General features: G+C 45.2%; 1 protein-coding gene across 2 annotated transcripts; it reads right to left on the bottom strand.

Annotated features, from left to right (window-relative positions):
- Positions 1-69,260: 69,260 nt before the first annotated feature.
- Positions 69,261-120,737, bottom strand: PANX1 (pannexin 1). Of its 2 annotated transcripts, XM_056561488.1 has the most exons (6): positions 120,433-120,558; positions 114,533-114,807; positions 93,732-93,871; positions 91,654-91,868; positions 86,982-87,640; positions 69,261-69,873 (listed from the first exon to the last, which is right to left on the bottom strand). In XM_056561488.1, exons 2-6 carry the CDS (start codon positions 114,585-114,587, stop codon positions 69,794-69,796), a joined length of 1,149 nt encoding a protein of 382 aa, XP_056417463.1. In that variant the 5' UTR covers positions 114,588-114,807; positions 120,433-120,558; the 3' UTR covers positions 69,261-69,793. The 2 variants fall into 2 exon arrangements, with proteins under 2 accessions (XP_056417463.1, XP_056417461.1); XM_056561486.1 differs by lacking the exon at positions 114,533-114,807 and having other exon boundaries at positions 120,433-120,737.
- Between the last annotated feature and the right edge of the window lie 23,442 nt (positions 120,738-144,179).

The raw sequence follows: 144,179 nt of genomic DNA, 5'->3' as shown, positions 1-144,179 counted from the left end.
TCCTCCCCGCCTGTTACCTTGGAAGGTCTTTGGTTGCCCTCTAAGAGTAGATATAGACCTGACTCTCCCCACCTATTATTCCAAGGAATACAATCTACGTGGTCTGAACTCTCTACCTCCCTCACTCCCTCTATTTCCCCCCTTCTTCCTGTAAATTTGATACCTGCGGCTGTGAATAGATTGTCAGAAACCTTTGCACTAATGTGGAATAAACTGCAAGATATATCAGTGAGTAAATTGTTCTAGGGTGGAGTGACGCCGACGGCTGCAATGCTGACGAGGTTACTTCCAAACCAGAGGTATTCCTTCTTATATGTTAATCACTTCGTTACTTGTTGTACACAGTTTTGGAAACTATACGGCCCACTCAGACAGCCGAACACATTCGAAGTTAACCTCCTCAATCCTCAATCAAAGCAGAGAAGGTTGCCTGGGTGTCTTGCACTCCTCGACCAGGCCTCACCTAATTCCGTCTCCCACTTTGTGGCTTCATGGGCGAGGGAATTGAATCTTTCGTTATCTGAAGCGGAAGCTTCCATAATATTGAAACATTCCCACGGCTTCTCGAGGTGTGTACGACTCCAGGAGACCCAATACAAGCTCACATCTAGATGGTACCCCTGAATTTCTTTACATGCATGGCCTTTCTGACACAGACACTTGTTGGAGATGTACAACTCACATCGGAACTCATGCACACATCTGGTGGACCTGCCCAATTATAGAACAGTACTGGAAAGAGGTGCATAAAACATTGGAGTCCATTTTGCAAACTAAGTTAAAAATTTCCCCAGCTGCTGCGTTACTGGGCCTACCCTGCCTTGGCTACTCAGCAGGGAAATCTTTACTTCTCATACATTTGGTAATGGCTGCTAAATCCATCATTCCTATCCACTGGCTTCAAACCGACCTACCTTCCATAGAAGAGTGGCTCACTAAAGTTCACCAGATCTGTCGATTTGAGGGGATGCACCATAGAATGCTCCGCACATACCATAAGTTTGTTAAAATCTGGCAACCATGGTTGGTCTCCAGTTACTGTAAGGATAGGGAGTTATGAACAGAGATTGACAGCATCACTGCAGGACAGCTCATTGCAAAGCCGGCCCTATGTCCCCGGACCTTGGGCAGAACACCTCTTATCCAAAGTTCAAAATGAGTCATTTGAAGTAGTATAGCTCATTTCCTTACTGGTAGTACACCACCACTGGTGAATTTGTCATCTTTCTACTCCAGCATAGTGTACTATGACCGTCTATACATGCAGCAGCCACTCCGAAGCTTACCCATATCAATCCTTCCAAACTCGACACTTCCCAATGCCCTCCCTCCCTGCACCACCCCTTCCCCTCCCTACCTTTTCTTTTTGATTACTAAGTATAACTGTTAAATGTATTTCAGTTTAGATAACACATGTATAAACGCTTGGTTTCTTTGATGCCCTAAAAGACTACAGATATATGTCTACACAAATCCTACTTATGCCAACCTGAGAAGATTTCTTTTGCTATGTTGTAGTGTTGTGACGTTGTAAAATTAATAAAAAGATATTTGATAAAAAAAATTCAAAATATAGTAGCACGGTTCACATGTTAGGTCACCAGTGCATATTTAGCCCCCTCTATGTAACATTTTTCATTTGTCCCTTTGGCTGTGTTCACACAGTATATTTGTAGGTCTTTATTGAAGTATATTACTGTCACGATGCCGGCTGGCAGGTAGTGGATCCTCTGTGCCAGAGAGGGATTGGCGTGGACCGTGCTAGTGGACCGGTTCTAAGCCACTACTGGTTTTCACCAGAGCCCGCCGCAAAGCGGGATGGTCTTGCTGCGGCGGTAGTGACCAGGTCGTATCCACTAGCAACGGCTCACCTCTCTGGCTGCTGAAGATAGGCGCGGTACAAGGGAGTAGGCAGAAGCAAGGTCGGACGTAGCAGAAGGTCGGGGCAGGCAGCAAGGATCGTAGTCAGGGGCAACGGCAGAAGGTCTGGAAACACAGGCAAGGAACACACAAGGAACGCTTTCACTGGCACTAAGGCAACAAGATCCGGCAAGGGAGTGCAAGGGAAGTGAGGTAATATAGGGAAGTGCACAGGTGATTACCCTAATTGGAACCACTGCGCCAATCAGCGGCGCAGTGGCCCTTTAAATCGTAGAGACCCGGCGCGCGCGCGCCCTAGGGAGCGGGGCCGCGCGCGCCGGGACAGAACAGACGGGGAGCGAGTCAGGTAGGGGAGCCGGGGTGCGCATCGCGAGCGGGCGCTACCCGCATCGCGAATCGCATCCCGGCTGGCAGCGGGATCGCAGCGCCCCGGGTCAGAGGACGTGACCGGAGCGCTGCAGCGGAGAGAGTGAAGCGAGCGCTCCGGGGAGGAGCGGGGACCCGGAGCGCTCGGCGTAACAGTACCCCCCCCCTTGGGTCTCCCCCTCTTCTTGGAGCCTGAGAACCTGAGGAGCAGACTTTTGTCAAGGATGTTGTCCTCAGGTTCCCAGGATCTCTCTTCAGGACCACAACCCTCCCAGTCTACTAAAAAAAAATTTTTCCCTCTGACCTTTTTGGCAGCTAAAATTTCCTTGACCGAGAAGACGTCCGAGGAGCCGGAAACAGGAGTGGGAGGAACAGATTTGGGAGAAAAACGGTTGAGGATGAGTGGTTTGAGAAGAGAGACGTGAAAGGCATTAGGGATACGAAGAGAAGGAGGAAGAAGAAGTTTATAAGAGACAGGATTAATTTGACACAAAATTTTGAAAGGACCAAGATAGCGTGGTCCCAACTTGTAGCTAGGGACACGGAAGCGGACATATTTAGCGGAGAGCCATACCTTGTCTCCAGGGGAAAAAACGGGGGGAGCTCTTCTTTTCTTATCCGCGAACCTCTTCATGCGTGAAGAAGCCTGTAAGAGAGAATTTTGGGTCTCTCTCCATATAATGGAAAGGTCACGAGAAATTTCATCCACAGCGGGCAGACCAGAGGGCAAGGGGGTAGGGAGGGGGGGAAGAGGGTGACGGCCGTACACCACGAAAAATGGGGATTTGGAGGAAGATTCAGAGACCCTGAAGTTATACGAGAATTCGGCCCATGGAAGGAGATCTGCCCAGTCATCCTGGCGGGAGGAAACAAAATGTCGCAAATAATCACCCAAGATCTGGTTAATTCTTTCTACTTGTCCATTGGACTGGGGATGATATGCGGAGGAAAAATTTAATTTAATCTTGAGTTGTTTACAGAGAGCCCTCCAGAATTTAGACACGAATTGGACACCTCTATCCGAGACAATCTGCGTAGGCAACCCGTGAAGACGAAAAATGTGTACAAAAAATTGTTTAGCCAACTGAGGCGCAGAAGGAAGACCAGGAAGAGGGATGAAATGTGCCATTTTGGAGAATCGATCAACGACCACCCAAATAACAGTGTTGCCACGGGAAGGGGGTAAATCAGTAATAAAATCCATACCAATCAGAGACCAAGGCTGTTCGGGGACAGGCAGAGGATGAAGAAAACCAGCGGGCTTCTGGCGAGGAGTCTTATCCCGGGCACAGATAGTGCAGGCTCGCACAAAGTCCCCAACATCCGTCTCCAGAGTCGGCCACCAATAGAAGCGGGAGATGAGTTGCACAGATTTCTTGATGCCCGCATGACCTGCGAGATGGGAGGAGTGACCCCATTTGAGGATTCCGAGGCGTTGGCGTGGAGAAACAAAGGTCTTTCCTGGAGGAGTCTGCCTGATGGAGGCAGGAGAAGTGGAGATCAGGCAGTCAGGTGGAATGATGTGTTGCGGAGGGAGATCAACTTCTGAGGCATCCGAGGAACGAGAGAGAGCATCGGCCCTAATGTTCTTATCGGCAGGACGAAAGTGAATCTCAAAATTAAATCGGGCAAAGAACAGAGACCACCGGGCCTGGCGAGGATTCAGCCGTTGGGCAGACTGGAGGTAGGAGAGGTTCTTGTGGTCGGTGTAGATAATAACAGGAAATCTTGATCCCTCCAGCAGATGCCTCCATTCCTCAAGTGCTAATTTAATGGCTAGAAGCTCTCGATCCCCGATGGAGTAGTTCCTCTCCGCTGGAGAGAAGGTCCTAGAGAAAAAACCACAAGTGACAGCATGCCCGGAAGAATTTTTTTGTAGAAGAACAGCTCCAGCTCCCACTGAGGAGGCATCAACCTCCAATAGGAAGGGTTTGGAAGGGTCAGGTCTGGAGAGCACGGGAGCCGAAGAAAAGGCAGACTTGAGTCGTTTAAAGGCGTCTTCTGCTTGAGGAGGCCAGGACTTGGGATCAGCATTTTTTTTGGTTAAAGCCACGATAGGAGCCACAATGGTAGAAAAATGTGGAATAAATTGCCTGTAATAATTGGCGAACCCCAAAAAGCGTTGGATAGCACGGAGTCCGGAGGGGCGTGGCCAATCTAAAACGGCAGAGAGTTTGTCTGGATCCATCTGTAGTCCCTGGCCAGAGACCAAATATCCTAGAAAAGGAAGAGATTGGCATTCAAACAGACATTTCTCAATTTTGGCATAGAGTTGGTTGTCACGAAGTCTCTGAAGAACCATACGGACATGCTGGCGGTGTTCTTCTAGATTGGCAGAAAAAATTAGGATATCGTCCAGATATACAACAACACAGGAGTATAACAGATCACGAAAAATTTCATTGACAAAGTCTTGGAAGACGGCAGGGGCATTGCACAGTCCAAAGGGCATGACCAGATACTCAAAGTGTCCATCTCTGGTGTTAAATGCCGTTTTCCACTCGTCCCCCTCTCTGATGCGGATGAGGTTATAGGCGCCTCTTAAGTCCAATTTAGTGAAGATGTGGGCACCTTGGAGGCGATCAAAGAGTTCAGAGATGAGGGGTAAGGGGTAGCGGTTCTTAACCGTGATTTTATTAAGACCGCGGTAGTCAATGCAAGGACGTAGGGAGCCATCTTTTTTGGACACAAAGAAAAATCCGGCTCCGGCAGGAGAGGAGGATTTACGGATAAAGCCCTTTTTTAGATTCTCCTGGACATATTCGGACATGGCAAGAGTCTCTGGGGCAGAGAGAGGATAAATTCTGCCCCGGGGTGGAGTAGTGCCCGGGAGGAGGTCGATAGGGCAATCATAAGGCCTGTGAGGAGGTAGAGTCTCAGCTTGTTTTTTGCAGAAAACATCCGCGAAGTCCATATAGGCCTTAGGGAGACCGGTTACTGGAGGAACCACAGAGTTACGGCAAGGGTTACTGGGAACCGGTTTTAGACAGTTCTTGGAACAAGAGGACCCCCAACTCTTGATCTCCCCAGTGGACCAATCCAGGGTTGGGGAATGAAGTTGAAGCCAGGGAAGTCCAAGGAGAATTTCTGAGGTGCAATTGGGGAGGACCAAAAGTTCAATCCTCTCATGATGAGATCCGATGCTCATAAGAAGGGGCTCCGTGCGGAAACGTATGGTACAGTCCAATCTTTCATTATTTACACAATTGATGTAGAGGGGTCTGGCGAGACTGGTCACCGGGATGTTGAACCTGTTGACGAGAGAGGCCAAAATAAAATTTCCTGCAGATCCAGAGTCCAAGAAGGCCACAGCAGGGAAGGAGAAGGCAGAGGCAGACATCCGCACAGGCACTGTAAGACGTGGAGAAGCAGAGTAGACATCAAGGACTGTCTCACCTTTGTGCGGAGTCAGCGTACGTCTTTCCAGGCGGGGAGGACGGATAGGACAATCCCTCAGGAAGTGTTCGGTACTAGCACAGTACAGGCAGAGGTTCTCCATACGGCGTCGTGTCCTCTCTTGAGGTGTCAGGCGAGACCGGTCGACCTGCATAGCCTCCACGGCGGAAGGCACAAGAACAGATTGCAGGGGACCAGAGGAGAGAGGAGCCGAGGAGGAGAAACGCCTCGTGCGAACAGAGTCCATATCTTGGCGGAGTTCCTGACGCCTTTCAGAAAAACGCATGTCAATGCGAGTGGCTAGGTGAATAAGTTCATGTAGATTAGCAGGAATTTCTCGTGCGGCCAGAACATCTTTAATGTTGCTGGATAGGCCTTTTTTGAAGGTCGCGCAGAGGGCCTCATTATTCCAGGACAATTCTGAAGCAAGTGTACGGAACTGTACGGCATACTCGCCAACGGAAGAATTACCCTGGACCAGGTTCAACAGGGCAGTCTCAGCAGAAGAGGCTCGGGCAGGTTCCTCAAAGACACTTCGGATTTCCGAGAAGAAGGAGTGTACAGAGGCAGTGACGGGGTCATTGCGGTCCCAGAGCGGTGTGGCCCATGACAGGGCTTTTCCGGACAGAAGGCTGACTACGAAAGCCACCTTAGACCTTTCAGTGGGAAACAGGTCCGACATCATCTCCAGATGCAGGGAACATTGGGAAAGAAAGCCACGGCAAAACTTAGAGTCCCCATCAAATTTATCCGGCAAGGATAGGCGTAGCCCAGGAGCGGCCACTCGCTGCGGAGGAGGTGCAGGAGCTGGCGGCGGAGATGACTGCTGAAGCTGTGGTAGTAACTGTTGTAGCATAACGGTCAGTTGAGACAGCTGTTGGCCTTGTTGCGCTATCTGTTGTGACTGCTGGGCGACCACCGTGGTGAGGTCAGCGACAACTGGCAGAGGAACTTCAGCGGGATCCATGGCCGGATCTACTGTCACGATGCCGGCTGGCAGGTAGTGGATCCTCTGTGCCAGAGAGGGATTGGCGTGGACCGTGCTAGTGGACCGGTTCTAAGCCACTACTGGTTTTCACCAGAGCCCGCCGCAAAGCGGGATGGTCTTGCTGCGGCGGTAGTGACCAGGTCGTATCCACTAGCAACGGCTCACCTCTCTGGCTGCTGAAGATAGGCGCGGTACAAGGGAGTAGGCAGAAGCAAGGTCGGACGTAGCAGAAGGTCGGGGCAGGCAGCAAGGATCGTAGTCAGGGGCAACGGCAGAAGGTCTGGAAACACAGGCAAGGAACACACAAGGAACGCTTTCACTGGCACTAAGGCAACAAGATCCGGCAAGGGAGTGCAAGGGAAGTGAGGTAATATAGGGAAGTGCACAGGTGATTACCCTAATTGGAACCACTGCGCCAATCAGCGGCGCAGTGGCCCTTTAAATCGTAGAGACCCGGCGCGCGCGCGCCCTAGGGAGCGGGGCCGCGCGCGCCGGGACAGAACAGACGGGGAGCGAGTCAGGTAGGGGAGCCGGGGTGCGCATCGCGAGCGGGCGCTACCCGCATCGCGAATCGCATCCCGGCTGGCAGCGGGATCGCAGCGCCCCGGGTCAGAGGACGTGACCGGAGCGCTGCAGCGGAGAGAGTGAAGCGAGCGCTCCGGGGAGGAGCGGGGACCCGGAGCGCTCGGCGTAACAATTACACTTCAAAATACCCAATAAATGGATAAATAAATCATAACTCTTTAAATTTTTCACCTAAAAATCCATATGATGGCTAATTTCTTGCGCCACCAATTCTACTTTGTAATGATGTCAGTAATTTTACCGAAAAATCTACAGTGAAACGGAAAAAAAATCAATGTGAGGCAAAATTGAAAAAAAAAACGCCATTTTGTAAATTTTGGGGGCTTCCGTTTCTGCACAGTACATTTTTTGGTAAAATTGACACCTTTTTTTATTCTGTAGGTCCATACGGTTAAAATGATACCCTACTTATATAGGTTTGATTTTGTCGTACTTCTGGAAAAAATCATAACTACATGCAGGAAAATTTATATGTTTAAAATGGTCATCTTCTGACCCCTATAACTTTTTTATTTTTCTGCATATGGGGCGGTATGAGGGATCAGTCTTTGCGCCGTGATCTGAAGTTTTTAGCGGTACCATTTTTTTATTGATCGGACATGTTGAGCGCTTTTTATTCATTTTTTATGATATAAAAAGTGACCAAAAATTCACTATTTTGGACTTTGGAATTTTTTTGCGCATACGCCATTGACCGTGCGGTTTAATTAAAGATATATTTTTATAATTTGGACATTTCCGCACGCGGCGATACCACATATGTTTATTTTTATTTTTATTTACACTGTTTTTTTTTATATGGGAAAAGGGGGGTGATTCAAACTTTTAATAGGGAAGGGGTTAAATGATCTTTATTCACTTTTTTTTCACTTTTTTTTTGCAGTGTTATAGGTCCCATAGGGACCTATAACACTGCACACACTCTTTATCATTGATCACTGATTTCTCACAAGAAACCAGTGATCGATGATTCTGCCGCTTGACTGCTCATGCCTGGATCTCAGGCACGGAGCAGTCATTTGGCAATCGGACAGCGAGGAGGCAGGTAGGGACCCTCCGGCTGTCCTGTAAGCTGTTCGGGATGCCGCGATTTCACCGCGGCTATCCTGAACAGCTCCCTGAGGCATGGCTTCACTTTCATTTTAGACGCGGCGTTCAACTGTGAATGCCGCGTCTAAAGGGTTAATAGTTAATTAACGATCAATGCCGCGCACTATTAGCCACGGGTCCCGGCCGTTGTTAGAGGCCGGGCCCGACCCGCTGAGATGACACGACGACCCGACGCTATGACGACCCGACGGCGTGGCCCAGCGTTATAACTCGGGAGCGGACTCAGGGCGTACAGGTACGCCCTGGGTCCTTAACAGGTTAAAGGGGTACTCCCGTGGAAAACTTTTTTTTTTAAATCAACTGGTGTCAGAAAGTTAAACAGATTTGTAAATAATGTGAATTCGGGTAGAAAAACAGACATGGTGCACAACTACAATCTTGTATAATGATCTAATTGCTTCTCAGCATAATATCAAAAACTAACAGGTTGTTAGTATACATTTTTGATCAAAAAGTACAAGCCCACTCGCCACCTCAAGGCCACCTATTCAGAGTGGGTCCCTAACGTCCCTAGCATAAAATGGCGCAGCACCGGGCGGTGACAACCACCGCCGCGAAACCAATGCCCACAGGGGGGAACGACCCACCGGCAGAGCGGCCCCAATGCCACTCAAACCAGTCTATGGGCCGCACCCCCCCCCCCCCGCAGACACGGCGCCACGGCAGCAACGGACACCGCACAGCACCACACCAGTGTGAACAAGGTGTAATAGCTGTAATATTGTAATAGTGGGCATTGGTGTCGCGGCGGTGGTGGTCGCCGCACGGTGCTGCGCCATTTTATGCTAGGGACGTTAGGGACCCACTCTAAATAGGTGGCCTTGACGTGGCGAGTGGGCTTGTACTTTTTGATCAAAAATGTATACTAACAACCTGTTAGTTTTTGATATTATGCTGAGAAGCAATCAGATCATTATACAAGATTGTAGATGTGCACCATGTCTGTTTTTCTACCCGAATTCACACTGTGATTTCTATCCCCTCCTTTTTTTTTGTTTGAACATGTGTCTGCACTCTTCCCCACCCCCTCAGCCCAACCCTATATAAGTAGTAGTTAGCTACACATGGGTCATTTCTTTCCTAGCAGCCTCCTAGTCTGACTGGGAGAGCATGGTAAGTGAGCTATTACACCTTGTTCACACTGCTGTGGTGCTGTGCGGCGTCCGTTGCTGCCGTGGCGCCGTGTCAGCGGGGGGGGGGGGGGCCCATAGACTGGTTTGAGTGGCATTGGGGCCGCTCTGCCAGTGGGTCGTTCCCCCCTGTGGGCATTGGTGTCGCGGCGGTGGTTGTCGCCGCCCGGTGCTACGCCATTTTATGCTAGGGACGTTAGGGACCCACTCTAAATAGGTGGCCTTGACGTGGCGAGTGGGCTTGTACTTTTTGATCAGAAACGTATACTAACAACCTGTTAGTTTTTGATATTGTGCTGAGAAGCAATCAGATCATTATACAAGATTGTAGATGTGCGACCATGTCTGTTTTTCTACCCGAATTCAGATTTGTAAATAACTTCTATTAAAAAATCTTAATCCTTCCAGTACTTTTTAGGGGCTGTATACTAAAGAGAAATCCAAAAAAGAAATGCATTTCCTCTGATGTCCTGACCACAGTGCTCTCTGCTGACCTCTGCTGTCCATTTTAGGAATTGTCCAGAGCAGGAGAAAATCCTCATAGCAAACATATGCTGCTCTGGACAGTTCAGAAGAGAGCACTGTGGTCATGATGTCAGAGGAAATGAATTTATTTTTTGGATTTCTCTTTAGTATACAGCCCCTAAAAAGTACTGGAAGGATTACGATTTTTTAATAGAAGTGATTTACAAATCTGTTTAACTTTCTGGCACCAGTTGATTTAAAAAAAAAATAATAATAATAATAAGTTTTCCATGGGAGTACCCCTTTAAAGCAGGCTGGGTCTGTATTAGGAAAATAAGACATGGAAGGGTTTAGAAGGAGGCTGGGTCAGAACCAGGAGTAGCGATACAGGTACCAGGCATTGTATAAAAAGGTCTAGAGAGACCTGGCTGGGTTTAAATAGCAAACTTTTATAAGCTCATAAGAAACATCAAATACAAGTACATGTTGTATAGCAATAGAGCTCAGAACCAGGGGAAAATGAACGAGTATTAGGATATTGGGTGCACTGGAGGTGTTACTTTACCCCTAAGTGCACAGATCTGCTCGCCAACTGCTGTAACAGCACCTCCTCATGTATATTCGCCTGGCCTTACATGACTGCAGAGTGCCAGATGAATGTTCATTAGATCATGGCCTTTTATCTTGTACAGTGATCCCTCAACTTACAATGGCCTCAACATACAATAGTTTCAACATACAATGGTCTTTTCTGGACCATTGTAAGTTGAAACCAGACTCAACATACAATGACAATCTGGAGAAAGACAGTCCAGATCTGTGAAACTTGTCAATGGCCGAGAGAACTGACCAATCAGAATGGGCAATTTTCTGGTAAAACACCTGTATTACTGAAGTGTATGCACTGACTGGTGTCTTGTAGCGCCCCCTACAGTACAGGGAGGTATTACATGTTCTGTACTCTTTACCTGTATTACTGAAGTGTATACACTGACTGGTGTCTGGTAGCGCCCCCTACAGTACAGGGAGGTATTACATGTTCTGTACTCTTTACCTGTATTACTGAAGTGTATACACTGACTGGTGTCTGGTAGCGCCCCCTACAGTACAGGGAGGTATTACATGTTCTGTACTCTTTACCTGTATTACTGAAGTGTATGCACTGACTGGTGTCTGGTAGCGCCCCCTACAGTACAGGGAGGTATTACATGTTCTGTACTCTTTACCTGTATTACTGAAGTGTATGCACTGACTGATGTCTGGTTGCGCCCCCTACAGTACAGGGAGGTATTACATGTTCTGTACTCTTTACCTGTATTACTGAAGTGTATGCACTGACTGATGTCTGGTAGCACCCCCTACAGTACAGGGAGGTATTACATGTTCTGTACACTTTACCTGTGCCAGGGTTAGCTGCTCCTTTGGACATCAGGTGGGGGCAACTCCATGTTACATTTTTAGGGCATTGCGTGTACTGTACAGGACCCCAAAGAAGCTCCTGTCCTCTACATAGACCAGTGTTTTTCCAACCAGGGTGCCCCCAGCTGTTGCAAAACTACAACTCCCAGCATGCCCGGACAGCCTTTGGCTGTGAGGGCATGCTGGGAGTTGTAGCTTTGCAACAGCTGGAGGCACCCTGGTTGGGAAACACTGAAATAGACAGTGATTTACAGCTCCCAGCAGATCTTTATTACTTTTATATGTAAGGATTTGCTTTATCTATATTAGTTATCTACTTATTTTTCTTTAATTCTCACTTTTTTCCTATTTTTGGATGACATTTTGCGGGCTTTAGAACCAATTACCAAGCTTCCATAGAGTTCTGGTCTCAACATACAATGGTTTCGACATACAATGGTCGTCCTGGAACCAATTAATATTGTAACTTGAGGGACCACTGTATAGGCAGGTTAGAATAAAGGGGTACTCCGGTGGGAAAAAAAAGTTTTCAAATCAACTGGTGCCAGAAAGTTAAACAGATGTGTAAATTAAACAAAAAGGAAAGCACGTACGTGCACTCACCGCTCAGCGGAGACAGTTCGGTGTGGGAGTCCGGTTTACGGGGAGCTGGATCACAGCATCAGCGCAGGTGTTAATGCGCTCAGAGGCTATGCCGGCAGTTTCACACGTGAATGCGCATTCACGTGTGAAACTGCCGGCGTAACCTCTGAGCGCCACAGCACCTGCGCTGATGCTGTGATCCAGCTCCCCGTAAACCGGACTCCCACACCGAACTGTCTCCGCTGAGCGGTGAGTGCACGTACGTGCTTTCCTTTTTGTTTATATTTGATACTTTATATGTTCGTATGTTCAACCCGCAGGAGATGACTATATAGGTCGCCGAGACTGCGCTTCATCCTAGCCAAGGTGAAGTTGCCCTCTCTTTTCTCGTCTCGCCACTATTTAAATGTGTAAGTTACTTCTACATAAAAATCTTAACCCTTCCAGTACTTATCAGCAGCTGTATGCTACAGAGAAGTTTGTGAAGTTCTTTTCTGTCTGGCCACAGTGCTCTCTGCTGACACCTCTGTCTGTTTCAGGAACTGTCCAGAGCAGGAGAGGTTTTCTATGGGGATTTTCTTATTCTCTGGACAGTTCCTTACACGGACAGAGGTGTCAGCGGAGAGCACTGTGGTCAGACTGGAATGAACTGCACAATTTTCTCTGTATTATACAGCAGCTGGAAGGATTAAGATTGTGAAATAGAAGTCATTTACAAATCTGTTTAACCTTCTGGCACCAGTTGATTTGAAAAAAAAATCCCACTTGTTTCCACCAGAGTGTGTTAAGTGCTTGAGTTTTAACCTCTTCAGGACGCAGGGCGTATCTATATGCCCGTGGGAATTCCGGTCCCCACCGCTAGCCGGTTGGGGACCGGAGCCGGATGCCTGCTGAAATCGTTCAGCAGGCATCGCGGCATATCGCCCAGGGGGGTCATTATGCCCCCCCATGTCGGCGATGGCCGCAGATCGCTGGACAATTCAGTCCAGCGATCTGCGGCAACTCCGGGTCATTCGGGTCTCCAGTGATCCGGTGACCCGTAATTACTGGCTGATCGGGGCCGTCTCTGACGGCCCCAAACAGCCAGAGCCTGCAGGGGTGAGGTGGCACTGGTGCTACCTCACGATCGCCCTGATTCGTCGGCCGGTTTACCGGCCGACCAATCAGGGCACCTGCTGCGGGTGTCACTCCCGCAATCCGCTCCGCCCCTCTTCCGGAAGACGTGAGCGGGAAGACGACCCGGGTGCTGGGGACCCCGATCCCCGGCGTCCCTGTTGGGATCGGGGCCCCAGGAGCGACAGCCGCGGCAAGGGACTGACCTGCAGCAGAGCAGGAGGTGAGTGACAGCCTCCTGCTGTTGCTTGGCAACAGCTCCCAGCATGCAAAAAGGGCATGCTGGGAGCTGTAGTTATGCAACCGCAGGAGGCAGACCACCACAACTCCCAGCATTCCCTTATGGGCATGCTGGGACTTATAGTTTTGCAACAGCTGGAGGCACATTTTTTTCTATGGAAAAGTGTACCTTCAGCTGTTGTATAACTACAACTCCCAGCTTGCACAAACAGCTAAAGTGCATGCTGGGAGTTGTAGTGGTGCACCTGCTGGTTACATAACTACAACTCCCAGCATGCCCATTGGCTGTCGGTGACTGCTGAGTTGTAGTTTTGCAACAGCTGAAGGCACACTGGTTGTGAAACTCAGAGGTTTTTTTTACCTAACTCAGTGTTTCACGACCGGTGTGCTTCCAGCTGTTGCAAACTACAACTCCCAGCATGCACCGTATATGCTGGGAGTTTTAGTTTTGCAAACGCTGGAGGCACACCGGTCGTGAAACACTGAGTTAGGTAAAAAAAAACTCTGAGTTTCACAACCAGTGTGCCTTAAGCTGTTGCAAAACTACAACTCTCAGCAGTCACCGACAGCCAATGGGCATGCTGGGAGCTGTAGTTTTGCAACAGCTGGATGTCCCCCCCCCCCCCCAATGTGAACGTACAGGGTACACTCACATGGGCGGAGGTTTACAGTAAATATCCAGCTGCAAGTTTGAGCTGCGGCAAATTTTCTGCCGCAGCTCAAACTGCCAGCGAGAAACTACTGTGAACCCCCGCCCGTGCGACTGTACCCTAAAAACACTACACTAACACAAAATAAAATAAAAAGTAAAAAACACTACATATACACATACCCCTACACAGCCCCCCTCCCCAATAAAAATGAAAAACGTCTGGTACGCCACTGTTTCCAAAACGGAGCCTCCAGCTGTTGCAAAACAACTACTCCCAGTATTGCCGGACAGCCGTTGACTGTCCAAGCATGCTGGGAGTTTTACAACAGCTGGAGGCCCCCTGTTTGGGAATCACTGGCGTAGAATACCCCTATGTCCACCCCTATGCAATCCCTAATTTAGGCCTCAAATGCGCATTGCGCTCTCACTTTGGAGCCCTGTCGTATTTCAAGGCAACAGTTTAGGGTCACATATGGGGTATCGCCGTACTCGGGAGAAATTGTGTTACAAATTTTGGGGGGTATTTTCTGCTTTTACCCTTTTTAAAAATGTAAAATTTTTGGGAAAACAAGCATTTTAGATAAAAAAAAAAATTATTATACATATGCAAAAGTCGTGAAACACCTGTGGGGTATAAAGGTTCACTTAACCCCTTCTTACATTCACCGAGGGGTCTAGTTTCCAAAATGGTATGCCATGTGTTTTTTTTTTTTTTTGCTGTCCTGGCACCATTGGGGCTTCCTAAATGCGACATGCCCCCCGAGCAAAATTTGGTCTCAAAAAGCCAAATATGACTCCTTCTCTTCTGAGCATTGTAGTTCGCCCGTAGTGCACTTCAGGCCAACTTATGGGGTACCTCCATACTCAGAAGAGATGGGGTTACAAATTTTGGGGGGTATTTTCTGCTATTAACCCTTGCAAAAAGGTGAAATTTGGGGGAAACACATTTTTGTGACATTTTTTTATTAATTTTTTTATGTATGCAAAAGTTGTGAAACACCTGTGGGGTATTAAGGCTCAGTTTATTCCTTGTTACGTTCCTCAAGGGGTCTAGTTTCCAAAATGGTATGCCATGTGTTATTTTTTTGCTGTTCTGGCACCATACGGGCTTCCTAAATGCAACATGCCCCCCAAAAACCATTTCAGAAAAACACACTCTCCAAAATCCCCTTGTCGCTCCTTCGCTTCTGAGCCCTCTACTGCTCCCGCCGAACAATTTACATAGACATATGAGGTATGTCCTTACTCGAGAGAAATTGGGCTACAAATATAAGTATACATTTTCTTCTTTTACCCCTTGTAGAAATTCAAAAATTGGGTCTACAAGAACATGCGAGTGTAAAAAATGAAGATTGTGAATTTTCTCCTTCACTTTGCTGCTATTCCTGTGAAACACCTAAAGGGTTAAAACGCTGACTGAATGCCAATTTGAATACTTCGGGGGGTGTAGTTTTTATAATGGGGTAATTTGTGGGGTATTTCTAATATGAAGACCCTTCAAATCCACTTCAAACCTGAACTGATCCCTGAAAAAAAGCGAGTTTCAAAATTTTGTGAAAAATTGGAAAATTGCTGCTCAACTTTGAAGCCCTCTGGTGTCTTCCAAAAGTAAAAACTCGTCAATTTTATGATGCAAACATAAAGTAGACATATTGGAAATGTGAATTAAAAAAAATATTTGGAATATACATTTTCCTTACAAGCAGAGAGCTTCAAAGTTAGAAAAATGCAAAATTTTCTAATTTTTCATAAAATTTGGGGATTTTTCACCAAGAAAGGATGCAAGTTACCACAAAATTTTACCACTAAGTTAAAGTAGAATATGTCACGAAAAAACAATCTCGGAATCAGAATGATAACTAAAAGCATTCCAGAGTTATTAATGTTTAAAGTGACAGTGGTCAGAATTGCAAAAAACTATCGAGTCCTTAAGGTGAAAAAGGGCTAAGTCCTAAAGGGGTTAAAGATATAAAAATATTTCCTTTATTCATAATTATATATATATATATATATATATATATGTATGTATATGCATGCAAACACCTTTCAAGAACATATGGTGGTCGTAATGTACTATGAAAAACCTTATGCGATCAAATAGTCCACTCATTATGAATGCACAAAAATAACGCTGGAGTGGCGAACAGTGAGTAGGAAGGTATGAGAGACGCTTTGGTATGTGGAGTCACATATTTCTGTCTGAATGCCATGCCAACCATTGTCAGTTCTTAATTTCAAGGTCTATTACTTAGGTGGAAGTTTGAATATTACTTCAAAGACTTCTTAGAAAATGTTACAGTATTCAGGGAGAACAATCACACATACATAATGGGATGAACTACCTACCTGAACTAGGTGTCCTAGGTGTACAAGTGAGAACATCAAGAGAAAAGTTACATTACCAGATGTACTGTATGAAATAAACTTTATATTACTTTCTAGTTTATACTGCCCAAACCTAGCGACAGTCTCTTCAATCCTGTCTTAAAGGGGTTTTCTGGCTTTATACCTCATATCCCCTATCCATATCCCCCTAAGGATAGGGGATAAGATGTTATGATTGCACGGGTCCTGCCACTGGGGACCCCCACGATCTCCCCTGCATTATGTGCCGGGTGCTGCCTCCGAGATGGGGACATGATGTCATGGCCATGCCCCCTAGTAACTTCACGCTACGCCCCCTCCATTAATGAGTGTGCCAAAAAAGCCTTGGCCAACGTAAAGGTAATCTGGACAAACTTCTATTACAAGAAGAGTACAGATGGATATATAGGCTATGTAAAAGAAGACCATATGGCCTAAACGAAGGCTTCTCCTTTGGAGCATTTATATAATATCTCTCATTTGGTATCTAGGTTTGATTTTTCAGTATTATCTTGATCCAATATGTCGTTCTTCCTTTTTCTTTTGTGACTATACAGTATATTATAATGATTCTAGATTATGGTCCATTTATTCACATTCAGTCCAGGAGATGGTCCTTAGATTTCTATATGGAACGGATTATAAACAGTAGCTGTCCGGCACTGGGTTATATACTTGATATGCATAATTGCATCTTTTGTCTATGTAGAGGAGATTGGAATATGAAGCAATTCCAATCTGAAAATAACCTATCATAGATATATACCGTATGTTTTTGTTGAAATAACCACTCTGGTGGCCTTTAACTATCAATAGTACTTCAATATGCGCTGTGGTGCCAAATAAGCACAGGTTAACGAAATTTCCTATTGGCATTGCAGAATATATAAAATATTGAGACAAATATCTCCCTACTATTAAAATAAAATAAAATACGAATGTGAGGTTTACAATAGAATTCAGATACTTACCTGGAGTCCTTATGAACTCTGTAAATCATTTACATCATGAAATAATGAATAACAACATATCTTTATTATAAGAGTTCTACCTCACGTTAACAGGACATAGGTTCAATTCATATCGTCTGCAAATACCTGTCATTATGTCTAAGTGCCCTGGCATGCGCATTGAAATAGTCCTTGTTTCAGTTTTTCCAAGTCGGCGCGCATGCGCGAGTAAGTCCAACACTTCTCGCGACTCACGCCCGTGACATCCAGGGCAACATTAAGTACGCGTGCATGCGCGAGATTTTGTAAACATCACATGACCAAAACAGGAAATACGTGGTTGCTCTGCGTCCTGTATAGGTCACATTGATGTGCCGGAAAGAATACTTTTGACATAGTAGTGTGTAAACATGGTGAGTTACTATTGGCCACCAGTGGATATAAGTAATGATGACAGCATCTGATTGGCTAATCACTGAGGGGAGGACCTTCAGGATGTTCTAAAAGGAACCTCTTTGGCTTGCACGTGCTAGTATGTCTCATAGCCCCTGAGGACGTGGTTGGTACCACGAAACATGTAGGGGAGACATAGCTTCTGTGTTTTAATAACAGCATATGGTCCCAAATATACATTCTGCAGACATTAATACAATAATACTACTCCTCTGGGAGAGTTATATTCATATTATAGGGACTGTGCTGGTGTTTTTAATACACCTTTAAACATTTTAATGAATAATTAATAAAAGTGACGTTTTAACACACTCAAAATTCTATAGGAGAGGGATTATAAGCTAATAAGGGTTTCATACCCCGTCACTTTGGTGACTGGGGTTTGGTAGTGTATTATTGTAGGGATGTAAGCCCCTTGGAATTTTGTGATTTGTACATTTTGAGCTACCCTCTTTTCCCTTATTCTGCTCTTGTTTTTAATGTCACAGCTAGTGACATATCCGAAGGACATTTTAATTGTGTGGTTAAAGGGGTTATCCAGGTTTTAAAGACATATCCCCCTATACACAAGATAGGGGAAAAGTGTCTGATTGCGGGGGACCTGACTGCTAGGACCCCTATAATCTTCAAAACAGTACCCGACTCTTCTCACTCTGTGCTCCAGCCATTACCTTTACCTTCCAAAACGTTTCGGCAGTCATGGCCTATTTAGTCCTCAGCTGCAGCGGTGTCCCACCTAAGTCGGTGATTGGCTAAGCAGGCCGTCACTGTCAAAACCCTTTTGTCTCTGAAGGAGGGGGGTGGATCTCTCAGTTGGAAGAGTCAAGCACCAGTCTAGAGATTGTGGGGGTCCCAGCAGTTGGACCCCCAATGATCAGACACTTAGAGGATATGTTTTGAAAAGCTGGATAACCCCTTTACAATGCATTTTATTTTTTAAGCCCAGTTTTAGATTTACAACTGTTTTTAAAAGACTTTTTAAAATTCCCAGACATTAACATATCTATCTTGACCTACTAGGAGACTGGAATCACTTTCGTAGCACCCAACTGCACACTGAATAGAGAGGTGGCTGAGCACTTTTCATCATTACTTCCCATAGACTTGAGTGGAGAAAGCTGGAGTCATATGTGTCTTTCTCTCCCTCTTCTTCTACCTATGTGGCTAACTCACTTTAAAGGGGTACTCCGGTGGAAAACATATATATATATTTTTTTTAAATAAAATGGTGCCAGAAAGTTAAACAGATTTGTAAATTACTTCTATTAAAAAATCTTAATCCTTCCAGTACTTATTAGTTGCTGAATACTACAGTGGAAATTATTTTCTTTTTGGAACACAGAGCTCTCTGCTGACATCATGACCACAGTGCTCTCTGCTGACATCTCTGTCCATTTTAGGAACTGTCCAGAGCAGCATATGTTTGCTATGGGGATTTTCTCCTACTCTGGACGGTACTTAAAATGGACAGAGATGTCAGCAGAGAGCACTGTGCTCGTGATTCAGCAGAGAGCTCTGTGTTCGAAAAAGAAAATAATTTCCTCTGTGGTATTCAGCAGCTAATAAGTACTGGAAGGATCAAGATTTTTTAATAGAAGCAATTTACAAATCTGTTTACCTTTCTGCCACCAGTTGATAAAAAAAAAAAAAAAAAAAAGTTTGAGTACCCCTTTAACCTGTTATGGACCACGGACGTACCGTTACATCCTGATTCCTTTCCCTTTCTATAACGCTGGGTCACGACGTGGCCCCACATCATAGCGGGTCGGGCCGGGACCCGTGGCTAATAGCGCGCGGCAATGATCGCTGTGCCGCACGCTAATTACCCTTTAGACATAGTTACATAGTACGGTCGAAAAAAGACATATGTCCATCAAGTTCAACCAGGGAATTAAGGGGTAGGGGTGTGGCGCGATATTGGGGAAGGGATGGGATTTTATATTTCTTCATAAGCATTAATGTTATTTTGTTCCAGGAATATATCTAATCCTGTTTTAAAGCTGTTAATTTTTCCTGCTGTGACCAGTTCCTGAGGTACACTGTTCCATAAGTTCACAGTTCTCATGGTAAAGAAGGCGTGTCACCCCTTGAGACTAAACTTTTTCTTCTCCAGACGGAGGGAGTGCCCCCTCGTCCTTTGGGGGGGTTTAACCTGGAACAGTTTTTCTCCATATTTTTTGTATGGGCCATTAATATACTTATATACGTTTATCATATCCCCCCTTAACCCCTTAAGGACCGGAGGTTTTTCCGTTTTTGCATTTTCGTTTTTTGCTCCTTGCCTTTAAAAAATCATAACTCTTTCAAATTTACACCTAAAAATCCATATTATGGCTTATTTTTTGCGCCACCAATTCTACTTTGTAATGACGTCAGTCATTTTGCCCAAAAATCTATGGTGAAGCGGGAAAAAAAATCATTGTGCGACAAAATTGAAAAAAAAACGCTGTTTTGTAACTTTTGGGGGCTTCCGTTTCTACGTAGTACATTTTTCGGTAAAAATGACACCTGATATGTATTCTGTAGATCCATACGATTAAAATGATACCCTACTTATATAGGTTTGATTTTGTCGGACTTCTGGAAAAAATCATAACTACATGCAGGAAAATTAATACGTTTAAAATTGTCATCTTCTGACCCCCTATAACTTTTTTATTTTTCCGTGTATGGGGCGGTATGAGGGCTCATTTTTTGCGCCGTGATCTGAAGTTTTTAACGGTACCATTTTTGCATTGATAGGACTTATTGATCACTTTTTATCCATTTTTAAATGATATAAAAAGTGACCAAAAATGCACTATTTTGGACTTTGCACACTGATCTTCTATGTTGATCACTGGTTTCTCATAAGAAACCAGTGATCAACGATTCTGCCGGATGACTGCTCATGCCTGGATCTCAGGCACTGAGCAGTCATTCGGCGATCGGACAGCGAGGAGGCAGGAAGGGGCCCTCCCGCTGTCCTGTCAGCTGTTCGGGATGCCGCGATTAGCCGCGGCTATCCCGAACAGCCCGACTGAGCTAGCCGGGAACTTTCACTTTCACTTTTAGCCGCGCGGCTCAGCTTTGAGCGCGCGGCTAAAGGGTTAATAGCGCGCGGCGCCGCGATCGGCGCTGCGCGCTATTAGAGGCGGGTCCCGGCTTCGCTATGACGCCGGGCCCGCCATGATATGACGCGGGGTTACTGTGTAACCCCGCGTTATATCAGAAGAGCAGGACCAAGGACGTACCGGTACGTCCTTGGTCCTTAAGGGGTTAAACGTCTCTTCTCAAGACTAAACAATTGTAACTCCTTTAATCGCTCCTCATAGCTAAGATGTTCCATGCCCCATATTAGTTTAGTCGCGCGTATCTGCACCCTTTCCAACACCGCAGTGTCCCTTTTATGGACAGGTGACCAAAACTGAACAGCATATTCCAGGTGAGGCCGTACCAATGCTTTATAAAGGGGGAGTATTATGTCCCTGTCCCTTGAGTCCATGCCTCTTTTGATATATGACAATATCCTGCCGGCTTTGGAAGCAGCAGCCTGACATTGTGCTATTCTGTAGTCTGTGATCTACAAGTACACCCAGATCCTTCTCTACCAGTGACTCTGCCAGTTTAATCCCCCCTAAGACATACGACGCATGCAGGTTATTAGTACCCAGATGCATAACTTTACATTTATCCACATTGAACCTCATTTGCCAAGTGGATGCCCAGACACTTAGTCTATCCAAGTCATCTTGTAACTTATGCACATCCTCTATAGACTGTACTGTGCTACAAAGCTTGGTGTAGTCTGCAAAGATAGAAACAGAGCTGTTAATACCATCCTCTATATCATTGATAAATAAATTAAACAGCAGCGGGCCCAGTACTGAACCTTGGGGTACACCACTAATAACCGGGGACCAATCAGAGTACGAATCATTTACCACCACTCTCTGGGTACGATCCATGAGCCAGTGTTCAATCCAGTTACAAACTAAAATTTCCAAACCCAAAGACCTTAACTTACCTGTCAGACGTCTATGAGGGACAGTATCAAATGCTTTAGCAAAATCCAGAAACACTATATCCACAGCCATTCCTCTATATACAGAGCCCCCCTCTATATACACAGCCCCCTCTATATACAGAGCCATTCCTCTGTCAAGGCTTCTACTCACCTCTTCATAAAAGCAAATTAGATTGGTTTGACAACTTCTATCCTTAGTAAACCCATGCTGGCTATCACTTATAATACTATTATCCCCTATGTATTCCTGTATGTAATCCCTTATAAGTCCTTCAAACAATTTACCCACAATGCACGTTAAACTTACCGGTTTATAATTGCCTGGCGAAGACCTAGAGCCCTTTTTGAATATTGGCACCACATTCGCCTTGCGCCAGTCCCTTGGCACAATACCAGACACCAGTGAATCTCTAAATATCATGAACAAGGGTACAGATATTACTGAACTTACCTCTCTAAGAACTCTTGGGAGCAATCCATCTGGCCCTGGAGATTTGCTTACATTTATATTACTTATTACTGTTCAAAGTTTAACGCCACATCTAAAGTGAAAGTAAATCACTGCCGGTTAGCTCAGGGGGCTGTTCAGGATCGCCGCGGCGAAATCACAGCATCCCGAACAGCTCTGGGACACGAGGAGGGTCTCCTACCTTGCCTCCTGGTGTCCAATCGCCGAATGACTGCTCAGTGCCTGAGATCCAGGCATGAGCAGTCAAGCGGCAGAATCATTGATCAATGGTTTCCTATGAAAAACCATTGATCAATGTAAAAGATCAGTGTGTGCAGTGTTATAGCTCTCTATGGGAGCTATAACATTGCAAAAAAAGGGAATAAAGATCATTTAACCCCTTCCCTAATAAAAATTTGAATTACCCCCCTTTTCCCATTTAAAAAAAAACAGTGTAAATAAAAATAAACATATATGGTATCGCCGCGTGCGGAAATGTCCGAATTATAAAAATATATCAATAATTAAACCGCACAGTCAATGGCGTGCACGCCAAAAAATTCCAAAGTCCAAAATAGTGTATTTTCGATCAATAAGTCCTATCAATACAAAAATGGTACCGCTAAAAACAGATCACGGCACAAAAAATTAGCCCTCATACTGCCCCATACGCGGTAAAATAAAAAAGTTATAGGGGTAAGAAGATGACAATTTTAAACGTATAAATTTTCCTGCATGTAGTTATGATTTTTTTCAGATGTATGACAAAATCAAACCGATATAAGTAGGGGATCATTTTAACCGTATGGACCTACAGAATAAAGAATATGTGTCATTGTTACTGAAAAATGTACAGGTGTAGAAACGGAAGCCCCAAAAGGTACAAAATGGCGGTTTTTTTTTCCCAATTTTGCCTCACAATGTTTTTTTTTTCCATTTCACCGTAGATTTTTTTGGGATAAAATGACTAATGTCACTGCAAAGAAGAATTGGTGGCACAAAATATAAGCCATCATATGGATTTTTAGGTGCAAAATTTAAAGGGTTATGATTTTTTTAAAGGTAAGGAGTGCAAAAATGGAAAAACCCATGGTCCTTAAGGGGTTAAAAGGGAACTTGCCATCACTTTTATCTTGCCTGATCCATGAGTTATTGGGATAACCCCTAGTGTTTTTTTTTTTTTTATCTGCAGAACCTTCTATTTAGTTTTTTGTATATATTTTTTTTGAGTCTTTTCTCAAGCCTTATGATAATCAACACAAAAAAACGTTTCTATAGTTCATTAATGGTACAGAAAGATGCCTTCCCAGCACCACCAGCATGGAATGTTTTCTCCCTGAGAACTTCAGCACATAACACTGGCCCCCCCAAAATGTATATATAAGCATGCATGTTTATTCTTTCATGATTTGATATGTGGTCTGGGGGACAACAAAATGCATATCATGTTTATAATATGAAACTATATCAAAGCCATGAATAAGGATTGTACGTCAGAAACACGTCGGTGAAGAAATTATATTGAATTTATACTACAGTTTAAAATTTGAACCATCAGAGCTGGAAGTTTTTCTTCTTTGGTTTATGTGTAAATATACATGGGATCTCATTCATTGTAGAAAAAAATACAAATATACAGCTTCTTTTATATATCAAATACCACAGTTGAGTCTATTACATTATTTATATAAATGGCGATGACCCATAGCTGCACATGTGGCCTCTAGACATCATTCACGTTAATGGTTTTCATCTTCTATTCAATGGGGATAAATGGCGCGGATCACTCTCATAGGCCTCCAATTTCCTGCCTCACAAACTACATTCACATTAGAAGATGCTCATTTTTGTGATTCATTTCAAAGATTTCAGCTTTCTGTTCCATTGAAATGCTCATTACTATTATGCAATAAACAAAACATGGGAAAAGGAAGGAATCTAAGTATAAAGGGCAGAAGAAAGAAAACCATACTGGAATGTGCACTCTTCACTCATTTATGAGATGTAGGTAATAAAACTGCAAAAAGAAAGCCTGAACGGGGATTAGAATAAGCCTTATACCTTAAACCTGGGCCAGGTTTAGGTTGGTGGAGGAACGGGTTCTATCTTTGGGACCCAGGGACACAGCCAATTTTCCCGTTTGCGTTTTTTTCCTTCCTCTCATGTCACTCCACACCCTGTGATGTCACACCACGCCCTCTCCATTCATGTCTATGGGAGGGGGAGTGGTGTGACGTCACAAGGGGGCATGGCCGCAGGTCATAACCACTGCCCCAGGAACCCGGCGTTGTTTGGAACACAGAGTGCTGTGGGAGATTGCGGGGGGCCCCAGCAGTGGGACCCCCACAATCAGACATCTTATCCCCTATCCTTTGGATAGGGGATAAGATGTCTAGCAGTAAAGTACCCCTTTAAGCCCCTCTCAGACAGACTCTATAAGCAGATCGCTAAATGGCAGATCGCTAAATGGCAGGCTTGTTACGGATGTGCTGATTGGAAAGCCAACAAGCATTGCACCTTTCATGCTCTCTCTTAAATGCCCCAAATACTATTGATCATGGAACTAAAGTAGTTAAATGATTAACATCAGCAATCACGCTGATAGTGATCACTCACAGTACTTAACATGTATGATATGTTGAACTAAAACCGAGGCGGCTGCGTAGTCTGTCATGCTCAGAGCTGCGGACCCGGCCTGATAGCTGATATGAAGATAAAATAAATTATACAATGAAAGAGAGTAGCGTGCACTCACCGCAGGTAAACAGCTGCAGGCCCGAGGTCCGGGATCACCGCGGCATAGACGGAGACGGTAAGGGGCGCTCAAAGGCTACACCGGCTGTTTCGGACGTAGGAACGTCCTTCTTCCGGCCTCCTGGAGGCCGTAAGAAGGACGTTCCTACGTCCGAAACAGCCAGCGTAGCCTCTGAGCGCCCCTTACCGTCTCCGTCTATGCCGCGGTAATCCCGGACCTCGGGCCAGCAGCTGTTTACCCGCGGTGAGTGCACGCTACTCTCTTTCATTGTATTGTTTGATACTTTATCTAGTGTATGCACCCCGCAGGTGCTGCGTTGTTACTTATCTGGTCCGGAGGCTGCCTGTGTATACCAGTGGTATCGTATATCTGCATGCTTAAGCTGCACAGTGTGCTCTCTCCCTCTCTAGTGGCTTAATAAAATAAATTATACCTGAATTTTAGCTGGTGGCAGTTTGCAAAGTTATAAAATCAAGTTTTACTTTTAAGATCAAAAGTCTTAGAGGCCTATGCCTCCCTGCTCTTTGTGATTGATGTAAAAACGTCAGTACTGGAAACCATATCCTCCATAGCAATCATGTAGAATTGGAAGGAGTGGGGGAGGGAGGAGGCATGCATACAACAGTTTAGCACGGTCTCGATGACCCTTAAAGAATACCTCTCATGATCGTGTTGAATTTTATAATCCTCCCAATTCACTGCCCCCATCATGATAAATCTCCCCCATCCTTTATTTTTTATTATTTTTTAGTTTTCTACCTTGATATTGCTCTGTATTTTCTGCTCAGTAAGATTCACAGACTGGGAAGGGGCGTTCCCCAGCAGGTGTAACATCATCTGAAGCCATACAGAAAAGAACTTCCTCCCTACACACAGCCCAGAGCAGTTCAGTGTGAGATGAGCTATGATTGGCAAAGGCTACACACACACCCTCAGAACTCCAGACTGCATTTCCTGACTTTGGACTTCTGTCAGGCCAGCAGGAGTCCAAAGTCTCTGCAAGAGATGGGGGGGGGGGGGGGGGATGTGCTTTGGACAAGCAGAGAGACAGCTTTTTTTAAACACAAATAAAACATAGAAAACTTCATTTTTTCTTAACCCCTTAACGACGCAGGACGTATATTTACGTCCTGCGCCGACTCCCGCGATATGAAGCGGGATCGCGCCGCGATCCCGCATCATATCGCGTCGGTCCCGGCACTAATCAACGGCCGGGACCCGCGGCTAATACCACACATCGCCGATCGCGGTATTAACCCTTTAGAAGCTTCTAACGTGAAACTGAAAGTATCCCGGCTGCTCTGTCGGGCTGTTCGGGACCGCCGCGGTGAAATCGCGGCGTCCCGAACAGCTGATCGGACACCGGGAGGGCTCTTATCTGCCTCCTCGGTGTCCGATCGACGAATGACTGCTCCGTGCCTGAGATCCAGGCAGGAGCAGTCAAGCGCCGATAATGCTGATCACAGGCGTGTTAATACACGCCAGTGATCAGCATAGGAGATCAGTGTGTACAGTGTTATAGGTCCCTATGGGACCTATAACACTGCAAAAAAAAAGTAAAAAAAAAGTGTTAATAAAGGTCATTTAACCCCTTCCCTAATAAAAGTTTGAATCACCCCCCTTTTCCCATAAAAAAAAATAAAACAGTGTAAAAAAATAAATAAATAAACATATGTGGTATCGACGCGTGCGTAAATGTCCGAACTATAAAAATATATCATTAATTAAGCCGTACGGTCAATGGCGTGCGCGCAAAAAAATTCCAAAGTCCAAGCAAGCGTATTTTGGTCACTTTTTATAACATTAAAAAATGAATAAAAAGTGATCAAAAAGTCAAAACAAAAGTGATCAAAAAGTCAAAACAAAAGTCAAAACAAAAATCATACCGATAAAAACTTCAGATCACGGCGCAAAAAATTAGTCCTCATACCGCCCCGTACGTGGAAAAATAAAAAAGTTATAGGGGTCAGAAGATGACATTTTTAAACGTATAAATTTTCCTGCATGCAGTTATGATTTTTTCCAGAAGTGCGACAAAATCAAACCTATATAAGTAGGGTATCATTTTAACCGTATGGACCTACAGAATAATTATAAGGTGTAATTTTTACCGAAATAGGCACTGCGTAGAAACGGAAGCCCCCAAAAATTACAAAATGGCGTTTTTTTTACGATTTTGTCGCACAATGATTTTTTTTTCCATTACGCTGTGCATTTTTGGGTAAAATGACTAATGTCACTGCAAAGTAGAATTGGCGACGCAAAAAATAAGCCATAATATGGATTTTTAGGTGGAAAATTGAAAGGGTTATGATTTTTAAAAGGTAAGGAGGAAAAAACGAAAGTGCAAAAATGGAAAAACCCTGAGTCCTTAAGGGGTTAAACAAATTTTTGGTATCTTTAAATCAGCTATCTGCCCATATCTGAAGCTCTCAGCATGATATAGAGTAGACAGATTCCCTTTACTGGGCTAATACAAAATTTGGGATTCATAAAGAGCTTCATAAGAATACTTTTCAATTAGCTGAGGCAAAAATGATATGGCATCAGGTTCAGCTGTGTCTTGGAAAAATATTATCATCCACCGCTGTAAGTGCACCTATTGCACCTCTCCAATATCAAGCTGGTAAAGTGGCACTTTTGTTATCCAGCCCTTGAAGAAATTTGAGCTTTAAAGATATGGAATATGGATATGGAATATGGAGTGAACATCTTTAATTTTAAATGTCAGCCATTTATAAGAGTGGAAAATGGCAGAGAATATGTCACTATTATGCTGCAGATGGAAAACTCATTAAAGGGCAAAGTAGGTGATGCGGCCTTCAAGCTGTGGCGGTCAGCAAAACTGCAACAGGTAAAGAGAAAAAATATATAAAAATCACATAATAAAGAAAAACATCAGTATGCAGGAGAATAACATGCGGTTTTGCACTGTAGTAGTCACAGACCTTTGTGCAGCACCGTTTCCTCCTATGAATGGGGTGTGGCTGTGAAGAGGAGGCGTGGCTTGTTAAGCTTTGTATTTATGCAGCAAAATAAGGGGGTGACCATAATATCATTACACGATACTATATGTAATGAATTAGTCACATGGATATCTATCTACTGTAAGTGAGAATAAGGTGCATTTCTAAAGGCTATCATATATACACATTCTTAGCATAGATATTAAAGTTTTTTATTTGACTATACTGTAAAGTTAGTATAGTTCGTAACATAGTTTCTGTACCAGTGTTTGGTGGTGGTCTTGCAATTCGATCTTTGCCCCGATGTTCATTTTTAGCAGCATACAAAAATGAGTGTCATCTCAGGTTTTCCCAGTTTGCAGTACGGCCCGAGACATTACATCACTAGTCAGGTGTTGAAAGGAGCCTGTCTTTGCTTCAATGGGTGCAGCGACCGCTGGGTGGGAGGGAGATCATTCTCCACAGGGCTGCATGGAATTGCCAAGGTGTGTTTCAATGGGTTAGATGGCTGATGTGTGTGAGGTAGAAAAGTGAACTCACACTTACAAACAAGGGATCCTGGGACTTGTAGTTGGAGGGAGGGAACTCCAACAGGAAATAGCAATTTCACAAAAAGAAAGCAACAACGTTATGGTGGACTCACAACACAGCCATTTTAACCAAAGACAAGCACAAATCCTTCCTAAGAATGTCCCTTACTGTCTAGCAGGTAAGTACTAAAGTCACCTTATGGTGGATAACCCCTTTAAGTAAATAGTGCAAAGATATGTGCTATACCTATAATGAATCTAGGAATCACTTTTGGCATATTCATTTAAGACTGTCCTACAATGTTAAGTGTTCATTTCTTGTTTTCTCTACAACTGCTTATTAGCTCTAGATTTGCTTTAGTAGTCCACATTGCAGTATATAGTGGCTTCTTTGTTTAAATGGAATCATTCATCAGATTTTGATTTTACCCTATATAATGCTTGGCAAAGTGTTATATAAGGTAAAATCTTTATCCTCACCATCCCTGGGGGACGCTCCTGTCTCCAGGGATGGTGAAGTTATGAAGTTATAAACAAGTCACCGCCACGGCCGTATGTAGCCCTCTGGGCGGGGAGCTCCACTCACCTACTCCCGTTCTTCGTCCGGCAGCAATGCCCCCTTTGCTTGATTGACTGGCCCCGTCATCGTTCTGCTCACTGAACTGATGGAGCAGAGTGGAGCCTGTCACCTACTCCCATTCTTCGGCCGGCAGCGACGCCCCCCGCCCAAGGTACTACTTATGGCCACGGTGTAGTTTATTAACTTCATAACTTCACCATCCCTGAATTTCAGCGGTGGACAATTCCGCTGCTGAAATTGTTCTGCGCAAAGAAGGAACATGTTCCTTCTTTGTGCAGAAGTTCACAAGCACTGCATAGCTGTCAAAGGTGACGGTGCAGTGCTGCACGGTCGCCAGAACAGAATCTCCGCTTGCGGAATTCTGTGAATGGAGATTCCACAGTGTGAACATACCTTAAGTGTGCGGGGGAAAGCAGAGAGAACAGTCAGTGGGCAGGAAAACATGACTCACAGGCTTTTTCTATAAATGGGTGGGGAAGCAGGACTCACAGGCTTTCCCTATAAGTGGGTGGAGGAAGCAGGACTCACAGGCTTTCCCTATAAGTGGGTGGAGGAAGCAGGACTTACAGGCTCTTTCTATAAGTGGATGGAGGAAGCAGGACTCACAGGGTTTCTCTATAAGTGGGTGGAGAAAGCAGTACTCACAGGTTTTCTCTATAAGTGGGTGGGGGAAGCAGGACTCACAGTGGGGATCAAAAGTTTGGGCACCTCAGGTAAAAATGTGTATTAATGTGCATAAGGAAAGATGGAAAAATCTCCAAAAGGCATCACATTTCAGATTAGACATTCTTATAATATGTCAACAAAAGTAAGATTTTATTTCCATCATTTACACTTTCAAAATAACAGGAAATAAAGAAAATGGTGTCTGCAAATGTTTGGGCACCCTGCAGAATTTATAGCATGCACTGCCCCCTTTGCAAAGCTGAGACCTGCCAGTGTCATGGATTGTTCTCAATTATCATCTGGGAAGACCAGGTGATGTCAATCTCAAAGGTTTTAATTGCCCAGACTCATCTGACCTTGCCCCAACAATCAGCACCATGGGTTCTTCTAAGCAGTTGTCTAGAAATCTGAAACTGAAAATAGTTGACGCTAACAAAGCTGGAGAAGGCTATAAGAAGATAGCAAAACGTTTTCACATGTCAATATCCTTTGTTCAGAATGTAATTAAGAAATGACAGTCATCAGGAACAGTGGAAGTTAAAGCAAGATCTGGAAGACCAAGAAAAATATCAGACAGAAAAGCTCACATGATTGTGAGAGAAACAATTCAAAACCCACGTTTGACTGCACAATCCCTCCAGAAAGATCTGGCAGACACGGGAGTTGTGGTACACTATTTCACTATATAGAGATACTTGTATAAATATGGTCTTCATGGAAGAGTCATCAGAAGAAAACCTCTTCTACTTCCTAACCACAAAAATCAGCCTTTGAACTTTGCAAATGAACATATAGACAAGCCTGATGCATTTTGGAAACAAGTTCTGTGGACCGATGAGGTTAAAATTGAACTTTTTGGCCAGAAAGAGCAAAGGTACGTTTGGAGAAGAAGGGGAACAAAATTTAATGAAAAGAACCTCTGTCCAACTGTTAAGCATGGGGGTGGATCAATCATGCTTTGGGGTTGTATTGCAGCCAGTGGCACAGGTAACATTTCATGAGTAAAAGGAAAAATGGATTCAATAAAATTTCAGCAAATTTTGGATGCTAACTTGATGCCATCTGTTAAAAAGCTGAAGTTAAAGAGAGGATGGCTTCTACAAATGGATAATGATCCTAAACACACATCGAAATCCACGGGGGATTTGTGGCGTAAACTGAAGGTTTTGCCATGGCCTTCACAATCTCCTGACCTCAATCTATGGATAGACCTTAAAAGAGCAGTGCGTGACAGACAGCCCAGAAATCTCAAAGAACTGGAAGACTTTTGTAAGGAAGAATGGGCAAAGATACCTCAAACAAGAATTGGAAGACTCTTGGCTGGCTGCAAAAAGCGTTTACAAGCTGTGATACTTGCCAAAGGGGGCAGTACAAGATATTAACTCTGCAGGGTGCCCAAACTTTTGCAGATGCCATTTTTTTGTTTTCTGTTATTTTGAAAGAGTAAATGATGGAAATAAAATCTAACTTTTGTTGACATATTATAAGAATGTCTAATCTGGAACTTGATGCCTGTCACGATTCGGCTGGCTGGAGGTGGATCCTCTGTGCCAGAGAGGGATTGGCGTGGACCGTGTTGGTGGACCGGTTCTAAGTTGCTACTGGTATTCACCAGAGCCCGCCGCAAAGCGGGATGGTCTTGCAGCGGCGGTAGCAACCAGGTCGTATCCACCAGCAACGGCTCAACCTCTCTGACTGCTGAAGATAGGCGCGGTACAAGGGAGTAGACAAGAGCAAGGTCGGACGTAGCAGAAGGTCAGGGCAGGCAGCAAGGATCGTAGTCAGGGGCAACGGCAGGAGGTCTGGAACACAGGCTAGGAACACACAAGGAAACGCTTTCACTGGCACAATGGCAACAAGATCCGGCGAGGGAGTGCAGGGGAAGTGAGGTATAAGTAGGGAGTGCACAGGTGAACACACTGATTAAGCCTGCTGCGCCAATCAGTGGCGCAGTGGCCCTTTAAATTGCAGAGACCCGGAGCGCGCGCCCTAAGGAGCGGGGCCGCGCGCACCGGGACAAGACAGACGGGGAACAAGTCAGGTACGGGAGCCGGGATGCGCATCGCAAGCAGGCGCCTCCCGCATCGCGAATCGCATCCCGGCTGAGAGAGATATTGCAGCGCACCTGGTCAGCAGGTCTGACCGGGGCGCTGCAATTGCGAGGATGCTGCGAGCGCTCCGGGGAGGAGCGGGGACCCGGAGCGCTCGGCGTAACAGTACCCCCCCCCTTGGGTCTCCCCCTCTTCTTGGAGCCTGAGAACCTGAGGCTAAGACTTTTGTCTAGGATGTTGTCCTCAGGTTCCCAGGATCTCTCTTCTGGGCCACAGCCTTCCCAATCCACTAAAAATTTTTTTTTTCCTCTGACCGTCTTGGAGGCCAGAATCTCCTTCACGGAGAAGACGTCAAAAGAACCGGAAACAGGAGTGGGAGAAACAAGTTTGGGAGAGAAGCGGTTAATGATGAGTGGTTTAAGGCGAGAGACATGGAAGGCATTGGGAATACGAAGAGAAGGAGGAAGAAGGAGTTTGTAAGAGACAGGGTTAATCTGGCACAAGACTTTGAAAGGACCAAGATAGCGTGGTCCCAGTTTGTAACTGGGGACACGAAAGCGGACATATTTAGCGGAGAGCCATACCTTGTCTCCGGGAGCAAAAATGGGGGGAGTTCTTCTTTTCTCATCGGCAAATCTTTTCATCCGGGATGAAGCCTGTAAAAGAGAATTTTGGGTCTCTTTCCATATGGTGGAAAGATCACGAGTCACTTCATCCACAGCGGGCAAACCAGAGGGCAAGGGAGTAGGGAGGGGGGGAAGAGGGTGACGGCCGTACACCACGAAAAATGGGGACTTAGCAGAAGATTCGGAGACTCTGAAGTTGTATGAGAATTCGGCCCATGGTAGAAGATCTGCCCAGTCATCCTGGCGGGAGGAAACAAAATGCCGTAAATAGTCACCCAGGACCTGATTAATTCTTTCTACTTGCCCATTGGATTGGGGATGATAAGAAGAAGAGAAGTTTAATTTGATCTTGAGCTGTTTACAGAGGGCCCTCCAGAATTTAGATACGAATTGGACGCCTCTATCCGAGACGATATGCGTGGGCAAACCGTGAAGGCGAAAAATGTGTACAAAAAATTGCTTTGCCAACTGAGGCGCTGAAGGAAGACCAGGAAGAGTAATAAAATGTGCCATCTTGGAAAATCGATCAACGACCACCCAAACAACTGTGTTGCCACGGGAAGAGGGCAAGTCTGTAATAAAGTCCATACCATTCTGTGACCAAGGCTGTTCGGGGACAGGCAGAGAATGAAGGAGGCCAGCAGGCTTCTGGCGAGGAGTCTTATCCTGGGCACAGACAGTACAGGCCCGTACAAAATCAACAACATCCGTCTCCAGAGTCGGCCACCAATAAAAACGAGAGATGAGTTGCAAGGATTTTTTGATGCCCGCATGGCCTGCGAGGTGGGAGGAGTGTCTTCCCTTGAGGAGTTTGCCTGATGGAGGCTGGAGAAGTGGAGATCAGACAGTCAGGAGGAATGATGTGTTGCGGAGAGACCTCTACTTCAGAGGCATCAGAAGAACGAGAGAGGGCATCGGCCCTAATGTTCTTGTCAGCAGGGCAAAAATGAATTTCAAAGTTAAAACGGGCAAAGAACAACGACCACCTGGCCTGGCGAGGGTTCAGTCGTTGGGCAGACTGGAGATAGGAGAGATTCTTGTGATCAGTGTATATGATAACTGGAAATTTTGATCCCTCCAGCAGGTGCCTCCATTCCTCAAGCGCCAATTTAATGGCCAGTAGTTCTCGATCCCCGATGGAGTAGTTTCTCTCCGCCGGAGAGAAGGTCCTAGAAAAAAAAACACAAGTAACAGCATGCCCGGAAGAATTTTTTTGTAGAAGGACAGCTCCAGCTCCCACTGAGGAGGCATCTACCTTCAATAGGAAGGGTTTAGATGGGTCAGGTCTGGAGAGCACAGGAGCAGAAGCAAAGGCAGACTTGAGATGTTTAAATGCGTCTTCTGCTTGGGGAGACCAGGACTTGGGATTGGCATTTTTCTTGGTTAAAGCCACGATAGGAGCAACAATAGTGGAAAAGTGTGGAATACATTGTCTGTAATAATTGGCGAACCCCAATTGGATAGCACGGAGTCCGGAGGGGCGTGGCCAATCTAAGACGGCAGAGAGTTTATCTGGGTCCATTTGTAGTCCCTGGCCAGAGACCAAGTATCCTAGGAAAGGAAGAGATTGACATTCAAAGAGACATTTCTCCATTTTGGCATAAAGTTGATTGTCCCGAAGTCTCTGAAGAACCATGCGGACATGCTGGCGGTGTTCTTCTAAGTTGGCAGAAAAAATCAGAATATCGTCCAGATAAACCACAACACAGGAATATAGGAGATCACGAAAAATTTAATTAACAAAGTCTTGGAAGACGGCAGGGGCGTTGCACAGGCCAAAGGGCATGACCAGATACTCAAAGTGTCCATCTCTGGTGTTAAATGCAGTCTTCCATTCGTCCCCCTCCCTGATGCGGATGAGATTATAAGCCCCCTCTTAAGTCCAGTTTGGTAAAGATGTGGGCACCTTGTAGGCGATCAAAGAGTTCCGAGATAAGAGGTAAGGGTTAGCGGTTTTTTACCGTGATTTTATTAAGTCCGCGGTAATCAATGCAAGGACGTAGGGAGCCATCTTTTTTGGACACAAAAAAAAAATCCAGCTCCGGCAGGAGAGGAGGACTTGCGGATAAACCCCTTTTTTAAATTTTCCTGGATGTACTCTGACATGGCAAGAGTCTCTGGAGCAGACAGAGGATAGATTCTGCCCCGGGGTGGAGTAGTACCCGGGAGGAGGTCAATAGGACAGTCATAAGGCCTGTGAGGAGGTAAAGTCTCAGCTTGCTTTTTGCAAAAAACGTCAGCATAGTCCATATAAGCCTTAGGAAGACTGGATACAGGGGGAACCACAGGGTCACGGCAGGGAGTACTGGGAACCGGTTTAAGACAGTCCTTGTGACAAGAAGTACCCCAGTTCTTGATTTCTCCTGTGGACCAATCAAGGGTTGGGGAATGGCGTTGAAGCCACGGTAATCCAAGAAGAATTTCAGAAGTGCAGTTGGAGAGGACCAAAAATTCAATATTTTCGTGATGAGGTCCGATGCACATTAGGAGAGGTTCCGTGCGGTAACGCACGGTACAGTCCAATCTTTCATTGTTAACAGAATTGATGTAGAGGGGTCTGGCAAGACTGGTCACCGGGATGTTGAACCTGTTGATGAGAGAGGCCAAAATAAAATTTCCTGCAGATCCGGAATCCAAGAAGGCCATAGCAGAGAAGGAGAAGGTAGAGGAAGATATCCGCACAGGCACAGTAAGGCGTGGAGAAGCAGAGTTGACATCAAGAACTGTCTCACCTTTGTGCGGAGTCTGCATACGTCTTTCCTGGAGGGGAGGACGGATAGGACAATCCTTCAAGAAGTGTTCGGTACCGCCACAGTACAGGCACAGATTCTCCATGTGGAGTCGTGTCCTCTCTTGAGGTGTCAAGCGAGACCGGTCAACTTGCATAGCCTCCACGGCGGGAGGCACAGGAACGGATTGCAGAGGACCAGAGGAGAGAGGAGCCGGGGAGAGAAACCGCCTCGTGCGAACAAAGTCCATATCCTGGCGGAGCTCCTGACGCCTTTCGGAAAAACGCATGTCAATGCGGGTGGCAAGATGAATAAGTTCATGCAGGTTAGCAGGAATTTCTCGTGCGGCCAGCACATCTTTAATGTTGCTGGATAGGCCTTTTTTAAAGGTCGCGCAGAGGGCCTCATTATTCCAGGATAATTCGGAGGCAAGAGTACGGAATTGGATGGCGTACTCGCCAACAGAAGAATTACCCTGGACCAGGTTCAGCAGGGCAGTCTCAGCAGAAGAGGCTCGGGCAGGTTCCTCAAAGACACTTCGAATCTCCGTGAAGAAGGAGTGTACAGAGGCAGTGACAGGGTCATTGCGGTCCCAGAGCGGTGTGGCCCATGACAGAGCTTTCCCAGACAGAAGGCTGACTACGAAAGCCACCTTAGACCTTTCAGTAGGAAACTGGTCCGACATCATCTCCAAGTGCAGGGAACATTGCGAAAGAAAGCCACGGCAAAACTTAGAGTCCCCATCAAAATTTATCCGGCAAGGATAATCGTAGGCCGGAAGCAGCCACTCGCTGCGGAGGAGGTGCAGGAGCTGGCGGAGGAGATTGTTGCTGGAGCTGTGGTAATAGCTGCTGTAGCATCACGGTCAGTTGAGACAGCTGGTGGCCTTGTTGCGCTATCTGTTGCGACTGCTGGGCGACCACCGTGGTGAGGTCGGCGACAACTGGCAGCGGGACTTCAGCGGGATCCATGGCCGGATCTACTGTCACGATTCGGCTGGCTGGAGGTGGATCCTCTGTGCCAGAGAGGGATTGGCGTGGACAGTGTTGGTGGACCGGTTCTAAGTTGCTACTGGTATTCACCAGAGCCCGCCGCAAAGCGGGATGGTCTTGCAGCGGCGGTAGCAACCAGGTCGTATCCACCAGCAATGGCTCAACCTCTCTGACTGCTGAAGATAGGCGCGGTACAAGGGAGTAGACAAGAGCAAGGTCGGACGTAGCAGAAGGTCAGGGCAGGCAGCAAGGATCGTAGTCAGGGGCAACGGCAGGAGGTCTGGAACACAGGCTAGGAACACACAAGGAAACGCTTTCACTGGCACAATGGCAACAAGATCCGGCGAGGGAGTGCAGGGGAAGTGAGGTATAAGTAGGGAGTGCACAGGTGAACACACTGATTAAGCCTGCTGCGCCAATCAGTGGCGCAGTGGCCCTTTAAATTGCAGAGACCCGGCGCGCGCGCGCCCTAAGGAGCGGGGCCGCGCGCGCCGGGATAAGACAGACGGGGAACGAGTCAGGTACGGGAGCCGGGATGCGCATCGCGAGCGGGCGCCTCCCGCATCGCGAATCGCATCCCGGCTGAGAGAGATATTGCAGCGCACCCGGTCAGCAGGTCTGACCGGGGCGCTGCAATTGCGAGGATGCTGCGAGCGCTCCGGGGAGGAGCGGGGACCTGGAGCGCTCGGCGTAACAATGCCTTTTGGAGATTTTTCCATCTTTCCTTGGCTTCTTTATGCACATTAATACAAATTTTTACCTGGGGTGCCCAAACTTTTGATCACCACTGTATGAGTGGTGGGGGAAGCAGAACTCTTTTTACTACATTGAATCATAGAAAACTACATATCCCTGAGTTCAGAGTTTTTATTGTCTAAGCTGCAATCAGAGAGGTGATATTCATCTGGATTTTATCAGTGCTCTTGTAACTATCTTACTCCCTGCCAAATCCGTATACAGAATCTATATACCAAAGTATACCAAAGTAAATCAAACGGAGCCATTGTCAGTTTAAAATGTTTCTGTCTTTTATTAGGCTGTCCACTCGATTATATAACCTCTGTACTTAGCTTAAGTTCCCACCCTCATTAGTGGGATGTTCTAGCATATAGGGAGTGAGCAAATAGCATGGGGGATGGGCATTGTCCTCATGGCCATCAACTTCCTCTACACGATGGTGGGGGTGAGATGGGAGAGAGCAGATGGGGGAGGAGTGGACAAGTAACAGAGAAAAATGGAGTCCTCATCCTAAATGGGCATTTTACATATACAGTATATAAAATTTATATATACACACATATACATCTATCACAATATTTTAAAGTAAATTCTATAAGGGACATTTATCATTGTCTTTAGAGCCTTTTATTTTGCATATATTTGGTGCATAAAATGTCACATGTGCGCTAAAGCACTTTTCTTTGTGACTTTTGGCTGTAAGCAAATAGCTACAAATGATCTTGCAATGGTAACAGAGTAATCGTGTGCAAATGTCGTACAAAAAGTCACAGAGAAGAGGAATCATAAAAAATGGTGTTCCAAAGTAATTTCTTCAACTCCCCTGCTATAGTATGATAAATATGTCAAAAAGAAGCAAAAGCAAAGTTATAATATATAACTTCAAAACAAACTTTCAAAAGACAACAATGATAACTGTCCCCTATACCTTCTAGGACATAGGGTTCATATAATATATCAGGGCCCGCAAAGCATCAGGGTTCAGAGACCAAATTTTAAAAAGAACCTGTCAGGATATAGTAAGGCCCCGTTTACACACAGAATCCACATGGGATAATCCGCCTTGCAGAACCTTCCTTTAATTTCAATTAGAATTCGCTGCTCAGGTCCCATCCCAGGAGTTCTGTAGCAGAACTTCCGACAAGGTATTGGATTCCAGTAGAAGACGGAACATGTTCCTCGGATATCAGCATAGATTTTGGTCCATCTTGAATGGCGCAAATGCACTAAGGAATTCGTGTGAACGAGTCCTAACTGCACGGTTTAGAGGTTGTAAGGTTTGTAATCGTGTATTTTTTATTTTTTAAAGCTGGATCACTTTCCTGGAACTCGTAATTAGTGTTGAGCGGCATAGGCCATATTCGAATTCGCGAATATTCGCGAATATATGGACGAATATTCGTCATATATTCGCGCATATTCGCATATTCGTTATATTCTCGTTTTATTTTCGCATACGCGAAGATTCGCGTATGCGAAAATTACCATATGTGAAAATTTGCATATACAAAATTAGCGCGCGCTAAAATTCGCGTATGCGGAAATTAGCATATGCTAATTTTCGCATATTCGAATTTTCGCACGCCAGTCTCACACAGTAGTATTACAGCCTTCTTTACACCACACAAGCTGGAAGCAGAGAGGGATGATCACTGTGATGTGTACTGTGAAGAAAAAAAAAAAAAACGAATATTCGTAATTACGAATATATAGCGCTATATTCGCGAAATTCGCGAATTCGCGAATATGCGATATTCGCGAATAATATTCGAATTGCGAATATTCGCGAGCAACACTACTCGTAATCTCTCAATGTACAGTTTTGCATAGAAATTTCTGGCCAGCATAGCCTCCCTACTGCTGACAAATAGGGCGCAGAGCGACAATGACTGCCTAGATGGCTGGATGACATAGAAAAGCTTTATTTCTATGAACACTCAGGAGTTTGGGGCCTTTGTTCTGCACTGTTGTTTGAGAACATCTGAAGTTTTCAAATTACGCTCTATGTCATCTGCCACTATATGACGGGAGTAATTGGCCAAAGATCACTTCTACATTTAAACCATTTGCTGCAATTGCACATAATATATCTTTATACTGGATGTCATTTATGATACATGATACAAAGATAACCAAAACAAATAAGCTCAGAAAATAATGGCATGTTGTCTTGGCATGGAAAGCCAAGACAACAGCGGAAATCTATCAGTAATTATAAAGCAATCCAGACCCTTGTCAGTGCAAATTATTATTAGTGGTTCAGTCACAAACGATAGCTACAAGAAGGTCTCATTGCCAAGGTCTCATGATGAGTAAAAGCAAAGAGCTGTCTCAAGACCTTCACAACCTAATTGTTGTAAAACCTAACAATGGCGTTGGTTACAGGTGCATTACTAAGCTTCTGAATGTTCCAGTGAACACTGTTGGGGCCATAATACAGAAGTGGAAAGACGATCATTTCAACATAAATTTTCCTCGACCAGGTGCTCCTCACAAGATTTCTGACAGAGGAGTAAAGAATACCCAGAAGAGTTATCCAAGAGCCAAGGACACTTGTGGAGATCATCAAAAAATATTGAATTAGCAAGTAATGCACTCCGCCACCATGGCCTGTATGCACGCTCACCACACAAGACTCAATTGTTGAATATATAGCATGGTGAAACTTGTGTAAAAGCTGCAAAACATTTGAAAAAGCCGTTGAAATACTGTGAGAATATAGTGCGGTCAGATGAGCGCAAAATGTGTTTGGTGCCTACTTTTCAGGTACCCCCTAAACCTACTGAGTATATAGGACAGATCTGGAAGCAACCAAGCCTGTATATACACAGCGAGTGAAATAAGTATTGAACACATCACCATTTTTCTCACTTAATATAATTCCAAAGGGCTATTGACACAAAGTGTTCATCAGATGTTGGTAACAACTCCAGTAATCTATACATACATAGAAACAAAAACAAATAAGGTCAGAAATTAAGTTATATGTAATAGTGTAACATGACACAGAGAAAAAGTATTGAACACACTTACTGATATTTACAGCTAAGATAACATAATGACAGCTCCAAGATGCCTCCTGTATGGAGAAACAAGTCACATGTAGTGGTCTGGTAGAATTCTGCCCCATTGTTCAACACAATCTTGAAGGTTCTGTGGGCCTCTTCTATGAATCATGATCTTCAGCTTTTTCCGTAGAATTTCAATAGGATTTAGGCCAAGTGGGATTTAAGTCAAGTTTCTTTCTTGGAAACCATTTGAGAGTTTCCTGTGTTTTTGTGATCATTGTGTTGCTGAAATGGCTGCCCTCAATTCATCTTCATCATCCTGGTAGATGGCAGCAGATTTGTAGATGGCAGAAAGAATGTCTCAGTAAATGTTCTCATTCATCCTTCATTCAGTTATAGGAGTAGTCTGGTGAAATATAACTTATCCCCTAAGTCATAGATTGCGGGGGGTCCGAGCACTGAGACCCCCCCCCCCCCCCCGCGATCTCCTGAACGGGACCGTGGCAGAATGCTAGAAGCGGGCATGCTGACCTCCGCATTGAGCACTGGCCGACATGCCGCCTCCATGTACCCCATAGAGAATAGAGATACATGGAGGTGGTATGCCGGCCGCGGCTTCTTGCGGGGTTCAGACAGCCGCTTCCCACAAATTGTGGGGGGCCCCTCTGGATAGGGGATAAGTTATGTTTCACCAGACTACTCCTTTAAGTCGGCCAGTACCATTTGCTGAAAAGTTGCCCCACACCATGATGTTCCCACCTCCAAACCTCACTGTTGGTATTGTGTTTTTAGGGTCATGTGCGGCCATTTCTCCTCCAAACATGTGTATTATGGCACCAAACACTTCCATTTTGCGCTCATCTGACCGTACTATATTCTCACAGTATTTCACCGGCTTTTCCAAATGTTTTGCAGCTATTACACAAGTTTCACCATGCTTTATATTCAACAATTGAGTTTTGTGTGGTGAGCTTGCATACAGGCCATGGTGGCGGAGTGCATTACTTGTTAATTCAATATTTTTTGATGATCTCCACAAGTGTCCTTGGCTCTTGGATAACTCTTCTGATTATTCTTTACTTCTCTGTCAGAAATCTTGTGAGGAGCACCTGGTTGAGGCAAATTTATGTTGAAATGGTCTTTCCACTTCTTTATTATGGCCCCAACAGTGTTCACTGGAACATTCAGAAGCGTAGTAATGCGCTTGTAACCAACGCCATTGTTATGTTTTACAACAATTAGGTTGTGAAGGTCTTGAGACAGCTCTTTACTTTTACTCATCATGAGACCACGGCCATGAGACCTTCTTATAGCCATCGGTTGTGACTGAACCAGCTAATAATAATTTGCACTGACAAGGATCTGGATTGCTTTTCAATTACTGATAGATTTCCGCTGTTGTCTTGGCTTTCCATGCCATTTTGCACCTCCCTTTCTTCATGTGTTTAATACTTTTTCCCTGTTTCATTTCCCATTATTACACATTATTTGTTTTGGTTTCTTTGTATGTATGGATAACTTGGGTTGTTACCAACATCTGGTGAAAATGTAATTTAGCAAGAAAAATGGTGACGTGTTCAATGCTTATTTCGCCCATTGTAGATGCTATGATATCAAAATTAGTCGCTGCTAAGACAAGAAAGAATGACAATCTCAGAATTTTTTTGCCGTTGGTGAAAATTGGCATAAATGACATCCAGTATAAAGATATAATATGTGCAATTGCAGCAAATGGTTTGAATGTAGAAGTGATCTTTGGCCAATTACTCCCGTCATATAATGGCAGACGACAGAGAGCGTAATTTGAAAACTTCAGACGTTCTCAAACAACAGCGCAGAACAAAGGCCCCAAACTCCTGAGTGTTCATAGAAATAAAGCTTTTCTATATCATCCAGCCATCTAGGCAGTCATTGTCGCTCTGCGCCCTATTTGTCAGCAGCAGGGAGGCTATGCTGACCCGAAATTTCTATGCTAAACTACACATTGAGAGATTACGAGTTCCAGGAAAGTGATCCAGCTTTAAAAAAAAAAATAAAATACACGATTACAAACCTTACAATCTCTAAACCGTGCAGTTACCCAGCAAGAAATTGTGCCAAAGATAAATGTGTAAATTAAGGGAAATTGGAAGGGGGGAGGGGTATCCAAGCCCTTTTGGAAATTAGGCCTGCCATCTGTGGGAGAATGTAGTATTACCTAAGCTGGGTCCTTCCAAGAGCTGCTAGTTGGTGCACTAGCTCAGTTGTCTCCAAACTGTGGACCTCCAGATGTTGCAAAACTACAACTCTGAGCATGCTGGGAGTTGTAGTTTTGCAACATCTGAAGGTCCACAGTTTGGAGACTACTACCACTCCTCTAGTTCATAGAGAGAATTCCAAGGAGCAACAGGCCCTTTAGGGTAAGGTCACCTGGAGTATATCAAGCAGCGGATGCGCCAACGGCAGTCACAAGCGCTAGCTCCCTGCTGCGGCTGTGTGTCCGCTCATTGCAAAATGGAATGGACACACAATGCTACCAGTCCTCAGCAGAGAGCTCGCGCTCTTGTGACTGGCATCGGCGCATCTGCAGCTTTAAATACAGTGCAGATGCGCTACCCTTACAGAGGAAATCCACTTTAATGGATCCTATGATATTGTATATACATAAGTCAGTAGAATTCTACTGGAGTTTTTGAGCTAAGACCCTCCATCTAGTCCCAAACCAAAAAAGTCATGGCGCTCTCCTCAGTACCTCATGCTGCACAGATCATTGTATGGCCAAGTTGACACAGCCGAATTTCTGAACTGAATTTCCCTCCGGAATCTTTCAGCAGATCCAATTAGAAAGGCATCTATGGGGATGGTAATGTAGTCTATGCAGCCCTAGCGCCGACTGCTGTTGGCACTGTGAACTCGGCCAAAGCTTTCTCCCAAAACTGATGGATAAAGAATTTTTTGGGCCCCCATTCAATCAAAGCTGTGAGTCCCTTACCCCCCACAAAGCATATGTTGTTTTTTTCTAGCCTCTAGGTTTAATTTCAATTAAAGAGGACCTGTGGTTACTATTACAAAAATGTCTGTATTAAACAAATTTGGCGCGGATTTTAATGCTGTATTTATTATGTTGCTAAACCCTTTAATAGTTTTTTAATTGCTAACTTGCTGTTCCTCTGATGAAACTGGATATACCCCGGTGGAAACAGATTTGGTCATAAATCTGGTAGCTATTTTTGACTTTTGTGACATGGTATTTTTTGGATACTGATTGTCGCAATGTTAATTACAGAGACACTTTCTTTTTCTCTAGAGGAAGAACCAGTCTCCAGGGTGAATATTACAACTTAAGAAGATGATGGGGGTATTACATGTGTGGACTTTTGTGATCAAAATAATTTTCTACATTTGACCAGTCTACAAAAGGAAAGTAATGTGACTTGTGATGTTTTGGGGGTACCATACCGGCCCGCCAATCCTGGTTTCTATCCTGTGGCCTCCCATTCGGAGGCCCTGGATAGATTCCAGGAGTTGGTGGAGAGGAACTTGGTTAAACTGCATGAAAAAGTAATGTTTAAAAAAGTACCAAATTATTTGAATAAAGGGGAAAGGATTGCGTTGAAAAATCTGTGTGATAATGACTACATCACAACACGTAATGCAGACAAAGGGGGAAACATCATTGTTTTAGATTCAGGATTGTATAACAAACTTAATAGAGAGATTTTGTCAGAGGACACAACATACAGAAAACTTAAAGGGGTACTTCGGCCCTATGACATCTTATCCCCTATCCAAAGGATAGGGGATACCCCTCCCATAGACCATCTATGGGAGCTCTAACCAAAACCTTCTAACAGAAATTAAAAAAAATATTAGAGGAAGTTGTAGCACTAGGTGCTATTAATATAAAAAATTGGAGGAATTTTTTGTACATAATCCAATAGTTCCAGTGTTCCACTCACTCTCCAAGGTCCAGAAGGGCATATTTCCACCTCCCCTAAGACCCATTGTTACAGGTATAGGGTCCCTTGTGGAGCGCCTTGGGGAGTGGGTGGACCGCTATCTACAACCCCTGACTAAAATCACTCCCACTTACCCACAAGACACAAAACTATTAAAAAATTTGCTATTAACTACGGCTACAAAGAGCCTCAATAGGGGTGTATGACACTTTGCCTTGTCATAACACGCATAGGGAGTGTGCTGAGGTAGTGAAATAATACTGTTATTCAGTATGACATGCAGATTACAGGCATCGCTATTACAATCACTGCCGCAGAGCGTCTGGATTTGGCAGCAGGGTCAGGAGACCATATGGCGTCACAATTGAAGAGATTACATTTAATTTTTATTTAATTTGAATATATTTAAATTTTTTAAAATCCTTTTTTGAGGACCCATTCTGGTGAGCATCGAGCTGGCGGTCCACCGTGAGGCACGCTACCACCTGTTCCAGTCCCTGCCTCTCAGCGCACCCAAACACCCCCCCCCCCCCCCCCCCCCCCCCCGGCTGTCTTACTCTGTGTGGAACTGCAAATGTTTCCTTTAATCAGTTATGGTTCATTGTTATCGCTCCTACCTGTTTTATTGGATTCTTGTGGTAATACCACAGATAATATATTATGATGACCATGGGGCCTCAGTCTTGAAAAGGTTACATAGCTTTTTTTTTAAATTTAAATAGAAGATTTTGAATAGATTGAGAAGTTTAATGTGCCAGCAGCATGAGGGGATCACATGGCGGCACAATGACAGAGCCTGGTAATTGGAATGAGCAAACTTTAAATCCTTTTCTGAGGACCCATTGAAAGGCAAGTCTGGTGCCAGCAGCCGCAGTAATTCCAGCACCAATAGTGTATAATTGCTGCAGTGTAAACTATGGCAAAGCTCCTAGTTGTCTCTTAAAATCGAGCTGGCGGTCCGCTACGAGGCCAGCTACCGCCTGCCCCAACCCCTGCCTTTCAGCGCACCCCCATGCTGTGAGTGTCCACTTGAAAAGGGAGGGACTGCAGTACCAGCAACTTGGACAGGAGCACATTCAGCTTCTGTGCCGTGGCATAAGTGGGCGCATAAAGCTAGAAGTGGCTGCAGTGAAAAAGCTCATACTTGTACCTTACAATCGAGCTGGCGGTCCTCCGCGAGGCGAGCGACCACCCGTTCCAGCCCGTGCCTCTCAGCGACCCCCCCCCCCCCAGACTGTGAAAGTGCGAATGTTTCATTTAATCAGTTATGGTTCATTGTTATTGCTCTAACCTGTTTCATTTGATTCTCGTGGTAATTCCACAGGTAATATATGACGACAACCTTAGGGCCTCACAATTGAAAAGATGGAAGAGATTTTTTTTTTATTTAAATTGAAGATTTTGATTAGATTCAAAAGTTTAATTTCCCGGGTGCCTGAAGCGTTTACTTTCAATTAATACTGTATGACCACAAAACCCAATATAACAAGGAGTCACCCGGTGGCACAATGACAGAGTCTAGAGGTGGCAACAGCCCGACGAGGCCATAACAATGGAAAAGATTAAATATATTTTGTAAAATTTAAAGTGAAGATTTTATATAGATAAAAAATGTTTAAGTTTTATCTTATTTATGAGGAGACCATATGGTGGCAGAATGACACAGCCTGGTATTGGCGTCAGCAAGAGGAGACCATATAGTTGCAGAATGACCCAGCCGGGGGGCAGAAACAGCTTGACGAGACCATAGGGCCTCACAATTGAAAAGATTAAAGATATTTTGTAAAATTTAAATTGAAGATTTAAAATAGATTAAGATAAAGTTTCATTTAATGTGCCAGCAGCATGAGGAGACCACATGGCCATGGTGTGTCTGGGTCCTCTGTCTCGTCTTCCTCAAAACCCTGTAGCTCCACTGCCTTCTCCTGCTCCTCCTCTCCTGTCAGGTGACTATAAAAACCACCCTTTTTGCAAAACCTTGCCTGTGCTCCACTGTCCACCTCCCCCTCCTCCTCCAGTTCAGCCCCCACAGGGCTCATGTGGCCGTGAGATGTAGGCACCACCTCTCCAGTGCCCTGACCAGCCATTGTTTCCAACACGTGTTGTAGGATATGAAGCAGTGGAATTACGTCGTTCATCCCATAATCCTGGCTTCCTCAAAGGGCCTGAGCAAACGGCAGGTGTCACGTATGAGCTGCCACTGGTTGACATTGAAGTTACACAGGGAAGTCCCCCTATCCTCTTGGATCATCAAGAAATTGGTGATGGCTTTTCTCTGTTCATATAGTCGGTGCAACATAGGGAGGGTGGAATTCCAATGTGTGGAAACGTTGCAAATCAGACTATGTTGGGGGATACCGTTCTGACGCTGCAGCTCAAGGAGGGTGTGCTTTTCAGTGTACGAGTGGCTGAAGTGCATGCAAAGTTTCCTTCCCATTGTTAAGATGTCTTGCAGATGGGGGGAACACTTCAGGAATCGCTTGAAAACCAGATTGAACACGTGTGCCATGCAGGGCGCATGGCTCAGGCTTCCTTAACGCAGTGCAAACAAGATGTTCTTCCCATTGTCAGTCACCATGGTTCCCATTTCCAGTTTTTGTGGAGTAAGCCATAATTCAATTTCTTGATGAATGACTTTTAGCAGTTCCTCCCCTGTGTGACTCCGTTCGCCAAGGAAAACCATGTGAAGAACAGCATGACACCACTGTGCCCTGCACACATGGTATGCAGAAGGGGCACGGAGACTTGTCTGTGCAGTGGAGGACAAGGTGGAGGATGAGAAGGCGGAGTCGCACACTGTCGCAGGACCAATGGCCTGAGAGCGTGAAGGTGGAAGCGGCGTGACCTGTCCAAGTTGCTGTTGTGGCTGTGCAGGAACCATATTCCCCCAGTGGGCCGTAAAGGACATGTATTGTCCCTGACCGTAGTTACAGCTCCACACGTCGGCGCTGCCATGCACTTTGGTACACTTTGGTAAAGTGGGGTGGTGGGTGTTAATACCAGTACTCAGTGACGAAGGTGGGTGAAAGAAGGAGAACTTGGCATCAGATGTGTGGCATCAGGCAGGTGGCAGGATCAGAATAGTAGTTGAAGCAGGTAGGCAGAAGAAAATGGTCTCTTTTGGCAAAGTGTTGGTGTGCACAAGTAAGTATTGAGGATATGCATTAGCTAAAATTTAGCTTTTCTCAGAATAAAATATATGGACCCAACATTTTTTGAAATCTATCAAAAGGAAAGGTGTGCAAAAAACACCATGTGCCACATACACCACCAAGTATTCATGCAATGCTAAGACTTGTGGAAGGGAACAAGTATGGTCCATTGTAATCGGTGGGAGTAAAAACTTCCCCTTTAAGGCCCTACTCTCGCACTATTAATTCCCTTCTTGGCAAGTGTTACTCGCCCTAAAAAGGGCGGCCCCACACAGAAACCACTCCCTATTTCCACCTACAAACACTGCCATTCCCCAAGGTTTTTAGGTGGAAATAGGGATTGGTTCCTGTGTGGGGCCGCCCTTTTAAGGACAAGTAACACTTGCCTCCAAAAGGTGGAAGGGAACAACCTATTGTCCATTGTAGCAGGTGGGGGACCCTACTCTCAACATATTAATTCCCATTTTGGCAAGTGTTACTCGCCCTAAAAAGGGCAGCCCCCCCACAGGAACCTTTCCCTATTTCCAATTAAAAGCCCTGGGAAATGGCAGTGTTTTTAGATGGAAATAGGGAGTGGTTCCTGTGTGGGGCCACCCTTTAAGGGCAAGTAACACTAAGGACATTAATAATGCGAAAGTAGGGCCTTACAGGGGAAGTTTTTACCCCCACCTGTTACAATGGACCATACGTTGCTTCCTTCCAACTTTTAGAGGTCTTTGCATCACATCAATACTTGGTGGTGTAGTGACTCACCTTTCCTTTTGTTAGATTTCAAAATTTTTTGGGGTCCATACATTTTATCCTAAGAAAAGTTAAGTTTTAGCTAATGCATATCCTCAATAATTACTTGTGGTCTAATGCAGAGGAATTTCTGTAACTGGGGACCAGCACCTTAATTATGTTTTGCAGTATCCATGGCAGCATGATGAGAGAGCCAGGAGGTGGTAGCATCAGCATAAGGAGACCATAGGGCGGCACAATGACAGAGCCTGGAGGTGGCAGCATCGGTCTGAGGAGACCATATTGGGGCATAATGAGAGAACCTGGAGTTGGCAGTATCAGCATGAGGAGACCATACAGCGGCACAATGACAGAGCCTGGAGGTGGCAGCATCAGCATGAGGAGACCATATAGCAGCACAATCAGAGAGCCTGGAGGTGGCAGCATCAGCATGAGGAGACCATATAGCAGCACAATGACAGAGCCTGGAGATGGCAACATCAGCATGAGAAGACCATATGGCAGCACAATGACAGAGTCTGGAGGTGGCAGCAGCCGCATGAGGGCCATGCCAACTGAGGCTTGAGTCTGAGGAACCCACCGACTGTTGACTGGGGGTGTAGGATGTCACTTGGGATGAAGTGGTGAAACAATCAATCACGGCTGCAGGGTTGCTGGTAGAGACATGACTGCTAGCTGACACGGAAGCTCAGACCTCTCACTGCGACTCCTGCTGCCACATGCCCCTACTCTGCTGCAACCTCTGCCTACGCCTGATGAATTTAGGCCTCTGTCACTCCTCTGTGCATGTCCTGGCACTTCTCTGCCTGATATTAATACACCAGCTGAGTGTGTATATGTTACACTTATGAGAGGAGGGCAATGCACTCCAATACGCTTAAAACTGTATTAGACTACAGAAACAAGGGTGTAGCTTTGGCACAGTAACTAGTTTTTAAGGAAAAAAGCTTACATCACGTAGGTGTACGTACAGTTTAAACTTATGAGAGGAGGACTATGCGCTCCACTACAAACGGTATAAGGTTACAGAAAGAAGGGTGTAGCTTTGGCTGGCCTTTCACAGTAACTAGGCCAAAATTAGTTTTTCAGGAAGAAAAAAAAATTACACCATGTAGGTGTACATACAGTTTACAACTATGAGAGCTGGACAATACGCTCAGCTTAAAACTGTATAAGGCTACAGAAACAAGGGTGTAGCTTTGGCTGGCCTTTCACAGTAACTAGGCCAAAATTAGTTTTTCAGGAAGAAAAAAAAACTACACCACGTAGGTGTACGTACAGTTTAAACTTATGAGATGAGGACTATGTGCTCCACTACAAACTGTATAAGGCTACAGAAACAAGTGGGTAGCTTTGGCTGGCCTTTCACAGTAAGTAGGCCCAAAAAAAAATTTCTTAAAAAAAAAAAAGTACACCACGAAGGTGTACGTACAGTTTACTACAATGAGAGCTGGTGTCACGATTCGGCTGGCTGGAGGTGGATCCTCTGTGCCAGAGAGGGATTGGCGTGGACCGTGTTGGTGGACCGGTTCTAAGTTACTACTGGTATTCACCAGAGCCCGCCGCAAAGCGGGATGGTCTTGCAGCGGCGGTAGCAACCAGGTCGTATCCACCAGCAACGGCTCAACCTCTCTGACTGCTGAAGATAAGCGCGGTACAAGGGAGTAGACAAGAGCAAGGTCGGACGTAGCAGAAGGTCAGGGCAGGCAGCAAGGATCGTAGTCAGGGGCACCGGCAGGAGGTCTGGAACACAGGCTAGGAACACACAAGGAAACGCTTTCACTGGCACAATGGCAACAAGATCCGGCAAGGGAGTGCAGGGGAAGTGATGTGATATAGCCAGGGAGCAGGTGGAAGCTAATTAAGCTAATTGGGCCAGGCACCAATCATTGGTGCACTGGCCCTTTAAGTCTCAGAGAGCTGGCACGCGCGCGTCCTAGAGAGCGGAGCCGCGCGCGCCAGCACATGACAGCCGGGGACCGGGACGGATAAGTGACTTGGGATGCGATTCGCGAGCGGGCGCGTCCCGCTATGCGAATCGCATCCCCGCCGGCAATGTCAGTGCAGTGCTCCCGGTCAGCGGGTCTGACCGGGGCGCTGCAGGGAGAGAGACGCTGTGAGCGCTCTGGGGAGGAGCAGGGACCCGGAGCGCTCGGCGTAACAGTACCCCCCCCCCTTAGGTCTCCCCCTTTTTTTGTCCGGCAACTGCTTTACCTGGGACGAGGACACCGGGAGTGAATGAAGGGTTTCCTCAAAGGCAGGCAGTACAGCAGGAGTGGGAATGGGAAGGGAGGGCAGTGGGTGAAGCTTGGCACGGGGCAGGGTGTCACCAGGACGGGGGCCATGAGGAGGCAAGGCAAAGTCCAGATAAGCCTTGGGGGGACCAGGTGTAGGAGGAGGCACTGAGGCTTGCCTGACGGGACTGGGAGGGGGGGGAGAGGCATTTCTTGTGGCAAGCAGAGTCCCAGTTCTTGATCTCCCCGGTGGTCCAGTCAAGGGTGGGAGAATGAAGCTGGAGCCATGGCAGACCGAGGAGGACCTCAGAGGTGCAGTTGGGAAGAACGAAAAATTCAATCATTTCGTGATGGGGTCCAATGCACATTAAGAGGGGTTTTGTGCGGTAACGCACGGTGCAATCCAATCTAACTCCGTTGACCGCGGAAATGTAGAGCGGCTTGACGAGACGGGTCACCGGGATGCAGAATTTATTCACCAAAGAATCCAGAATAAAATTCCCAGAGGCACCAGAGTCCAAGCAGGCCACAGCTGAGAGGGAGGAGTTGGCAGAAGGAGAAATCCGCACGGGCACCGTGAGACGTGGAGAAGCAGACTTCGAACCAAGAGACGCCACACCCACGTGAGCTGGGTGCGTGCGTGCGTTTCCTAGACGTGGAGGACGAATAGGGCAATCCAGCAAGAAATGCTCGGTACTGGCACAGTACAGACAATGATTTTCTTCCCTACGGCGATTCCTCTCTTCCTGGGTCAGGCGAGAGCGATCCACTTGCATGGCCTCCTCGGCGGGAGGCCCAGGCGTAGATTGCAAAGGATACTGTGGGAGAGGTGCCCAGAGATCTAAGTCTTTTTCCTGGCGGAGCTCCTGATGTCTCTCAGAAAAACGCATGTCAATGCGGGTGGCCAAATGGATAAGTTCTTGCAGGTTGGCAGGAATCTCTCGTGCGGCCAGCACATACTTGATGTTACTGGATAGGCCTTTTTTAAAGGTCGCGCAGAGAGCCTCGTTATTCCAAGATAATTCGGAAGCGAGAGTACGAAATTGGATGGCGTACTCGCCTACTGAAGAATTACCCTGGACCAGGTTCAGCAGGGCAGTCTCGGCAGAAGAAGCTCGGGCTGGTTCCTCGAAGACACTACGGACTTCAGCGAAGAAGGACTGGACTGTGGCTGTGGCAGGATCATTGCGGTCACAGAGCGGTGTGGCCCAAGACAAGGCCTTTCCTGAAAGAAGGCTCACTACGAACGCCACCTTAGACCGTTCTGTAGGAAACAGGTCTGACAACATCTCCATATGCAGGGAACATTGAGACAAAAATCCACGGCAGAGTCTAGAGTCCCCATCAAATTTGTCCGGCAGGGACAAGCGGAGGCTAGGAGCGGCTACTCGCTGCGGAGGAGGTGCAGGAGCTGGCGGAGGAGATGGTTGCTGCTGTAGCAGAGGCAGAAGTTGCTGTAACGTGGCGGTCAACTGCGACAGCTGCTGTCCTTGTTGGGCAATTTGCTGCGATTGCTGAGCGACCACCGTGGTAAGGTCAGCGAGACTTGGCAGCGGCACCTCAGTGGGATCCATGGCCGGATCTACTGTCACGATTCGGCTGGCTGGAGGTGGATCCTCTGTGCCAGAGAGGGATTGGCGTGGACCGTGTTGGTGGACCGGTTCTAAGTTGCTACTGGTATTCACCAGAGCCCGCCGCAAAGCGGGATGGTCTTGCAGCGGCGGTAGCAACCAGGTCGTATTCACCAGCAACGGCTCAACCTCTCTGACTGCTGAAGATAAGCGCGGTACAAGGGAGTAGACAAGAGCAAGGTCGGACGTAGCAGAAGGTCAGGGCAGGCAGCAAGGATCGTAGTCAGGGGCACCGGCAGGAGGTCTGGAACACAGGCTAGGAACACACAAGGAAACGCTTTCACTGGCACAATGGCAACAAGATCCGGCAAGGGAGTGCAGGGGAAGTGATGTGATATAGCCAGGGAGCAGGTGGAAGCTAATTAAGCTAATTGGGCCAGGCACCAATCATTGGTGCACTGGCCCTTTAAGTCTCAGAGAGCTGGCGCGCGCGCGTCCTAGAGAGCGGAGCCGCGCGCGCCAGCACATGACAGCCGGGGACCGGGACGGGTAAGTGACTTGGGATGCGATTCGCGAGCGGGCGCGTCCCGCTATGCGAATCGCATCCCCGCCGGCAATGTCAGTGCAGCGCTCCCGGTCAGCGGGTCTGACCGGGGCGCTGCAGGGAGAGAGACGCTGTGAGCGCTTTGGGGAGGAGCAGGGACCCGGAGCGCTCGGCGTAACAGTTGGACAATACACTCAGCTTAAAACTGTATAAGGCTACATAAATAAGGATGTAGCTTTGGCTGGCCTTTCACAGTAAATAGGCCAAAATTTGTTTTTCAGGAAAAGAAAAAACGTACATCACCTATGTACACACAGGTTTAACTTATGAGAGGACAATAGACAATAAGCTCCACTACGCAACCTGTATTAGGCACTGTAATCAGGTGACTATGGATTTTCGTGCTTATGTTAGCTTTACAGTTGTTGAACAACCAACTGCAGCAGTACAGAGTCGCTGTGTAGTACAGCCCAGTACAGTATTATTAGGCACTAATAGCAGGTGACAATGGCTTTTACTGCTCTGCCTAACTGGCCGCTTTAAGATTTAGAGTTGCTGTACACCACTGCAGCATTGGAGTCGCTGTGTATTACACCCACAAGTGTACTTTCTCTCTCTGTCAGTGCTTTTATGCAGTGATTTGGGTTGGGGTGAATCGCTGCTGTCAAGCTGTTTTTCTGTGCAACGCACACAATGCTCTATCTCTCCCTGCAATGAAGAGCTCTCTCTGAAATAAAAAGCTAAATAACTTGCCGCAAGATGGCTGCCGATTATATAGGGCTGTGACATCACAGGGGTGACTGGCTGCTGATAGGCTACATCCTGCATGTGATTCATGGTCATCCCGCCTACCCAGAGTTCCTTGCCCCATGTCCTCACATGTGGATCCGCCATTTTAGATGCCTACATGGAGTTTATTGAAGCGATTTGTGCGATCGAATCGCGGCAATATTCGGATCCATTGCAAAGCGAATTTTTCCTGAAATTCGTAACAAATTTGGATTCGTCAGATTCGATTCGATTCCCTAATCTTCACACATGAGAATCCATATGTTGAAGAGATCCATTGGATCGGTCACTTTATAGACGATTTATTGATTATTTGGAAGGGAAGTGAATCTCAGTTCTCACAATTCATGGAGTGCGTATGAAATAACGACCTCAATCTCAGGTTCACCTCTTATTATAATAAAAATTCTGTGAATTTTTGGGATGTTACACTGTATAATAAGGGGACTGAGATTGCCGTTGCTCCATTCCGGAAAGAAACAGCTACGAATTCTGTGCTTGTGGCCTCCTCGTGCCATCCGCGACACCTTATTCGTAACATTCCGAATGGAGAAATGTGTTATACTAAAAGGAACTGTCCAGACAACATACCTCTTCACAAGGAGATAGATGAACTTACATATAGACTTAAATATAGACAAAAAGAGGTTATTCAGAAAATATCCTAAATGGGTACTCCGCTGCTCAGCGTTTGGAACAAACTGTTCCGAACGCTGGAGTCGGTGCCGGGAAATCATGACGTCATAACCCGCCCCCTCAATGTAATCTATGGGATACAGACTGTTGCTAAACGAGGTCCCACTTTAGGTTCTACTCTCTCCCCCAGCTTGTTTAGTAGTGAAGAAAAAAGTAAAAAAAGATAATAAGAAAAGAAATATACAAATTGGCTGAGCTCGATAGGGAATTGGAGGTGTGGTCACACCAGGTGCATTACCTATGAGTTTATGGTTCACACCAAGGAGATCGTATCTATACATAGAAAAGTTATCCCATACGAGAATACATGAATTGTAACACTAGTGCATTGGTTTATTAAGCCACATGTATTGAATGTGAAAAACAGAATGTGGGATGTACGGTCAACACACTTAAAGGGGTACTCCGGTGGAAAATTTTATTTTTCCTAATGAACTGGTGCCAGAAATTTAAACAGATTTGTAAATTATTTCTATTAAAAAATCTTTGTCCTTCCAGTACTTATTAGCAGCTGTATGCTACAGAGGAAATTCTTTACTTTTTGAATTTCTTTTTTGTCTTGTCGACAGTGCTCTCTGCTGACACCTCTGTCCGTGTCAGGAACTGTTCAGAGTAGCATAGGTTTTATATGAGGATTTTCTCCTGCTCTGGACAGTTCCTGATTCGGGCATCAGGTGTCAGCAGAGAGCACTGTGGACAGGACAAAAAATAAATTCAACAAGAAAATAATTTCCTCTGTAGCATACAGCTGCTAAAAAGTACTAGAAGGATTAAGATTTTTTTTTTTTTTTAATAGAAGTCATTTACAAATCTGTTTAACTTTCTGGCACCAGTTAATGAAAAAAAAATGTTTTTTTCCACCGGAGCACTCCTTTAAGACCGGTATTAGAAGACACGTTGCAGATGTCAAGAGTGACGGGGTAGGAATATCTATGTTGTCAAAACATTTTGGAGATACTCATGTGGGGGATACTAGATCACTGCGGGTGTCGGGTGTGGAGAAAGTTAGACTGGGACAGAGGGGGGGGGGGGGGGTGATTAAAGAAGACGCCTCTCTGTAACAGAGAAACTTATTGGATGCTTCTTCTGGACACCCGTTACCTGCAGGGATTAAACAGGAGACTAGATCTCCTGATAACATGTCCATAAATATGTGGAAATGGACCAATAATGGAGGTATTATATAGGCTAGGAGAGCTGTCATCAAATGGGTGACCCTGCATGCATTTGTACTACCAGCTGTGCACGCAGGAGCTAGTTGCCGTAGTATTGGGTACATGCCGGAGTACGGAATAGTGTTGGGCTCGAATATTCGCATTTTGAATTTTTATCGTGAATATCGCAAATTCGCGAATATATTCGAAATTATGAATATTCACTTTTTTCCGCATATTCCTTCTTTTGCCCCTTTGGGCCAATTAGAATGATGCAAATACACTTGTCTGAGGTTATCAACAACATCCCTAGCAACCAATAGTAAAGTTGCCCACCCCCTCACTGTTTTCTTCCTCTATATCTATTTCTTCCTCTATATCTATTCCTTCCTCTATATCTATTCCTTCCTCTATATCTATTTCTTCCTCTATATCTATTTCTTCCTCTATATCTATTTCTTCCTCTATATCTATTCCTTCCTCTATATCTATTTCTTCCTCTATATCTATTCCTTCCTCTATATCTATTTCTTCCTCTATATCTATTCCTTCCTCTATCTTGCGAATTCGAATATGGCCAATGCATTCATGTCTTAGTTACTTTTTTGTTTGCTATGCTATTATTCCTATTTAGTACAGTGTATAAACATGAAGTTTATGCATTCACTATGGGGGGGGGGGGATTTATCAATTTTGCCTGTTGACAGTTTCTTTTTACCCATTTTTTTTTCACTTTGGTTTTTGCAGACGTGCGCCAAATTTATCATTTGGTGCACGTTGTTAGTAATTTTGCCGCAAACGCCGAAATCAGCTGTTCACAGCGCCTCTTACACAGAACTTACCGCCACAGCGGATTTTACCCTGTAGAGCAGCCATTTCGGGGTCCCTCCTGCAGTATATCAGCAAGCGACATGAGTTATTTACTTTTGTGGCGTTTATAGCCACCATGTGAAATGGATTTTATTTTTAACTTGAGTGTTTTTTTTTTTGGTTACTTTAGTGCTTACCTTTCCTGAACCTGTGTTGCCATGTCAAATGCTGGCTCAACGGAGGGTTAAGGTCCCTCAGAGACAACCATCTCGCAGGACAGTAGTGCGCAGCCGCGGAGGCGTCGCTACTTTCCCCAAAACATTTTTTTATGTATTTTGATGCCTTTACATTTTCTGACATTGCTGTGTGTGTTTTCCATGTACAAAATTTCTTGGCAGTGAATTGCGCCAAAAAAAACCCCCTAAAGGCGCAAAATTGCGCCAAAGATCGATTGGCGCTAATGATGAATTACTGACCAAAGCAAAAATCACACACAGGACCATGTGATTTTGAGCAAGTTTAAAAAATGAAAGTGGAAAGAATGTGCCATACTTTGGCGCAAAGAAAACACTGCGCCAAAGAATTGCGCCAAAGTTACAAGAAAAAAAACACATAAATCCATTGATAAATACTATTGAAAAACTATTAATATTAATGAATAATAAATATATAAAAAACAACAAAATATAGGTAGTGGTACTACAGGCAATATCCCATATATTTGGTAGGCTGGCCTTTTTATGTCCCCCCAATCTAACCGAATTGGTGTGATACTAATTGGTATAGGACATAGTGAATACGGTATTATTAGGAGAACGATAAATGTGTACTGTATACGGAAGATCTCCCTTATCCATCTAGTTCCTGCTGCGGCCGATTCTTCTCTAGCCCCGCCTCTTGTAATGACATCACTAGAGGCGGGGCTACACAAGACAGGAAGGAGGGTGGTAAGCGTGGATCTGTTCACATTATGCGTTTTTAGCGATGCTTCTTTGTTTTAAAAAAGGCATGTTAAAATTGTATTACGCGAACAGTCCCTTTCTGGCAGTGTGTTCCCAAACAGGGTGCCTCCAGCTGTTGCTAAACTACAACTCCCAGCATTCCCAGACAGCCAAAGGCTGTCTGGGAATGATGGGGGTTGTAGTTTAGCAACAGCTGGAGGCTCCCTGTTTGGAAAGACACTGATTTACGGCCGCTTTCCACCATTGTTTGTGTTTTTCTTCTACTTTCAGATACATGTATGCTGGGGACTATTTCGGGTTCGTTGGACTACATCAAAGACCTGCATTTAAAAAAATAAAAATAATAATTAAAATGGTGCAAGCTGAACCTGGCAACGTTTGGTTTCCCAGAAGTTTGGGTCAGCACCGGGTTGGCCGAATTTGGCTCGCTCAACCCTGTCCATAAGGCATGCTGGGATAACAGGCACCATGCTAAGAAATTGGTGAATTCCTGAATATTCCCATTCTCTATACCTGCGATTGATCTCGTCCTGTTGAACTGAGAAGTTGGGCAGGGTACCGACCGTTTACGGCTCTGCAGGAAGATAAGGGGGATGCCGGGAGCATTTGTGGTCCCTTAGTAGCAGCGAACCTGGAACCTTGTAGGTACCTTTTGGTCCGGAGGTGAAGGGTAAGGTTTGTTGGGGGGGCCTCTCTCCTATCGGAGAAGGGCTTGCGATAGACCGCATCCTTTGTGCACGTGTTTTTTTTTAGTGTAACACATTTGCACTTTTTCTTGCACTTTGTTTGATTCGAGAGCACGTTCCTCGGCTCTAAAAAAAAAAAAAAAAAATTTAAGTTGATACACTGATCCCTACCCACTGCGGTTCATCTGACGTCTTCCCTTCTGTATTAGGGGGTGAGTATAACAACTCTTTTTTTCTCATTTGACCTGGTAGAACGTACTAAACTTTGGGGGAGATTCATCAAAACCTGTGCAGAGTAAAGGTTGCCCCGTTGCCCATAGCAACCAATCAGATTGCTTCTTTCATTTTTCAAAGGCCTTGTTAAAAATGAAAGAAGAAATCTGATTGGTTGCTATGGGCAACTGCACCACTCTTCCTCTACACTGGTTTTGATGAATCTCCCCCATAGGGGGAGATTCATCAAAACCAGTGTAGAGGAAGAGTGGTGCAGTTGCCCATAGCAACCAATCAGATTTCTTCTTTCATTTTTAACAAGGACTTTGAAAAATGAAAGAACCATGGGGGAGATTTATCAAAACCTGTGCAAAGGAAAAGTTGCCCAGTTGCCCATAGCAACCAATCAGATCGCTTCTTTCATTTTTAACAAGGCCTCTGCAAAATGAAAGAAGCAATCTGATTGGTTGCTATGGGCAAGTGGGCAACTTTTCCTCTGGACAGGTTTTGATAAATCTCCCCCCATGTGTTTTGCTTTCATACTAGTTCCTTGAATTTAATTAATTAAATTTAATTAATTTAATTAATTAATTAAATTTAAATTTAATTTAATTATATTGATAACCAGCAAAAAAAAAAAAAATAATAATAATAACAATTGGGGGGCATTTCTTTCAACTAGTGGAGTAATGTTATTTGTGCTGTGATGCCTTATTGAGGTTTTTTTTCTTAAATCTTACGTTTTTCAGTTGTGGTTTATAGTCGGCTCTAGCAAATTCTCGCCTGCAGAAATCTTTTCACATGACAGAACGATGAAGTGGTTCGTTCGCTGGAATAGCATGTATTGGAGGTAGGGGCTCAGCATGTGACCAAAACATCCTCCTGTGTCAGGTACGCACCTACCTCTAAGTTACCAGTGGGTGAGAACATTAAACATTCTGTAACCAACATTATGTTAATATTCTCTTCACCAGGTGCCTGCAGAGGTTTTTCTACATAGACAATTAGGAACAAGCATTATGTCCCATTACATTCATGTCCAACACGTATCTATGACGCTGGAGGAATCCATAGGGAAAATAGAATGTAAAGAAAGCCACACAGCAGTAACACCGATTATAATATATTCTTCTTCCTTTAATCTTTTCTATTAAAGGGGTACTCCGCCCCTGGCATCTTATCCCCTATCCAAAGGATAGGGGATAAGATGTCAGATCGCCGGGGTCCCGCTGCTGGGGACCTCAGGGATCGCCGCTGCGGCGAGTTCGCTCTGTGCGTAATGACGGGCGATACAGGGGCCGGAGCAGCGTGACGTCATGTCTCCGCCCCTCATTACATCACGGCCCGTCCCCTTAATGCAAGTCTATGGCAGGGGGCGTGACGACCGCCAGGACCCCTCCCATAGACTTGTATTGACAGGGGTGGGCCGTGATGTCACGAGGGGCGGAGCCGTGACGTAACGATGCTCCGGACCCTGTATTGCCCGTCATTACGTGCAGAGCGATGCTGCGCGGTGCTGCAGCAGCGATCCCCAGGGTCCCCAGCAGCGGGACCCCGGCGATCTGACATCTTATCTCCTATCCTTTGGATAGGGGATAAGATGTCTAGGGGCAGAGTACCCCTTTAAGAAGTCAATGGGAGGGGGATTTACTATTTTGCACAGCACTTATATCTTACTTATTATTCTACAATATATAGACGACATTTTTTTTTTTTTTGCTCGCAGCTTTCGCTCCCTAAAGGTGGTGTGGCTAAATATGTATTATTGCCCAACAAATTTACTGATAAAGAAAGGCACATTGTTTGCATCTGGATAAGGTAATACACGAGGAGAGAATCGTATGTGCCAAAATAGTAATGAACACAAAAAAAAAAAAAAACACACACTCCAGTTGGCATATTGGACACACAGCAAAAAGTTAATTCTCCCGAGTTTTGGGGTACATTGACACTATGGAATTTCTGCGGAATTTCAAAAAACCAAAAAAGGATAAATAAAAGTGTGTGTTCGTAGCCTTACAGCTCAATTCAACTTCTGAGTGGTACTGGCCGATGATATAATGGTAATATTACCTACCTCTCAGACATCTCTGTACTAGTGATGAGAGGCATTGGCCAAATTCAAATTTGCGATATTTCGCAAATATATAGACGAATATTCGTCATACTGAGCAACTGCTCAACCAGAAAGGAGAGAAAGGACATGGTAGAGGAGGGGATACAGACCCACAAAACAAATTGATTTTTGGCGACTTGTAGAAACAGGTAGGCAATTATGTATGCTTCTACGGCATTTGTTATTTTATTTTACCTGATGTTAGAGTATCCCTTAAAGGGGTACTCTCCTGGAAAACATTTTTTTAAAATCAACTGGTGCCAGAAAGTTAAACAGATTTGCAAATTACTCCTATTAAAAAATCTTAATCCTTCCAGTACTTATCAGCTGCTGTATGTTCAAGAGGAAGTTCTTTTCTTTTTGAATTTCCTTTTTGTCTGACCCCAATGCTCTCTGCTGACATCTCTGTCCGTTTAAGGAACTGTCCAGAGCAGGATAGGTTTGCTATGGCAATTTGCTCCTACTCCAGACAGTTCCTAAAATGGACAGATATGTCAGCAGCGAGCACTGTGGTCAGACAAAAAGGAAATTCCAAAAGAAAAGAACTTCTTCTGAAACATACAGTAGCTGATAAATACTGGAAGGGTTAAGATTTTTAAATAGAAGTAATTTACAAATCTGTTTAACTTTCTGGCACCAGTTGATTTAAAAAAATGTTTTCCAGTGGAGTACCCCTTTTAAAGTCCATAACGTAAGAAGAGGAATGGTCTCCTGAGGTAGGCTCACAAATTTTCATGTAAAGTATAGTCAATATAGGACTGATGCAATTTAAATAGTCAAGGTTTTCAGGTATATGAGCCCTTACAGGGTGCTGCTATATTTTGAATTGAATCGGTCATTACTTTCATGCTGCCTGATCGATGTGGACCCTGGGGGCCTCTCCCATTCCCTCCAGTCTTGATGGATAGAGCTCTCCTCCTTTGGGGCAGGAAGTAGCCGCTGGGGCCCGCAATGATGACTTGTGGTTCAGGTAGCATGAAAGGCACAACAGGTTCACATTAAAGGGGTACTACGCTTTCACATTTTGTTCCTAACGCTTAGAGCAGGTGGCGGGTTGTGACATTACGGCCACTCCTCCTCAATGCAAGTCTATGGGAGGGGGCGTAACTGTCGCCACGCTCCCCTCCCATAGACTTGCATTGAGGAGGCGTGGCGTGGCATCACAAGGGGCGTGGCCATAATGTCCCAACCCCCGCAGCCCACACCCAGCGTTCTAAACATCTGTGTGACCCCCGCAATCTGACATCTTATCCCTTATCCTTTGGATAGGGGATAAGATGTCTAGGGGCAGAGTATCCCTTTAAGCAGTCACCAGTACAGGACACCTGGACCTCATCCACTGACGCTAAGGAAAATCTGCACCTCCTGCCATACAGTGGTGGTAACATTCTATAAATTCTTCCTCTACGTATCTGCTTTCTCATCTCGTTCCTAGAGAGTCACACGGTCATAACTCTTTCACAGGCAAGGTTTAGCCCATAAAGTCAGCACATTACTTATTTATTGGAAAGAATTACAGTGATCACATCTGCGCCTGCCTTCTCTATATAACCACAGCATAAAACGCTCTCATGTAAAACGGCTACTGATATAAAGCCGCCAACAAGAAGCTACAGCTAAAAGGAGTAACATATGAGATAAGGTTTACAAGACAGTTTAATACGCTGTTCAGAGAGGGATGTGCATCCATTGGGTGTAGTGTGCACAGACCAGGGCTTTGTAAATAACATCACTTTAAAGGGGCAGGTCGAACGGTTATTAACCCCCAAAGTTATTAAAACATGGAGTGTTCTTAGTGGGGAGGGTGTTTTCTAGTACTCAGGTCTTCTTTCCACATCTGCTGGTAGCGGTAGCAGCAAAAGACCACAAAAACAGAATGCAGGAAGTGGGGGCGGGGCTTAGCTACCTTGTCTAGTTTATTATAATCATCAATCTATAAATAGGAATCATCATCATTTTACTATTTAGACCAAGGCTGCTTTAGTAATGTAACACCTTCCTTGCTGTAATCCCCCTGCTTAAGCTTATCATCATCAGCAGTAGTTTACTGCTTAGACCAGGGTTGCTTTTGTAATGTAACATCTTCCTTGCTGTAATCCCCCCCCCCCCCCCCCCCTTAAAGAGGTATTCCACTGTAAACATCTTGTCTACTATTCTTTGGATAGGGGATAAGATGTTAGATCACGGGAGAAAACTCTGTTCCATGCCCGATGACTGGCGATGCCGGCTGCCACACCCCCTCCATTCACATCTATGGGAGGAGGCATGACAGCTATGTACTAGCCGTCACGCCCCCTCCCATAGACATGAATGGAGGGGGCGTGGCATGACGTCACAAACGCGGAAGCTACAAGCATCCGTGTTTCTGCCGCTGCCGTCGCCAGTGGTGGGACCCCCGCCATCTAATATCTTATCCCCTGTCCTTTGGATAGGGGATAAGATGTTTTCAGCAGAGTACCCCTTTAAGCTTTTCACCATTAGTAGTTCACTACTTAGACCAGGGCTGCTTTTATAATGTAACACCTTCCTTGTTACGATGTTCGCGCTCTCTAAGTTTTTGCTCACATAGCATCTTGCAAAACCAGTGCACCAATTACCCCCTGTAGATCATCCTCCTGCACAGTGCCTGCCATTTAGTCCTGTGAACTTTCTCATGTCATAGCAGAGAGGAGTAGGTGCTTTCCTGTTGTTGTGCAGAGAAGGGAAAGGAAGTCCATGCTTGAGTACTGGTGGCATCTCTGCAATCAGCATTAACAAATCTGGAAACCCTGCCCCTGCTGTTGCCCGTGTACCTGTTATTCACATTTACTCTACAACAGACTATAATGGAACGCCAAGGCATGTGCAGCCATCCCTCCTCCCCTCTTGGATGTATACAACGAAAGTCCTGCTGTCTAGTTACTGGCTGGAGTCCCTGAGAATAGAACAACCCTATATACGGTCCGTAAATGAATACACAGAACAAATACGGCATTGCATAAATTTGCTGAAACTATATTTTTAGGTTGAACACCTTTAAGATTACTTCAGGCTGCCAAGCAATGACCTGTCTGCTTTTTTGGGTGACCACCATGTCAGATTACAAGCGGCATTGAACAGGAAGTTCTATGTACTGTAGAAAGCAATGTCTCGTGAAAGTCTTGCTTTACATACCTTCCAATAAGAATGCGATGGTATAAGATGTCCTGCATCTTTAAAGGGGTACTCCTCTGCAAAACATTTTTTTAAATCAACTGGTGCCAGAAAGGTAAACAGATTTGTAAATTACTTAATCCTTCCAGTACTTATCAGCTGCTGTATGCGCCACAGGAAGTTCTTTTCGCTTTGAATTTCCTTTCTGTCTGACCACAGTGCTCTCTGCTGACACCTCTGTCCATGTCAGGAACTGTCTAGAGCAGGAGATGTTATGGATATTTGTTCCTGCTCTGGACAGTTCCTGATATGTAGAGAGGTGTCAGCAGAAAGCTGTGTGGTCAGCATGGAAATAAAAAAAAAAAAAAAAACTTCCTCTGTAGTATACAGCAGCTGATAAGTACTGGAAGGATTAAGATTTTTTTTTTTAAATAAAAGTAATTTACAAATCTATTTAACTTTCTGGTACCAGTTGATTTAACCTGTTAACAACCATGGATGACTATACTTGTCCATGTGCCATTAACAGGGTATGGCGTGGGCTCCAGTGGGGTGGTCCAGTGGTCCCCCCCCCCTGCAGCACGATCCCTTACCTCTCCTGTAGTGCCAGCTCCTGTGCTGAGAATGATAAAGCCTGGTAAGCCCAGGCATTATCAATTGAGCGCAGAGCACACAGATCAATGTGGTTTTATGGGACCACATTGATCTGTATGAGGAATCAAATGATTCCTCCTAAAAGTCCCCTAAGGGGACTAAAAGAAGTGTAAAAAAAATAATAATAATAAAAAAAAAGGAAAAAATAAATAAATAAATAAAAAAAGGTTTAAAAACACATTAACCTCTTCCTTATTAAAAGTTTAAATCACCCCCTTTTCCCAAATTTCATATAAAAAAATATATAAACATAATAAAAATTCACATATATGGTATCGCCGTGTGCGTAAATGTCAGAACTATAAAAATATATTGTTAATTATAACCGCAAGGTCAATGGCGTACACGCAAAAAAATTCCAAAGTCCAAATTAGTGTTTTTTTGATCACTCTTTATACCAGAAATTTTTTTATAAAAAGCGATCAAAAAGTCTGATCAAAACAAAAAAGGTACCGATAAAAACTTCAGATCACGGTGCAAAATGAGTCCTCATACCGCCCCCTACACGGAAAAATAAAAAAAAGTTATAGGGGTCAGAAGAGGACAGTTTTAAATGTATTAATTTTCCTGCATGAAGTTATGATTTTTTCCAGAAGTCTGACAAAATCAAACCTATATAAGTAGGGTATCATTTTAACCGTATGGACCTACAGAATAAAGAGAAGGTGTCATTTTTACGGAAAAATTTACTGCGTAGAAATCAAAGCCCCCAAAATATACAAAATGGCGTTTTTTCTTCAATTTTGTCGTACAATGATTTGATTTTCCGTTTCACAATAAATCTTTGGGTAAAATGACTGACGTCATTACAAAATAAAATTGGTGGTGAAAAAAAACCCTCATATGGTTTTTTAGGTGCAAATATGAAAGGGTTATGATTTTTAAAAGGCAAGGAGGAAAAACAAAAGTGCCACAACAGAAAAACGCTCTGTCCTTAAGAGTACCCCTTTGAGATATAAAGAAAAAGAAACACACAGTAATGAGTAAAGAGTCGGAGAAGGTTTAGTGGAGCCAACTTTTCTTTATACATATAATGACTCCAGGTAGTGTCCATACGGCCTGTAGGGGGAGCACATTGACTAGGTGTGGAGGAAGTCCATTGTATAAAATAGATAAGAGGTTAGGACAAGACTTCTGAATGAACATATGCAAGAAGCCATAGATGGATTAGTGGATGCCATGTCCTATATACACATGGCTCCATGTTGCTACCAAGATTGTTTAAAAATATTAAAAGTGGAAAACTTTTTTTTTTTTTTTTTTTTTTTTTTTTTAATCAACTGGTGCCAGAAAATTAAACAGATTTGTAAATTACTTCTATTAAAAAATCTTAATCCTTCCAGTACTTATTAGGGGCTGTATACTACAGAGGAAATGGTTTTCTTTTTGGAACACAGAGCTCTCTGCTGACATCATGACCACAGTGCTCTCTGCTGACATCTGTCCCTTTTAGGAACTGTCCAGAGCAGCATATGTTTGCTATGAGGATTTTCTCCTACTCTGGACGGTTCTTAAAATGGACAGAGATGTCAGCAGAGAGCACTGTGGTCATGATGTCAGAAGAGAACTCTGTGTCCCAAACAGAATAGAATTTCCTCTGAAGTATTCAGCATCTAATAAGTACTGGAAGGATTAAGATTTTTTAATAGAGGTAATTTACATATCTGTTTAACTTTTTGGCACCAGTTGATGAAAAAAAAAATGAAAAAAAGAAAAGTTTTCCTCGGGAGTACCCCTTTAAGGATATATACATAGCTTTGTCTAAGACCTTGGTCTGCAAACTGTGGCCCCTCCAGCTGTTGCAAAACTACAACTACCAGCATGGCCGGACAGCCATTGGCTGTCCGGGCATGCTGGGAGTTGTAGTTTTGAAACAGCTGGAGTGCCACAGTTTGGAGACCACTGGTAAACTCAGGTCTGCTACAATCAAAACATATAAAAAGACAATGAGAGAACAAAGACTTCTTTATTCTAATGCTCGAACAGACCCCATTTACGTCAATGTCCGATGTTTTCAAGGAGACACTTAAGATGGAAGCCCAAAATGGTGAATACAGTGATCCCTCAACTTACAATGGCCTCAACATACAATAGTTTCAACATACAATGTTTTTTTTCTGGACCAGTGTAACTTGAAACCAGACTCAACATACAATGTACAGACAGTCCAGATCTGTGAGACATTTCACAACCGGAGGAACTGACAATCATGGGCATTTTACAGGTAAAACCCCTGTATTATTTAAGTGCATGCTCTGACTGGCTGTCTGGTAGCGCCCCCTACAGTACAGGGAGGAACTACAAGTTCTGTACTACTCCTTACCTGTGCCAGGGTTAGCTGCTCCTTTGGACACCAAGTAAGGGCGACTCCATTTGGGACATTGTGTGTACTGTATAGGACCCTGAAGAAGCTCCTGTCCTCTACATAAACCATTGTTTCCCAACCAGGGTGCCTCCAGCTATTGCAAAACTACAATACCCAGCATGCCAGGACAGCCGTTGGCTGTCCAGGCATGCTGGGAGTTGTAGTTTTGCAACAGCTGGAGGCACCCAGGTTGGGAAACACTGACATAGACAGTAATAACAGCTCCCAGCAGGTTTTTCTTACTTTTATATGTAAGGATTTGCTTTATCTGTATTAGTTATCTACTTATTTTTCTTTAATCCTCACTTTTTCCTATTTTTCGATGACATTTTGGTGGCTTCAGAACCAATTACCAGGTTTCCATAGAGTTATGGTCTCAACATACAATGGTTTCAACATACAATGGTCGTCCTGGAACAGATTAATATTGTAACTTGAGGGATCACTGTATCCTTATCTAGTGCAGTTCTGGGTCAGGTCATATGGAGACCATTATGATCCAGGGAAGACACATTCACCTTGTGGAGATCCAGCTACTGGGGAATCCCTCAGAGCAACGCTACTTACCGGGAAAAAGGCTGTAAAAAAAGTTCATCTATAGACGGAAGGAGAATGTCACTCTAGCGCCACCTATGGGCTGTATACATGGCATCTCACATAGTCAACTAGAGCCCAACTCCTAAATAGTACTGGTTGATACATTACAATGGGGCGATTATCAGGCCGCCAAACAGGCCAACATTGCCCCCTATAGTGTGAAACATGGCCTATAGGTGGTGCTAGAGTGACTAACAGCGCCAAAAAAAAAGGCGCATGAGAAAAATGCACCAACTTTACAAACGGACATGCACTAGAATAGTAAATCTATCTAAAATAAAGTTATTGAGTGCAAAGAGAGTTCTAGTACATTCCCCTCAATGTTTTGCAAGCAGTTTTTAGCTTCCAGAAAGGGGCTTAAAGGGGTACTCCACTGGAAATGTTATTTTATATATATTTTTTTTAAATCAACTGTTGCCAGAAAGTTAAACAGATTTGTAAATGACTTCTATTTAAAACTCTTAATCCTTCCAGTACTTATCAGCTGCTGTATGCTCCACAGGAAGTTCTTTTCTTTTTAAATTTCCTTTCTGTCTGACCACATTGCTCTCTGCTATGGGGATTTGCTCCTATTCTGGACAGTTCCTAAAATGGACAGAGATGTCAGCAGAGAGCACTGTGGTCAGACAGAAAGGAAATTCAAAAACAAAAGCACTTCCTGTGGAGCATACAGCAGCTGATATGTACTTGAAGAATTAAGATTTTTTTTAATAGAAGTAATTTACAAATCTTTTTAACTTTCTGGCACCAGTTGATTTAAAAAAAAAAAAAAAGATGTTTTCCAGTGGAGTACCCCTTTAAAAGAGTATTCCGGTGCTATAAAATTGAACTGTAGTGCAATATAACTTATCCCCTATCCGAGGGATAGTAGATCAGTTACAGATCGTGGGGGGTCCGACAGCTGGGACCCCCCCCCACGAGCTTCTATATGGGGTGCGGCAGTATGCTGGAAGGGGGTGTTCCTTTCCTGCACGACGCATCAGCCAACACGCCCCTCCATGTATCCCATAGAGATGTTGGCCGCGGTTTCCTGCTGGGGACGACATGGCGCTTCCTGCAGACTGCTGAGGCCCCGTACAGGAGATTGTTGGGGGCCCCAGTGGTCAGACCCCCAGCGATCTATAACTTATCCCCTATCCGAATTATATTGCACTACAGCTCACCTTTAATAAACATATAACCAGAAGATATGTAACATTACTACTTATGGTCAGTAATAATGACTTCTGGGGGCTGTCATGGCACTAACCCTGTGCCGGACGTCCGGTGCTTCTTTCAATACATAAGTTGCGTTGTCTTGCTCACCCCTGGGTCCCGAGACTGTGCTTCAGATTTAGCATGTCTCAGGAGGCCTCTCTTGAGCTCGTCTCACGTCAAGCCTGCCTGAGTGACATCACTGCCTACTGTCCAACCCTCCAAGTACTGGAAGGATTACATTTTTAAATAGAAGTAATTTACAAATCTGTATAACTTTCTGGTACCAGTTGAGTATCCCTTTAAGGATGTGTCTCGAGGGGCGGGCCAGAGGCAATGATGTCACTTAAGGAGGGGCAGTCCTTACACTGTGTAAGTGTTGATAAGGGCAGGCCAGAGGCGGTGATGTCAGTGAGGGGATGGACCAAGAACAGTGATGTCACTAAGGGGTGGCCTTATTCTTTCTGTACTCTAAAACGTGACTGGAGGGGTGGCCTGGAAGCGGTGACATCAGTAAGGGGGCGGACTAACATGCTGTATGGATGTGAGTGGAGGGGGTGGAACAGAGGCAGTGATGTCCCCAAGAGGGCAGTCCTTACAATGTGTTAAGGAAGTGGTGACGTCAGTAAGGGGATGGGCCAGAGGAACTGACCACTCAGAGGGTGGGCCTCACATGATGTACTCTGTAAGAATGTGAGTAAAGGGGTGGGCCAGAGGCAGTGATGTCACTCAGGAGGCAGGCTTGAACTCGTATATAAGCTCAAGGGAAATGCCCTAAGACAAGCTATATCCGACGCTGGGGAGAGAGTGACGACACAACTTATGTATTAGGTTGGGTTCACACCATGTTTTTGCAATACGGATTCCTCAAAACCGGACTAAACTGTATCAAAACGTGTGTACAAATTTTAATCAGTATACGGTTTGAAAAATGATGTCCAGTTGCTTCAGTTTTTTAAAGAAAAAAATACATAAGTTTTTAACTTTTCACTCCATTATGAATAAAGTTTCACTTGTTTGATTGAAATTCCAAGAAAAAAAAAAAAACCTGTACCAAGGTAAAAACCGGATGGTGAAAACTGGATGGAACCGTACGCTCATACGGTTCTGCGCGGTTCCCATTGACTCCCATGTAAAAAAAAAAACTAAAAAAAAACGTACACATTTCAATATGGTTTTTCATCCTGACCAAAAACCGTGGTAGGCTACAGGAAAAAAAAACTGACAAAACCGTACAGGATGCAAAACGGATGCAACCCAATGCATCTTTTGGCATACGGTTTTCAATGGAGAGTCAATGCATACGGTTTTCAATAGGGTTCCGTACGGTTTTCAAATTAAAAACATATACGGGAACTGTATAGCAAAAACGTGGTGTGAACCCGGCCTTAAAAGTACTGGATGCAAGGTAAGTGCCAGAAATCTTTTTTTTTTTTTTACTGACATACTCCAACGTTATATACCTTGTGCTTAGGCGTTTATTAACATAAACATTTTAGGACAATGGAATATCCTTTTAAAAGGAATTGTCTGGTGAAAACAATAATTGTCTGATTTGGGGGGGGGGGGGGGGGAGCCCTCTTTAGAACGGAGCCCAACCTCCATTAACTTCTATGGGAGTGCTGTAGATGCCCGAGTATAGCATTGGTCGGCCCCCCTGCGATCAGATACTTATCCTCTATCCTGTATAAAGAGAATAAGTTGTGTATCACCGGTAGAGATGAGCGAACTTACAGTAAATTCGATTCGTCACGAACTTCTCGGCTCGGCAGTTGATGACTTTTCCTGCGTAAATTAGTTCAGCCTTCAGGTGCTCCGGTGGGCTGGAAAAGGTGGATACAGTCCAAGGAAAGAGTCTCAGTCTCCTAGGAATGTATCCACCTTTTCCAGCCCACCGGAGCACCTGAAGGCTGAACTGATTTACGCAGGAAAAGGCATCAACTGCCGAGCCGAGAAGTTCGTGACGAATCGAATTTACTGTAAGTTCGCTCATCTCTAATCACCGGACAAGCCCTTCAAGCAATAATAAATAAAAGCAACATTCCAGCAGAACAGGTTTGGTACCGTTTTTGTTTTTTTTGTTCAATGTAAACATAGTACCATCCTAAAAATACCCTATCATACAAGGTTACCAGTTTTTACCCAGATTTGTGACATCCAGTGTTGACGTTACATTTTTTGTTACTTCGAGGCACTGTCAACCCAAAAAGGCAAAAACCGATCAGTCTGTAGTCATTTACAGCGCAAAATAGTATTAAAAACAGTCCGCAGCTGTTTCGATGCAGTCTTAAAGCTACAGCTTCACATTTCTGAGCAGACATCTTCTTCCTGGCCCCTTATTATAAGACCTGAGAGGCAATGATCCAGCACCGGCGGCGGCGGTCCAGCTGTCTGCCCGTGCGGTGAATACTTGCAGTGGTTGCTGTAAACATCGTCGGAAAAGGTCGAGGCATCGATCAGCATGACGAATCTAGAAGTCTCTGTCTGACCTTCTTATCGTCTGTGGACGTATTTACTCCATCTTTTTTTGTCAGATCTGTAAAGAGGAACACAATGAGGCATGAATGAAAACTCGGAGCCTTCATACTCTGGCAGGTATGAATCATGATGTCATCGGTAACCCTAAAGCAGTGTTTCCCAACCAGGGTGCCTCCAGCAGTTGCAAAACTACAACTCCCAGCATCCCCGGACAGCCTTCGGCTGTCCGGGGATGCTGGGAGTTGTAGTTTTGCAACAGCTGGAGACACCCTGGTTGGGAAACACTGCTCTAAAGTGACGCTCCACCTTTTATCATCATAATGTTTTAAAGTTTAAACTCTTCACATATATAAAGTCAGGGAGGAGCCTTAAAGGGGTACTCCGGTGAAAACCTTTTTTTTTCTTTTAAATCAACTGGTGGCAGAAAGTTAAACATATTTGTAAATTACTTCTATTAAAAAATCGTAATCCTTCCAGTACTTATCAGCTGCTGAATGCTACAGAGGAAATTCCTTTCTTTGTGGAACACTGACGACATCACGACCACAGTGCTCTCTGCTGACATCTCTGTCCATTTTAGCAACCATGCATAGCAGATCTATGGTAAGGGCAGCATGGTGGCTCAGTGGTTAGCACTGCTGCCTTGCAGTGCTGGGGACTTGGGTTCAAATTCCACTAAGGGCAACAATAAATAAAGTGTTATTATTATTATTATACTAACGTCAGCAGAGAGAACTGTGCTCGTGATGTCATCAGAGAGCATTCCAAAAAAAAAAGAATTTCCTCTGTAGTATTCAGCAGCTGATAAGTACAGGAAGGATTAAGATTTTTAATAGAAGTAATTTACAAATATGTTTAACTTTCTGCCACCAGTTGATTTAAAAGAAAAAAGGTTTTCACCGGAGTACCCCTTTAAAAGGGGTATTCTAAGAAAAAACATTATTTTTATTTTTTTTTTATATATCAACTGGCTCCAGTAAATTAAACAGATTTGGAAATCACTTCGGTTAAAAAATCTTAATCCTTTCAATAATTATCAGCTACTGAAGTTGAGTTGTTCTTATCTGTCTGGAAACAGTGCTCTCTGCTGATATCTCTGCTTGTCTCTGGAACTGCACAGAGTAGAAGAGGTTTGCTATGGGGATAATTTGCTTCTAAACTGGGCGGTTCCCGAGACAGGTGTCATCAGAGAGCACTTAGACAGAAAAGAACAACTCAACTTCAGCAGCTCATAAGTACTTAAAGGATTAAGATTTTTTAATAGAAGTAATTTACAAATCTGTTTAACTTTCTGGAGCCAGTTGATATATAAAAAAAAGTGTTTTCCTGGATAACCTCTTTAAAGGGGTACTCCGGTAGAAAACTTTTTTTTTCTTTTTAAATCAACTGGTGCCAGAAAGTGAACCCCTTAAGGACTCAGGGTTTTTCCGTTTTTGCACTTTCGTTTTTTCCTCCTTACCTTTTAAAAATCATAACCCTTTAAATTTTCCACCTAAAAATCCATATTATGGCTTATTTTTTGCGTCACCAATTCTACTTTGCAGTGACATTAGTCATTTTACCCAAAAATGCACGGCGAAACGGAAAAAAAAATAATTGTGCGACAAAATCGAAGAAAAAACGCCATTTTGTAACTTTTGGGGGCTTCTGTTTCTACACAGTGCATATTTCGGTAAAAATTACACCTTATCATTATTCTGTAGGTCCATATGGTTAAAATGATCCCCTACTTATATAGGTTTGATTTTGTCGCACTTCTGGAAAAAATCATAACTACATGCAGGAAAATTTATACGTTTAAAAATGTCATCTTCTGACCCCTATAACTTTTTATTTTTCCACGTACAGGGCGGTATGAGGGCTCATTTTTTGCGCCGTGATCTGAATTTTTTATTGGCATGATTTGTGATCACTTTTTATTCATTTTTTAATGGCATAAAAAGTGACCAAAATGCGCTTTTTTGGACTTTGGGATTTTTTTGTGCGTACGCCATTGACCGTGCGGTTTAATTAAGGATATATTTTTATAGTTCGGACATTTACGCACGCGGCGATACCGGATATGTTTATTTATTTATTTATTTTTTTACACGGTATTATTTTTTTTATGGGAAAAGGGGGGTGATTCAAACTTTTATTAGGGAAGGGGTTAAATGACCTTTATTAACACTTTTTTTTTTTTTTTACATTTTTTTGCAGTGTTATAGGTCCCATAGGGACCTATAACACTGCACACACTGATCTCTCATCCTGATCATTATTATCCCATAGGGACCTATAACACTGCACACACTGATCTCTTATACTGATCATTATTATCCCATAGGGACCTATAACACTGCACACACTGATCTCTCATCCTGATCATTATTATCCCATAGGGACCTATAACACTGCACACACTGATCTCTCATCCTGATCATTATTATCCCATAGGGACCTATAACACTGCACACACTGATCTCTTATACTGATCATTATTATCCCATAGGGACCTATAACACTGCACACACTGATCTCTTATACTGATCATTATTATCCCATAGGGACCTATAACACTGCACACACTGATCTCTCATCCTGATCACAGGCGTGTATTAACACGCCTGTGATCAGTGTTATCGGCGCTTGACTGCTCCTGCCTGGATCTCAGGCACGGAGCAGTCATTCGTCGATCGGACACCGAGGAGGCAGGTAAGAGCCCTCCCGGTGTCCTGTCAGCTGTTCGGAACGCCGCGATTTCACCGCGGCGGTCCCGAACAGCCCGACTGAGCAGCCGGGTCACTTTCACTTTAGAAGCGGCGGTCAGCTTTGACCGCCGCTTCTAAAGGGTTAATACCGCACATCGCCGCGATCGGCGATGTGTGGTATTAGCCGCGGGTCCCGGCCGTTGATGAGCGCCGGGACCGACGCGATATGATGCGGGATCGCGGCGCGATCCCGCTTCATATCGCGGGAGCAGGCGCAGGACGTAAATATACGTCCTGCGTCGTTAAGGGGTTAAACAGATTTTTAAATGACTTCTATTAAAAAAATCTTTACCCTTCCAGTACTTTTCAGCAGCTGTATTCTACAGAGGAAATTCTTTTCTTTTTAAATTTCTTTTTTATGTTGTCCACAGTGCTCTCTGCTGACACCTGATGCCCATATCAGGAACTATCCAGAGCAGGAGATAATCCCCATAGCAAACCTATGCTGCTCTGGACAGTTCCTGACCCGGACAGAGGTGTCAGCAGAGAGCACTGTGGACAAAACAAAAAAGAAATTCAAAAAGAAAATAATTTCCTCTGTAGTATACATCTGCTAATAAGTACTGGAAGGATTAAGATTTTTTTTAATAGAAGTAATTTACAAATCTGTTTAAAGGGGTACTCTGGTGGAAATTGTTTTTTTGTTTTTTTTTCTTCTATAAATCACCTGGTGCCAGAAAGTTAAACAGATTTGTAAATACCTTCTTTTAAAAAAATCTTAATCCTTCCAGTACTTATTAGCTGCTGAACACTACAAAGAAAATTATTTTCTTTTTTGGAACACAGTTCTCTCTGCTGACATCACGAGCACAGTGCTCTCTGCTGACACCTCTGTCCATTTTAGGAACTGTCCAGAGCAGCATATGTTTGCTATGGGGATTTTCTCCTGCTATGAACAGTTATTAAAATGGACAGAGGTGTCAGCAGAGAGCACTGTGGTCATGATGTCAGCAGAGAGCTCTGTGTTCCAAAAAGAAAACCATTTCCTTTGTAGTATTCAGCAGCTAATAAGTACTGGAAGGATTAAGATTTTTTAATAGAAGTAATTTACAAATCTGTTTAACTTTCTGGCACCAGTTGATTAAAAAAATAAAAAAATAAAAAACATTTCTACCGGAGTACCCCTTCTTGGGTGGATGAAGTGTGTGTATAAGTGTCAATAGGAAGACAGCTGTGGAGCCCATTGATCCAGGTTTATACAGGTTATCACCCCCTTAGGCCCCTTTCACACTACAGGTATCATCCCGCTTTTTTACTGCCGTTATTTTACAATAACAGATGCAATAACTGGTAATAATGGATGATAACTGATGAGCATCATCCGTTATTTTTAATGGTTTTTTTCTTAAAAAACCTGATGTTGTTCATCCATTATCATCCGTTATTAAAAGTTTCATCCGTTTTTTTTTTTTAATCAGGTTTTTAATCCTTTTTTTTGTAAAGCAGTACTGAGCATGCTCAGTACAAAAAAAAAACAGATGTTAAAAAACCTGACAATAACTGATAACGGATATTTTTTTTTGAACATCCGGTTCCCATAGACATCATTGTTAAATTTTAACATCCGTTTTTTCACCATTTTTTTTTTTTTGCCAGACCAAAAATTTGTGGATGAACCATCTTTTGTGGCGGCAAAAATAAGTGACATTAGTAAAAACGGACATACCTGATGCAAAAGGATGGTCAAATAATCCCAATGACATGAATGGGACTTTTTGCCGGGAGTAATAACTGAGGTTTTTTTTACATGATGATACCTGTAGTGTGAACAGGGCCTTACCAATTACAGCCTGTTACGGTCAGCTCACCTCTATACAGCCCCAATGACCTCGGGGGGTATACAAGAACTTTTCTTCATGTTATCACCCCTCTTACCAATTACGGCCTGTTATGGTCACCTCTCCTCTCGCCTCAGCACAGGAGCCGAGTAAAGGAAAGTGGGATTTTTTTTATTTTTTTGGGAAGGTTATCTAATGGGGGCTTATACAGAATATGTGCGGATTCCCTACCCACCTGACTACTGGGGCGTCTTCCTAATAGGTGGGGATTCCCTACCCACTAGGGGCTTAAACCTATTAGTAGGATTCCCTACCTACTGAGGCTTCTACCCAATAGGACATTTTTTGTTTCAGCCAAGCACATGCTAAATTTTTCAATTTTGGCCCAGAATTTTCCATTTCGGGGCATCACTAGTCATCACCCCTCTTAAGTCGGGTTCACACCACGTTTTTGCAGTACAGTTCCCATATCAGGTTTTTGGTAAAAAAAAAAAAAAAAATAAAAATAAAAAAACAGATTCCTCAAGACGTGTATACAAATTTTAATATGTATACGGTTTGAAAAATGATGTCCGGTTGCATCAGTTTAACCCCTTCAGGACGGAGCCCATTTTGGCCTTAAGGACCGGAGCGTTTTTTGCACATCTGACCACTGTCACTTTAAACATTAATAACTCTGGAATGCTTTTAGTTATCATTCTGATTCCGAGATTGTTTTTTCGTGACATATTCTACTTTAACATAGTGGTAAATTTTTGTCGATACTTGCATCCTTTCTTGGTGAAAAATCCGTAAATTTGATGAAAAATTTGAAAATTTAGCATTTTTCTAACTTTGAAGCTTTCTGCTTGTAAGGAAAATGGATATTACGAATACATTTTTTTTTGGTTCACATATACAATATGTCTACTTTATATTTGCATCATAAAATTGATGAGTTTTTACTTTTGGAAGACACCAGAGGGCTTCAAAGTTCAGCAGCAATTTTCCGATTTTTCACAAAATTTTCAAACTCAGTATTTTTCAGGGACCAGTTCAGGTTTGAAGTGGATTTGAAGGGTCTTCATATTAGAAATACCCCACAAATGACCCCATTATAAAAACTACACCCCCCAAAGTATTCAAAATGACATTCAGTCAGCGTTTTAACCCTTTAGGTGTTTCACACGAATAGCAGCAAAGTGAAGGAGAAAATTCACACTCTTCATTTTTTACACTCACATGTTCTTGTAGACCCAATTTTTGAATTTTTACAAGGGGTAAAAGGACAAAATTTTTACTTGTATTTGTAGCCCAATTTCTCTCGAGTAAGCACATACCTCATATGTCTATGTAAAGTGTTCGGCGGGCGCAGTAGAGGGCTCAGAAGGGAAGGAGCGCCAAGGGGATTTTGGAGAGTACGTTTTTCTGAAATGGTTTTTGGGGGGCATGTTACCTTTAGGAAGCCCTTATGGTGCCAGAACAGCAAAAAAAAAACCACATGGCATACCATTTTGGAAACTAGACCCCTCGGGGAATGTAACATGGGATAAAGTGAACCTTAATACCCCACAGGTGTTTCACGACTTTTGCAAATGTAAAAAAAAAAAAAAAAAATTTTACCTAAAATGCTTGTTTTCCCCAAAAATTTTTATTTTTAAAAAGGGTAATAGCAGAAAATACCCCTAAAAATTTGAAGCCCAATTTCTCCCGATTCAGAAAACACCCCATATGGGGGTGAAAAGTGCTCTGCTGGCGCACTACAGGTCTCAGAAGAGAAGGAGTCACATTTGGCTTTTTGAACGCAAATTTTGCTCTGGGGGCATGCCGCATTTAGGAAGCCCCTATGGTGCCAGGATAGCAAAAAAAAAACACATGGCATACCATTTTGGAAACTAGACCCCTCGGGGAACGTAACAAGGGGTTAAGTGAACCTTTATACCCCACAGGTGTTTCACGACTTTTGCATATGTAAAATTTTTTATTTTTTTTTACCTAAAATGCTTGTTTTCCCAAAAATTTTACATTTTTAAAAAGGGTAAAAGCAGAAAATACCCCCCAAATTTTGTAACACAATTTCTCCCGAGTACGGCGATACCCCATATGTGGCCCTAAACTGTTGCCTTGAAATACGACAGGGCTCCAAAGTGAGAGCGCCATGTGCATTTGAGGCCTAAATTAGGGATTGCATAGGGGTGGACATAGGGGTATTCTACGCCAGTGATTCCCAAACAGGGTGCCTCCAGCTGTTGCAAAACTCCCAGCATGCCTGGACAGTCAACGGCTGTCCGACAATACTGGGAGTTGTTTTGCAACAGCTGGAGGCTCCGTTCTGGAAACAGTGGTGTACCAGACGTTTTTCATTTTTATTGGGGAGGGGGGTTGTATAGGGGTATGTGTATATGTAGTGTTTTTTACTTTTTATTTTATTTTTTGTGGTAGTGTAGTGTTTTTAGGGTACAGTCGCACGGGCGGGGGTTCACAGTAGTTTCTCGCTGGCAATTTGAGCTGCAGCAGAAAGTTTGCGGCAGCTCAAATTTGCAGCCAGATACTTACTGTAATCCTCCGCCCATGTGAGTGTACCCTGTACGTTCACATTGGGGGGGGGGGGGGGGGGGGACATCCAGCTGTTGCATAACTACAACTCCCAGCATGCCCGTTGGCTGTCGGTGACTGCTGAGAGTTGCAGTTTTGCAACAACTGTAGGCACACTGGTTATGTATCACTGAGTTTGTGACCTAACTCAGTGTTTCACAACCAGTGTGCCTCCAGCTGTTGCAAAACTACAACTCCCAGCATGTACGGTGCATGGTGTACGGTGACTGCTGAGTTGTAGTTTGCAACAGCTGGAGGCACACCGGTCGTGAAACACTGAGTTAGGTAAAAAAAAACTCTGAGTTTCACAACCAGTGTGCCTTCAGCTGTTGCAAAACTACAACTCTCAGCAGTCACCGACAGCCAACGGGCATGCTGGGAGTTGTAGTTATGCAACCAGCAGATGCACCACTACAACTCCCAGCATGCACTTTAGCTGTTTGTGCAAGCTGGGAGTTGTAGTTATACAACAGCTGAAGGTACACTTTTCCATAGAAAGAATGTGCCTCCAGCTGTTGCAAAACCATAAGTCCCAGCATGCCCATAAGGGAATGCTGGGAGTTGTGGTGGTCTGCCTCCTGCTGTTGCATAACTACAGCTCCCAGCATGCCATTTTTGCATGCTGGGAGCTGTTGCTAAGCAACAGCAGGAGGCTGTCACTCACCTCCAACGATCCAGACGCTCCAGGTCAGTCCCGCCGCCGCCGCTGCTCCTGGGGCCCCGATCCCAACAGGGGCGCCGGGGATCGGGGTCCCCAGCACCGGGGGTCGTCTTCCCGCACCCGCTCACGTCCTCCAGAAGAGGGGCGGAGCGGGTGCGGGAGTGACACCCGCAGCAGGCGCCCTGATTGGTCGGCCGGTAATCCGGCCGACGAATCAGGGCGATCGTGAGGTGGCACCAGTGCCACCTCACCCCTGCAGGCTCTGGCTGTTCGGGGCCGTCAGAGACGGCCCTGAACAGCCAGTAATTCCGGGTCACCGGGTCACCGGAGACCCGATTGACCCGGAATCGCCGCAGATCGCTGGACTGAATTGTCCAGCGATCTGCGGCGATCGCCGACATGGGGGGGCATAATGACCCCCCTGGGCGATATGCCGGGATGCCTGCTGAACGATTTCAGCAGGCATCCGGCTCCGGTCCCCAACCGGCTAGCGGTGGGGGCCGGAATTCCCACGGGCGTATGGATACGCCCTCGGTCCTTAAGGACTCGGGATTCAGGGCGTATCCATACGCCCTATGTCCTGAAGAGGTTAAAAAAAAACAAAAAAAAATCTTCAAGGGGTTATCCAGGCAAAAACTTTTTTTATATATCAACTGGCTCCGGAAAGTTAAACAGATTTGTAAATTATATCTATTAAAAATGTTTAATCCTTCCAATAGTTATTAGCTTCTGAAGTTGAGTTGCTGTTTTCTGTCTAACTGCTTTCTAATGACTCACGTCCCGGGAGCTGTCCAGCTCCTATGGGGATATTTTCCCATCATGCACAGCTCCCGGGACATGACATCATCATTGAGCAGTTGGACAGAAAACTTAAGAAGCTAATAACTATTGGAAGGATTAAGATTTTTTAATAGAAGTAATTTACAAATCTGTTTAACTTTCTGGAGTAGACTGATGATAGAGATAGAGATAGATGATGATAGAGATAGAGATAGATGACGATAGAGATAGATGACGATAGAGATAGAGATAGATGACGATAGAGATAGATGACGATAGAGATAGAGATAGATGACGATAGAGATAGAGATAGATGACGATAGAGATAGATGATGATAGAGAGAGATAGATGATGATAGAGAGAGATAGATGATGATAGAGAGAGATAGATGACGATAGAGAGAGATAGATGACGATAGAGAGAGATAGATGACGATAGAGAGAGATAGATGACGATAGAGAGAGATAGATGACGATAGAGAGAGATAGATGACGATAGAGAGAGATAGATGACGATAGAGAGAGATAGATGACGATAGAGAGAGATAGATGACGATAGAGAGAGATAGATGACGATAGAGAGAGATAGATGACGATAGAGAGAGATAGATGACGATAGAGAGAGATAGATGACGATAGAGAGAGATAGATGACGATAGAGAGAGATGACGATAGAGAGAGATGACGATAGAGAGAGATGACGATAGAGATAGATGACGATAGAGATAGATGACGATAGAGATAGATGACGATAGAGATAGATGACGATAGAGATAGATGACGATAGAGATAGATGACGATAGAGATAGATGACGATAGAGATAGATGACGATAGAGATAGATGACGATAGAGATAGATGACGATAGAGATAGATGACGATAGAGATAGATGACGATAGAGATAGAGATAGATGACGATAGAGATAGATGACGATAGAGATAGATGACGATAGAGATAGATGACGATAGAGATAGAGATAGATGACGATAGAGATAGAGATAGATGACGATAGAGATAGATGATGATAGAGATAGAGATAGATGATGATAGAGATAGAGATAGATGATGATAGAGAGAGATAGATGATGATAGAGATAGAGATAGATGATGATAGAGAGAGATAGATGATGATGATAGAGATAGATGATGATAGAGATAGATGATGATAGAGATAGAGATAGATGATGATAGAGAGAGAGATAGATGATGATAGAGATAGAGATAGATGATGATAGAGATAGAGATAGATGACGATAGAGATAGAGATAGATGATGATAGAGAGAGATAGATGATGATAGAGAGAGATAGATGATGATAGAGAGAGATAGATGATGATAGAGAGAGATAGATGACGATAGAGATAGATGACGATAGAGATAGAAGATGACGATAGAGATAGAAGATGACGATAGAGATAGAAGATGACGATAGAGATAGAAGATGACGATAGAGATAGAAGATGACGATAGAGATAGAAGATGACGATAGAGATAGAAGATGACGATAGAGATAGAAGATGACGATAGAGATAGAAGATGACGATAGAGATAGATGATGACGATAGAGATAGATGATGACGATAGAGATAGATGATGACGATAGAGATAGATGATGACGATAGAGATAGATGATGACGATAGAGATAGATGATGACGATAGAGATAGATGATGACGATAGAGATAGATGATGACGATAGAGATAGATGATGACGATAGAGATAGATGATGACGATAGAGATAGATGATGATAGAGATAGATGATGATAGAGATAGATGATGATAGAGATAGATGATGATGATGATGATAGAGATAGATGATGATGATAGAGATAGAGATAAAAACCTGTGCAAAAAATAAAAAAACGTATGGAACCGTACGCACCTACGGTTCTGTACGGTTCCCAATGACTCCCATGTAAAAAAAAAAAAAAAAAAATACTTACACGTTTCAATACAGTTTTTCACCCGGACCAAAAACCATGGTAGGCTACGGTTTTGGGTACGGGGAAAAAAAACTGACAAAACCGTACGGGATGAGAAACGGACACAGCCTGATGCATCTTTTGGCATAGGTTTTCAATGGAGAGTCAATGCGTACGGTTTTCAATACGGTTCCGTACGGTTTTCAAATTGAAAACGAATACGGGAACTGTACTGCAAAAACGTGGTGTGAATGCAGCCTTAGTGTGACTGACATACACTAGTGCGGGGATTCCCAACCAGGGTGCCCACAGCTGTTGCAAAACTACAACTTCCAGCATGCCCGGACAGCCGTCGGCTGTCCGGGCATGCTGGGAGTTGTAGTCTTGCAACAGCTGGAGGCAACCTGGTTTGGAAACACTGCACTAGTGTATACTAGTGTTAAAAAGAACCTTTTATATGACAATGTGTTGACTCTTTTATAGTCCTTTCAGCTCTGGTGACTATGTGGTGGTGCGTACTTCGCACATCCCGCACCTTTAGGGTACGTTCACACGGGCGGATTACCTGTGGAAGGGAAAAGTTGTCCAGTTGCCCATGGCAACCAATCAGGTTTCATCTTTCATTTTTGAATTGAAAAAAAAAAAAAAGGCCTCTGAAAAATGAAAGAAAGCAATCTGGTTGCTAGGGGCAACCGCACCACTTTTCCTCTACACAGGTTTTAATCAATCTCCCTTTATGTGTCCACTGACAGATTTTACGTAGATTTTCGTGTAACACATTATTAGATTAACCCCCTAACGACCACGGATGTAAATGTACGTCCCGGTTTGGCGGGACTTCCCGCACCAGGACGTACATTTACGTCCTGTGTATGACCGCGAGCATCTGAAGGGTGCTCGCGTCATACACGGCAGGTTCCGGCTGCTAGCAGCAGCCGGGGACCCGCCCCTTAATGGCCGACATCCGCGATCGGGCGGATGTCCGCCATTAACCCCTCCGATGCCGTGATCAATACAGATCACGGCATCTGCGGCATTTTGATTGGATGATCGGATCGCCCGCAGCACTGCTGCGGGGATCCGATCATCCAGCATGACAGACGGAGGTCCCCTCACCTGGCTCCGTCCGTCTCCCGGGGTCTTCTGCTCTGGTCTGAGATCGAGCAGACCAGAGCAGAAGATCACCGATAATACTGAGCAGTGCTGTGTCCTATACATAGCACTGCACAGTATAAGCAATCAAAGGATTGCTATAGATAGTCCCCTATGGCGACATAAAAAGTGTAAAATAAAAGTAGAAAAATAAAAAATCAAAAAGTAAAAAAAAAAAAAAAGTGAAAAATCCCCTCCCCCAATAAAAATGAAAATTGTCCGTTTTTCCCATTTTACCCCCAAAAAGCGTAAACATTTTTTTTTTAATAAACATTTGGTATTGCCGCGTGCGTAAATGTCCGAACTATCAAAATATAATGTTAATGATCTTGTACGGTGAATGGTGTAAACGTAAAAAAATTTAAAAAGTCCAAAAATGCTGCTTTTTTGTCACATTTTATTCAAAAAATTTTTTATAAAAAATGATCTAAAAGTTTTATATATGCAAATGTGGTATCTAAAAAAAAGTACAGATGACGGCGCAAAAAATGAGCCATCATACCGCCCTATACACGGAAAAATGAAAAAGTTATAGGTGGTCAAAATAGGGCGATTTTAGATCACTGATTTTGTACAAAAAGTTTTAGATTTTTTTTATGCGGTACAAAAATATAAAAGTATCTAGCCATGGGTATCATTTTAATCGTATTGATCCACAGAATAAAGAACACGTCATTTTTACCGTAAAGTGTACAGTGTGAAAACAAAACCCTCCAAAATTTTGGTTTTCATTTATATTTCCTCCCTAAAAAATATATATTTTTTTGGATTTGCCGTACATTTTATGGTAAAATGAGAGGTTTCATTACAAAGTACAATTGGTCACGCAAAAAACAGTCCCTTATATGGGTCTGTAGATGAAAAAATAAAGATATGGATTTTAGAAGGCGAGGAGGAAAAAACGAAAAGCGCAAAAATTAAATTGGCCTCGTCCTTAAGGTGAAAATGGGCTTGGTCATTAAGGGGTTAAATCAGCAATCTTTTAAAACCCATTTTATTGCTTAACTTATTTAAATAGATTTTTTTTTCAAAGCAACGTGTGAACCCAGCCTAAATGTACGTTCAAACGGGCGGCTTACCGAAGCGTATTTGCTGCTGAAAGTCCGCAGCGGATTTTGCCACCATTGACTTCATTTTGTCAGTAGAAAATCCGCTATAGAGGCAGATTTGCAGATTTTCCTTCAGATCCCATTGAAGTCAATGGTAGCAAAATCCGCTGCGGATTTTCCGCTGCAAATACGCTGCGGTAATTCCGCAGGTAATCCGCCTGTGTGAACAAACCCTTGGGCTGGGTTCACACATTGTTTAAAGGGGTATTCCAGGCAAAAACTTTTTTTTTATACATCAACTGGCTCCGGAAAGATAAACAGATTTGTAAATTACTTCTATTAAAAAATCTTAATCCTTCCAATAGTTATTAGCTTCTGAAGTTTTCTGTCTAACTGCTCAATGATGATGTCACGTCCCGGGAGCTGTGCATGATGGGAGAATATCCCCATAGGAACTACACAGCTCCCGGGACGTGAGTCATCAGAAAGCAGTTAGACAGAAAACAACAACTCAACTTTAGAAGCTAATAACTATTGGAAGGATTAAGATTTATTAATAGAAGTAATTTACAAATCTGTTTAACTTTCTGGAGCCAGTTGATATATAAAAAAAAGTTTTTGCCTGGAATACCCCTTTAAAAAAAAAAAATAAAAAAAATGTTAATAAATAAATCAATTAAATAAAATAAAGCAAGAAAACAGGTTATAAAAGATTGCTGATTTAATCTAATAATGTGTTACACGAAAATATATGGAAAATCTGTGTCAGTGGAAACAAAGGGGGATTTATTAAAAGCCATGTAGAGGAAAAGTGGTGCGGTTGCCCATAGCAACCAGATTGCTTTCTTTAAAGGACATCTGCAGCGTTACAAACACTTATCCCCTATCCTCAAGATAGGGGATAAGTGTTTGATCGAGGGGGGTCTGAACGCTGGGGCCCCCGGCGATCTCCTCTACGGGGCTGCGGCTCTCCCGTGCAGGGGGCGTGCCAGCCGCAGCATGACGTTGCGGCCGGCACGCTTCCTCCATACAGTTCTATGGGAGAGGCGAGGAGGAAGCATTCATGCCTCCCCGCATCCCCCATAGAACTGTACGGGGACGGGGAGGAGACGGGGCATCACCGTCGACGCTACGTCACCATGAACCCTTATGGCGGCGCCCCGTTAGGGAGATCGGGGGGGTCCCAGCGGTCGGACCCCCCGCGATCAAACACTTATCCCCTATCCTGTGGATAGGGGATAAGTGTAATGCCGCTGCAGTTGTCCTTTAAAGAGGTATTCCAGGCAAAAACTTTTCTTTATATATCAACTGGCTCCGGAAAGTTAAACAGATTTGTAAATTACTTCTATTAAAAAATCGTAATCCTTCCAATAGTTATTAGCTTCTGAAGTTGAGTTGTTGTTTTCTGTCTAACTGCTCTCTGATGACTCACGTCCCAGGAGCTGTGCAGTTCCTATGGGGATATTCTCCCATCATGCACAGCTCCCGGGACGTGACATCATCATTGAGCAGTTAGACAGAAAACTTCAGAAGCTAATAACTATTGGAAGGATTAAGATTTTTTAATACAAGTAATTTACAAATCTGTTTAACTTTCTGGAGCCAGTTGATATATATAAAAAAGTTTTTGCCTGGAATACCCCTTTAATTTTTCAGAGGCCTTTTTTTTTTTTTTAAATGAAAGAAGAAACCTGATTGGTTGCTACGGGCAACTGGTCAACTTTTCCCTTCCACAGGTTTTGATAAATCTCCCCCATTGATTTAAGATACGGCAGTAATTCCAATGTGTTTTTTTTTTTTTATACAATGTATGCGCTGACGGACACTATTTCATACACGTTAATGGATTGAATTATTAGGTAAAAATACTGCTGCTTTTTATACCTATTTTACCATTTTTTTTTTCTTTAGTTTTAATTTTTGCATTGTTTGAACCCAGCCTTTGAGTTGTTAATCTCCAGCTCCTCTTAACTGACAGTCTGGTGCAGTGTTTCCCAACCATGGTGCCTCCAGCTGTTGCAAAACTACAACTCCCAGCATGCTCTGACAGCCTTTGGCTGTCAGAGCATGCTGGGAGTCATAGTTTTGCAACAGCTGGAGGCACCCTGGTTGGGAAACACTGGTCTAGTGGCTATGAATATAGTTACCAGGAAAGCGCATCCTCTCACAGTCATGTGCAACTTTATGCAATTTTGCTTAAGTGTAAGAATTTGTTTAAAAAAAAAAACATATTAGTGGCTTAGCATCAAATGCGCTTTATATTTCGCTATAATATTTACGCTTTATAGCGGTGGAAAACATTTTTTTTTTTTTTAAATCAACTGGTGCCAGAAAGTTAAAACAGATTAGTAAATGACTTCTATTAAAAAATCTTCATCCTTCCAGTACTTATTAACTGCTGAATACTACAGAGAAAATGTTCTTCTTTTTGGAACACAGTGCTCTCTGTTGACATCATGACCACAGTGCTCTCTGCTGACATCTCTGTCCATTTTAGGAACTGTCCAGAGCAGCATATGTTTGCTATAGGGATTTTCTCCTACTCTCGATAGTTCTTAAAATGGACAGAGATGTCAGCAGAGAGCACTGTGCTCATGATGTCAGCAGAGAGCTCTGTGTTCCAAAAAGAAAATAATTTCCTTTGTAGTATTCAGCAGCTAATAAGTACTGGAAGGATTAAGATTTTTTAATAGAAGTCCTTTTCTAATCTGTTTAACTTTCTGGCACCAGTTGATTAAAAAAAAAAAAAAAAAAAAAATGCTTTCCACTGCTTGTCAGGAACTGTCCTAGACAGTTCCTGACAAGGACAGAGGTGTCAGCAGAGAGCACTGTGGACAAGACAAAAAAGAATTAAAAAAAAAAAAAAAAAAAAAAAAAAAAAGAATTTCCTCTGTAGTATACAGCTGCTGATAAGTACTGGAAGGGTAAAGATTTTTTAATAGAAGTCATTTACTAATCTTTTTAACTTTCTGGCACCAGTTAATTTAAAAAAAAAATAAAAATGTTTTCCACCGCTATAAAGCGTAAATAATATAGCGTAAATATATTAGTAGCTTAGCATCAAATGCGCTTTATGTTTTTAGTTTTTTTTACAAATTCTTACACTTTTAAGCAAAATTGCATAAAGTTGCACATGACTGTGAGAGGATGCGCTTTCCCGGTAACTATATATACTCATAGCCACTAGACCAGTGTTTCCCAACCAGGGTGCCTCCAGCTGTTGCAAAACTACAACTCCCAGCATGCTCTGACAGCCTTCGGCTGCCAGAAGATGCTGGGAGTTGTAGTTTTGCAACAGCTGGAGGCACCCTGGTTGGGAAACACTGCACTAGACTGTCAGTCAAGAAGAGCCGGAGATTAACAACTCGAAGGCAGGGTTCAAACAATGTAAAATCAAAACTAAAGAAACAAAAACAGCAGTAAAATAGGTGTAAAAAGCAGCAGTATATTTACCTAATGATGCAATGCATTACCCTGTATGAAATAGTGTCCGTCAGCGCATACATTGTACAAAAAACACATTGCAATTACTGCCGTATTTTAAATCAATGGGGGAGATTTATCAAAACCTGTGGAAGGGAAAAGTTGCCCATAGCAACCAATCAGGTTTCTTCTTTCATTTAAAATAAAAAAAAGTCCACTGACAAAATAAAGAAAGCAATCTGGTTGCTATGGGCAACCGCACCACTTTTCCTCTACACAGGTTTTAATAAATCTCCCTTTATGTGTCCACGGACATAGATTTTACATAGATTTTCGCGTAACCCAGAGTACCCCTTTAAAGGGTACCTCTCATCAAAAAAACTTTTGATATATTATAGATTAATGTATGCAGAATAACTTTACAATTGCATGTTATTAAAAAATATGCTTCTTTCTATTTAATTTTCCACTTTGAAGAAATGACCACTAGGGGTCTCCCTACCAGTCCTGGCAGAAAGCATTTCAGACTCATGCTGGAGTCCTAAACACTACGAGCTGCCAGTCTGCTTTGTTCACAAAGGAGAACACTCAGAGCTGCCAGCCTGCTTTGTCCACAGCCTGCTTGGCTGTGAACAAAGCAGGCTGGCAGCTCTGAGTGTTTAGGACTCCAGCATGAGTCAGAAATGCTTGCTGACAGGACTGATCGGGAAAAATACAGTAGAAAGAAGCATATTTTTCATTAACATGCTATTGGAAAGTTATTCAACATTCATTAATCTAAAATATATCAAAAGTTTATTTGACGAGAGGTACCCTTTAAGGCAAAATTGAAGGTGCCCATGACTGTGAAAAGATACTCATAGCAACTAGACCACTGTTTCCCCACCTTTGGCTGTCCGGGCATGCTGGGAGTTGTAGTTTTGCAACAGCAGGAGGCACCCTGGTTGGGAAACCCTGAATTAGACTGTCAATCAGAGCTTCAGAGGAAGAATAAAAGAAGCTGGAAGAGGTGTAAACTTTACCCCGCACAGCAATATAGTTTGCCCGATCCTAAAGGACGGACATATGCATTTACCTTTAAGCTCGGTAGAATTCTGCTTTACAGGCGGCTGAGCTGCGACTTGAAACGCCGTCCGCTTCCCGTCTACTGTGTCCGTCTTGACCGTTCCCAATGAAGTCAGAAGCTGCATCGTGTCAAAGTCTTCTCCCGTGTTCTTTAAGTTCTCCAGCACCTTCAGGAACTTGTAGGATTTCAGCTCGCTTACATTTTCCTCCAAGAACAGAAGGAAGACGCTGAGGTCGTCGTAGCTCCTGGACTGACAGCTGTGAATGCTGCAGGCGGGCAGCAGCGCGTACACCGTCAGCACGTTGGAGCGCTTCCTGAACGGCACCATCATGGCGTAGATGACGAAAGGCATCACCAGACAGTAGACTATCAGGTTAATGTAACTGAGCAGCCGGAAGACGCCCACCGCGATCAGCTTGCACTGGATCAGGGAGGGGAGTGTAGTGTCGTTCTTCAGGATGCCGGTGCGGATGTTACAGGTGAACTCGTCCGTCAGGGAGAAGAGGCTGATGTAATACCCGAGGTAGATACAGGCCACGAATATAATCGCCAGCGTCAGGGAGCGGCAGATGAGGTACTTGATGATTAGGTTATAAGAGGTCTTCTTCGTCTTCAGATACTGCTCCACGAACGGGTATTTGACGGGTCCTTCTGCCATATCCAGTGTGCTGCAGATGGAGGAGACAGGTTATTACTGGATTCAGCGGTCACATTTATTAGTCATTTAAATGGGCACTGTCATTTGGGAAAAGTCAACAGCTTTGATCGTCAGGGGTCTAAGCCTACAGACCTTCATCGATCAGGAAACATAGACACATGGAATGGGTCAGCAGATAAGAATCATTTGGCCCATCTAGTCTGCCCAATAATCTGTATCCTATCAATAGTGCCTGGCCCTATCGTATATGGAGGATAGCCTTATTCCTATTCCTATCTTATATGAAGGATAGCCTTATACCTATCCCTATCTTATATGAAGGATAGACTTATACCTATCCCTATCTTATATGAAGGATAGCCTTATCCCTATCACTATCTTATATGAAGGATAGCCTTATACCTATCCCTATCTTATATGAAGGATAGCCTTATACCTAGCCCTATCGTATATGGAGGATAGCCTTATTCCTATTCCTATCTTATATGAAGGATAGCCTTATACCTATCCCTATCTTATATGAAGGATAGCCTTATTCCTATTCCTATCTTATATGAAGGATAGCCTTATGTTTATCCCTATCTTATATGAAGGATAGCCTTATTCCTATTCCTATCTTATATGAAGGATAGCCTTATTCCTATTCCTATCTTATATGAAGGATAGCCTTATACCTATCTCTATCTTATATGAAGGATAGCATTATACCTATCCCTATCTTATATGAAGGATAGCCTTATGTTTATCCCTATTTTATATGAAGGATAGCCTTATGCCTATCTCTATCTTATATGAAGGATAGCCTTATACCTATCCCTATCTTATATGAAGGAAAGCCTTATGCCTATCCCTATCTTATATGAAGGATAGCCTAATACCTATCCCTATCTTATATGAAGGATAGCCTTATACCTATCCCTATCTTATATGAAGGATAGCCTTATGCTTATCTTTATATTATATGAAGGATATCCTTATACCTATCCCTATCTTATATGAAGGATAACCTTATGCCTATCTCTATATTATATGAAGGATATCCTTATACCTATCCCTATCTTATATGAAGGATAGCCTTATTCCTATTCCTATCTTATATGAAGGATAGCCTTATGTTTATCCCTATTTTATATGAAGGATAGCCTTATGCCTATCTCTATCTTATATGAAGGATAGCCTTATACCTATCCCTATCTTATATGAAGGAAAGCCTTATGCCTATCCCTATCTTATATGAAGGATAGCCTAATACCTATCCCTATCTTATATGAAGGATAGCCTTATACCTATCCCTATCTTATATGAAGGATATCCTTATGCCTATCCCAATCTTATATGAAGGTTAACCTTATGCCTATCTCTATATTATATGAAGGATATCCTTATACCTATCCCTATCTTATATGAAGGATAGCCTTATTCCTATCCCTATCTTATATGAATGATAGCCTTCTGCCTATCCCTATCTTATATGAAGGAAAGCCTTCTGCTTATCCCTATCTTATATGAAGGAAAGCCTTATGCTTATGCCTATCCCTATCTTATATGAAGGAAAGCCTTATGCCTATCCCTATCTTATATGAAGGATAGCCTTATGCCTATCACTATCTTATATGAAGGATAGCCTTATGCTTATCCCTATCTTATATGAAGGATAGCCTAATACCTACCCCTATCTTATATGAAGGATAGCCTTATGCCTATCCCTATCTTATATGAAGGATAGCCTTATACCTATCCCTATCTTATATGAAGGATAGCCTTATGCCTATCTCATGCATGTTTAATCTCCTTCACTGTATTTGCAGCGACCACTTCTGCAGGAAGGCTATTCCATGCCTCCACTACTCTCTCAGTAAAGTAATACTTCCTGATATTACTGCAGAAACCTTTCCCCTCTAATATAAAACTATGTCCTCTTGTGGCAGTTTTTCTTCTTATAAATCTCCTCTCCTCCTTTACCGTGTTGATTCCCTTTATGTAGATAAAAGTCTCTATCATATCCCCTCTGTCTCTTCTTTCTTCTATACATGTTAAGGTCCTTTAATCTTTCCTGGTAAGTTTTATCCTGCAATCCATGTACTCGTTTAGTATCTTCTCTGAACTCTCTCTAGAGTATCTATATCCTTCTGGAGATACGGCCTCCAGTACTACGCACAATACTCCAAGTGAGGTCTCACCAGTGTTCTGTACAGTGGCATGAGCACTTCTCTCTTTCTACTGCTTATACCTCTCCCTATACACCCATGAGCACTTCTCTCTCTACTGCTTATACCTCTCCCTATACACCCATGAGCACTTCTCTCTCTTTCTACTGCTTAAGTTCGACCGCTGGGACCCCCCCAGATCTCCAGGACAGGACCCCAGCACTCTCAGTGAGGAGCGCATGTCGTCTACCGGTAACGCGCTTATTCATTTCTATGGTAGCACCGATGATTACCGAGTTCTTTCACCGCTCATATAGAAATGAATGGTAAACGTGCCGTCTGAAGCCCGCATTCCTCAGGGTGCGCCAGGTCCTGGTGGGATTACCTACCTATTAGGGGCATATCTTAAAGCGGTACTCCGGTGGAAAACATTTTTTTTTTTTTTTTTTTAAAGTTAAACAGATTTGTAAATTACTTCTATTAAAAAATCTTTACCCTTATGCTACAGAGGAAATGCTTTTCTTTTTTAATTTCTTTTTTGTCTTGTCCACAGTTGCCCATATCAGGAACTGTCCAGAGCAGGAGAAAATCCCCATAGCAAACCTATGCTGTCCTAGACAGTTCCTGACAAGGACAGAGGTGTCAGCAGAGAGCACCGTGGACAAGACAAAAAAGAATAAAAAAAAAAAAAAACTAATAATTTCCTCTGTAGTATTCAGCAGCTAATAAGTACTGGAAGGGTAACGATTTTTTAATAGAAGTGATTTACAAATCTGTTTAACTTTCTGGCACCAGTTGATCTAAAAAAATAACAATAATAAAAAAAAAAGTATTCCACTGGAGTACCCCTTTAAAGAAGACCTCTGGCAAAAAATTTACTTATCCCCTATCCACAGAATGGGGGATAAGCAGCTGATCGCAGGGGGGGGGGGGCTCAAACCCTTGGGACCCCCCTCGATCAGCTGCGTATCCCCTATCCTGTGGATACGGGATAAGTTAATTTTTGCCGGAGAGCTCATTTAAGATATGTCCCAATAGTTAGGTAGGGAATCCCACATTTTAGGTAGAAGCCCCCAGTAGTTAGGTAGGGAATCCCCTCTATAAGGTAGAAGCCCCCAGTAGTTAGGTAGGGAATCCCCTCTATAAGGTAGAAGCCCCCAGTAGTTAAGTAGTGAATCCCCACCCCCATTAGGTAGAACCCCCTTTAGTAGTTAGGTAGGGAACCTCCTATTAGGTAAAAGCCCCCCATTAACTAGTCCCCCCCCCCCCCCCCCCCCAATAAGTCCCCTCCAAAAGAAAATAATAAAAATCCCAATTAACCGTACTGGCTTTCTTGCCCCTTGGTGATCAAATACCATAGTGAGACTTTGTCTGCGCTGTCAGGGATTCGATCGACACAACTGCAATTAGGGATGTCCCGATACTGCTATTGGTGCTGATACCTGACATTTTATTCGTGCGAATGTCTCCTATACCTGGAGATCAGGAAAATAAAATATAACTCCACTCACCTTCCAGGAACAGAGGGAAGGGGAGAGGGATTATTTTTTATGGTCTGCAGGTATCTGGATGGGTATTGGGGACATAAGCATGAGGACAAGTACTCAGGTATCAGTGCCGATCTTAACCCAGTATCGGGACATCCCTAACTGCAATTGTGCCAATCAAATCTCCCTATGGTAGGTCCTCACCAAGGGTCAACAAAGAAAGCACTATACAATAGAATACTAAGACATTGTAAGGCAAAACTACAACTCCCAGCATGCCTGGACAGCCGTTGGCTGTCCAGGCATGCTGGGAATTGTAGTTTTGCAACAGCTGGAGGCACCCTAGTTGGGAGACTTAGCCTTTCCTTAGACGCCCTCAGCCAGGTTACCTCTGTGACATGTCATTCAGCGTTGGTGAATTGGCGCCTTCCTTCTTGATGCTGCTTTTGCTGTTTGCGGCTTTGATAACTCGGTTGTAGGACTTGTCCAGCTCCTCCATGATGAATTTCAGGTCGGAGCAGAGATGAGGAGCTGCCGTAAATCTCCAGAACAAGGAGGGCAGGTAGAGTAGAATGGCCACCAGGAGCAGGATGTATGGGAAGAACTGCGGGCAGGGAACAGGCAGCAGATCAGTCACTGAGTACAACCCCAGGCGAGCACCTACTACATATAAGAGAAATATATATATATATATATATATATATATATATATATATATATATACACACACACACACAAATATACATATATATACATATTTTATTAATAATAATAATACAGTGACCCCTCGACCTACGATGGCCCCGACATACGATCATTTCAACATACGATGCTTTTTATGTCGGGGCCATCGCATAAACGGCTATCCGGCAGCGCAGACTGCTTCAGCTGCCACCGGATAGCCGTTTACGGTGCCCAATGTGGTCCGCTGACGATCACTTACCTGTCCTCAGGGCTCCGGCGCGTCCTCTTCGGGATCCCCTGTATCATCGGCGCTCTTCATCAACATCATCACGTCGCTGCGCACGCCGTCCAGTCATCCGATAGGAGCGGCGTGCGTAACAACATGATGGCGGCGATGGAGAGCGCGGATGGCGGGGAAGCAGAGGCCTTGCCGGAGCGTCGGGGACACCTCGGGGACGTGGCGACAGCGATGGACAGCGACATCCAGGGCAGGGCTGACGAGCGGTGAAGGTCCGGAGTGGCGGGGACAGGTGAGTACAACTTCCTCTAACAGTGGTCTACAACCTGCAGACCTCCAGATGTTGCAAAACTACAACACCCAGCATGCCCGGACAGCCAACGGATCCCTCAACATGCGATGGTTTCAACAAACGATGGTCCATTTGTAACAGATTACCATTGTATGTTGAGGGACCACTGTATATATTTTAGATTAATAATATATTCACATATATATATATATATATATATATATATATATAATATATATGTATAATTATATATAACTATAGTGAGAACCACAACCCAGGCTTGTTAATGGAAATGTAACTAGACAAAGACCAAGGAAGCCTATAGGAAAGAGACTGCAGCTCCGCAAGATACTATGAACACTTTACATTTATTATCCCCAGGAATATTTTAGAAACTGACAAAAAGTCATAAAAACATTTAAAATCTCAAGCAGCAGTCACTGCCCCCAATAAGTTTAGGAGACATTTCTTATAAAGGCTTCTCACGGAGCCACACTGCCACCTAGTGGTAGAAATCATTGTAGAAATACATTCACAGAAGCGACAAAGAAGATTGGGGGAGATTTATCCAAACCTGTCCAGAGGAAAAGTTGCTGAGTTGTCCATAGCAACCAATCAGATCGCTTCTTTCATTTTCCTTGTTAAAAATGAAAGAAGCGATCTGATTGGTTGCTATGGGCAACTCAGCAATTTTTCCTCTCGAGGGGTTTTGATAAATCTCCCCCCCTATGTGCTTACACAGAATTTAGATGTATTTAACCCCTTAAAGAGAATCTGACAGCTATTTCACCAGCACTAAACTCAATATACTGTAAAAAGAGGGATTACTAAAATTTTTAGATTAGAAATTTCCTGAGTTCTGCCCATTACAATCTCACTGCCATTGCGCTGCAGCATACAATGGAGGCAGGGAGCCGGCTCGCCCACCTCATCCATATTCTATCCCTCTCCACCCCCTTCAGTGACGTGGCTTATAATAGGTCCCTGTGTGTGTGTGGGGGGGGGGGGGGAGTATAACTCTTGTCCCACAAAAAAGTAATCCCTAAAACAACTGTCAGCGGAGTATGGTTCTTGGATGGTGAAGAGGAAGAAACGTAAGCCAAAAATCTAAATTTGAGGGGTCATGAAGAGGTTAAAGCAACAGGTACGGTTTCAGAGAATCTTCCGATTTTACATAGAAATATCAGATGAGCCTCCAGTTATTCTCAGTTGGGAGTAAGGTAGTGAATGGCGAGCTGCAGTGATCGTCTTACCTTGTGCAGCCACAGGGGGATGTGCCCGGAGTCGCTGTAGGACAGGTGCTTCTGCTGTACGGCGGCCCAACAGAAGGAGTCCACATAGGCGGCCTGTCTCCAGGAGAAACTGCTGGGGGCGAAGCAGGAGATCTGGGCACCTGTCACCAAAAGAGAGAAAAAAAGTGGTCAGTAGCGCCCCCTAGTGGTCAGAGAAGACCTCGCTCAGAGGAGTTGACATTACAGCTATAGTCAGTGCACCCTCTTCCAATGTATTTCATTCATACATGGGGACAGTGATTTGCCGGCCATACAGGCAGACCTATTAACCTGTCATGTGACAAGTGGGGAGAGAAGCACCCAACACTTTACTACTTCTCCTGCTTTACCTGCAGCCACCATTAGGGGGAGCTCACTGCACAGAGATGTTTACTGCTCCCCTACAACAGAAGTTGCATAAATAAACATGCACTCCATGCATGGCCTTTGGCTGTCCGGGCATGCTGGGAGTTGTAGTTTTGCAACAGCTGGAGGCACCCTGGTTGGGAAACACTGATCTGTGTAAGCACCAGAGTAAAATGAATGAGTATAGGAGGATAACATTTAGGGTCTGGAATACCCCTTTAAAGCTTATGACACCTTCGCAAATAAATTAAATCTCCCCATAGGATGGAGAGAGCCAGATCCTATATTTGCCTATAGTTCTCATTGTCTTATACAACTCTGCCCTCTGGTGGAAACAACTAGTTACTGCTGCAAGACCTGTGTTCTGCTGTAGCCCATTATTAACCTCATAGCATTTAAGGGATTGGGGCTCCTGGAATAGTGGTTGGCATCATTTAACCTGTTAGTTACCACAATTTAGATTACACTGTGTACATACATTACATTACTTATCCTGTACTGATCCTGAGTTATATCCTGTATTATACTCCAGAGCTGTACTCACTATTCTGCTGGAGAGGTCACTGTGTACATACATTACATTACTTATCCTGTACTGATCCTGAGTTATATCCTGTATTATACTCCAGAGCTGTACTCACTATTCTGCTGGTGAGGTCACTGTGTACATACATTACATTACTTATCCTGTACTGATCCTGAGTTATATCCTGTATTATACCCCAGAGCTGCACTCACTATTCTGCTGGTGGGGTCACTGTGTACATACATTACATTACTTATCCTGTACTGATCCCGAGTTATATCCTGAATTATACCCCAGAGCTGCACTCACTATTCTGCTGGTGGGGTCACTGTACATATAGAGACACAGAAGCTTGTGTATTAGTATTTTGTATATTTGTATAGCAGTCTATAGAGGATTTGCTCTGATAAATGTCTATAGGACGATGTTGTGAATGTTTGGTGACCGGGTGTAGCGGGGAGAATTAATAATACCGCAGAGAATGGAGGACAGAGCCCGGCTTTGTATGTTATATACTGGTATCAGGCAGCGGCTCTGGTTTACAGGGGGAGGACTGAGGGTCCGCACAAGGGACCATTGTATTGATCATGTGACTGCGGCATGGCTTATGGTTTATCACATTATACAGAGTCATCACATCTACATCACTGCAGTACAAGTGACCCCCCCGACCTACGACGGCCCCGACATATGATTAAATCGACATACGATGCTTTTTTAATGTCGGGGCCATCGCATTAAGTGCTATCCGGCAGCGCAAAATGCTTAAGCTGCTGCCGGATATCAGCTTAATGTTCCCTGTGTGGTGCGGTAAGTATTACTTACCCCTCCACGATGCTCCGGGGTGCCCTCCGGGTCCAGCGCTGGTCTTCCGGTGTCTTCTCGGCCCTCTCCGATGACGTCAATACGCTGCTGCGCACGTCATCCAATAGGAATGGAATACGCAGCGGCGTAATGACAGCGCTACGCAGGCCCAGTAAGGCCTTGCGGAAGACAGCGGAGGACGGGAGAAGACAGCAGAGGACCGGAGAAGGCAGTGGAGGACCGGAGAAGACAGAAGAGGACCGGAGAAGACAGCGGAGAGCCCAGCGGAGGCCCGGGGTCACCATCGGGAGCGGCGGGGACACCATCTCGAGCAGCGGGGACACCATCTCGAGCAGCGGGGACAGGTGAGTACAGCTTCCTATACTTTACATTGCACGAATCCCTCAACATACGATGGATTCGACAAACGATGGCTCGTTTGGAACGAATTACCATCGTATGTTGAGGGACCACTTGTACTAATAATTACAATGTCACAGGTTGGCAGAGTTTTCTATACAAATGGACGGCAGAAGGTTTCCAGTACTATATTTGGCCGGCACTAGCTTTCTGCTTCCATAATGTGGTGATCAGCTGATCGCCAGGGGATAGGGACCAATGTAGCGATCAGCTGATCACAAATTCAGTCACTTTAATCAATGTTGGTCAGCTGATCACGTCCAGTTTGTATTAGCTAGAATTTTATTATCAAAAGTATGGCTTTTATAACCGCTATCAGCTAATGGCCACAAGTGCCATCCCTGATGTGATCAGCTGATCCCCACAGAGAATTCTTTATAAAATAAAATCAGCCATTACCGTACAAGATTTTGCCCTCATTTTACATTAGTCTATTTTCTTACTATTACCTTATATAAGTTGGGGATGATCTGACTACCACGTGCTCTTCTCACAGACTCCTGGGGGATTCATTTGTTTTGCAAACATTATAATCCCCGGGGACAGAACCTGCAGTCTGGAATCACAAGGTGACTTATACGCAGCGGCCATTACAATACTGAGCTATTACTGGCCTTGTTAGGACTAAATCTGCAAATCAGACCAGGGGCTAGAGAAGCCTGACATGTGGCTATCATATGTTGGGGGTTAAAGAAACAGGACGTGTGGTGATCAGCTGACTTTGACCTAAAAATGTCATAGCGATAAATGATGAACAAAGCAAATGATGTCCCTCCTGCCCTAACATCTCTAGCTGCTCCATATGATGATCCTATATCCGTGGTCTCAAACTGTGGTCCTCCAGATGTTGCAAAACTTCAACTCCCAGCATGCCCGGACAGGCATTGGCTGTCCGGGCATGCTGGGAGTTGAAGTTTTGCAACAGCTGGAGGCCCACTAGAGATGAAACACTGGTGTAAATCATCAGCCTAGGATGTGTTGTGATTGACCAGAGAAGTAAGGGAGGAATTATCAGTGCGTGTACTACTGGCTAACATCTTAGCTCTGGTGTTGTATGTTGGGAGTTGAAGTTTTGCAACGTCTGGAGGGCCACAATTTCAGACCACTGTCTTATAGCATCTTTAAATATTCCATGAATGTGCCAGACAACCGGCGACGATCCTCCCGTATCCCTGCCAGATGGCGAGCCTGACGTGGAGAACACAGCGTGATGTCTTTGTGAAGATCTGTCCTGTTCGCTGCTTCTATAATAAGATTATATTTAATGAAGAAGCTGCCGGTCACGTGAAAAACATTTGTTCCAATGTTTAATGGAGAACATTTCCATTTTATCATTATTTGTTGTTGTTATAGCGAGACTAAGACAGAAGATCTGATGTACATCATTCTATGGGAGACTCTCCTCCTCCTAGAATGGTGAAGGACCAGTCAGCTGATTATTGGTATCCAAATCTTAAAGGGGTACTCCAGTGAAGGGGAAAAAAAAAAAAGTTTTCAAATCAACCGGTGCCAGAAGGTTATACAGATTTGAAAATTACTTCTATATAAAAAATAGTAATCCTTCCAGTACTCATCAGCTGCTGTATTTTCTTCTAGAGGAAGTTGTGTAGCGCTTTCCTGTCTGAACACTGAACACAGTGCTCTCTGCTGCCAGCTCTGTCCATGTCAGGAACTGTCCAGAGCATAAGCAAATCCTTATAGTGAACCTCTCCTACTCTGGACAATTCCTGACATGGACAGAGCTGGCAGCAGAGAGCACTGTGGTCAGACAAGAAAAGAACTACACAACTTCCTCTGGAGCATAAAGAGTTGAGTATGAAGGATATTCACCACCTTGTAGAACTTGTTCCTAAATGTCTGTAAGTTGTGATCACCTGAAATGATGGACCAACCATTTATTGGGTACGTATTCCTAATGCCATGATCGTTCAGTGTGGTTCCTACATGATACTGCAAATCAATTGCCCAATAGTCCTCAAATAAATAATTTTTTGGGTGTCTACATTCAGGTTGCTCATGGGGTTTCAGTTCTTGGTGGCCTTTATAGAAATAGGGGTCACAGACAATTGCCTTGTTTTCACCACCACCTAGAAGTGGCGCTAGGAATGAACATGGTACAACAAGCAGGTAGGGTACAAATTTTGTCTTAGATATGTTTGTTCTTAGACCTTTATAAATACCCCCCAAGTTATATGCTCTACAGCAGTGGTCTCAAACTGTGGCCCTCCAGATGTTGCAAAACTTCAACTCCCAGCATGCTCGGGCATGCTGGGAGTTGAAGTTTTTCAACAGCTTGAGGCACACTGGTGATGAAACACTAGTGTAAATCATAAGCCCAGGATGTGTTGTGACTGGCCAGAGAAGTAAGGGAGGAATTATCAGTGCATGTACTACTGGCTAACATAGTAACATAGTTCATAAAGTTGAAAAAAGACTAGAATCCACCAAGTATAACCTATATCCCTGAGTCCCTACTGAGTTGATCCAGAGGAAGGCAAAAAAAAAAACTAAAACCTGATAGTAGAGGTAAAAATTCCTTCCCAACTACAATTATGGCATCAGAATAAATCCCTGGATCAATGTTCTGTCCCTATAAATCTAGTATACATAACCAGCGATGTTATTACTCTCCAAAAATGGGAGAGATCTCTGTACTGTCCCCTGATATATTTATACATAGTTATTAGGTCTCCCCTAAGCCTTCTTTTTTCTAAACTAAATAATCCTAATTCTGATAATCTTTCTGGGTACTGTAGTCCTCCCATTCCCCAAATTCCCCTGGTTGCCCGTCTTTGAACCCTCTCCAGCTCCACTATATCTTTCTTGTACACTGGTGCCCAGTACTGTACACAGTATTCTATGTATGGTCTGACCAGTACTGTACACAGTATTCTATGTGTGGTCTGACTAGTGATTTGTACAGAGGTAGAATTATTTCCTTGTCGTGGGCATCTATACCCCTATTGATGGCCCCCATGATTTTATTAGCCTTGGTAGCAGCTGCCCGACACTGGTCACTACAGCTAAAATTTACTATTAACTAAGACCCCCCAGGTCCTTTTCCACATCAGTCGTCCCAAGTGTTCTCCCATTTAACACATAATCCCAGACCGGATTTTTCCTCCCCATGTGCATTACCTTACATTTATCAGTGTTGAACCTCATCTGCCACTTCCCAGCCCAAACCTCCAACCTATCCAGATCCATTTGTAACAGTGCACTGTCCTCTATTGTGTTTACCGCTTTACAGAGTTTAGTATTATCTGCAAAGATTGCTACTTTACTATTCAACCCCTCTACAAGGTCATTAATGAATATATTAAATAGAACAGGACCCAAGACTGTCCCCTGTGGTACCCCACTAGTAACAGTCACCCAATCAGAATAAGTACCATTAATAACCACCCTCTGTTTCCTATTACTGAGCCAGTTACCCACTTACACACATTCTCCCCCAGCCCAAACCTTCTCATGTTATGCACCAACCTTTTAGGAGGCACCGTATTAAATGCTTTGGTAAAATCCAGATATACGACATCCAGCGATTGCCTCTGATCCAGTCTGGAGTTGGCCTCCTCATAAAAGCTGATCAGGTTAGTTTGACAGGACCGATCCCTCATAAAGCCATGCTGATATGAAGTCATACATTTATTTGTATCAATGTACTCCAAAATAGCATCTCTTAGAAAACCCTCAAACAATTTACATACAACGGAGGTTAAACTAACAGGCCTAAAATTCCCGGGATCACCTTTTGACCCCTTTTTAAATATTGGCACCACATTTGCCATGCGCCAGTCCTGGGGAACAGTCCCTGTTACTATAGAGTCCCTGAATATTAAAAATAGGGGTCTGTCTATTACATTACTTAATTCCTTTAGAACACAGGGGTGAATGCCATCTGGACCTGGTGATATGTCTTTTTTTTTATTTTTTGTAGGTGACACTGTACTTCTTCCTGGGTTAGACAGGTTACCTGTACTTCTTCCTGGGTTAGACAGGTGACCTGTACTTCTCCCTGGGTTAGACAGGTGACCTGTACTGGGGAGTTTACCTTATCTGGCTGTATTTCACCTGGCATTTCATTTTTCTCGTTGAATATAGTGGAGAAGAATTTGTTTATTTTATTTTATTTTTTTTTTACATATTTTACGTTTTTCTCTATAGCTTTTCAATGCTTTTTCACTACCGTCCTGTTTTAGTAGTTTAAATGCTTTATTTTTTATCATTTATTGCCCCCTTAACATTTTTATTCATCCAAAACATCTTAGCTCTGGTGTTGTATGCTGGGAGTTGAAGTTCTGCAACATCTGGGGGGCCACAGTTTGAGACCACAGCTCTACAGTCCAACATACTTAAGAACTGTGTTGTAGAGTGACTTTCCAACTAACTCGGCCTTTACACTCCTCAGGTGATAAGTAAGTAACACAAGGCAGTAAGTATCAGTAATGTATTCCCAAGGGCGTGTATTACAGGCACAACATAGGGCATTGTGCCAAGAGTGTGGCATAGACAGTTCCTGGCAGTCAATCAGAAAATCTTGGTATCATTCTTATCTGTACAAGAGAAGGAAAACCATTCAGCCTCAGACCGATGATATCAGAAAACATATCTATAATATATATTACACATATACATACACACACTAGTGGCTGTAAATCAGAGGTAATGAGAATTACCATAATATTACATTATAGCTCGGACACCGCTCCCCCCAACACCGGCAGTGCCCACAGATGTTACCCACGTTACAGACACGGGGCAATGCAGGCCCATACTGCAACTCCATGCAATTTTATATGGATGCACATCATTTTGGTGGCTTGTTTCATCTCAAGCTGTACCATAAAGGTGCCATATGGGTGATCTGTACCGAAGTGACTACATAATAGAGATATATAGGGGCCCACTGAGATCTCAAGAACAGCTCCCCAAATCTCCCCTCTGTATGAAGCACAGGGTGGGCACCTGCTCCATACATTGTCTATTAGAGTGTTGAAGAAATGATAAGTACAGCTCTTGGGTATCTCCGATGCTCCCACAGACAATGCATTGAGCCCGTGCCAACCCTTACAAGCAAAATGGGTATTACATATTTAAAGGGGTACTCCGCTGCTAGACATCTTATCTCCTATCCAGAGGATAGGGGATAAGATGCCTGATCGCAGGGGTCCCGCTGCTGCCCCAACACAGGACCTGGCTTTATAAAACAAACGCTGGGTTCCTGCGGCAGTGATGGTGACATCATGCCACGCCCCCTCCATTCATGTCTATGGGAGGGGGCGGCACGCCCCCTCCCATAGACATAAATGGAGGGGGATTGGCGTGACGTCATGAGGGGCATGGCCGTGATGTCACCATTACCCCCTCCGGCTCAGAGCATTTTGAACAAAATGTTCATAACACTTGAGTACCCCTTTAAGTAAATTTATTTTTTATTTTTTTTTTACTTTAAAGGGGTACTCTGGTGGGAAAAAAAAATTTCTCTCTTTTTTTTTTTTTTTTTTAAATCAACTGGTTTCTTTTTTGTGTTGTCCACAGTGCTGTCTGCTGACACCTGCCCGTATCAGGAACTGTCCAGAGCAGGAGAAGACCCCGCATCATAGTGAAGCCGGGACCCGCCTCTATAGCGCGCGGCACTGATCGTGGTGCCGCGCGCTCAAAGCTGAGCCGCACGGCTAAAAACGAAAGTAAAAGTGCCTGGCTAGCTCAGGGAGCTGTTCGGGATCGCCGCGGTATAATCGCAGCATCCCGAACAGCTGTACTACAGGAGGAGGTCTCTTACCTTCCTTCCTGCAGTCCGATCGCCGATTGAATGCTTCAAGCCTGAGATCCAGGCATGAGCATTCAATCGCCGAAAACACTGATTGATCCATTCCTATGGAGATGGACCAATCAGTGTAAAAGATGAGTTAATGCAATGTTATAGCCCCCCCTATAGGAGCTATAATATTGCATAAGAAAAGTGTAAAAAAAATCATTAACCCTTTCAATTATCCCTTCCCCTAATAAAAGTTTGAATCACCCAGCATTTCCAAGAATAAAAAAAAACTGTGTTAATAAAAATAAACATATGTGGTATCGCCGCGTGCGGAAATGTCTGAATTATAAAAATATACTGCTTTTTAAACCGCACGTTCAATGGCGTACGCACAAAAAAATTCCAAAGTCAAAAATAGCGCATTTTTGATCACTTTTTATACCACAAAAAGTTAATAAAAAGTGATCAAAAAGTCTGATCAGAACAAAAATGGTACCACTAAATGGTACCACAGATCACGGCGCAAAAAATGAGCCTTCATAGCGCCCTGAACACAGAAAAATAAAAAAGTTATAGGGGTCAGAAGATGACCATTTTAAACGTATACATTTTCCTGCATGTATTCATGATTTTTTTCTGAAGTGATACAAATTCAAACCTATGCAAGTAGGGTATTATTTTAACCGTATGGACCTACAGAATAAAGATATGGTATCATTTTTACCGAAAAATGTACTGCGTAAAAACGGAAGCCCCCAAAACTTACAAAATAGTGTATTTTCATCAATTTTGTCGCACATTGATTTTTTTTCCCGTTTCACCGCAGATTTTTGGGTAAAATGACTGATGTCATTACAAAGTAGAATTAGTGACGCAAAAAATAAGCCATCATATAGAATTTTAGGTGAAAATTTTAAAGAGTTATGATTTTTAAAGTTAAGGAGGAAAAATTGAAAATGAAAAAAAAGAAAGAGCCCGGGTCCTTAAGGGGTTAACCACTTAACAACGCAGGAGGTATATTTACGTCCTGCGCCGGCTCCCGCGATATGAAGCGGCACGATCCCGCATCATATTGAGTCGGTCCCGGCGCTCATCAACGGCCGGGACCCGCGGCTAATACCACACATCGCCGATCGCGGCAATGTGCGGTATTAACCCTTTAGAAGCGGCGGTCAAAGCTGACCGCCGCTTCTAAAGTGAAAGTGACCCGGCTGCTCAGTCGGGCTGTTCGGGACCGCCGCAGTGAAATCGCAGCGTCCCGAACAGCTTGCAGGACATCGGGAGGGCCCTTACCTGCCTCCTCGGTGTTCGATCGGCGAATGACTGCTCCGTGCCCGAGATCCAGGCAGGAGCAGTCAAGCGCCGATAACACTGATCCCAGTCGTGTTAATACACACCTGTGATCAGGATGAGAGATCAGTGTGTGCAGTGTTATAGGTCCCTATAACACTGAAAAAAAAAAAATGTACCGTATATACTCGAGTATAAGCCGACCCGAGTATAAGCCGAGACCCCTAATTTCAACCCAAAATCCCAGGAAAAGTTATTGACTCGAGTATAAGCCTAGGGTGGGAAATACATCATCCCCCCCTGTCATCATCCAGACCCGTCATTAACATCCTCATCATCATCACCGCCTGTCATCATCCAGACCCTCATCATCATCACCTGTCATCATCCCCTTGTCATCATCCCCACCCATCCCCCCTTCATCATCCCCTTGTCATCATCCCCACCCCCCTTCATCATCCCCTTGTCATCATCCCCACTCCCATTCATCATCCTCTTGTCATCATCCCCACCCCCCTTCATCATCCCCTTGTCATCATCCCACACATCCCCCCTTCATCATCCCCTTGTCATCATCCCCACCCCCCCTTCATCATCCCCTTGTCATCATCCCCACCCCCCTTCATCATCCTCTTGTCATCATCCCCACCCCCCTTCATCATCCCCTTGTCATCATCCCCACCCCCCTTCATCATCCCCTTGTCATCATCCCCACCCCCCTTCATCATCCCCTTGTCATCATCCCCACCCCCCTTCATCATCCCCTCGTCATCATCCCCACCCCCCTTCATCATCCCACACCCCCCCTTCATCATCCTCTTGTCATCATCCCACCCACCCCCCCTTCATCATCCTCTTCTCATCATCCGCCCTCAGTGGTCTTCAACCTGCGGACCTCCAGAGGTTTCAAAACTACAACTCCCAGCAAGCCCGGGCAGCCATCGGCTGTCCGGGCTTGCTGGGAGTTGTAGTTTTGAAACCTCCGGAGGTCCGCAGGTTGAAGACCACTGCGGCCTTCAACATCATCCAGCCCCCTCTCACCCCCCTTTAGTTCTGAGTACTCACCTCCGCTCGGCGCTGGTCCGGTCCTGCAGGACTGTCCGGTGAGGAGGTGGTCCGGTGGGATAGTGGTTCCGGGCTGCTATCTTCACCGGGGAGGCCTCTTCTCTGCGCTTCCGGCCCGGAATAGAGGCGTTGCCTTGACAATGACGCAGAAGTACGTTGGCAATGAACGTACCTCTGCGTCGTTGTCAAGGCAACGTGACTATTCTGGGGCCAGGCCAGAAGCGCTTAGAAGAGGCCTCCCCGGTGAAGATAACAGCCCGGAACCACTATCCCACCGGACCACCTCCTCACCGGACAGTCCTGCAGCATCGGACCAGCGCCGAGCGGAGGCGAGTACTGTACAGAACTAAAGGGGGTGAGAGGGGGCTGGATGATGTCGAAGGCCGCAGTGGTCTTCAACCTGCGGACCTCCGGAGGTTTCAAAACTACAACTCCCAGCAAGCCCGGACAGCCGATGGCTGCCCGGGCTTGCTGGGAGTTGTAGTTTTGAAACCTCTGGAGGTCCACAGGTTGAAGACCACTGAGGGGGGAGAGTTCACTCGAGTATAAGCCGAGGGGGGTGTTTTCAGCACGAAAAATCGGGCTGAAAAACTCGGCTTATACTCGAGTATATACGGTTAAAAAAAAAAAAAAAAAAAAAAAAGTGTTAATAAAGGTCATTTAACCCCTTCCCTAATAAAAGTTTGAATCACCCCCCTTTTCCCATAAAAAAAATAAAACAGTGTAAAAAAATAAATAAATAAACATATGTGGTATCGCCGCGTGCGTAAATGTCCGAACTATAAAAATATATCATTAATTAAACCGCACGGTCAATGGCGTATGCGCAAAAAAATTCCAAAGTCCAAAAGAGCGCATTTTTGGTCACTTTTTATACCATTAAAAAATTTATAAAAAGTGATCAAAAAGTCCGATCAAAACAAAAATCATACCGATAAAAACTTCAGATCACGGCGCAAAAAATGAGTCCTCATACCGCCCGGTACGTGGAAAAAAAAAAAAGTTATAGGGTCAGAAGATGACATTTTTAAACGTATACATTTTCCTGCATGTAGTAATGATTTTTTCCAGAAGTGCGACAAAATCAAACCTATATAAGTAGGGTATCATTTTAACCGTATTGACCTACAGAATAATGAAAAGGTGTCATTTTTACCGAAATATGCACTGCGTAGAAACGGAAGCCCCCAAAAGTTACAAAATGGCGTTTTTTCTTCGATTTTGTCGCACAATGATTTTTTTTTCCGTTTCGCCGTGCATTTTTGGGTAAAATGACTAATGTCACTGCAAAGTAGAATTGGTGACGCAAAAAATAAGCCATAATATGGATTTTTAGGTGGAAAATTGAAAGGGTTATGATTTTTAAAAGGTAAGGAGGAAAAAACGAAAGTGCAAAAACGGAAAAACCCTGAGTCCTTAAGGGGTTAAAGCATTATAAGCAAATCTTGTTCTCACTTGGAATTTTCTTGCGATATATTATGTTAAAAAAAAAAATGTATTTAATTTTTTTTACGAACTTTATAACAGACATATTTTGAGCTGTAGGACGTCTGTTTAAGGCTTAAAAAAAATAAAAATAAAATAAAAACCTGTGCATAAATATAACTTAAAATGTCTCTTTGATACAGAAAAAAAACATGTACATGATCAGGTCAGGTCTTCCTCCATTGAATGTAAACAGGAATGGTTCAATACACTGACAGCAAGCAGAGATGCTAATAGTGAGGATCATCTACTGGATTGGGGAGATTTATCAAAACCTGTGCAGAGGAAGAGTGGTGCAGTTGCCCATAGCAACCAATCAGATTGCTTCTGTCATTTTCCACAGGCCTCTAAAGAGGCCTGTGGAAAATGAAAGAAGCAATCTGATTGGTTGCTATGGGCAACTGCACCACTCTTCCCCTGCACAGGTTTTGATAAATCTCCCCCCCCCCCCCCCCCCCCGATATGTTTTTTTTTTTTTTTTTTTTTAAGCTGCCCTTTAAATATGAATGATTGAATGACCTCCACAGGGATGAACTGAGCAGCAGACCTGCCGGTGTGGGCAGATAACACACTGGTGCCGCCGGTATGGCCACTTGTCAAGTTCGGATAGAGCCGTGAAATGCCGACAATGTACTGATCACATAGATACGGGGCGCGGCTCCAAGGCTGCACCCACTGTGACAGGAAAACACTAAAACAGCACGTGGCCTGGGGAGTAACACCTGACAAGACTCCGGGGGCCAAGAAAAAGGCCATGAAATGTGGAACCTCATAGTCCGGCAAGACTGGGCAGAGACCACCCATTATCAGCAGGTTCTATGGGCACTTTGTATTGGCTTTGCCCCCTCATGCCAACCCGGTAATACAGAATATTATATCTGCCACCTATCAAGTTCCTGTAATGGGGATGGGAGAATTTGCACAAGATAGGACATAGATGTCTAACGGGTGAGGGGCCCCGGCATCAGAAGGGCCGAGAAGTCGGTCAGAAGATTCCTCCAAGAGCCCACTATTACCAAGGTTATCGGACTTTATGGATACACCTGTACACAGAGGACTCACTTAATCCCCATTAAAGGGGTACTCCGGTGAAAACCTTTTTTCTTTTAAATCAACTGGTAGCAGAAAGTTAAACATATTTGTAAATTACTTCTATTAAAAAATCTTAATCCTTCCTGTACTTATAAGCTGCTGAATACTACAGAGGAAATTCTTTTCTTTTTGGAATGCTCTCTGATGACATCACAAGCACAGTGCTCTCTGCTGACGTTATTATAATAATAATAACGCTTTATTTATTGTTGTCCTTAGTGGGATTTGAACCCAAGTCCCCAGCACTGCAAGGCAGCAGTGCTAACCACTGAGCCACCATGCTGCCCTTAGCATACATCTGCTATGCATGGTTACTAAAATGGACAGATATGTCAGCAGAGAGCACTGTGCGCGTGATGTCATCAGTGTTCCAAAAAGAAAGGAATTTCCTCTGTAGCATTCAGCAGCTAATAAGTACTGGAAGGATTAAGATTTTTTAATAGAAGTAATTTACAAATATGTTTAACTTTCTGCCACCAGTTGATTTAAAAGAAAAAAGGTTTTCACCGGAGTACCCCTTTAATGTCAGATTGAAGTCTTTAAGGTTAAAGGGGTACTCCGGTGGAAAACATTTTGTTTTTAAATCAACTGGTGCCAGAAAGTTAAAACAGATTTGTAAATGACTTCTATTAAAAAAAAATATTTATCCTTCCAGTACTTATTAGCAGCTGTATGCTACAAAGGAAATTATTTGCTTTTTTAATTTCTTTTTTTTTGTCTTGTCCACAGTGCTCTCTGCTGACACCTGATGCCCGTATCAGGAACTGTCCCGAGCAGGAGAAAATCCCCATAGCAACCCTATGCTGCTATGGACAGTTCCTGACACGGACAGAGGGGTCAGCAGAGAGCACTGTGGACAAGACAAAAAAGAAATTCAAAAAGAAAAGCATTTGCTCTGTAGCATACAGCAGCTAAAAAGTACTGGAAGGGTAAAGATTTTTTTATAGAAGTCATCTACAAATCTGTTTAACTTTCTGGCACCAGTTGATTTAAAAAAAAAAAAAAGTGTTCTTCACCGGAGTACCCCTTTAAGTCAATGGGCAGTACCCATAATCAGCTTAAAAATGGGTACTTCAGTTTGGAATTTTTTTTTAATCAACTGGTGCCAAAAAAGCTAAAACAGATTTGTAAATTACTTCTATTTAAAAATCTTAATCCTTCCAGTACTTATCAGCTGCTGTATGCTCCAGATGAAGTGGTGTGGTTCTTTTCTGTCTGACCACAATGCTCTCTGCTGCCACCTCTGCCCAAGTCAGGAATTGTCCAGAATAGGAGCAAATCCCCATAGCAAACCTCTCCTGCTCTGGACGGTTCCTGACATGGACAGAGGTGTCAGCAGAGAGCACTGTGGTCAGACTGGAAAGAATTACACAACTTCCCCTGGAGCATACAGCAGCTGATAAGTACTGGAAGGATTAAGATTTTCAAATCTGTATAACCTTTTTGGCACCGGTTGATTTTAAAACATTTGTTTTTCACCGGAGTACCCCTTTAATTCTGGGCGTGTAGGCCTAGAAAAGGGGAACGCCGTTAAAACGTACAATGGCTGCACCCTGTTTTATTGTGAAGCGGAAGCTCACGGAACGGTCATATAAACCCTACACTGTACCAGCTAAAGTACTACAATGCTCAGCAAGTTCTCCCAGTGCAGTCCTTTACTGAAGAACAGAACCTGATCCCATCAGAATGAAGGAAAACCTTCCGACGGGATCCAGGACTAAATTGCCGATTGAAATACCATGTGACTGCTCCATGATCACCGACCATACAGATGGTTCTCTGAAGATCCCACCATGGAAAGGCCCAACTGGCCCATCTGAAAAAAATCAGAATACTCATGGCGCAGACAGACCACCTATGGCCCCCACACTGACCCCCTCACCCCATACCTCAATATCCGCTGCTCCGTCATCCCAGGAATTGGTGAGAAGTAACAGGAGGTCACTGCCAGGCTGCCCCTCACCCTAAACTGTCTGGAACATCTTGAAGATTTTGTATTTTTGCACCAATCTTTCCCACCCTAAAGTAAACACCCCGTGTTCATATACACTAGAGCAGTGGTCTTCAACCTGCGGACCTCCAGATGTTGCAAAACTACAACTCCCAGCATGCCCGGACAGCCGTTGGCTGTCCGGGCATGCTGGGAGTTGTAGTTTTGCAACATCTGGAGGTCCGCAGGGTGAAGACCACTGCACTAGAGAACAATAGAGGGGATGGGATCCTCTTGGACAGAGCAGACAGCAGTTACAAAGAGCGTCTCCTGCTCTGGAGGACCCGTCCTGTCCTGCATCATACAGAAAACCCACTGATGTGACCGGACACTGTAAGGTGCATTCACGCCACGTTTTTTGCAATACAGCTCATCCTCAAAACCTGACTAAACTGTATCAAAAAGTGTGTACAAATTTTAACCCATATACGGTTGAAAAACTTAAACTGTGTGAAAAATGATGTCCGGTTGCATCCGTTTTTTAACCCCTTAAGGACCGGGGTTTTTCCCGTTTTTGCATTTTCGTTTTTTCTTCCTTGCCTTTAAAAAATCATAACTCTTTCAATTTTGCACCTAAAAATCCATACGAGGGCTTATTTTTTGCGCCACCAATTCTACTTTGTAATGGCGTCAGTCATTTTGCCCAAAAATCTACAGTGAAACGGAAAAAAAAAATCATTGTGCGACAAAATTGAAAAAAAAAAAACATTGTTTTGGGGGCTTCCGTTTCTACGCAGTATATTTTTCGGTAAAAATGACACCTTATCTTTATTCTGTAGGTCCATAGGGTTAAAATGATACCCTACTTACCGTATATACTCGAGTATAAGCCGACCCGAGTATAAGCCGAGACCCCTAATTTCAACCCAAAATCCCAGGAAAAGTTATTGACTCGAGTATAAGCCTAGGGTGGGAAGTACATCAACCCCACCCTGTCATCATCCAGACCCGTCATTAACATCCTCATCATCATCACCGCCTGTCATCATCCAGACCCTCATCATCATCACCTGTCATCATCCCCTTGTCATCATCCCCACCCCCCTTCATCATCCCCACCCCCCTTCATCATCCCCTTGTCATCATCCCCACCCCCCTTCATCATCCCCTTGTAATCATCCCACACCCCCCCCCTTCATCATCCCCTTGTCATCATCCCCACCCCCCTTCATCATCCCCACCCCCCTTCATCATCCCCTTATCATCCCACACCCCCCCTTCATCATCCTCTTGTCATCATCCGCCCTCAGTGGTCTTCAACCTGCGGACCTCCAGAGGTTTCAAAACTACAACTCCCAGCAAGCCCGGGCAGCCATCGGCGGCCTTCGACATCATCAAGCCCCCTCTCACCCCCCTTTAGTTCTGAGTACTCGCCTCCGCTCGGTGCTGGTCCGGTCCTGCAGGACTGTCCGGTGAGGAGGTCGTCCGGTGGGATAGTGGTTCCGGGCTGCTATCTTCACCGGGGACGCCTCTTCTCCGCGCTTCCGGCCCGGAATAGAGGCGTTGCCTTGACAATGACGCAGAAGTACGTTGGTAATGAACGTACCTCTGCGTCGTCGTCAAGGCAACGTGACTATTCTGGGGCCAGGCCCGAAGCGCTTAGAAGAGGCCTCCCCGGTGAAGATAGCAGCCCGGAACCACTATCCCACCGGACCACCTCCTCTCCGGACAGTCCTGCAGCACCGGACCAGCGCCGAGCGGAGGTGAGTACTGTACAGAACTAAAGGGGGGTGAGAGGGGGCTGGATGATGTTGAAGGCCGCAGTGGTCTTCAACCTGCGGACCTCCGGAGGTTTCAAAACTACAACTCCCAGCAAGCCCGGACAGCCGATGGCTGCCCGGGCTTGCTGGGAGTTGTAGTTTTGAAACCTCTGGAGGTCCGCAGGTTGAAGACCACTGCGGGTGGGGGAGTTCACTGGAGTATAAGCCGAGGGGGGTGTTTTCAGCACGAAAAATCGTGCTGAAAAACTCGGCTTATACTCGAGTATATACGGTATATAGATTTGATTTTGTCGTACTTCTGGAAAAAATCATAACTACATGCAGGAAAATTAATACGTTTAAAATTGGCATTTTCTGACCCCTATAACTTTTTTACTTTTCCGTGTATGGGGCGGTATGAGGGCTCATTTTTTGCGCCGTGATCGGAAGTTTTTATTGGTGCCATTTTTGTTTTGATCAGACTTTTTGATCACTTTTTATTCATTTTTTAATGGTATAAAAAGTGACCAAAAATGTGCTTTTTTGGACTTTGGAATTTTTTTGCGCGCACGCCATTGACTGCGCGGTTTAATTATATATTTTAATAGTTCGGACATTTACGCACGCGGAGATACCACATGTTTATTTTTCTCATAGCCCCGCCCCCTCATGACATCACACCCCACCCCCTCAATGCAAGTCTATGGGAGGGGGCGTGGCATCCATCAGGCCCCCTCCCATAGACTTGCATTGAGGGGACGGGGTGTGATGTCATGAGGGGCAGGGCTGTGAGGTCATGAGGGGCGGGGCTAAGATGTAATGAGCTCCCGGCGCCGACTCCAGCATTCGGAACAGTTTGCGGGATTTCCTGTATTTCCTTGTATTTCCTGTTTGAGTTTTCTTCTTTTGCCTACAAATCCTATAATTCCATTTTCCTCCCTCCCACACATCAGCCACCCCACCCACTGAAACATAAATGAGCTGCATCCATTCAAAAGACCTGTGGTTTTCAATCAAGGTGCCTACAGCTGTTGCATTAGTTGCAGATTGCTCTCTCCACCCATTGAAGCAGACAGGCTCCCTGTCATCAGCTGACTAGTGAATCAGGTCTTGGCCGCATTGCAACCTGGGAAAAATCCGAGACAACAGTCATTGTGTATGCTGGTAAAAATAAATATTGGGGTGAAAATCACAGAAGAATTGTGAGAAAACCGTCACACACAGGAACAGACACTATATTATGAACTACACTAACTTTACAGCCCCTGCAGCATAGTCAAATAAAAAAAAAAAAAAAAAAAAAATCCTGGAAAACCCCTTTAATTTGAGGCAGAATTCCGCAAGCGGAAATTCTGCCATGTGAATAGACCCTTAGGCCGCGTTCACACATCGTAATTTCCATAAATTCCGCTGCAGCAGAGTCTTATTGAATTCAACGAGATTCTGCTGCGTTGTGCACACGGCGGAATTTCTGCACCAGATGTTTTTGCCGTGGAAACTTCAATTTCCTTGTCCGCAGAAAGAATGAACCTGTCCATTCTTTCTGCAGACTCCACATTGAATATATGGCGGTCTATGAGACGGCACATTCCCGTGCGGTCCTAGAGCCAGCATAACACGCAGTCTGCAGAATATCCACAGAGATTTTTCCATGCGGACATTCTGAGGTGTGAACACAGATCATCACTAGAGCTCAGAGCAGGGGGATCATATATATGGTTAAAAAAAATAAAAAGTTCCACCAAGGATGGACTTATGGTAAGTTTATTATTCAGCATTGGCGATCGATTCTGTCCTGGTGTTTACTCACCTCAAAGACATGCTGTCCCGCCCCTTCAGTCAAAGCATGCTGGGAGTTGTAGTTTTATAACACCTGGAGGCACACTGGTTGGGAAACATTGCTTTAAGGTGACCGCATTACCCGGACCTCCGATGCTTCTACTAAACCTAACTATGGTCCCTACGGGTTTCTATGTTGACATCATTTTGGTTCAGCAGAACCCCAGGAAGTCCTAGTAATAAGTAAAATGTGACTGCACTGTGGGCACATGAAACCGGCTTAGAGGAGGCGAGACATGCTGCAAGACATTAAACCTCTTAGATGTGATGACTCAGCGCACACCGGGGTCACTCCGTGCCAATATATAATCCCGATAGAGGGCACGCCAGCTCTGAGGAGCTCGTTCATTGTCTACATTACTGCGGTCCTACAAGATCCACGGAGCCAATGGGTGCGGGTGAAACCCTAACGCATATCATTATTTCTCCAATGTTACACAACTTTCTTGGGGCCTAATTTTAGAAGTGGGCGAGAAACAGCTGAATGATTCCACCCACTGGTTATTAGAGTACTAATTACATATGACAACATAGCGCAGCGATTTACATAACCACAGAGCAAGACCGAGTACAAGACTCTATAATCCAGGAACAGGGGGACGAACAGAAAGTGAAACCACATAAACCAAAATATTATTAAAGGGGTACTCCACTGCCCCAGCGTTCGGAACATTTTGTTCCGAACGTTGGGTGCCGAGGGGTTGTGACCCAATGCAAGTCTATGGGAGGGGGCGTGGCAGTAATCCAGGAACAGGGGGGCAAACAGAAAGTGAAACCTCATAATCCAAAATAGTATTAAAATATCAAAGGAGTACTCCATTTTAGTATTAAAGGGGTACTCCACTGCCCCAGCATTCGGAACATTTTGTTCCGAAAGCTGGGTGCGGGGGGGGGGGGTTGTGACATCACACCACACCCCCTCAATGCAAGTCTATGGGAGGGGGCGTGGCAGCCGCCACGCCCCCTCCCATAGACTTGCATTGAGGGGGCGTGGAATGACATCACGAGGGGACGTAATTTTGACGTCACGACCTCCCGCAGCCTTCACCTCAGCGTTCGGAACAAAATGTTCCGAATGCTGGGGCAGTGGAGTACCCCTTTAACCGATATTTCCATCTAAATTACATTTCATATGCATCCCCTTCTTTCTCACAACTGGTGGAGGATCTTAGAGGTGTAGGTGCACCATGAAAAAGGAAGGGATCTGACTGTTAAAGGGGTAATCCTGTCCTAGACATCTAATCCCCTATCCAAAGGATAGGGGATAAGATGTCTGATCACGGGGATCCCGCCTCCTGTTGTCACGCCACGCCCCCCTGCCATAGACTTGCATTGATGGGGTGTGGCGTGACGGCACGAGGGGGGGGCATGGCCGTTAAGTCACGACCCCCGCCACCTGCTTCAAGCGTTCACAACAAAATCTTCTGAACGCTGGGGCAGCGGAGTACCCTGTAAAGGGTCACTAAAATAAAAATGTAAAAAAATACAAACATGTTAATAGTTTTGATCAGTCGGGGTCTAAAACGCACTGGAACAATCCAGGAGGAGTCAGAAAGCCAACACTAAGCACCTCCTCTCCCGAATCACGTGACCAAGACATTGTACAGGACTGTCTCGCATGCGGTAGTGCGTTTCTCTCTCGGCTCGTTCTAGTGATTGGTTAGGATCTGAACACCCTGGTCAAAACTTTTGACATGATCCGAGGATATGTGAAGTGGTCAAGATACCGCAAAATGACTCCACCCACTGGTTGTTAGAGTACTAGATATATATGAGAAGATACCGTAGCGGATGACGCACAGAGCTAGACCAAATACAAGACTACAGGAACAGGGGAAGAACAGAAAGTGAAACCTCATAATCCAAATTATTATTAACCCCTTGAAGGGATATTTCAATCTAAATCACATCTCACGTGCGTCCCCTTATTTCTCTGGATCAGTTAAAAGGGTACTCCGCTGCTCAACGTTTGGAACAAACTGTTCCGAACGCTGGAGCCGGCGCAGGGAGCTTGTGACGTCATAGCCCCGCCTCCTCATGACATCACGCCCACCCCTCATTGCAAGTTTATGGGAGGGGCGAGACAGCCGTCACACACCCCCTCCCATAGACTTGAATTGAGGGGGCGGGGCTATGACATCACAAGCTCCCGGCATCTTAGCTACCTTCTAAAGTGGACCTGTCAGCAAGATAGGCTAAATAGGGATAGTCATCAAGATTCCGGGCATAGCCTGTTTTGTATCAACATAGTCCTTTCCAGCGCCAAGATAAGTGCCTTTTTGTTATTATGCAAATAATGCTCAAAAGCGAAGGGGGCGTTCCCCAGAACAGCAAGAGCCCAGGTAAGTCCAGCCCATGTTTTCTTAGTCACCGCCTCTGTATCCACTTCGAACTGCCTACCCCATTTGACTGACAGCCACTAGATGATAAAGAGGCTGGACTTACCTGGACTCTTGCTGTGCTGGGGAACGCCCTCTGGACACTTGAGCCTCATCTGCATAATACCAAAAAGGCTTTTATCTCAGCGCTGGGAAGGACTATTCCTGGAATCCTGATGACTAGCCCTATCTAGCCATTTGCTTGTTTACACCCGTTGTCCTCATGACTCTCTCGGGTCACAGCCTGTGAAGGTTCCTGGTATTTTGTGCGGTTCTGCCTCCTGTCTCGTCCCTGTGAGATGTCACTTTCACTTCAGAGTTCTGCTTTATATTTCTGAGACACTGGACATTAAGAGAATTATCCATAAAAAGGAACAGAAGATGATATCATGTTACCCCACTTCTTCCCACTACAGGGGTTTTCTGGTCCTTACTACCATAAATCTTGTATTAAAGGGCAACTCTGACTGTTCTATTGTAAAACATTCCATGGATGTTTGATCGTGAGAGACCCTATAACTAAAGGTTTGCTCTACTGACCTGATGCTCTACAGAAATGGCCACATTTAACCCTAGTTGGTAGCAGCGCTGTATGGGCAAATACCCCCAAGAGCCGTATTCCCTAAACGGTGGGTGTCTACAACTCGCTTCATGATGGGAATTGCAGTTTTGGAACAACTGGCTGTCTGGGCAATCTGGATTTCCACCATGCTTTACACTGCAGTTCAGTCTGTTTTTAATAATTCAGAGGTGGCACCTGCCACTATACCTACTGCTAGTATTTCCATCATGTAATAACCATACTCTTAAAAGGGCACTCCGCTGCCCCGGTGTTCGGCACATTTTGTTCCGAACGCTGGGTGCGGGAGGTAGTGACGTCACGGCCACTCTCCTCGTGACTCCACGCCCCCTCAATGCAAGTCTATGGGAGGGGGCGTGACGCCCCCTCCCATAGACTTGCATTGATGGGGCATGGCATCACAAGGGGGCATGGCCGTGACGCCACGACCCACACAAAATGAACACTGGGTGCTGCACATAGATCGTAGGGGTCCCATCGGCAGGGACATTTTATTCCCTATCGCAGCTCTGTGTGGCTAATGCGCGTGTCGTCGACCTCACTAAGAGCTTGACAGACACGTCCCGTCCATTCAGCTCTATGGGAGACACGAATGCTGCATCTCCACCTCTCCCATAGAAATACATGAGGGAGGAGTGTCAACCGCAGCATCATGGGGAGAGCAGCAGCAAAGCCGGGGCCCCACACAGGAGATCGCGGGGGGCCCCAGCGTTCAGACATTTATCCCCTATCCTGCGTATAGGGGAGGAGTTGTATAAGGCTGCAGGGCATAATCCTAAACATGACTACATATTACCAACAATACTAGTCAAAGTATGTATCTAACTGTGACAATTCCTACCCAGCCCAGAACCACCCTACCCAACAACAATATGCTCATTCAGACAAAAACCAACCCTACCCAACAATATGCCCATCCAGTCCAGAACCACCCTACCCAACAATATGCCCATCCAGTCCAGAACTCCCCTACCCAACAATATGCCCATCCAGTCCTGAACCACCCTACCCAACAATATGCCCATCCAGTCCCGAACCAACCTACCCAAAAACAATATGCCCATCCAGTCCCGAACCAACCTACCCAAAAACAATATGACCATCCAGTCCCGAACCAACCTACCCAAAAACAATATGCCGATCCAGTCCCGAACCAACCTACCCAACAACAATATGCCCATCCAGTCCCGAACCAACCTACCCAACAACAATATGCCCATCCAGTCCCAAACCAACCTACCCAACAACAATATGCCCATCCAGTCCAGAACCAACCTACCCAACAACAATATGCCCATCCAGTCCAGAACAAATTTACGCAACAATATGCCCATTCAGACAAAAACCAACCCTACCCAACAATAAGTTCATCCAGTCCAGAACCAACCTACCCAACAACAATATGCCCATCCAGTCTAGAACTACCCTGCCAAACAATATGCCTACCCAGCTGAGTACCAACCTACCCAACAATAGGCCCATTTAAACAAAAAAATACCCTACCCAACAATAAGCCCATCCAGCCGAGAACCATCCTACCAAATAACAATACAGCCAACCAGCTTTAAATCAATCTACCAAACAAGAATACAGTATGCCTATACAGCCGGCAACCAACACATTAAATCTGGTCTGTATAAGGGGGTGGGGTCTTTTGGAGAGGTTTCACATATAAACAAGAAATCTACTGTAAACCTGGGTACCAAAATGACAACAGTACTCTCATAAAGCTGAGCACCGACAGAAGGTATACACAGCATCGCTCCCAGACTGTGCACAACCTACACAATGACAATACACCATCACAGGACCCCCTATCACCTTACCAATAATACATCACTTATGTAGAGTACCTACACCACATCAACAACGGGGGAGAACATCCAAACTGTCTAAAAGACAAATGCTGTGACCCATAGAAACCAATCACAGTTCAACACCTTCTGTACAGTGTCCACACTACAACACTCCATACAGTATAGTAGCTGTCATGAGGGTTTTGTTGACATTGTTCAGGTATTATACTGTATGGAGTGTTGTAGTGTGGACACTGTACAGAAGGTGTTGAGCTGTGATTGGTTTCTATGGGTCACAGCATTTGTCTTTTAGACAGTTTGGATTTTCTCCCCCCATTGTTGGCGTGGTGTACGTCTAACCACATAGAGAGTCCCCGACAGCAACACACCGACCGCACAGCGTCCCCGACAGCAACACACCGACCGCACAGCGTCCCCGACAGCAACACACCGACCGCGCAGCGTCCCCGACAGCAACACACCGACCGCACAGCGTCCCCGACAGCAACACACCGACCGCACAGCGTCCCCGACAGCAACACACCGACCGCACAGCGTCCCCGACAGCAACACACCGACCGCACAGCGTCCCCGACAGCAACACACCGACCGCACAGCGTCCCCGACAGCAACACACCGACCGCACAGCGTACCCGACAGCAACACACCGACCGTACAGAGTTCCCGACAGCAACACACCGACCGCACAGCGTACCCGACAGCAACACACCGACTGCAAAATATACTTAAATCAGACAATACCTGACATATAACAATTACAGATAGCACCTGACTGACAGCCCGCCAATCACAGAGAGAACCCGACAGCCCGTCAATCACAGAGAGAACCCAACAGCACGCCAATCACAGAGAGAACCCGACAGCACGCCAATCACAGAGAGAACCCGACAGCCCGCCAATCACAGAGAGAACCCGACAGCCCGCCAATCACAGAGAGAACCCGACAGCCCGCCAATCACAGAGGGAACCCGACAGCCCGCCAATCACAGAGAGAACCCGACAGCCCGCCAATCACAGAGGGAACCCGACAGCCCGCCAATCACAGAGGGAACCCGACAGCCCGCCAATCACAGAGAGAACCCGACAGCCCGCCAATCACAGAGAGAACCCGACAGCCCGCCAATCACAGAGAGAACCCGACAGCCCGCCAATCACAGAGGGAACCCCACAGCCCGCCAATCACAGAGGGAACCCGACAGCCCGCCAATCACAGAGAGAACCCGACAGCCCGCCAATCAGAGAGAACCCGACAGCCCGCCAATCAGAGAGAACCCGACAGCCCGCCAATCAGAGAGAACCCGACAGCCCGCCAATCACAGAGAGAGCCCGACAGCCCGCCAATCACAGAGAGAGCCCGACAGCCCGCCAATCACAGAGATAACCCGACAGCCCGCCAATCACAGAGAGAACCCGACAGCCCGCCAATCACAGAGAGAACCCGACAGCCCGCCAATCACAGAGAGAACCCGACAGCCCGCCAATCACAGAGAGAACCCGACAGCCCGCCAGAGAGAACCCGACAGCCCGCCAATCACAGAGAGAACCCGACAGCCCGCCAGAGAGAACCCGACAGCCCGCCAATCACAGAGAGAACCCGACAGCCCGCCAATCACAGAGAGAACCCGACAGCCCGCCAATCACAGAGGGAACCCGACAGCCCGCCAATCACAGAGGGAACCCGACAGCCCGCCAATCACAGAGGGAACCCGACAGCCCGCCAATCACAGAGGGAACCCGACAGCCCGCCAATCACAGAGAGAACCCGACAGCCCGCCAATCACAGAGGGAACCCGACAGCCCGCCAATCACAGAGGGAACCCGACAGCCCGCCAATCACAGAGGGAACCCGACAGCCCGCCAATCACAGAGGGAACCCGACAGCCCGCCAATCACAGAGGGAACCCGACAGCCCGCCAATCACAGAGAGAACCCGACAGCCCGCCAATCACAGAGAGAACCCGACAGCCCGCCAATCACAGAGAGAACCCGACAGCCCGCCAATCACAGAGAGAACCCGACAGCCCGCCAATCACAGAGAGAACCCGACAGCCCGCCAATCACAGAGAGAACCCGACAGCCCGCCAATCACAGAGAGAACCCGACAGCCCGCCAATCACAGAGAGAACCCGACAGCCCGCCAATCACAGAGAGAACCCGACAGCCCGCCAATCACAGAGAGAACCCGACAGCCCGCCAATCACAGAGAGAACCCGACAGCCCGCCAATCACAGAGAGAACCCGACAGCCCGCCAATCACAGAGAGAACCCGACAGCCCGCCAATCACAGAGAGAACCCGACAGCCCGCCAATCACAGAGAGAACCCGACAGCCCGCCAATCACAGAGAGAACCCGACAGCCCGCCAATCACAGAGAGAACCCGACAGCCCGCCAATCACAGAGAGAACCCGACAGCCCGCCAATCACAGAGAGAACCCGACAGCCCGCCAATCACAGAGAGAACCCGACAGCCCGCCAATCAGAGAGAACCCGACAGCCCGCCAATCACAGAGAGAGCCCGACAGCATGCCAATCACAGAGAGAGCCCGACAGCCCGCCAATCACAGAGAGAACCCGACAGCCCGCCAATCACAGAGAGAACCCGACAGCCCGCCAATCACAGAGAGAACCCGACAGCCCGCCAATCACAGAGAGAACCCGACAGCATGCCAATCACAGAGAGAACCCGACAGCCCGCCAATCAGAGAGAACCCGACAGCCCGCCAATCACAGAGAGAGCCCGACAGCATGCCAATCACAGAGAGAGCCCGACAGCCCGCCAATCACAGAGAGAACCCGACAGCCCGCCAATCACAGAGAGAACCCGACAGCCCGCCAATCACAGAGAGAACCCGACAGCCCGCCAATCACAGAGAGAACCCGACAGCATGCCAATCACAGAGAGAACCCGACAGCATGCCAATCACAGAGAGAACCCGACAGCCCGCCAATCACAGAGAGAACCCGACAGCCCGCCAATCACAGAGAGAACCCGACAGCCCGCCAATCACAGAGAGAACCCGACAGCCCGCCAATCACAGAGAGAACCCGACAGCCCGCCAATCACAGAGAGAACCCGACAGCCCGCCAATCACAGAGAGAACCCGACAGCCCGCCAATCACAGAGAGAACCCGACAGCCCGCCAATCACAGAGAGAACCCGACAGCCCGCCAATCACAGAGAGAACCCGACAGCCCGCCAATCACAGAGAGAACCCGACAGCCCGCCAATCACAGAGAGAACCCGACAGCATGCCAATCACAGAGAGAACCCGACAGCCCGCCAATCACAGAGAGAACCCGACAGCCCGCCAATCACAGAGAGAACCCGACAGCCCGCCAATCACAGAGAACCCGACAGCCCGCCAATCACAGAGAGAACCCGACAGCCCGCCAATCACAGAGAGAACCTGACAGCCCGCCAATCACAGAGAGAACCCGACATAACAATAACAAAGAGCTCCTGACCCCATTCTACTAGACAATGTGGTAACTAATCTGCACAATGGCGCTACCCTACACAGCGGCGGGCCCTGGTACTGCACCATCCCCATTGTCTGCTGTCTACTCACCCATAGTGATCTCCTGGGCGAAGGCGAGAGAGATGAGCAGCAGGGGCAGCCCCACCGCGATACACGACACGATCTTGTCCACCGCCAGCTCCAGCCGCAGCCCCTTGTACTTGGACTCGGGCGGATCCTTGAGCAGGAAGTCGGAGAACACATACTCGGTGGCGATGTGAGCGATGGCCATGGCGGCGGGTGTCACCGGGAGACGATCACACCCGACTCACCCGAGCCGCCCGCATAGCGACCCTCGTGTGACTGCAGAGAAGACGGCACTGGGCGGGGCCGGGGGCGTGCGCGGGTGTGACGTAAGGGGCGGGGCCGCCTGTCAAGGCTAAATTGTGAGTCACGTGATTCACTCCTAACTCAGTGTTCTGTAGCCCAGGACTCTACAGCTGGTGCAAAACTACAAGTCCCAGCAAGCCCTGACAGCCGAAGGCACAAGCTGGAGAGCGCCAGGCTGGGGAACACTGCTTTACATAGAAGTCAATGTCAAATCTCTGCAACGCAATGCATTAAGTCATGTAGACGTGGTCAAGACAAGTTCAAAGCCAGCATCAGAAAGGGGATTTAGAGGGGTTGTCCAGCCAAAACTAACTTATCACCTATCACCTGGCAATCTCCGGAACAGGACCCAGGCTCTATTCACTTTTATAAGAACTTTGGTGATCAGGGCTGGTGCAAGGATTTTTGCCACCCTAGGAGAAGGCTAATTTCCCCGCTCCTTGACCCCGCCCAATGGCTCTGCCCTTTAACACTCCCCACCTTACTACTGGGGTGACACACTGTAACAAACCTCCTCCTCATATAAGCACCTTACTACTGGGGTGACATACTGTAACAAACCCCCTCCACATATAATCTCCTTACTACTGGGGTGACACACTGTAACAAACCTCCTCCTCATGTAATCACCTTACTACTGGGGTGACACACTGTAACAAACCTCCTCCTCATTTAATTACCTTGCTACAGGGGTGACACTGTAACAAATCTCCTCCTCATGTAATCACCTTACTACTGGAGTGACACACTGTAACAAATCCCCTCCTCATGTAATCACCTTACTACTGGGGTGACACACTGTAACAAATCCCCTCCTCATGTAAGCACCTTACTACTGGGGTGACACACTGTAACAAACCTCCTCCTCATTTAATTACCTTGCTACAGGGGTGACACTGTAACAAACCTCCTCCCCACGTAATCACCTTACTACTGGGGTGACACACTGTAACAAACCTCCTCCTCATGTAATCTCCTTACTACTGGGGTGACACACTGTAACAAACCTCCTCCTCATGTAATCACCTTACTACTGGGGTGACACACTGTAACAAACCTCCTCCTCATGTAATCTCCTTACTACTGATGTGACACACTGTAACAAACCTCCTCCTCGTGTAATTACCTTACTACTGGGGTGACACACTGTAACAAACCTCCTCCTCATGTAATCTCCTTACTACTGGGGTGACACACTGTAACAAACCTCCTCCTCCTCATGTAATCTCCTTACTACTGGGGTGACACACTGTAACAAACCTCCTCCTCATGTAATCTTCTTACTACTGATGTGACACACTGTAACAAACCTCCTCCTCATGTAATCTCCTTACTACTGGGGTGACACACTGTAACAAACCTCCTCCTCATTTAATTACCTTGCTACAGGGGTGACACTGTAACAAACCTCCTCCTCATGTAATCACCTTACTACTGGGGTGACACACTGTAACAAACCTCCTCCTCATGTAATCTCCTTACTACTGGGGTGACACACTGTAACAAACCTCCTCCTCATGTAATCACCTTACTACTGGGGCGACACACTGTAACAAACCTCCTCCTCATGTAATCTCCTTACTACTGGGGTGACACACTGTAGCAAACCTCCTCCTCATGTAATCTCCTTACTACTGGGGTGACACACTGTAACAAACCTCCTCCTTATGTAATCTCCTTACTACTGATGTGACACACTGTAACAAACCTCCTCCTCATGTAATTACCTTACTACTGGGGTGACACACTGTAACAAACCTCCTCCTCATGTAATCTCATTACTACTGGGGTGACACACTGTAACAAACCTCCTCCTCCTCATGTAATCTCCTTACTACTGGGGTGACACACTGTAACAAACCTCCTCCTCATGTAATCTTCTTACTACTGATGTGACACACTGTAACAAACCTCCTCCTCATGTAATCTCCTTACTACTGGGGTGACACACTGTAACAAACCTCCACCTCATGTAATCACCTTACTACTGGGGTGACACACTGTAACAAACCTGCTCCTCATGTAATCTCCTTACTACTGGGGTGACACATGGTAACAAACCTCCTCCTCATGTAATCACCTTATTACTGGGGCGACACACTGTAACAAACACCCTCCTCCTGCCCTTTAACACTCCCCATCTTACTACTGGGGTGACACACTGTAACAAACCCACTCCTAATGAAATCTCCCTACAACTGGGGTGACACACTGTAACAAACCTCCTCCTCATGTAATCTCCTTACAACTGGGGTGACACACTGTAACAAACCCCTTCTCATGTAATCTCCTTACTACTGGGGTGACACACTGTAACAAACTCCTCCTCATGAAATCTCCTTCCAACTGGGGTGATACACTGTAACAAACCTCCTCCTCATGTAATCTCCTTACTACTGGGGTGACACACTGTAACAAACCCCTTCCTCATGTAATCACCTTACTACTGGGGTGACACACTGTAACAAACCTCCTCCTCATGTAATCTCCTTACTACTGGGGTGACACACTGTAACAAACATCCTCCTCATGTAATCTCCTTACTACTGGGGTGACACACTGTAACGAACCCCCTCCTCATGTAATCTCCTTACTACTGGGGTGATACACTGTAACAAACCTCCTCCCATGTAATCACCTTACTACTGGGGTGACACACTGTAACAAACCTCCTCCTCATTTAATTACCTTGCTACAGGGGTGACACTGTAACAAATCTCCTCCTCATGTAATCACCTTACTACTGGAGTGACACACTGTAACAAATCCCCTCCTCATGTAATCACCTTACTACTGGGGTGACACACTGTAACAAATCCCCTCCTCATGTAAGCACCTTACTACTGGGGTGACACACTGTAACAAACCTCCTCCTCATTTAATTACCTTGCTACAGGGGTGACACTGTAACAAACCTCCTCCCCACGTAATCACCTTACTACTGGAGTGACACACTGTAACAAACCTCCTCCTCATGTAATCTCCTTACTACTGGGGTGACACACTGTAACAAACCTCCTCCTCATGTAATCACCTTACTACTGGGGTGACACACTGTAACAAACCTCCTCCTCATGTAATCTCCTTACTACTGATGTGACACACTGTAACAAACCTCCTCCTCGTGTAATTACCTTACTACTGGGGTGACACACTGTAACAAACCTCCTCCTCATGTAATCTCCTTACTACTGGGGTGACACACTGTAACAAACCTCCTCCTCATGTAATCTCCTTACTACTGGGGTGACACACTGTAACAAACCTCCTCCTCATGTAATCTTCTTACTACTGATGTGACACACTGTAACAAACCTCCTCCTCATGTAATCTCCTTACTACTGGGGTGACACACTGTAACAAACCTCCTCCTCATTTAATTACCTTGCTACAGGGGTGACACTGTAACAAACCTCCTCCTCATGTAATCACCTTACTACTGGGGTGACACACTGTAACAAACCTCCTCCTCATGTAATCTCCTTACTACTGGGGTGACACACTGTAACAAACCTCCTCCTCATGTAATCACCTTACTACTGGGGCGACACACTGTAACAAACCTCCTCCTCATGTAATCTCCTTACTACTGGGGTGACACACTGTAGCAAACCTCCTCCTCATGTAATCTCCTTACTACTGGGGTGACACACTGTAACAAACCTCCTCCTTATGTAATCTCCTTACTACTGATGTGACACACTGTAACAAACCTCCTCCTCATGTAAATACCTTACTACTGGGGTGACACACTGTAACAAACCTCCTCCTCATGTAATCTCATTACTACTGGGGTGACACACTGTAACAAACCTCCTCCTCCTCATGTAATCTCCTTACTACTGGGGTGACACACTGTAACAAACCTCCTCCTCATGTAATCTTCTTACTACTGATGTGACACACTGTAACAAACCTCCTCCTCATGTAATCTCCTTACTACTGGGGTGACACACTGTAACAAACCTCCACCTCATGTAATCACCTTACTACTGGGGTGACACACTGTAACAAACCTCCTCCTCATGTAATCACCTTACTACTGGGGTGACACACTGTAACAAACCTCCTCCTCATGTAATCTCCTTACTACTGGGGTGACACACTGTAACAAACCTCCTCCTCATGTAATCACCTTACTACTGGGGCGACACACTGTAACAAACCTCCTCCTCATGTAATCTCCTTACTACTGGGGTGACACACTGTAGCAAACCTCCTCCTCATGTAATCTCCTTACTACTGGGGTGACACACTGTAACAAACCTCCTCCTTATGTAATCTCCTTACTACTAATGTGACACACTGTAACAAACCTCCTCCTCATGTAAATACCTTACTACTGGGGTGACACACTGTAACAAACCTCCTCCTCATGTAATCTCATTACTACTGGGGTGACACACTGTAACAAACCTCCTCCTCCTCATGTAATCTCCTTACTACTGGGGTGACACACTGTAACAAACCTCCTCCTCATGTAATCTTCTTACTACTGATGTGACACACTGTAACAAACCTCCTCCTCATGTAATCTCCTTACTACTGGGGTGACACACTGTAACAAACCTCCACCTCATGTAATCACCTTACTACTGGGGTGACACACTGTAACAAACCTGCTCCTCATGTAATCTCCTTACTACTGGGGTGACACATGGTAACAAACCTCCTCCTCATGTAATCACATTATTACTGGGGCGACACACTGTAACAAACACCCTCCTCCTGCCCTTTAACACTCCCCATCTTACTACTGGGGTGACACACTGTAACAAACCCACTCCTAATGAAATCTCCCTACAACTGGGGTGACACACTGTAACAAACCTCCTCCTCATGTAATCTCCTTACAACTGGGGTGACACACTGTAACAAACTCCTTCTCATGTAATCTCCTTACTACTGGGGTGACACACTGTAACAAACTCCTCCTCATGAAATCTCCTTCCAACTGGGGTGATACACTGTAACAAACCTCCTCCTCATGTAATCTCCTTACTACGGGGGTGACACACTGTAACAAACCCCTTCCTCATGTAATCACCTTACTACTGGGGTGACACACTGTAACAAACCTCCTCCTCATGTAATCTCCTTACTACTGGGGTGACACACTGTAACAAACATCCTCCTCATGTAATCTCCTTACTACTGGGGTGACACACTGTAACGAACCCCCTCCTCATGTAATCTCCTTACTACTGGGGTGACACACTGTAACAAACCTCCTCCCATGTAATCACCTTACTACTGGGGTGACACACTGTAACAAACTCCTCCTCATGTAATTTCCTTACTACTAGGGTGACACACTGTAACAAACCTCCTCCTCATGTAATCTCCTTACTACTGGGTTGACACACTGTAACAAACCTCCTCCTCATGTAATCTCCTTTCAACTGGGGTGACACACTGTAACAAACCTCCTCCTCATGTAATCTTCTTACAACTGGGGTGACACACTGTAACAAACTCCTCCTCATGTAATCACCTTATTACTGGGGTGACACACTGTAACAAACCTCCTCCTCATGTAATCACCTTATTACTGGGGTGACACACTGTAACAAACACCCTCCTCACGCAACTGTGGTTCTGGATGGGCGGGTGCTTCAGATACTGACTGGTTACTAACTCTCTTGCAGCGGGCAGAGCGGCGCCCCCATGATGCCGGTGATATCCGAGTGCTATACTTGGGTCTCCTTGGCGCTTCTGTAAAAAAAACGTAATAGAGCCTTATGTTTCTGCCGCTGAAATGCCGCCGCGTGCACAGGGCAGCGGAATCCTATTTAAAACATCGGGACTCGGCTACAACAGAATATCCAAGAGGAATTATTCCACCTAATTCCAATCGGAAAATGTTGCCCTGTAAACAAGGCGTAATAGGGTTCTCTATACCCCGGGCGTGGGTCCTGGGCTTCCGCATGGACTTTGTCACTTATTTCACGAGAAAAAAAAAAATTAGCTCGTATTCAGCATAATTTCTTCTCTATTTACCATGAAGCAAAAAGGGCGCAAATCCGCAGAGGAATTTTGGCGAGGAAATTCGCAGAATCCCATGGTGTAGACGTTATAGGGTGGTTTAGACAAGTGTAACACTTCTGTGCAAACATATTGCGGTCGTAAGTCTCAGTCTAAACTGACAGCTCTTAGTTTGTATAGAGCAGTGTTTCCTTACCAGGGTGCCTCCAGCTGTTGCAAAACTACAACTCCCAGCATGCCCGGACAGCCTTCGGCTGTCCGGGCATGCTGGGAGTTGTAGTTTTGCAACAGCTGGAGGCACCCTATATGGTAAACACTGGTATAGACGATAAATACGTCCCTCTTGGCACTCGATATACGGAATTCGTAATGTCTATTTGGAATCCTTTAACACATATACTTGATGTTTCGGTCCTATTGGACCTTTATCACAAATCCAGATTGTTCCAGAGGTTGGTGTGGATAGGTAGCAGCCGGCCAGATGCCGTAAGAAAGGGTCATGAATTGGGTCAGGACTCGCTACAGTCAGGGCCGGTTCTGCCTATAGCCAAAATAGGCAGCCGCCTAGTGCGCCCTCTAGATTGGGGCGCTGCTCTGCCCATTGCAAAAAAAAGTTAGTAGCCAGCATCTGAAGCACCCACCCAGCCAGAAACACTGTCATTGTTTGTTACAATGTGTCACCCCAGCAGTAAGGAGATTACATGAGCAGGAGGTTTGTTACAGTGTGTCACCCCAGTAGTAAGGAGATTACATGACCAGGAGGTTTGTTACAGTGTGTCACCCCAGTAGTAAGGAGATTATATTTGGAGGGGGTTTGTTACAGTGTGTCACCCCAGTAGTAAGGAGATTATATTTGGAGGGGGTTTGTTACAGTGCGTCACCCCAGTAGTAAGGAGATTACATGAGGAGTGGGTTTGTTACAGTGTGTCACCTCAGTAGTAAGGAGATTATATGAGGAGGAGGTTTGCTACAGTGTGTCACCCCAGTAGTAAGGAGATTACATGAGGAGGAGGTTTGTTACAGTGTGTCACCCCAGTACTAAGGTGATTACATGAGGAGGAGGTTTGTTACAGTGTGTCACCCCAGTAGTAAGGAGATTACATGAGGAGTGGGTTTGTTACAGTGTGTCACCTCAGTAGTAAGGAGATTATATGAGGAGGAGGTTTGCTACAGTGTGTCACCCCAGTAGTAAGGAGATTACATGAGGAGGAGGTTTGTTACAGTGTGTCTCCCGAGTAGTAAGTAGATTACATGAGGAGGAGGTTTATTACAGTGTGTCACTCAACTAGTATGGAGATTACATGAACAGTGAGTTTGTTACATTGTGTCACCCCAGTAGTAAGGAGATTACATGAGGAGTGGGTTTGTTACAGTGTGTCACCCCAGTAGTAAGGAGATTACATGAGGAGGAGGTTTGTTACAGTGTGTCCCCCCAGTAGTAAGGTGATTACATGAGGAGGTTTGTTACAGTGTGTCACCCCAGTAGTAAGGAGATTACATGAGGAGGAGGTTTGTTACAGTGTGTCCCCCCAGTAGTAAGGTGATTACATGAGGAGGAGGTTTGTTACAGTGTGTCTCCCGAGTAGTAAGTAGATTACATGAGGAGGAGGTTTATTACAGTGTGTCACTCAACTAGTATGGAGATTACATGAACAGTGAGTTTGTTACATTGTGTCACCCCAGTAGTAAGGAGATTACATGAGGAGTGGGTTTGTTACAGTGTGTCACCCCAGTAGTAAGGAGATTACATGAGGAGTGGGTTTGTTACAGTGTGTTACCCCAGTAGTAAGGAGATGTTTGTTACAGTGTGTGACCCCAGTAGTAAGGAGATTATATGAGGAGGAGGTTTGTTACAGTGCGTCACCCCAGTAGTAATATATTACTTGAGGAGGAGGTTTGTTACAGTGTGTCACCCCAGTAGTAAGGTGATTACATGAGGAGGAGGTTTGTTACAGTGTGTCACCCCAGTACTAAGGTGATTACATGAGGAGGAGGTTTGTTACAGTGTGTCACCCCAGTAGTAATGAGATTACATGAGAAGGACGTTTGTTACAGTGTGTCACCCCAATAGTAAGGAGATTATATTTGGAGGGGGTTTGTTACAGTGTGTCACCCCAGTAGTAATGAGATTACATGAGGAGGAGGTTTGTTACAGTGTGTCACCCCAGTAGTAAGGAGATTATATTTGGAGGGGGTTTGTTACAGTGTGTCACCCCAGTAGCAAGGAGATTATATTTGGAGGGGGTTTGTTACAGTGTGTCACCCCAGTAGTAAGGAGATTATACTTGGAGGGGGTTTGTTACAGTGCGTCACCCCAGTAGTAAGGAGATTACATGAGGAGGAGGTTTGTTACAGTGTGTCACCCCAGTAGTAAGGTAATTACATGAGGAGGAGGTTTGTTACTGTGCGTCACCCCAGTAGTAAGGAGGTTACATGAGGAGGAGGTTTGTTACAGTGCGTCACCCCAGTAGTAAGGAGATTACATGAGGAGGAGGTTTGTTACAGTGTGTCACCCCAGTAGTAAGGAGATTGTATTTAGAGGGGGTTTGTTACAGTGTGTCACCCCAGTAGTAAGGAGATTATATTTGGAGCGGGTTTGTTACAGTGTGTCACCCCAGTAGTAAGGAGATTATATTTGGAGGGGGTTTGTTACAGTGTGTCACACCAGTAGTAAGGAGATTATATTTGGAGCGGGTTTGTTACAGTGTGTCACCCCAGTAGTAAGGAGATTATATTTGGAGGGGGTTTGTTACAGTGTGTCACCCCAGTAGAAAAGTTGGGTATATCAAAGGGCGGAGCCAACGAGTGGGGTCAAGGGGCGGCAAAGCGACCTTTTGCCTTTCCTTGCACTAGCCCTGGCTCCAGTTTACACTGGTACCACACACAGATACATATACTGACATATACTACAATGGTATGTACCAATTTTGGATTAATAGTGCATCTGTTCTAGACGTGTTTCTATTTTTTTTTTCTTGTTAATATGTAAAACTATGTAAAAAATGTGAAACCTGGAAAAAAAAAAGGATATGTTTGAACCCTTTAAGGGCACACTGTTGAGAAAACCTGTGAGGTGTAAGTGCTCACTGTACCCCTTGTTACCTTCCTTGAGGGGTGTAGTTTCAAAATTGTGGTCACTTGACGTTTTTTTTTTTTTTTTAGATTTTACGTCAGAACCTCAACCATTGAAGTTCAAATCACCACTTTAGGCCTCAAATCTCATTGGTGCTGTCTCACTCCTAAGCCCTGTTTTGCACCTGCAGAGTGCTTTACCGCCATATATGGGGTATTTCCTTATTATGGAGAAATTGGGCTACAAATTTTGTGGAGCTTTTTATCTCTTACTTCTTGTGAAACTAAAAAAAATGTGGTTAGTACCAGCAATTCAGTGTTAAAAATCAATTCTTTCACTTTTACGACCCACTGTTCAAAAAACCTGTGAGGTGTAAGTATCCACTGTACCCCTTGTTACGTGCCTTGAGGGGTGTAGTTTCCAAAATAGTATGCCATGTGGGGTTTTGTTTGCTGTTCTGGCACAATGGGGGCTTCCTAAATGCAACATGCCCCCCAAAAACCATTTCTGTTACGCCGAGCGCTCCGGGTCCCTGCTCCTCCCCGAAGCGCTCGCGGCGTTTCTCTCTCTGCAGCGCCCCGGTCAGACCTGCTGACCGGGAGCGCTGCACTGACACTGCCGGGGGGATGCGATTCGCATAGCGGGACGCGCCCGCTCGTGAATCGCATCCCAAGTCACTCACCTGTCCCGGCCCCCGGCTGTCATGTCCTGGCGCGCGTGGCTCCGCTCCTTAGTCCTTAGTCCTTCTGTCCCCCGCCTTCTCAGCAGTCAGAGAGGTTGAGCCGTTGCCGGTGGATACGACCTGGTTGCTACCGCCGCAGCAAAACCATCCCGCTTTGCGGCGGGCTCTGGTGAATACCAGTAGCAACCTAGAACCGGTCCACCGACACGGTCCACGCCAATCCCTCTCTGACACAGAGGATCCACATCAAGCCTGCCGAATCGTGGCAATTTCAGCTAAATTCTCTTTCAAAAAGCCAAATTTTTCTCCTTCTTTTCTGAGCATTGTAGTTCGCCAGCAGAGCACTTAACGTCCACATATGGGGTATTTCCATACTCACAAGAAATGGGGTTTAAAATTTTGGGGGGCATTTTCTCCTATTACCCCTTGTGAAAAAGAAAAATTTAGGGTAACACCAGCATCTAAACACACTCAACACTAAACACTAAAAATCTAATTTTCCATTTTCATGTCCAACTTCAACGCAAAGTCGTCAAACTCCTGTGGGGTGTTAAGGCTCACTGTACCCCTTGTTATGTTCCTTGAGGGGTGTAGTTTCCAAAATAGTATGCCATGGGGGGAGTTTTTTGCTGTTCTGGCACCATGGGGGCTTCCTTAATCCAACATGCCCCCCAAAACCATTTCAGCAAAATTCATGAAATTTGGGGATTTTTCACCAAGAAAGGATGCAAGTAACGACAAAAATTTACCACTATGTTAAAGTAGAACATGTCACGAAAAAACAATCTCAGAATCAGAATAAAAGGTAAAAGCATTCCAGAGTTATTAATGCATAAAGTGACAAGGGTCAGAATTGCAAAAAAGGGCTCAGTCTTTAAATGGGCACTGTCATGAAATCTAAAAATGTATATGTTGTAGTACTTAAGTACTACAACATATCTCTAATATACATTAATTAAAAAAGTGATTTTAAACCAGTTTAAAATCACTTTTAAATTCGGCCACTAGGGGTCGCCCTCCTAGTGGCCGAATGCATTCGGCAGAGACGTCACTACTGAATTTCGACTCATTTAGGCCTGGCAATGAGTCGAAATTCAGTCACTGCGGTGCTCGCTCCCGCCTGTCAATCAGACAGGCGGGAGCGAGCACTATGAAGGAAGTGGATGCGCGCAGGATCCCGGGGACAATGTAAAGTATTATGCCGGGGGGGGGGGGGAAGTTGCGTGTTCACCAATACAGTATGCCTCCAGTTTCCCCACTACTACTCCCAGCATGCCCTGACAGCCACTAGATTTCAGGGCAAGCTGGGAGTTGTAGTGGGGAAACAGCTGAAGGGACACTGAATAGGTGAACTAAGGGGGGTGGGGAGGGGGAGTGGGTAGAGCGGAGCGGCGGGGCCGGGGGGGGGGGGGTTGCGGGCTGCTCGGTGGGGAGGGGGTACTCTGAATGGGTGAACTAACGGGGAGGGGGACTGAGTTGAGTGGCACGACGGGGCCGGGGGGGGGTTGCGGGCTTCGCGGCGGGGAGCGGTATGTGCGGCCATCACAGATCCGGTGTTCACCTATACAGGGTGCCTCCAGTTGTTTCCCCACTACAAGTCCCAGCATGCCCTGACAGCCAATAGATGTGAGGGCAAGCTGGGAGTTGCAGTGGGGATACAGCTGGAGATGCCCTGTATAGGTGAACTACGGGCGGAAGTGTCGGCCCCAGCAGGCATCAGTGACGTGGTGCCTGCTGGGGAAGTCTGCCTGGTAGTGAGCACACTACCAGGCAGACAAAAGGCATTTTTAATATGTAAAAAAAAAATATTAAAGGCAGGGAGGGTGTTAGGGATAGATGGGTAATAGGCAGGGACAGAAAAAAGAAAAAAGTGATGGTGGGAGCTACCCTTTAAGGTGATAATGGGCTGAGTCCCTAAGGGGTCAAACAAAATTGTTCTAGAAAAACATTAATAATACTGTGGTGACAGGGTGTGAGGTGCACGGCAGATGTTGTTACCCTAGAGGCAGATGGCATTAACCCCTTGTATTTGTGAAGCCAGGGCGTGGTTTAGCCTATAACCACACAAAGGTATACCGCTGGATCCTGGGCTAGGAACGGGCGCAATAATGACTCCAACGCCAAGTTACAGAAAACAGTAGCTTTACGGATGGTAGACAGTTGGTAAAGTCTATTTAGCCAGGGCCCAAGGAGGTGACCAGTGACGCAGAGACCTTAAAGGACAACTGTAGTGGAACACTTTTACATATGCCCGTGCCCGAGCCTCAAAAATATATAAAATAAACTTATACATACCTTCCTACGAGCCCCCGTTGGTCCGGCACAGGCCTCACGGTCCGGCAGTGCTGACGTCATTCCACTTCCTGGGGACGTGGACGCCGCAGAGCCGTTGGCGAAACACCGGCCGTAGCGATGTCCCGCCCCGGCCGGTGATAGGCTGAGCCCACTGTCATATAAGAAGCCGGCCAGAGCTTCTTACATGACAGTGGGCTCAGACCCCAGACAAGACCCCAAAATGTATTTAGACTCTAGACTAAAACCCACACTTTCATTTATTAAATTAAATCATTTATACACCAATTAAAGGGGTACTCCACCCTTAGACATCTTATCCCCTATCCAAAGGATAGGAGATAAGATGTCTGATAGTGGGGGTCCCCGCACTGGGACTCCCCACAATCTCTCCTGCAGCACCGCAGTCATCTGGTGCATGGAGAGAACTTCGCTCTGTGCCTAATGACTAGCAATGCGGCATGATGTCACGGCCACACCCCTTGTGACATCACAGTCACGCCCTCTCAATGTAAGTCTATGGGAGGGGGTGTGGCCGTGACATCACAGTCACTCCCCTCGTGATGTCACGGACACACACCCTCCCATAGACTTACATTGAGAGGGCGTGACTGTGATGTCACAAGGGGTGTGTCACATCGCTAGTCATCAGGCACATTTAAATGAACGCCAGGTGCTGCAGGGAGATCACGGGGGGTCCCAGCGGTGGGACCCCCATGATCAGACATCTTATCCCCTATCCATTGAATAGGGGATAAGATGTCTAGGGGTAGAGTAACCCTTTAAGCTTTGGTTACACAAAAACGGAAACCCCTGAAAAAAATAGTTAGAAACACTGTTTTGTACTGTATACTGTATTGCCAGTGGCACAACCAACTGCACCACCCAAAACCTGCCGAATTTCCATTGTCATTTTCTTGTAAACAGTCCCAGAAAGTGTACCTGGCATGTTTTGACATGTTTTTTTTCAGGGTCTGAGTGAATCACAAGAAGTAAAAAAATATAAAAAAATTTTAAAGTGATCTCTCCCATTTAACAGATTTCTAGGGAACTTCATAATTCATGTAAACAATGGTTTCATTCTATAAAAAGCTGTTCTAAGATTTACTAAGAAACACTCACAAGACTGAAGAATCACAAGACATTTATTACAAGTGCAACCAATGGGAATTATAAGGTCACAAAAAGAGCGTGTCCTGAAATGTGCACCTACTGTTTTTGACACTGAGTCTACGCCTCCTTTTGTCTATGTTTTCTAGTCTCCAATGTTGCAGATGTGGGAGGTTGGAATCCCGGCACGGGTTTCCTAAACCTTCTCGTGGATGGTGACTTCGGCGCTGAAGCGCTACACCGGCGGGGTTAAACAGCAGTCAGAGAGGGTGCAGAGATATAGTGATAACTTTTTATTGAATTCATAAAAAGTATTGGTGCTCAGTTGGACAACGCGTTTCGGAGGGGCTTCCTCCTTCCTCAGGTCCGCAGGACCTGAGGAAGGAGGGAGCCCCACCGAAACGCGTTGTCCAACTGAGCACCAATACTTTTTATGAATTTCGGAGCCCCTCCAAAACACGTTGTCCAACTGAGCACCAATACTTTTTATGAATTTCGGAGCCCCTCCAAAACACGTTGTCCAACTGAGCACCAATACTTTTTATGAATTTCGGAGCCCCTCCAAAACACGTTGTCCAACTGAGCACCAATACTTTTTATGAATTTCGGAGCCCCTCCAAAACACGTTGTCCAACTGAGCACCAATACTTTTTATGAATCGGAGAGGGTGCAGAGATATGGTGATAAATTTTTATTGAATTCATAAAAAGTATTGGTGCTCAGTTGGACAACGCGTTTCGGAGGGGCTCCCTCCTTCCTCAGGTCCGCAGGACCTGAGGAAGGAGGGAGCCCCACCGAAACGCGTTGTCCAACTGAGCACCAATACTTTTTATGAATTTCAGAGCCCCTCCAAAACATGTTGTCCAACTGAGCACCAATACTTTTTATGAATTTCGGAGCCCCTCCAAAACACGTTGTCCAACTGAGCACCAATACTTTTTATGAATTTCGGAGCTCCTCCAAAACACGTTGTCCAACTGAGCACCAATACTTTTTATGAATTTAATAAAAAGTTATCACTATATCTCTGCACCCTCTACGACTGCTGTTTAACCCCACCGGTGTATCGCTTCAGCGCCGAAGTCGCCGTCCACGGGAAGGTTTAGGAAACCCGTGCCGGGATTCCAACCTCCCACATCTGCAACATTATCCTATCCACCGTCTCCGACGGGACCAACGGCCAGCTGCTTCCGGCGTACCTGCTAAAAGACACCTGCTCAAAGCTTTCATCAGTGTCGCGCCTGAAACTAGCGCAACACTTAAAGGTGAGCAGACTCTTGACTCTTGCTACCATACATCCGTTATCCATGGATAACCGGCACTATATTACCGCCATATCTGTCTTTTTTTCTCCCCCTATATATTCTAGTCTCCAAGGCACATGTTTTTTTTTATATATGCTTTGGGCAACCAGGACAATCTGTGGCCAATCCACAAGAGCAAAACTGAAAAACCTCTTGAAAATCCAAGGGTATGCTTCAGATATTTTTGTAGATTCCATGTAAACATGCTCTAAAAAAGGATAGTGTTTCATAAAAGCCCAATACAGTTTAAGGGTAGGGTCACACGGAACGGATCCGCAGCGTATTTTACGCTGCAGATCCACTGATGACCCAACTCTACAGTGTGCCTCCAGCTGTGCCTGCTCGTAGCGCCAATCCCCCGCTACGAGCAGACACACATGCGGAGAATTATCAAAACCTGTTCAGAGGAAAAGTTGCTGAGTTGCCCATAGCAACCAATCAGATCACTTATTTTATTTTTCAGAGGCCTTGTTAAAAATGAAAGAAGCGATCTGATTGGTTGCTATGGGCAACTCAGCAACTTTCTCTCTGGACAGGTTTTGTATAAATCTCCCCCAATGTGTTCTGCAAGTTGCAGCACGCATTCGCAGTGTACTTGCACACATCACGGCTGCTCTCGGCCTAGCTCAGGGAGCAGGGGAAGCGACCACAATGTCTGCGAGTACACTGCACATGCGCTCGGTGACTCACAGATCGCTGTGCATCTGCTCGTAGTGGCGAATTGCTGCCACAAGCAAGCAGGCACAGCTGGAGGCACACTGAAGGGTCTGTCATCGGCGGATCCGCAGTATAAAATACGCTGTGGATCCGTTTCTTGGGACCCTACCCTAAGGGTATGTTCGCACCTAAAGTATCTGCTGTGTATTTTCTGCAGATGACATTGCTACCCTTTGAAGTCAATGGGGGAGATTTATCAAAACCTATGCAGAGGAAAAGTTCACCAGTTGCCCAGAGCAATCAATCAGATCATTTAATTCGTTTTTGAAAAGGCCTCTGAAAAATAAAAGAAGAGATGTGATTGGTTGCTATGGGCAACTAGTCAACTTTTGCACAGGTTTTGATACATCTCCCCCAATTGTTAGCAAAATCAGCTGCAGAAAATATCTTCAACAAGGAATAACTTACACGTGAATAGGAAACAGAGGGCTATTAATAATAGTACATACTCTAATTGGGTAACTGTTACTAGTGGGGACCACAGGGGGGCAATATTGGGTCCTATTCTTTTTAATATATTTATTAATGACCTTGTAGAGGGATTAAATAATAAAGTATTAATCATTGCAGATTATGCTTAGCTCTGTAAAGTGGTTAATATAACAGAGGACAGTGCACTATTGTTACGCCGAGCGCTCCGGGTCCCCGCTCCTCCCCGGAGCGCTCGCTTCACTCTCTCCGCTGCAGCGCTCCGGTCACGTCCTCTGACCCGGGGCGCTGCGATCCCGCTGCCAGCCGGGATGCGATTCGCGATGCGGGTAGCGCCCGCTCGCGATGCGCACCCCGGCTCCCCTACCTGACTCGCTCCCCGTCTGTTCTGTCCCGGCGCGCGCGGCCCCGCTCCCTAGGGCGCGCGCGCGCCGGGTCTCTACGATTTAAAGGGCCACTGCGCCGCTGATTGGCGCAGTGGTTCCAATTAGGGTAATCACCTGTGCACTTCCCTATATTACCTCACTTCCCTTGCACTCCCTTGCCGGATCTTGTTGCCTTAGTGCCAGTGAAAGCGTTCCTTGTGTGTTCCTTGCCTGTGTTTCCAGACCTTCTGCCGTTGCCCCTGACTACGATCCTTGCTGCCTGCCCCGACCTTCTGCTACGTCCGACCTTGCTTCTGCCTACTCCCTTGTACCGCGCCTATCTTCAGCAGCCAGAGAGGTGAGCCGTTGCTAGTGGATACGACCTGGTCACTACCGCCGCAGCAAGACCATCCCGCTTTGCGGCGGGCTCTGGTGAAAACCAGTAGTGGCTTAGAACCGGTCCACTAGCACGGTCCACGCCAATCCCTCTCTGGCACAGAGGATCCACTACCTGCCAGCCGGCATCGTGACAGTAGATCCGGCTATGGATCCCGCTGAAGTTCCTCTGCCAGTTGTCGCTGACCTCACCACGGTGGTCGCCCAGCAGTCACAACAGATAGCGCAACAAGGCCAACAGCTGTCTCAACTGACCGTTATGCTACAACAGTTACTACCACAGCTTCAGCAGTCATCTCCGCCACCAGCTCCTGCACCTCCTCCGCAGCGAGTGGCCGCTCCTGGGCTACGCCTATCCTTGCCGGATAAATTTGATGGGGACTCTAAGTTTTGCCGTGGCTTTCTTTCCCAATGTTCCCTGCATCTGGAGATGATGTCGGACCTGTTTCCCACTGAAAGGTCTAAGGTGGCTTTCGTAGTCAGCCTTCTGTCCGGAAAAGCCCTGTCATGGGCCACACCGCTCTGGGACCGCAATGACCCCGTCACTGCCTCTGTACACTCCTTCTTCTCGGAAATCCGAAGTGTCTTTGAGGAACCTGCCCGAGCCTCTTCTGCTGAGACTGCCCTGTTGAACCTGGTCCAGGGTAATTCTTCCGTTGGCGAGTATGCCGTACAATTCCGTACTCTTGCTTCAGAATTGTCCTGGAATAATGAGGCCCTCTGCGCGACCTTCAAAAAAGGCCTATCCAGCAACATTAAAGATGTTCTGGCCGCACGAGAAATTCCTGCTAATCTACATGAACTTATTCACCTAGCCACTCGCATTGACATGCGTTTTTCCGAAAGGCGTCAGGAACTCCGCCAAGATATGGACTCTGTTCGCACGAGGCGTTTCTCCTCCTCGGCTCCTCTCTCCTCTGGTCCCCTGCAATCTGTTCTTGTGCCTTCCGCCGTGGAGGCTATGCAGGTCGACCGGTCTCGCCTGACACCTCAAGAGAGGACACGACGCCGTATGGAGAACCTCTGCCTGTACTGTGCTAGTACCGAACACTTCCTGAGGGATTGTCCTATCCGTCCTCCCCGCCTGGAAAGACGTACGCTGACTCCGCACAAAGGTGAGACAGTCCTTGATGTCTACTCTGCTTCTCCACGTCTTACAGTGCCTGTGCGGATGTCTGCCTCTGCCTTCTCCTTCCCTGCTGTGGCCTTCTTGGACTCTGGATCTGCAGGAAATTTTATTTTGGCCTCTCTCGTCAACAGGTTCAACATCCCGGTGACCAGTCTCGCCAGACCCCTCTACATCAATTGTGTAAATAATGAAAGATTGGACTGTACCATACGTTTCCGCACGGAGCCCCTTCTTATGAGCATCGGATCTCATCATGAGAGGATTGAACTTTTGGTCCTCCCCAATTGCACCTCAGAAATTCTCCTTGGACTTCCCTGGCTTCAACTTCATTCCCCAACCCTGGATTGGTCCACTGGGGAGATCAAGAGTTGGGGGTCCTCTTGTTCCAAGAACTGTCTAAAACCGGTTCCCAGTAACCCTTGCCGTAACTCTGTGGTTCCTCCAGTAACCGGTCTCCCTAAGGCCTATATGGACTTCGCGGATGTTTTCTGCAAAAAACAAGCTGAGACTCTACCTCCTCACAGGCCTTATGATTGCCCTATCGACCTCCTCCCGGGCACTACTCCACCCCGGGGCAGAATTTATCCTCTCTCTGCCCCAGAGACTCTTGCCATGTCCGAATACGTCCAGGAGAATCTAAAAAAGGGCTTTATCCGTAAATCCTCCTCTCCTGCCGGAGCCGGATTTTTCTTTGTGTCCAAAAAAGATGGCTCCCTACGTCCTTGCATTGACTACCGCGGTCTTAATAAAATCACGGTTAAGAACCGCTACCCCTTACCCCTCATCTCTGAACTCTTTGATCGCCTCCAAGGTGCCCACATCTTCACTAAATTGGACTTAAGAGGCGCCTATAACCTCATCCGCATCAGAGAGGGGGACGAGTGGAAAACGGCATTTAACACCAGAGATGGACACTTTGAGTATCTGGTCATGCCCTTTGGACTGTGCAATGCCCCTGCCGTCTTCCAAGACTTTGTCAATGAAATTTTTCGTGATCTGTTATACTCCTGTGTTGTTGTATATCTGGACGATATCCTAATTTTTTCTGCCAATCTAGAAGAACACCGCCAGCATGTCCGTATGGTTCTTCAGAGACTTCGTGACAACCAACTCTATGCCAAAATTGAGAAATGTCTGTTTGAATGCCAATCTCTTCCTTTTCTAGGATATTTGGTCTCTGGCCAGGGACTACAGATGGATCCAGACAAACTCTCTGCCGTCTTAGATTGGCCACGCCCCTCCGGACTCCGTGCTATCCAACGCTTTTTGGGGTTCGCCAATTATTACAGGCAATTTATTCCACATTTTTCTACCATTGTGGCTCCTATCGTGGCTTTAACCAAAAAAAATGCTGATCCCAAGTCCTGGCCTCCTCAAGCAGAAGACGCCTTTAAACGACTCAAGTCTGCCTTTTCTTCGGCTCCCGTGCTCTCCAGACCTGACCCTTCCAAACCCTTCCTATTGGAGGTTGATGCCTCCTCAGTGGGAGCTGGAGCTGTTCTTCTACAAAAAAATTCTTCCGGGCATGCTGTCACTTGTGGTTTTTTCTCTAGGACCTTCTCTCCAGCGGAGAGGAACTACTCCATCGGGGATCGAGAGCTTCTAGCCATTAAATTAGCACTTGAGGAATGGAGGCATCTGCTGGAGGGATCAAGATTTCCTGTTATTATCTACACCGACCACAAGAACCTCTCCTACCTCCAGTCTGCCCAACGGCTGAATCCTCGCCAGGCCCGGTGGTCTCTGTTCTTTGCCCGATTTAATTTTGAGATTCACTTTCGTCCTGCCGATAAGAACATTAGGGCCGATGCTCTCTCTCGTTCCTCGGATGCCTCAGAAGTTGATCTCCCTCCGCAACACATCATTCCACCTGACTGCCTGATCTCCACTTCTCCTGCCTCCATCAGGCAGACTCCTCCAGGAAAGACCTTTGTTTCTCCACGCCAACGCCTCGGAATCCTCAAATGGGGTCACTCCTCCCATCTCGCAGGTCATGCGGGCATCAAGAAATCTGTGCAACTCATCTCCCGCTTCTATTGGTGGCCGACTCTGGAGACGGATGTTGGGGACTTTGTGCGAGCCTGCACTATCTGTGCCCGGGATAAGACTCCTCGCCAGAAGCCCGCTGGTTTTCTTCATCCTCTGCCTGTCCCCAAACAGCCTTGGTCTCTGATTGGTATGGATTTTATTACTGATTTACCCCCTTCCCGTGGCAACACTGTTATTTGGGTGGTCGTTGATCGATTCTCCAAAATGGCACATTTCATCCCTCTTCCTGGTCTTCCTTCTGCGCCTCAGTTGGCTAAACAATTTTTTGTACACATTTTTCGTCTTCACGGGTTGCCTACGCAGATTGTCTCGGATAGAGGTGTCCAATTCGTGTCTAAATTCTGGAGGGCTCTCTGTAAACAACTCAAGATTAAATTACATTTTTCCTCTGCATATCATCCCCAGTCCAATGGACAAGTAGAAAGAATTAACCAGATCTTGGGTGATTATTTGCGACATTTTGTTTCCTCCCGCCAGGATGACTGGGCAGATCTCCTTCCATGGGCCGAATTCTCGTATAACTTCAGGGTCTCTGAATCTTCCTCCAAATCCCCATTTTTCGTGGTGTACGGCCGTCACCCTCTTCCCCCCCTCCCTACCCCCTTGCCCTCTGGTCTGCCCGCTGTGGATGAAATTTCTCGTGACCTTTCCATTATATGGAGAGAGACCCAAAATTCTCTCTTACAGGCTTCTTCACGCATGAAGAGGTTCGCGGATAAGAAAAGAAGAGCTCCCCCCGTTTTTTCCCCTGGAGACAAGGTATGGCTCTCCGCTAAATATGTCCGCTTCCGTGTCCCTAGCTACAAGTTGGGACCACGCTATCTTGGTCCTTTCAAAATTTTGTGTCAAATTAATCCTGTCTCTTATAAACTTCTTCTTCCTCCTTCTCTTCGTATCCCTAATGCCTTTCACGTCTCTCTTCTCAAACCACTCATCCTCAACCGTTTTTCTCCCAAATCTGTTCCTCCCACTCCTGTTTCCGGCTCCTCGGACGTCTTCTCGGTCAAGGAAATTTTGGCTGCCAAAAAGGTCAGAGGGAAAAATTTTTTTTTAGTAGACTGGGAGGGTTGTGGTCCTGAAGAGAGATCCTGGGAACCTGAGGACAACATCCTTGACAAAAGTCTGCTCCTCAGGTTCTCAGGCTCCAAGAAGAGGGGGAGACCCAAGGGGGGGGGTACTGTTACGCCGAGCGCTCCGGGTCCCCGCTCCTCCCCGGAGCGCTCGCTTCACTCTCTCCGCTGCAGCGCTCCGGTCACGTCCTCTGACCCGGGGCGCTGCGATCCCGCTGCCAGCCGGGATGCGATTCGCGATGCGGGTAGCGCCCGCTCGCGATGCGCACCCCGGCTCCCCTACCTGACTCGCTCCCCGTCTGTTCTGTCCCGGCGCGCGCGGCCCCGCTCCCTAGGGCGCGCGCGCGCCGGGTCTCTACGATTTAAAGGGCCACTGCGCCGCTGATTGGCGCAGTGGTTCCAATTAGGGTAATCACCTGTGCACTTCCCTATATTACCTCACTTCCCTTGCACTCCCTTGCCGGATCTTGTTGCCTTAGTGCCAGTGAAAGCGTTCCTTGTGTGTTCCTTGCCTGTGTTTCCAGACCTTCTGCCGTTGCCCCTGACTACGATCCTTGCTGCCTGCCCCGACCTTCTGCTACGTCCGACCTTGCTTCTGCCTACTCCCTTGTACCGCGCCTATCTTCAGCAGCCAGAGAGGTGAGCCGTTGCTAGTGGATACGACCTGGTCACTACCGCCGCAGCAAGACCATCCCGCTTTGCGGCGGGCTCTGGTGAAAACCAGTAGTGGCTTAGAACCGGTCCACTAGCACGGTCCACGCCAATCCCTCTCTGGCACAGAGGATCCACTACCTGCCAGCCGGCATCGTGACAACTATGTATAATAGATAACACAATAGAGGACAGTGCCCTGTGTATAGTAGATAACACAATAGAGGACAGTGCCCTGGGTATAGTGGATAACAATAGAGGACAGTGCCCTGTGTATAGTAGATAAAACAATAGAGGACAGTGCACTGTATGTAGTAAATAACACATTAGAGAACAGTGTACTGTGTATAGTCGATAACACAATAGAGGACAGTGCCCTGTGTATAGTAGATAACACAATAGAGGACAGTGCCCTGGGTATAGTGGATAACACAATAGAGGACAGTGCCCTGTGTATAGTAGATAAAACAATAGACGACAGTGCACTGTATGTAGTAAATAACACATTAGAGAACAGTGTACTGTGTATAGTCTATAACACAATAAAGGACAGTGCCCTGTGTATAGCTGATAACACAATAGAGCACTGTGTATAGTGGATAACACAATAAAGGACAATGCACTGTGTATAGTAGATAATACAATAGAGGACAGTGCACTGTTCATAGCCAATAACACAATAGAGGACAGAGCACTGTGTATAGTGGATAACACAATAGAGGACAGTGCCTTGTATATAGTAGATAACACAATAAAGGACTGTGCTCTGTGTATAGTGTACAGTAGATAACACAATAGAGGACATTGCCCTGTATATAGTAGACAACACAATAGAGGACAGTGCACTGTGTATAGTACATAACACAATCGAGGACAGTGCCCATTGTATAGTAGAAAAGACAATAGAGGACAGTGCACTGTGTGTAGTAGATAACACAATAGAGTACAGTGCACTGTGTATTGTAGATAACACAATAGAGGACATTGCACTGTGTATAGCCGATAACACAATAGAGGACAGTGTACTGTGTATAGTGGATAACACAATAGAGGACAGTGCACTGTGTATAGTAGATAACACAATAGAGAACAGTGCTCTGTGTATAGTGTTTAGTAGATAACAAAAGAGAGGACAGTACATTGTGTATAGTAGATAACACAATAGAGGACAGTGCCCATTGTATAGTAGATAAGACAATAGAGGACAGTGCACTGTGTATAGTGGATAAGACAATAGAGGACAGTGCACTGTTCCAAAAGGATCTAGGTTGAAGGTCCTGGTAAACTCAATAAAAGAGATCGAAAGGGGCCTGGACACATTTCTGGAGAGTAATAACATTACAGGTTATAGATACTAGATTTATAGGGACAGAATGTTGATCCAGGGATTTATTCTGATGTCATAATGGAGTCCAGAATTTTCTTTCATATTTTTATTTACTTTTTCTAGCAAATATATATTAACTCTTGTTGACTGTCATGTTAACTAAACTCTTCCTAAAAGAATCCATGGATACTGTAAGACGTCTTACCAGATGGTGGTGATGACCTGTCTCTGTGGCTGTCAGTTCTGTCTGTCTGTCTTACTCACCACATTGATTTTTTAATAACTGGATCAATGAAGATCAAGTAACAGGCAATCGGGAAATCACAACGCAGCTGTTTCCATATCTTTTCATCTACGCATGCGGGAAATCAGACCGCAGATATTTCCATCTCTTGTCATCTACGGCTTTCATGCAAACACTTTAGAAGGGATTATGTTACATTCTGCAAGAAATAAAGAAGACAGGTGGTAGGTGTTAAATGGATTGAAGGCCTTATACCTGAAGAAAAAGGATACTAGAAAACGCTTAGAAAAAATTAAAAAATATTTTATAATAATTTCTGTGCTGAAGATTTAATCACAGAATGTTTTGCTGTAGAGGGCTTATACAGGTTGGTTTAATATGGTGCACATATTTAAAGACTTTACTTTTTATAGCACAATTCCCTATTGCGGGGCATACTCTGAAGACAGTCGTCACATTTCAGCCACAAGGCACCAACTCCGGCTTGAAGCCCACAAATATATTAATGTAAGCAGAATGGTCCTTGCTTAGCTTTTTCTCCACTTCTGTCTGACCTGTCGATTCTCCTTCTTGGAGCAGTAAACAGACAGACAATTGCACTGTGTGGACTGGAGATATCTTGGGTGAAAAGCTCCTGGTGCCATG

Source organism: Hyla sarda, chromosome 2 (genome assembly GCF_029499605.1).
Source record: "Hyla sarda isolate aHylSar1 chromosome 2, aHylSar1.hap1, whole genome shotgun sequence".
NCBI classification, from domain to species: Eukaryota; Metazoa; Chordata; class Amphibia; order Anura; family Hylidae; genus Hyla; species Hyla sarda.
This window is presented reverse-complemented; position numbering and strand designations above follow the sequence as displayed.

Excerpts from the sequence above, each read along its gene's own strand:
- PANX1 (XM_056561486.1), bottom strand. The coding sequence starts at position 120,613 with ATGGCCATCGCTCACATCGCCACCGAGTATGTGTTCTCCGACTTCCTG. Across the intron at positions 93,872-120,432 it reads CGCCCAGGAGATCACTATGG|GTGCCCAGATCTCCTGCTTC; the intron begins GTGAGTAGACAG and ends TTTTGGTGACAG. Across the intron at positions 87,641-91,653 it reads CTGAATGACATGTCACAGAG|CACACTGGATATGGCAGAAG; the intron begins GTAACCTGGCTG and ends CTCCATCTGCAG.